The sequence below is a fragment of the Scomber scombrus genome, chromosome 18 (genome assembly GCF_963691925.1).
Source record: "Scomber scombrus chromosome 18, fScoSco1.1, whole genome shotgun sequence".
In the NCBI taxonomy this organism is placed as follows: domain Eukaryota; kingdom Metazoa; phylum Chordata; class Actinopteri; order Scombriformes; family Scombridae; genus Scomber; species Scomber scombrus.
The window spans coordinates 9,872,344-10,007,343 of record NC_084987.1 but is presented as its reverse complement, the minus strand read 5'-3'; the positions used below and the strand labels follow the sequence as shown (position 1 = coordinate 10,007,343).

General features: G+C 37.6%; 8 protein-coding genes and 1 non-coding gene across 14 annotated transcripts in view; 4 read left to right on the top strand and 5 right to left on the bottom strand.

Moving 5' to 3' along the window:
- The window catches only part of LOC133999609 (UNC93-like protein MFSD11), a 14,217-nt gene extending 13,140 nt beyond the window's left edge, over positions 1 to 1,077 (bottom strand). Inside the window, exons 1-2 of the mRNA XM_062438851.1 lie at positions 614 to 1,077; positions 1 to 49 (exon numbers count right to left, since the gene is read on the bottom strand). The exon at positions 1 to 49 is cut by the window's left edge and continues 7 nt beyond it. Of these exons, the coding sequence (XP_062294835.1) occupies positions 1 to 49; positions 614 to 703 (139 nt within the window). The 5' untranslated portion in view covers positions 704 to 1,077. The remainder of the gene's footprint in view (positions 50 to 613) is intronic.
- Positions 1,078 to 5,165: 4,088 nt separating this feature from the next.
- On the top strand, positions 5,166 to 11,728 carry ubfd1 (ubiquitin family domain containing 1). Its single transcript, XM_062439532.1, has 8 exons — positions 5,166 to 5,216; positions 5,312 to 5,437; positions 7,230 to 7,496; positions 7,596 to 7,804; positions 7,895 to 7,960; positions 8,097 to 8,202; positions 8,300 to 8,382; positions 11,306 to 11,728. The coding sequence occupies exons 2-8, from the start codon at positions 5,422 to 5,424 to the stop codon at positions 11,414 to 11,416; spliced, it is 858 nt and encodes a 285-aa protein (XP_062295516.1). The 5' UTR covers positions 5,166 to 5,216; positions 5,312 to 5,421; the 3' UTR covers positions 11,417 to 11,728.
- Positions 11,729 to 13,073: 1,345 nt separating this feature from the next.
- On the top strand, positions 13,074 to 16,669 carry rmi2 (RecQ mediated genome instability 2). Its single transcript, XM_062439444.1, has 2 exons — positions 13,074 to 13,421; positions 16,067 to 16,669. Exons 1-2 carry the CDS (start codon positions 13,133 to 13,135, stop codon positions 16,216 to 16,218), a joined length of 441 nt encoding a protein of 146 aa, XP_062295428.1. The 5' UTR covers positions 13,074 to 13,132; the 3' UTR covers positions 16,219 to 16,669.
- Positions 16,670 to 17,653: 984 nt separating this feature from the next.
- zc3h7a (zinc finger CCCH-type containing 7A) lies at positions 17,654 to 32,136 on the bottom strand. The gene is made up of 23 exons (XM_062438365.1): positions 32,019 to 32,136; positions 30,669 to 30,780; positions 28,231 to 28,270; positions 27,833 to 28,036; positions 24,882 to 25,040; positions 23,785 to 23,865; positions 23,455 to 23,508; positions 23,321 to 23,360; positions 22,887 to 23,230; positions 22,525 to 22,780; positions 22,329 to 22,357; positions 22,072 to 22,216; positions 21,783 to 21,941; positions 21,294 to 21,499; positions 20,759 to 20,859; positions 20,376 to 20,557; positions 20,006 to 20,079; positions 19,614 to 19,747; positions 19,394 to 19,499; positions 19,193 to 19,301; positions 18,954 to 19,087; positions 18,447 to 18,610; positions 17,654 to 18,352 (listed from the first exon to the last, which is right to left on the bottom strand). Exons 2-23 carry the CDS (start codon positions 30,734 to 30,736, stop codon positions 18,163 to 18,165), a joined length of 2,979 nt encoding a protein of 992 aa, XP_062294349.1. The 5' UTR covers positions 30,737 to 30,780; positions 32,019 to 32,136; the 3' UTR covers positions 17,654 to 18,162.
- Positions 32,137 to 36,228: 4,092 nt separating this feature from the next.
- Positions 36,229 to 39,079, top strand: pla2g10 (phospholipase A2 group X). The gene is made up of 4 exons (XM_062439504.1): positions 36,229 to 36,265; positions 37,384 to 37,552; positions 38,236 to 38,342; positions 38,931 to 39,079. The coding sequence occupies exons 1-4, from the start codon at positions 36,229 to 36,231 to the stop codon at positions 39,077 to 39,079; spliced, it is 462 nt and encodes a 153-aa protein (XP_062295488.1).
- Positions 39,080 to 45,524: 6,445 nt separating this feature from the next.
- On the bottom strand, positions 45,525 to 45,596 carry trnat-cgu (transfer RNA threonine (anticodon CGU)). Its single transcript has one exon. It is a non-coding gene; the product is annotated as a tRNA-Thr (tRNA).
- A 14,344-nt stretch (positions 45,597 to 59,940) lies between these two features.
- Positions 59,941 to 86,730, top strand: axin1 (axin 1). 4 transcript variants are annotated; one of them, XM_062439451.1, is made up of 11 exons: positions 59,941 to 60,055; positions 63,037 to 63,984; positions 70,221 to 70,361; positions 71,395 to 71,491; positions 72,569 to 72,706; positions 77,894 to 78,438; positions 78,533 to 78,697; positions 78,853 to 79,101; positions 79,298 to 79,405; positions 82,758 to 82,907; positions 83,295 to 86,730. In XM_062439451.1, exons 2-11 carry the CDS (start codon positions 63,104 to 63,106, stop codon positions 83,419 to 83,421), a joined length of 2,601 nt encoding a protein of 866 aa, XP_062295435.1. In that variant the 5' UTR covers positions 59,941 to 60,055; positions 63,037 to 63,103; the 3' UTR covers positions 83,422 to 86,730. The 4 variants fall into 4 exon arrangements, with proteins under 4 accessions (XP_062295435.1, XP_062295438.1, XP_062295436.1 ...); XM_062439452.1 differs by having other exon boundaries at positions 59,952 to 60,060; XM_062439453.1 differs by lacking the exon at positions 59,941 to 60,055 and adding an exon at positions 60,270 to 60,327.
- A 9,544-nt stretch (positions 86,731 to 96,274) lies between these two features.
- On the bottom strand, positions 96,275 to 102,095 carry galr2b (galanin receptor 2b). Its single transcript, XM_062438942.1, has 2 exons — positions 101,722 to 102,095; positions 96,275 to 98,279 (listed from the first exon to the last, which is right to left on the bottom strand). Exons 1-2 carry the CDS (start codon positions 102,093 to 102,095, stop codon positions 97,517 to 97,519), a joined length of 1,137 nt encoding a protein of 378 aa, XP_062294926.1. The 3' UTR covers positions 96,275 to 97,516.
- An 18,518-nt stretch (positions 102,096 to 120,613) lies between these two features.
- Positions 120,614 to 126,452, bottom strand: zfand2a (zinc finger, AN1-type domain 2A). Of its 3 annotated transcripts, XM_062438585.1 has the most exons (10): positions 126,310 to 126,452; positions 125,004 to 125,102; positions 123,695 to 123,789; positions 123,349 to 123,480; positions 123,101 to 123,252; positions 122,870 to 122,998; positions 122,682 to 122,757; positions 122,505 to 122,581; positions 121,137 to 121,221; positions 120,614 to 120,919 (listed from the first exon to the last, which is right to left on the bottom strand). In XM_062438585.1, exons 2-10 carry the CDS (start codon positions 125,056 to 125,058, stop codon positions 120,881 to 120,883), a joined length of 840 nt encoding a protein of 279 aa, XP_062294569.1. In that variant the 5' UTR covers positions 125,059 to 125,102; positions 126,310 to 126,452; the 3' UTR covers positions 120,614 to 120,880. The 3 variants fall into 3 exon arrangements, with proteins under 3 accessions (XP_062294569.1, XP_062294570.1, XP_062294571.1); XM_062438586.1 differs by lacking the exon at positions 126,310 to 126,452 and having other exon boundaries at positions 123,695 to 123,832; XM_062438587.1 differs by lacking the exons at positions 120,614 to 120,919; positions 121,137 to 121,221; positions 122,505 to 122,581; positions 122,682 to 122,757; positions 122,870 to 122,998 and having other exon boundaries at positions 123,097 to 123,252.
- Between the last annotated feature and the right edge of the window lie 8,548 nt (positions 126,453 to 135,000).

Here is a 135,000-nt window from a genome sequence, read left to right as displayed (position 1 = left end):
ATCCACTTCCAGTGAAAGTATCATTCTCCAGACTTTTCACTACAGTTTGCTGAAATGTAAGAAAAGGAAGCAGAAGAAGAAATCTCAGTGAAGCACAGGGTCAGGGACTAGACAGGATGGGTCGTAATTGTGCTCACCAGTCATTCATCCGGTTTGATAATTTCACTGACCATTGAAGGAAATTAGAAACACGAGATGCGCCTGACATACAGCCCTGATTGGCCTTGTTTGATATACTGCCTGTGTGCCCAAAACCCAACTTTGAGTTTGTTTTGTTCTTTGGGATAAATTATAAATATATGAATATAAATGTACTAATCCATAAGAATGATCTATATATTTTGTATTGCTAAAATCCTGTTAGTGGGATCTGTGTAAAAACATGATAAAGTTATAAATATGAGAGCAGCATGGGATCATTTTTTTGAATGTGTTTTCCAGAGTTTCAGGAAATCTGTTAAGTCCATTTAAAAAAATCAGTGCACTGTCTTCTGCATGCTCACTAAAAATAAGCGTTTGAGGGAGGGTAAAAAAGCGATTTGCAGAAAGCAGCGCTGGTTTTGGCTGCTGTGTAAAAAACTTAAAGTGTGAAGTATAAAGTTTGTTGACTTACTTCAACGTTTCCACAGGTGGTGAAGGCGGTGAAAATAAACAGAAACCCAACACCCAAAATCACAACATTGAAAGTCCTTCTGTCTGCCATGGTGTTTTTCCTTCTAGTCACATTAACATATTCTTTTTTTCTTTTTTTTTAATCTATTGCTGACTAAATTGAACTACAAAACTAAGGAAAAACTTAATAAAAGACTCCATTTCCACAAAAGTCGCGCCAGAAAAAGTTGACTTTACTGTTTAGTTACAGCTTAATGCGCCCACAGCAGCAGTGTAAGAAGAGTAAGTGGAGAAAATATGAGACACACACACAACAAACAGTGCAGCTCTGTAATGAAGACACTTCCCTCCTATCATACCAAGTACGCATGACAACTTGTGACTTTAATTTAAAGCATTTTTTTTTTACTGCTCTCTTCCTTTTCGGCTGACTCCTTCGTCATGGTTGTCGTCACCCAGTCCGGTCGTGTCCACTCGGTAACCCTAGATATGAGGAAGATATCGCGAGAGTTAACATTTCAACCCAATTTTTTTTCCTAACGCTAACCAATTGCTTTTTGTGTCTGGACCTTACCGGGGCTTGGCTACAGCATTTTCACACCATAAATGATTTAATATTTTGTGCAATGTGTGAAAATAAAGGAACAGCACGTATGAATCTCGCGAGAGTTTCACAAATCTAAGGTTATCATCTTACAACACAGACAACCCGCTCCTGTGTCTTCTTCTTGTGCAATTTGCGGTAATTTACACTCATTTAGGCTGTGCTGGCCTCCAGAGGTAACCAAGAGGATTATTCTCCCGTGACAGAAATGTCCTTTTGACACTGATCTGACAACTTCAAGTGTCTTATACAGTGTACAGGGCTGGGAAGGTTACTTTGGAAATGTAATTGCTTAGAGATTACTAGTTACTCTATTTAAAATGTATTAAGTAATGTAACCATTTCAGTTAGTTTATCAAAGTAATGTAACTTATTACATTTGATTACTTTTTGATTAATTTTTCTAATTTTCTAACGAATGTTTTCAACCAAAATCTAAGTTCAGGTGTTTTTCATGGATACTGACATGATGTATAAGGGAGATCATTTAAAGCAAGATTTATCTTTAATTTGAAAGTGTATTCATTAGTTCATGTAGATTTTGGAATATAAAATAAAGATATTTTATTCAAATGTCTGGCAAGGGCTTAGTGCTCCAAATAAGCCCACATCATGATTTATTTACACAATATAAAAAAATATATTGATTTCAAATAAGTAAAAAAACAACAATATATTTATTCAGTAACAGGTTCTCAGACAGGTTGTTAAGCTTTGAGCAGCAACGTGGATTGATTTCATTGGCAGACTTGTGGCGCTGCAAATTCAAACAAGAGAAGCAAATAGAATAGCATCAAACGGCTTTACTAAATGGCCTTGACTGAAAATGGCAAAAGAAGACATTGTGCACATCAAAAACATGCAAAGCAACAAAATGAATATTATTCAGCATATAGCCTAAGCTTTTTACAGAACATATTCAGATGTAACCTCCTTTGTAATCATCAACATTTTCATAAGTAACTGTAATTTAATTAGGTAATTGTGACAGATTACAGTTACATTTATTTTGTAATTTAATTAGGTAATACTGCTACATGTAACTAGTTACTCCCCAACACTGACATTGTATAATGTTAAGAAACTATTTCTATGACACTTTTACCAGAGTTCTAAAGTATGTAAGTACAGTTCAGAGCCTATAGACACAAGAAGAGCTGAAACATATGTCAGTCAGTGTTGTCATCTGTAGTGTTTTTTTTTAAATTACGTTTACTTTAATCTCGTTTATTAACTGATAACTAGACGAAACTTCATGACCAACCTCAAAGAACCCATTAAAAAACTATAATTATAATCCCGTGCTATGTTCCCACATGATTAGGAGAATCATGATCATGAGGGACAGAGTAGGAAAAGCATACCAGAGTTATAGTAAATAAGCTGTATTGTAAAGCAGTATGCTAAGATAATTAAAGATCATTTGTTTCCAAGTGATCTAAGAGAATAAATTCATATTATAGGAGTGCATCAAGTAACTCATCTGGAATAGTTCATGTTTTGTATAAGATCCTTGCTCACATTTCAGAACACAGTTACTTAAGAAAATGAATTCAGTATAATTACTTATTATTCATTCTTTTGAGATATTTACTGTCAGATGTGTGACTGCTATAAATGTATATGCAGACTATATATGTGCAACATTTATGAGTTATCATTTTCATTAGAATAACATGAGCAGTCACGACTGAAAGTATACTGAATTATCAACTAAGATGTTATGATAGTGTTTGGTTTAGTGCATATTTAAACTAATGGATCCTCAACTTTGAAATCAGTATGATCAAGTTTATGCCTTTTGCAAAGAAAGCTTGGATTCAAAATTCAATTCAATTTCAAAAATTGGAATCAAAATATTTTTATTTTACCTCTGAACATTTGTTTTATAAAACTGCAAAAAAATAAATAAAAAAAATAATAAGGTAGATGTAAAGAAAAAAATATAACAAGTCAATATAACCCCCTTTATTATATTACATGTGTTTCGGTAGTGACACATATTAGGAAAGGAAAAATATTCCAAAACTTGTCAATTAACTTTACAATTACTAGAAATGCATACCTTGGATATTATATAATTTGCATATGTAAAAGTTTAGGGGAAAATAAAAAATGTTCAAGATGTTTCCAACCCTGACTTTGCACCAATTTGGTAGAATGGCCTATATAGGAAATGTGTTGCCTTGGTCAATTTTCCAGTTGATTTTCTCATACATTCTACATACCATGCATCATACATACCTATCATTTACTACATTAGTAAGAAACAGGAACTTTTTTCTACATTTTCAATTAGATTCAGAGGTCCTTTTTGTTGGATTACCAGCTCATATAAGAAATTCCACCAGTCTAAAATCATTTCAGAAATTAACCATACTCTTCTTTCTGGATCAATTAAGTAATGGGGCATCATAACACTATCATTTTCTACACTTCGATATATTGTCAACTTTTTGGTCAGTTTTTTATGTTTTTGTTTAGCTTTGTATGTATTTCTTTACTATTTTGTTTTAATGTTGTATGTCTCACCAGACGGCCACCTGACAAGCCATTATAGGTTTTATTGGCTCCTTCTGCACATTTCTCTTTTGTTAGCAGGGTAGGGCAGGTTACTTTAGAAATGTAATAGGGCGCGCAGGTGGTTGAGTGGTTAGAGCGCATGCCACGTACGCAGTGGACCCCGGTTCGAATCCCGGCCGGTGGACCTTTACTGCATGTCACACCCCCCACTCTCTCCCATGTTTCCTGTCTGGCAACTATCAAATAAAGGTGTCTATGCCTGAAAAAAAATCTTTAAAAAAAAAAAAAAAAAAAAAAGAAATGTAATAGGTTACAGATTACTCGTTAACCTATTTAGAATATAATAAGTAATGTAACTATTTCAATTACTTGATCAAAGTAATGGAACTTATTACATTTGATTACTTTTCTAATTTTCTAACTAATGTTTTCAACTGTTATGAACCCCACCAAAATCTAAGTGCAGGTGTTTCTCATGGATACTAACATGATTTATAAGGGAGATCATTTCTTATAAAGCAAGATTTATATCTCATTTGAAAATGTATTCATTAGTTCATGTAGATTTTGCAATATAAAATAAACATTTTACAGAAAAAAGACATAACTCTGACATGGGCTTAATTGGTACTGGGACACCATTTAAGCCCACGTCGTGATTTATTTACAGGATATTACAAAACATATTGATTTCAGAGAATTAAAAACAGCAATAGATGTATTCAGTAACATTAAATATTAAAAAATGAGGAAAAAAACATCCTCCTGAGCAAAATCTTAAAGGTCTGACTTCAGATGTAACCCCCTTTGTAATCATCAATATTTCCTCAAGTAACTGTGTTTGAATTGCACATTTCTTCTCAGTGTGTAACTGTAACGGATTACAGTTACATTTATTTCGTAAATGTAACTAGTTACTCCCCAACATTGGTTTATTAGTTATTCTTTTCTTTTCTTTTTTTTGTATTATGTAATAATTGTTTCCTATATGTGCAATAAATAAACAAACATAAACATTATAAACATTTCACGAAATCCAATAGTTGGCGGTAATGTATCATTTTAAATCCCAAACGTCATAAAATATAAAAGAAGAAGAAACCTTAACCAATAGCCATTGGGTAAAGTGCCACCTCTCGGTGTCTGCTTCTGCTGACACAACATCAAAGAAGTGTTGCCAAGTAAGAGAGCTATCTCCCGATCACTTCCGCCTTTGCTAAAAACCCCGTATGCGGCAAGATCTAATAGCTCGTATTTTCAACTATTCGAATCAAAATCAAATAAGTGGGGCGTATAATACGTTTTATACATCGCTTATTTAATTACAAGTCAAACATATTGGGTGTATTCTTCCGTTTTTACCAGAATTTGTCAAAAACAACTTTATTTTTTCCAGTAATGTCCTTGTACGCATGCGCATCTCCACTCTGCCGTCCCGTCCACTAACTGAAACAACAAACGTGTTAACGCCGTGACGGTAAGTGGAGCTGTTAGCTAGCTGTTTTTACGTAATGTAATTTTTTGAAAATATGTACTCATTTTGTCTTGTTTTTGTTCTGTTGTCACACGAAGATGAGCATGACATAAGTTGTGTTTGTGACTTCTTGCTTCCTGAATATCAGCGCTCATCCTGCTCGCTGTAACTCTTTGCCACAACCTACAACAGATTGTACACAATCATCATGGCGACCCAGGATGGTGGGTACTGAGAAAATATACCAATATTTCCTTCATATATGTACTTTCAGCCTGAACACTGTTAATGAAATAACGCGTGTTTCTAATTGATATGTTTTTATATGATGCTATCCATGCAGTGTAATGTAAATTCACGTCTGTTAGTCACGTTTATTACCTAAAAATGTTCACCAGTGTTGTATAGCTAGCTCACGTTACCGCTTGCTAACGTCAGAGAAATGTGGATGTGCTGAGGTCTATTAGCTGAGGTTAATGTTAACCACAATTAGGTTTGAATTGGTGAGCTGTAGCAGATAAAAGTCTAACTAAATATGATTACGTTGTGAATGGCAGCGACGACACTGCCATCATACAGTAGGTTACATGGTGCTAGTTTTATAAGGCCAATATCATATAAGATCTAGTGTGACACATTTTTTAGTAGGAAAACCGTCTCTGTTTTAGATCGCTGTTTATTCTATTTGTTAGCTCATCCAACACACAAGTAAGCCTTACTGCTAACTTTTCAAGATTAATGGTGAAAGAGCTCCAAAAGACGAGAGAGAGAGAGAGAGAGAGAGAGAGAGAGAGAGAGAGAGAGAGAGAGAGAGAGAGAGAGAGAGAGAGAGAGAGAGAGAGAGAGAGAGAGGGGGAAACTAGACTTAGTCACACACGTTTTTACTGTTAATTAACAATATATTCCCATACATTACTTACTGTGTGGAGAGATGTATCATAAAACAGGTACAAATAATTTTTTAGATTTTAAAGGAGAGCCATAAGCATTTAATCAAGAACCAGCTAACCTACAAATGGTTAAATGATCTAAAATATAGAAATGTGGTAGATCTTAAATTAGTATAATCATCAAATAAGATCAGAAATAATTAATAATAAACCTGAAAGTATCCAAATATTTTAAATAAGGGAAAGCATGTATGTTTTAAAGAAAGAAAGAAAGAAAGAAAATGTTGAGCTGGGTTTCCCCCAGGAAATATTTTAGCAGAGGTGATAAGCCACTAAGGTCCCGACTCCTCTGACACGCCTTGTCTTGTGAGCAGTTTAGTAGATAGTGACCTAATCAATAGCCACACTCATTGAATAGCATTTGTGTCATCATGTGTGATATAGAGACTTCTGCTCTTTAGTTCATAACAGTGGTATAATTTGTATAAAGTTAGTGGAGGTGGTCTTAATTTCAGGCAAAGCTAAGAAATACTGAAATATTGTTGTATTTCAGTTAAAGTGTTAAATATTTAGAAAAGTTAAAGTGAAGAACTGAAAACCTGTAACACACATGGTAAGTTTAAAATTAGTTTTAAAATAATTGAATTAACAAATATTGACATTTTTGCCTGCTGTTACTTTTCTCAATACACAACCAAATAAGTTGTGTATTGAGAGAGGTGTAACAAGCTGTAGCTTCAGCCTGCACCTTTTCTGTCTATAGAAAATCTTTAATGTTGAATTTTTCTGTTTTCTGCTGTGCTGTTTTGTTTTGAAATTATTTACCCTTGTGTTTTGCCGCATTATTCGTGTAAATAGTTACAGACTTAAATAAATTGGACTAAAATACATTTTACAAGAATACTAAAATGAAATGTAACTTAACTGAGCTGTGTTTCATTGCTTTCACTACATAAGAAGAAGACCAGATAAATTAATTAACACAGATAGCAGCATCTCTTGTATTGCATATGTCATTGCCACTGTTGTACTGAGAAAATTTACATCAGTGTGGGAAAATGTGTGATGTACTATTCTGTCAATTTTATATAATGAATCTAAATCTAAAGTTTTTATGCTCTTACAGGAAGTGAGGAAGTTATAATGGAAACTGAGGCAAAGTCAAAAGAAGCTGAACCACTCGGTGAATGTGCTGAAAAAGGTGAAGCAGAAGCTCTGTCAGATGCGGGAAACGCCACAACTCAGGACTCTAGTATTAGCAATGGAGACAACATAGACGAAAAGCAGGAGATGGTCGACTTGAAGATTATCTGGAACAAGATAAAATATGATCTGAAAATTCCTGTTGATAGCACCGGAGCCAAACTAAAAGAGAGCATCCATTCTCTCACTGGTAAGAAGTCATAACAGTTCAGACTAAATATCCTTGTGAGTGTTTATACTGATTATCAAAGACTAATAATGTTATTACTGTTCTCCTTCATCTTATTAGGTCTTCCACCTGCAATGCAGAAAGTGATGTACAAAGGATTGCTTCCAGAGGACAAGACGCTACGTGAAATAAAGATTACAAATGGTGCAAAAATAATGGTGGTAGGATCTACAATAAATGATGTATTAGCTGTGAATACACCCAAAGAGGTCATTCAGCAGGAAGTAAAAGCCGAAGAAAACAAGAAAGAGCCTTTATGCAGGCAAAAGGTAAGATGTATTACATGCATGCACAACACAATAAAATATTTATGGTTAGGGTTTTGATTTTTTAAAAACTTTATATAACCCTTATTGCAGCAACACAGGAAAGTTTTGGACAAAGGTAAACCAGATGATGTAATGCCATCTGTTAAAGGAACAAAGGTGAGCACTAAGTTTTGCGGGGAGGTGGTTTTGAATGGTAAAGCTAAAGCAGTTCAATGCTGCTGTCACATATATATATGTTGATATGTAATTTTAATACCAGACAAAGTGACTAATTGCTTTATCCCACTACCAGGAACGATTACCAACAGTGCCTTTATCCGGGATGTATAACAAGTCCGGAGGAAAAGTTAGACTCACATTCAAACTGGAGCAAGATCAGTTGTGGATTGGAACAAAAGGTGAGATTATTGCTGCTGGCCTCATTTGCTAAGTTCAGTACAACACCAAGGTACTGATAATAACTTTTTCCTTATCTTTGTCTATTCTCCCTCACAGAGAGAACGGAGAAAGTCCCAATGGGCTCCATTAAAAACGTAGTGTCTGAACCCATTGAAGGCCATGAGGACTATAGCATGATGGTAACTGTTCTTGCTTCTACTTGCATGTCAGACTTAGATTTTATGAAAATGCCAAATGCTCAGTGGCCAAAACCATTCACATTATAGTAGTGTATAAAATAGCAGAGTTAGATTAACCTTCATGTTTAAAGACTCTGCTGTTTTTATGTGTAGTCTTATTACAAATAATTGGAATACAAGATCTCTTAAGTGTCATTTAACAACATTAATATAAAGATTTTAAAGTTTAGGAGAACATAAAGCTCAGTGTACAGTTCTGTCATCTGAATAACTGATGTCTTCTTAATTTGGATGTTTTTCTGAAGAGAATCATAACTGCAATTACCAACAATATTTTATATCTTGTATTTGAAACCTATGCATTCTGTTTCAAACCTCGCTCAGTATCTCACTATGGGAAGCACCTTCAGGCATAACCAATCATGGAAGCTCCAATATCACAATGTTTGTTGGGAGACACACCAGTCATCTTGAGATGCACAGGACAGCCCGTCCCTCTTTATAAACGCCCATTGCGTCCCGCCTGTCATTCTCGCTTTCCCTTTAAAGATCATTTGTGTTTCTGTCCTGACCTCCAGATTGTTCTCCTACACTGCTGTCAAGGTACTCATTAAACTTGGAGATCTGGTGTCAGGATATGGATTTCTTGTTAAGAAAGGTTTATTATTGTAGATTTAGGTGGGTGCTCTGGTGTTGTGGCCGACTTCTATCTGTTTCTACAACTTACAGGACAAGCTAGCATGTCAAGGTCAGCTGTGTGTCCTTTTCTGCTGTTAGCTGTTAAGGTTATGTGTAGTTAGCCATGGCAACCACAACACCCTCTTAGCAGAACGCTGGTGGCAACGAGGTTAAGGATGTCGAGTCCCGTCAACTATGTGTGGAATAACCATCTCAGGGAGAGACCCCCATCAACTCTGTATTGCAAGTGTATTAGTTAAGCATGTGTCACCTCTGGCTCATGAGAGTCGTGGACTAACCGTGGAATAACCATCTCAGGGAGAGACCCCCATCCACTCTGTATTGCAAGTGTATTAGTTAAGCATGTGTCACCTCTGGCTCATGAGAGTCGTGGACTAACCGTGGAATAACCATCTCAGGGAGAGACCCCCATCCACTCTGTATTGCAAGTGTATTAGTTAAGCATGTGTCACCTCTGGCTCATGAGAGTCGTGGACTAACCGTGGAATAACCATCTCAGGGAGAGACCCCCATCCACTCTGTATTGCAAGTGTATTAGTTAAACATGTGTCACCTCTGGCTCATGAGAGTCGTGGACTGTAACTCTCAGAGAGACTATGTGCTCACTCAAACAGGAGTAAGGCCACCTCATGGGCCCTGTTTTGGGGCATTTTTGGTGACAATTGTGCCACTGCTAGTTGGGCATCCAGGCACAATTTTAGTCAGTTTTACTGACTAAAATTGAAAGTGCCTTCACTGTCTCTCTCAGTTTTGACTGTGGGTTAACTGTGCAGGCCCATGAAGAGGGCTTGTGGTGTTGAACCTTCTGGCTCGAGGTGTTAATGGCTTTGGAGCATGCAATTCAGTAGAGGGCTGCATCTCCCATAGTGAAATACCCAGCAAGTGAGGAACATCACAACACTGCTCTGCTTGCATGTGGAAGAAATCAGCTTAAGAATGACAGGCGGGACACCACAGGCATTTATAGTGCTGTGTTGTGCACCTCCAGATGATTGGTCTGTCCCTGACAGACGTCGTGTTATTGGCGCTTCCATGATTGGTCACACCAGAAAGCACTTCCCATAGTGAGATACCTCACTCGTCTATCAGAGAACTGAAGCATTGAAAACCAGAAAACTAACTATTGATCATGGAAGTCATCTGATAAATATCCATCTAGTAAACTGATATCAGTATAAAGCTGTGAATTTCATGGCAGCTAGCCACAAGCACATTGAAGCAAAAATGTTCATCATGAAAGTTTAAAAATGGTCCACCCAAGTTAAGAGTAAAAAAGTTGATCAGACTCATTTATCAAGTGATTGCTCCTACTTACAGCGAAGTGTAAATGTAACTTTTAAGACCAACTCTGAAGTGATCATGTTAGGAATAACCAATCAGGGGTATGGATAGACTACATCTACCATATTGTACTTTTAATTTTATTTGTGTGAACTATTTAAATTTCCAGGAGTAATTAATGTGAAATCAAAAAGCTAATATTTTTCTAATGTACAAGTTTAAACATTTGAATTAATTAATCGAAATTTGCTGAAATAGAAACAAGGCTTCCTGTTGTTGGTAGATGAGAATTAAATACCAACAATGACAAGTACAGACAATGAAGTGATTACAAACAAAACCAATGCAACATTTGTCCTTGCTGTTGCTTTGTGTCTCTGATGAATGCCAAAAATTAGAAATAGGAGTCTAATATTTCTCAAATTAAATCTCAGAGCCAGTCACTCCATTGCAACTTGTTTCTGCAGAGTTGAAATCTATGAGTACTAGATTGGAGAAGAGATAAGGATGATTTAAAATGGCAATGGGCAGGCAATTTTTCTTCTGAAAGTGTAAGACAGTCATCATCGATATTGGTGATTGACCTTGTTTAATTGACACTTAAACCAGGTTAAAAGGATGGAGAGTCAAGATAAACTGAACAGGAAAATTACTTTAGTTTGTGCATTGCAGAACAGTGGGCTATAATATACTGCAAAAGTAATTTGATGTTCACATTGAAAGGTCTTATGACAGCCAGTTTATTACACACATGTACCTACAGTAACTATCAGGCCTATTGAATATAGATTTCATTCACTTCAAATATTTTCATAATTCACTCTCATTTTAAATGGTTTAATCAAATGTAACGTGTATATTATATAATATATTAGATGTCCTGTGTTATGATTTGCTGTTAAAAATGTATTACCCTTTTGGGGTTTTTGTCCACCTTTTTTAGGCTTTTCAGTTGGGTCCAACAGAAGCTTCTCAATATTGGGTCTACTGGGTGCCTGCACAGTTTGTTGATGCAATCAAAGACACAGTCCTTGGAAAATGGCAGTATTTCTAATGTGCCTCTTTTTTTTGACAATGATGAACTGAGAATGAAAGGTGGAGCCAATGAAAAAAGAAACTGGAGTCAACAGTGAGGCTAAAGGAACTAATTGGGATGTATTCGAAAGAAACGGACGGATACCTGTGGACTAATCATATTCTTCTTAGGTTAAAAGTGCACTATGTGGCAGCATAACATTTCTCAGCCCTGTTGATCATTCAAGGCTTTCAGCAAATCCAAGGGAAAACGATGAAACAATTGTACAGAAATTGCTAACACTTTTCTTCAGTTATTCTTAAAGAAATAAAACTTATTTAATGAAATGAATGAACTAGAGCATTGTTGTTTGTCCTGTTGTCTGTGTTGAGTGTGAAAGTCATCCAAACTTTCTCTACACTTGTTTTTGATCCAGTTTGTGTGGAACCAAAGTTTTACACATCATGACACTGCAGTTCCTCATAGTTCCTCTTTGCTTTGGGACTGTGAGTGAGCAGCCGTTTTCAGGTGCGGCCACAAATTGTGAATTACACTGACGTCTGACTTGGCCATTAAAGTAATTCCTTTCCAGTTTCGGTTTATGTTTTGGGTTGTTGCCTTGATTTAAAAAGGGTTAGGATTTCTCTGTACTTATCTTAACAAGTCTTCTCTGCTGCAATGTGTAGCGTTTAGCTTATATTAAACATACAGTAGCTCTCGATATGAGGACCGTAAAACTTTGTTCCACTTTGTTTCAGTGTGTCTCGTGTTGTGGCAAACAGTTGCCAATATGCTTGTTGAACAGGATTCCTCTGAATGGAGGAAATAAAGCTGGGTGTAGGCTAGTCCTCCACACTGCCTTATTTCTCTTAGTACTCATGGATTACGAAAAAAGTGATAAAGTCTATCTAGATTATTCATGGCTAGAATTGCATTACATACCGTGTTAAATATGATGAATATATTGTGTGTACTTTAAAAACAAAAAAATGTAGTTAATAGGAAGGTTTCTTAAATTACTAGTACATTATGCATGATCATTTTGTAGCTGTTTTAGTGTTTTTCATGACTTCATTAAATGGAACGAGTGCTCAATTTTCTTACCACTTTTTCAGTATCAGTATAATTTTCAGCTTACACTCCTATAAAGACTAATGACGTAGGTATAACACAATACAGTTAAATATTTTTTTCTGTTCCTTAACACATGGACTTTGTGTCTTTGAAGGGAAAAATGTTGCTTGGACTCGAAGCATCATTATTTCACACCCTCCATTGTAGCAAAACAAGTGCATTAAAGTCAAAATTCAAGTATGAAGTTAAAAATTTAAGTCAAAGCTTCCCTATAATGAATGAACAAAAATAGCACCCATGGCCTGTGTTTACTCTTTAAATGCTGTACAGCGAATACAAACCCACAATTAAACGGAGTGTGTCACTTCCAGGGTGTGATGCTGTAACTGTTATTCCTAGGACGGCGAAGTCATGAACCGCCCTACTCTGCCTCTGATTGGCTAGTACTCGTTCCATTCGTTGGTCAGATTGGTTGGACTTTGGTTGAGAATATCAGATAAGCCAATCAGAGGCTGCGCAGGGCGGGTCATGACTTCGCCATCTTAGGAAAAAGAAATATCACGGCTGGTACTGACAAGCTCCCGGATTTCCGGTTTTAGGATTGTTGACGGGACGCGGGAAGTGCAAACGGACGACCTAAAGCGTGGGCCATAGTTATTAAACGGACAGCAGCAACCGGTAATGTACAAAACAGAGAAAATAACCGTAGACAGAAAACGCCCACCGCCCGTCAAGGTCCTCTCGGGTCAGCTGAGGACAGCAGAGAGCCGGGGCGCAGCTGACAGCGGGGAGGGATGTATCATCAGGCTTGGAAAGGGTCGATCCCTGCCGGTGTCACTGGTGTGGATGCAGGGGACTGTCCTGGAGGTCCAGTCAGACCGGAACACCGTGCTGCTGATGGATGAGACGGGGACCTTTGCTGTCCAGGGGGTTAACAACATCCCCAAAGGAAAACCATGTCTGTCTCAAGGTAAATAAACTAGGCCTCTGTCTCTGCTTGCTGAAGTAAGAGGTGTGTCATTTTAAGAGTTTATAAAGACTGTTTTAGAAATCTTTATTTCCCTTTTCTACAAATAAACATATCCACTAGGCCTTGATTAAAACAAAAAACTACGGTACTTGAACCAGGACTATATCGCCTATGGAGTGCATTATATTGAAACTTATTACTAATATTTTGCCACCCTCATGAAGGGTGGATTAGGATAATGTGGGACACTTTTTGCAATTCTGACTTGTTCACCATATGTACATATACATCCAATACATAATATCAACACTGAATATTATTATGAAATCCCTGAGATGTTTCCTTGTTAAATCAGAAGACAATTTTTAGATATCAAAAGGAAAATGGCATACATATTAATATTCCTCATGTCAAATCATTTCAGAATTAGTAGATTTTATAATCTGGGATACTATTTTTTTAGGGTTTAGAAATACTTTGATTTATACAAACAGAGCCCGACCAATATATTGGTCAGACGGTATTGACCTATCACAGATATATTGGTATCAGTGAATATGTTGTCGGATAAGTGCTGATATATTCTTTTAATTTTATTGTTTTTATCTATCTATCTCTATTTTAATTTTAATCCTAACACTGAAGTAATTCTATACAATTAAGTTTATTATTAAACTGTAAAATATGATACCTTCATAACATTTGAAGGATTATTACAAAAAAAAAGTGTGTTTATCTATATATTATGTACATATAATATTATCGGCCAATATATCAATATCCCAATTTTTTGTACTCCCTAATATCGCTATCGGCATCAGCCCCAAAAATCCAGTATCAGTCGGGCTCTACTCAATAATAGACATAAAGTAGAATATAATGTAGAGGCTTTGTAAATGTAGAATTTATTTACTGCTTTTTTGTAATAGAGCCTCCTCAGCCAAAGTATTTCACATGATTGTACTTGTATAACCAGAGTGACAATAAACATCTTGAATCTTGAATATTTTATAGTGAGTGCATAGTCCATCTAACCATAAGTTAAAGTCTTAACTTTTAATTAGCTGCAGTGTTGAAGGGTCAGAGAACATTTGTAAAGCTTTGAAACTGGCACCTGCTAACAATTAGTAATGACAATTTTTGACATGCCTGCGGCCTAATGAGCTGATTAAGGTCTGTAAAAAGAATCTAAGACTTCAAAACTTTTGCACTTGCCACAACAATGTTTTTTATTATTTAAGTTTTCAATTTGAAATGAAAATAATGATGCAGAAAATATTGTTTTCTGTCAGGTTTTTTTTATATCCTAGAAAGGCTGTGTTTACATATTTTCAATTTAAAAAATCAACAATATGTTATTTGTCTAGGGGTGCTCAAACCTTTGCATTAAAATACAGATAGATAGTTTATTTGTCCTCAAGGATGAATACTCTTCCACAGTAGATGCATACAAACAAGGAAGATGTACAGAATTACACAGACTTATACAGGATTACAGGGACGCATAATTACAGGGGTCACACAACCGAGACAAAGACATGGATCGACACTCCACACACAACAAACTAGATTTCTTGTAACTCAAGAGCAAGTTACTTAAGGCTCATATGGCTGTAGGAACAAAGTTGGTGCTGAAATGGGACTTTGTACACATGGGAAATCTATACCTAAAGCCAGGGGGAAGGGAGGTGAAGTGTTAGTAGGGTCATGTGTGATTGTGAGTAAGAAGAACTTGCTCAATAATGCTACAATACAGGAGAATAAGATGCTGTTGGACAGACGGGTACTAGAATTTTTAAAAATGTTCATTTTTACACATTTTTGTTGATCCTTGTTCCTGTTTTTAGATGTTTGAGCATCATTGTGCAGAATGATTAACGTGCAGAGTTTAACACTGAAAGGATGTTTTCACATTCATCTGATGAAAGTGGAAAGTGGAGATAGTTGTGATTTTAAGGATTTTAATAAGATAATGCAACTTTTTGGGAGGAAAAACCATGTAGGATACAAATGATCTAAAGTAGAGTATTCATAATCTTAAAACATGTCTGAAAGGGAGTTAATGCAGTGTAAGACAACACCCCTGCACTAAATCCTACTATATTTTTTTAATTGTTTTGTTTTTAATTCAACTTTCCAGTCATTTTTCATTTTAGGCTGTAGTTTGTGGTGCTGTTGAATTGTATTGTCTTGTACTGACAATATCTTGTCCACCCCGTGTATAACAATCAGGATGTACTTAATATTAGAAACATCATTGACTGAATCAACGCTTCTCTAAAACAGTTTCTACAAAAACGTAATATTATTTATCACAAAGCTGTTGTGTTAAATAGCTTTTGATTCAGCTAAATGAGCACCCATTAAGGCATTTTACAGCATATTAGTGTTTAGTGTATGAATCAGGCTATAATACATCCAATCACTTATGCAATTACTGTTTGATTTACATGAAAACCAACCACATGAATCTCAAAAAATTAAGTGTGGCTCAAGCAGGTACATTAAGATAAAAAAATAAATAATAAATACGCATGAATAATATCTTGGTCTCTGAAAAACAGCCTCATCTCCTGCTATCATCATCCTTGTTTCCTGGAATCTATTGTCACCGAACAATGGGCCACCTGCCGCTGTTTTTACAGGCAAATATGTCATGGTGATGGGTGTCATCCAGGCCATCTCCCCGGAGCCAGTCATCCGTGCAGTGAAAATGGCAGACCTCTCCGAGCTCGCCGCACTTCACAGACGGATGTGGAAACTGGAAGTGGAGGACCTGCAGCAGGTGCTGGCCTGAATACAGAGCTGTTGGTGAAAATGCTGCCTCGCTGGTGGCAGGATGACCTGCTCCTGTCACACATGTTCAGCTGGGTATGCAGTTTTCATGACAACTGAAAAACTACCTCACAGGACTGAAGAGCAGATTCTCCTGAATGTCAGAGCGATGAAGACTTTGACATCTTTGTAAATATTTCTGCTGTAAAATGTGAACCGGAACAGTCAGACTTTTCTATTGGCCCCTACTCCAAATAGTCCTTCAGAGAGCAGTCCTGAACACACAATTTGTTCATTTTAAGATCTCTCCAAACACCTTTTAGTTTATAGTCATCTACAATATCTACTAGGGCATGTGGAGAAGAAATAGACACATTTGGAAGTTTAAGTGTAAATTACTTTAACATGTTGGATTACACCAACAGCATTATCTTTGTAATAATGTAATGTTTAAGGGCAGATGGTGTTATAAAAATCTTGACTAAAGACTCAGTTTTAAGTTCTTTGCCTATGTTTCTTCACTCAAACTTTGAAGATTGAAAGAATATGGATGGTGATGTTTGTATTTTTCTTATTGACTACAAATCTCACGTGCGGTGCCAAACCAACAAGTAATTGATCGTAATAAATAAAACATTTTGTGTGTATCTTATTCCTGATATCTCCTATCCCTCTGTGCTGTAGATTGTAGTTGTTATCCAAAAGCTATTTAAAAACATGCCAATGTGCCACATCGCTGCACTGGGTGACACGTTCCTTCACCCTGAAGGCAATGGGTGCCGTAGTTTGTTTAGAAACATCTCCAAAGACTAATAACAGTGATAAGATTATAACTATCAGGAGAGAAGTTCCTTAAAAAGCATAAGCCAGCACACAGGAACTGCTCTGTTTCAGTGCTTCGCTGGTTTGTGTTACATATCACATCCTTTTGACTTTGTGCCCAACTCAAGTACGTCACGAGGTTGTGATTTGTAGAATAAGCTAGCAAAGCACATGTAAAGTGGCATCTGTTAATCAAGGAACCACTTTGCTGAGAGTTACAATCTTAATGCTGCTGTTAGCATTTGCAGCTGTTTCTAAACAAACAACGGTAATCATTGATGTGTTCTTAATCATTTTTGGACAATGGACGGCACAGTAGTATAAGAGATCAGGCTTTAGATACAGTGTAAGCAGGTTCAATTCAATGTTGCTTTGGCTGTGCACGAGATTTGTTGATAACAGGAACAATGAAAATCATGTCAGGGGCCATTTGAACTAAATAGCAAATTGAGATTGTGTTTGAAAAAGAAGTTATTCAAAGACCAACAACATAGCTTCTCATTTTCTGTAGCAACATTTTTTTCCCCCTCAATCAATGAAAAAGTGATGTAATATAAGTAGATTTCTGCCTGTGACATGTTAGCGGTAACAATTAAAACACACACACACAATAGGTAAAACATGTTTTTAAAAAAAAGAAGCTTTATTTGGTGTGGTGCCCATTATACTGGTAACACTATTGGATAAATGGAAAGTGGAAAGTGAGACCGACCTATGCTGACAGATTAAAATAACGATGTCTGAATTGAATTATCCCATACCTCAAACTTATTGAAAAAGGTAAAAGGTATTTAAACATATACAAACTGATGAAAAAAAATAATATTTTTTTAGGTCAGCTGGGAGTATCAAGGCTTACACATGCTATTCTTATCACCATCTTCAGATTTTCTACTGCCTGGTGCATAGCAAAGCTTCAGGTGCCTTACACTCAATATTTGCTGTTAATGATAACACTCCTGTAGGTCATATCAGAGTAAACCAGCCACCAATCAGAGGGCCGGCCCTGAACGTCCTGCTTTAAAATCATGCTGTGATCAGGGTATTTCCTGTAGACCGCCGAGGCCCTCACAGATCACCTGACTCAAGACTTTTATGAATACTGCCTTCCTTAGAAGTGAACATGATTATTGTCATCACATAATTATTTAATGTCTTTAAGGAGAAAACTGTATTTTCCAAAGTCATTGTCATTTGGTGCTATAAGATGGTCTTTTCTGGCTTTGGCAAGTTTCATCAAAAGGAATTCCCTGCGCTCCATCCACTCCTTTAGCTCCTGCTCCCCGTGAGCCAGCTTACACAAGTCATCCTCCGTGCAAGTTCCTTTGAGGAACCTGTCAAAACACACGATCAAAAAAGTCAACCATCAAAAAAAACACTGCAATCAGAACGGCAACCCGAGACATATTTTGCTGCCGATAATCTTACCTCTCACAAACTTTGAAAGTGCCCGTGGGAAATCGATACTGCCAGCAGTTCTGATCATCCTCAGAGTTGAAAACTCTGTCTTTGTGTTTTTCTGATGTGATATGCTGCTGCCACTGCTTCTCACTGTTGCAGTTTTTACCACACAGCCAACAGTGATTGCCAGCCTGCGAATACACACAAACAAAGCAATCTCATTTACATAAATAACTAATTACTGTTTCTTAAATCATTCAAATTTAATCACTGTTTATCTTAATCACCCTGTAAATAACTTAATGTTCACAAAATCAAATAAATATGCATCAATAGTTTTACTGCATCAACACATTCTGACAGCTACATACAGAAAATAAACACCAACATTAAGGACATAAACGCAACTAATTACTTTTTTCAAAAACAGTGACAGCTTGGTAGTAACAACTTTAAGATAAAAAAAACAATCAAAACTCCACTGACCAGATGACACAAACTTTCTGTCACATACTTCCTGCCTCGTCAACTCACCACTTCTTCTGCGTAGTCTGTTGGCATGTGGATCTGCTTGCCGTTTTCCCTGACAGAGTTATTTGAGGTCTCGTCCCCCCAGCCCGGCTTCTGAGACTGCAGCCACTGCTCATAAAGCTGATCCATATCTGGAACTAAAATGAGAAGATAAAATGAGTGACTGCTCGCGCTGCGTCGAATACTGACGAAACTCGACTTTATTGAATTCTGCTGAGAGCTCATCCCCTTGACAAACTCACTGTTGTTATCCTTCATGTAAGTCCAAAGGTCTCTTTCTTCTACACTGTGAGCAAATGTGCAATTCCCAATGTACTGACACTTCTTGCCAGCTGTCACATGCATGCAAATCTAGAGAAAGAAAAGAACATTTAAGTGATGCTTCTTGCCGTAGATGTGTTTTTAATTTGAACCAAAGAGAGGAAAAGAGCAGGTAAACATACCTCAAACTGAGATGGGATTGGCTTTTTGGTTGGAAGAGGTCTAACTGTCGTCCACTTTCTTCTTTCATGGGAACTTACAAGCACCACCCGCCTGTCTTTTGCCCACCTGGAACAGAAAGACAGAAATCGAGTTGGTGGTGATGTACTGCTTTCACTGATCAATTCACCAGTATCCACGATTCATGAGATGACTTTCTTTCTTTTTTTTTTTAATACTTACGTGTGTCTCGCCTTGGCTGAGCAATACTTCTTGTTTTTGTCAGCTTCACTTAGTTGACCATTTCTCCAGCATTGGCCACAAACAAACATCATCTTCAGATTTGGAGGCCCAAATCTTCTTTGCACAGTGGAAAGCTGATGATGAGATTTGGAGGAGAAGTTAAAAACATTCTGAACTACAAAGGAGGAGATTTAGCCACCTATTAGACACTAATGCTGCAAAATATTGAATGCAAATGCAAAAACATGTAAGAAATTGGTGGTGAAAGATACATATGATATTTAGTCAAAGCCATTCAGTTGTATTAAAGTACCTTCAGAATTACAAGAAATTAGGAAATGCCAGCAACAAGTCATAACATGACAAATCAGTGACTACCGAGTTAACCTCACCTGAGCTCCCTGCAACGAAGCTGTTGCATTCCAAAACGTCCTTGCCTCTTGGACAATACTTTCATGTGTGATACCTGGATAATGTAAAAACAAAAGGAAAATTAAAAAGAGGTTTGTCTAAATGCTTATACAATCCTGTCATTAATTATGTTAATCCAGGGATTATTAACAGTTGTGAGATTTGTCACATTTCAACTAATAAAACTGGCCATAATCAAATACACGTAATATTAAAAGTCACTGAAATGTGAAGCAACATGACATGCCACAAAGTCCTTTACAGTAAATAAAATCCTACTAATCCTTTGAGGGAGGAAATTATTTTAGAGGAACCACATTTAAAGTACACTAGTGTCTGAATGAATCTTACCGAGCTCATGCTGCATCATCCAGACCTTCAGCTCTATGAGGCTGTGGGCATAGAAGCAGTCATCTTCTCTCACGCAGCCGTAGCGGACTTCATGGCGACAAAGATCAAGCTGGCACTGGGGACTCAGCGGTCGGATTTTGGAATAACGCACAGTGTTCTCCTTCAAAATGTGGACCAGGCACCTAAAAAAAACAAACAGAAAAACAGTATTATAATGCTCACCATCATCCTCTAATCTTATTATAGCACTCACATATTTCACGTGGTCCTGTTTGCTTTGGTAGATTATTTCATCTCTAAATTTACTGAGCTGTTTGTAATACAATCTTCTCTTCTAGTAATACCACAGATGACTGTTTCACACTTGTGAAATGTAGACTTACTTTTTATCCTCAAAGTCATGCTTTGTCACCGGATGAGAGCAAAGTGATGGATCATCTTTGTTAGTTTTGCTGATTATTCTGGGTTTGTGGTCAAAGCACACCTGCAGATCAAATAATGTGTATTATAATAAATATAAAATAAGTTGCAAATCTAGTAATAAAAAAGTACTATCATTCTGAAATTCCTTAATAACTATCAGCTGCTACTGAGCACCAGAAAAAACAAAAATGACACAGAAGCAGAAGAAACTAAAAAAAAGGCAAAAACGTTTAATATTCCACCTGTCACATGTGATATTTATTTGCCTCATTTTTAAATGACGAGTCATTCTGACTAATTGTCTTTATCTCAGCAGCAGATTGTTTCTTATACAAACAAAAAAGTGATTATAGTGACAAGCAGAGTGGAAAACAGCCAATGAGCATCATAGACGACATAAAGCTCTAGCTTGGCTATACTGCTGTCATTGCATTAAATGCACACCACCACACTTTTGATGCAATTAGATGTTCAAAAAAGTCAATAAATACTCACTCCACAGAGAAACATGAATATCCCATGATGCTCCTGTAAGATCTTGGGGACAGTCAATCTTACATTGGAGTTTGGCCCAAAAGGATCGAAGAGCAGCTCCCTGGAGATAAAACCTTTCCTCTCCAGAGTCCAAACATCAATCTCTTCCTGACAGTATGCAAATGTGCAGTGGCCAGGGTACAGGCACTCTTTTCCTACAGCCACCTCTGAAACAACAACACGCATTTTAAAGATTATTCAGACAGGAATTTTTATTGCAGCAACAGCAAAGACATGACATCATTCTGTACCAGTAATCTTTATTATTTTACATGTTTGTAAAAAAAAAAAAAAAAGATGCAAAAGCAGTTTGGTTGAGTTTTTAAATATAAATTTAATCGTCAGGGATTGGTACAAAATTAAGAAGCTATTTTTATATATAGCTGATTTTGAATGAACTGTACAGATGAATAAATGAAGCAAGAAAATTAATACATTTATAAATATTACCTTTGCAAATGTAATAAGGTCCAACATATTGGGTTTTTGTCGGTCTGGGTCGAATGAGTTTCCATGTTTTGTCTGGCGAATGTTTGATTCGGCCAAGTAAAGCGTCCTTTTTGCATTTATGCTCTTCAGTATGAAGCGCATAATCCAACACTCCAGGCCCTGCAGACATGAAAGTGAACATTAAAAAAAAAAAAATTACACATCCCTATTCTTGAGAAGACTAACCACTTGCGCCACACCACAGGATTGAAAATGAACAGTCACACAACTGTAAAGGCAGCTTCCTCACCAGTTTTGACATAGCAGATTGAACACGCTTGTTTGAATTCATGTGTTTCAGCTAAGGGGTTTTTTGCTAAATCCACAGCAGCAGTAGAGCCTTTCACATCTGGCATACCCACAGCCATTCCCATTGGACTCTCATTGTTGTTCAGCTGTATTGAAAAAAAGAAAGAAAAACTAAATAAAATGTGAAAAATAAAGCTGTTAAAATGTCTAAAGTGACAAAGTCTTAAGTCATAATTTCATAACATGAACAGTAATTACCTGTGGAATGAATGGAGGCTGAGCATAATCTGAATTTTGGAAGAAGGGGGGGGGGGGGGGGGGGGGGGGGGTAAAAAAGACAAAAAATATCAGCCAACTAATACTTAACCTGCTTATTCAAATAGTAATAATTAAAATAAGTTGAACCTGAGGAAAAACTACATGACTAAGCACTAAAGGTAACCAAGTATCATACCTGTCTGTTTAAAATCTGATATGGAGAGTCTATCCAGGGAGTCCAGAGATGGGGGGAGGCCATCAAAAGTGTCCATACCAAAATAAGCACTTGAGCCTGACTTGTGATACAGAGGGGGCAGATTTACTGTGCACTGCTGGGAACTATTGTGGAGAAACGTGTTCATGTGTGAGGGCATTAGGAATGGTATCGACATAGAACTGCCCGAGGCAATACTGGTTGGCAAAGGAAGAGGCCCCTTCACAGTGGGTATAACCTGAAGGAAGAGACAGACAAAAAAGTCGCACTTAGTGTTCAAGTATTGATACGTTTGTCGCATTTTATTCATCAATGAGATCCTGCGGTCGGATCTGCTCACTAACCATGGCTGCTTCGGGGCCTGCTTGGTCCAGTAGATCATCTAGGTCATCCCCGATGATGTCTGCGTCAAACTCTTGACTGCTTTCAAGCAACAAGCAAGTTTTATTAGTTCTGCACCCGTTTACAAAAGTGGACACAGTAAGAGGGACTGACGTAGAGACAGACACAGGCAGGGAGACAGACTCAAAGCCTGGAGGCTCAGACGGGGGCGCAGATAAGATACTGTTACTGGAAGGAAGTTCATCCACTATTGTGTCGTTTAGAGGTGAGGGCATCGCCACTGGAACCTGGATCGGAGTTGGGAGGGGAACCAAAAGACTGCTATCCTGGGTCAATTGAGGCACTTCTGAAAAGACAAGAGAAACATGGTGAGTGATTTATATCTGGCGCCTCTTTAGTGATGAAATCAAAAGCTGCTCGAAGCTATAAAACTTACCAATTTCTATATCTTCAACTGAAGACGAGCCATGAGAGGACTGAATGAACACAGACAGAATTTCACTGAATGATGCAACTCTTCAAACAGACATTTTTTATATTGTGTAGCGGAGGAAGCTGTCATGTCGTTACCTTGTCAGATGATGCATCTTGATAACTTGATCCTCGCAAAACATTCAAGGCGGGCTGTAAGAGGGAAGAACCAAACAATTGATTTAATTACTTTATGGTAATTATACAGTTAGGACAGCCTTCAGTTTATATGCAAAATAGCATCTACATTTTTAAAATCCATGATTCAAAGAGCACAAATTCAAACACTAAGAGCGACTTCTTTAGAAATGATCACAGAGACTTGACAGGATTTCCAGTGGTGCTTTTAACCATCTGTTGGTTGCCAGATATTTTCAGTGATGGGGGGCGAATGTCATGTGACTGAAGTAGTTGCTGAGAAACACTCACCTTACTCCTCACATAAGCTTTACGGATTTTCAATCCCAAAATTTTGGCAAGGTCCTGAGTCAGCTGTGTGACACTGGCATCCTGGGGGGGAAAATACAAAGTCACAGCAGTTATTCAAACAGGCTTTGGATAATAATCACATTTTGATCGTGCTATAAAATCAAATTAAAATTATTTTATTCAAATATGTTTATAATTTAATCATCTTTAATCTATGAAACCTGCTTTTATAAAACAAGTTATGCTGTCAAAATTACCATGTTAATTTTTTTATTTATTTGAAATCTTTAAAAAAAAAAAAACTTTAATATTGACCCGATGGCTTTGATGGTTTTATTGGAATTTTTTAATTCACAGCGGAGAACCTGTGTTTTAAGTTAAAAATATGCTTTCAAACAATAGTATTTAGAATTTAAATAGACTATTTTATGTTATTCAATGATTTTACATATTATCCATTATTGCAAGCTTCAATATTGAGATGGAAAAAGTGATAAATCACAGCAAATAGTGCAATTTATTAGTTAATAGTTCAATTAAACTGACAGCCCTGAAGTCCAGACTCTTTCAGCAATATTTAGAAGATCTACAGCTCAACTCAACTCTAAAGTGTTGCTGCTCATGAACAGTGTATACATTTCTCCAACATGATAAAATACTTCAAAGAACAATACGTCCCTGCCACTACCAGACTGATACTGAAGTCTGACTCGAACATAAATGTGTATTTTATAAGAAAAAATAAATAGAAATATAATAAAATAGGACCAGACTCTGCATCTGCAAAAACATAAGTTGAGTTTCTAACATGAATCAGATAATTATGTTACACCTCCATCAGTCAAGTTTTTTAAAACTGTGCTAAAAAAGGCAGCAAACAAACAGTCACATGTCTTTAAATGCTGAGCTGATCTTTTAATGTAGCCTGTGGACTCGGTGTCAGGCAACATGCCAGAAACATCAGAGCTCTACTGGGCCTCCTGGCTGCCAGGATGATGTTTCAATTTGCTTAATTTTACCCAAAAATGTGCTGAGATAAAAACAGCGGGGAGATTTCTTGCATATTTAGATAAAGAAACACGGATGTTGCATCTTACCTGAGGCACTGCTAGAGAGCATTTGGCAACAGCCTCATAGGCCTCTTGATGTCTACCCATCTCTTTCAAGGATTTTGCTTTTCTGTACAGCGCTCTGTAGTTCCCGTCGTTCAACTGGAGAGCCTTTTCACAGTCTTCAAATGCTTGGTCATACAGACCCTAAAAAGAATAAAAAATGTTCCAGCGTTAGAAAAGACATCTCTAACTATTGTGTTGTTGTTGTTGTTAACACAGAGAACAAAGGCGCCATTATTTGGTAATAAATTGACATGTTCAGTGAGTCAGGTGTGGGTGTGGCATCCCTGAAGACAGATTTATTTATTATTTTTTTCTGCCATGTGACACATTTCAATGCCAAAAAAACACAGTGACAAGACAGAACTGCAAATGGACAATTTCTTTACTGGATTCAAGATTTCAACTGTGTTGCTCAAGTTTTACAGAGTTTGGTGGGTTGGCAGTGGCACTGGGTATACAAAAGGAGAAGAACTATTTAAAAGTAACCACCTCTGATTCATTGATTTGCGGTGCTTTAACATGACTGATACTGGATTTTTGGGGCTGATATTTTTTGCAATGCTTCCTCAAATGTGCTTATTAATCACTTGTGACAAAGATATGCAATATAGGCGTGAATTTAACAATATCCTTTATTGTACAAGATAGCATCAGTGCACTGAAACATATCAGACAGCATTTATGTGAGGCCAATATCACCACCTAATATATCGATCATAACACATGACACTTAGCGATATCTTCTGTTTTATCTAGCAAACAAATGTAATAAAGAAGCAGAGCTTGTGAGCACATCACATGGCTTTTAATTTTAGTATTGTGTTAAAGTATAATGAATATTTTGGCAATTAAATATACCAGCTGTCAAGAGCCTAGTTTGCAATCTTGAACAATAATTAACATGTGTGAAGAGAAGATTAAAAGTTTTAAAATGAAATGTCATTATTACAAAAGGTTGGCATTAAGTAACAACGCCTCATCCCTCTACTATTATCTAACCTCGAGGCCCTCAGGCTGGGTAAGACTGTCAAACTGGAAGTGCACCGTGTGGCACTGTGGGGAGTTTAACACAAGCACAACAACTTAATAAGCACTGCTCTCATGTTGGAGTTGGCAAAAAAGAAAGCAATACTGGCATGAAGATCCTCTTTTTGGTCTTTTAATGATGTCAAGTGAAAATGAAAAGTCTGTATGGTGAGTACACCAAGTACAAGAAGTCTTTCTGTGTATTATCATAAATGATGTAATGGGAGATTCCAGCACTCATGACACATATATAAAGTCACTTTAAAGGCGTAGGCACAGCAGAGTTTGTTTTTAAAAGGGTGGCTGTTATATTTTTTGTATATTATACATAAGCAGAGCACGGAGCAGATCAAAGTGTTGGAAATCCTTTCAGAAACAGAATCAGCTGCAGTTTTTTAGGCACAGCACCTTAACAAAATAGGCATGTTTTTTTTTGTAACACTGATTTTAATAATAAAACATCAACTGACTATTTGCAAAATCAAACCCCTTTTTAGCTACTATTGCTACACAAGCTTGTCACATGCACATGTCGTCTATGTTGGCAGATATACAACTTGAAATTCTTTGTAATATTTAGGTCCCACTCTTCAAACACAAAGGTGGACAAAAGCAGCTTCTCTGGAAACTGCCAATCTAGCAAGCTGAAACAATGGCTGTCGATGGAGGATTTTATCAAATTTAGATACAGTAATGTTAGCTCCAGCACAGAGCTGCTGCATTACCCTAAAATCTGATAGCATCTAAGAGCAGCTTCCACACAGTGAGGAAATACTACACTGTGGATGCGTTATTTCCCTAAATGCAACATTTTTTTTATTTTTTATTTAAATAAAATACATCTGATACACATTTTGATATATGCAAATGTAAAATTGAACATGTGTTTGGTTTGTTTTAAGAATTAAAAAAAAGTATTTAAACATGTTGTATTCATCATATTCTATAAAATGTATTTAAATGGACCATAAAATAGTGATTGTGAATGTCTTTTATTTCCATAAGATTAATCAAACATTTATTAAAGACTGACAGGGAATTTATGAATGTGACTTGGTGTAGAGACTAATTATGAGTCAGAATATGTACAGGATGTAAGGGTTAACAAAACCTAAAATCCCACAAACAAATGTAGTTAAATGATGCGCTCTTTGGTGAAAGTGTGATGCTCCTTTACTCTAGCAGAAAGAAAGCTAGTTAACCAGATATGCTACCTAAAAAAGCTTATGTTAGAGCAGATTAAGAAGTTTAATTCATGCACAATCTTCAGCACAGAGGTGGAAAAGGAAAACTGCAAAATGATGACCAATTCAGAAAGTGTGTCAATCGAGTGTAAATTCAACACAAAAAACAAAACAAACTGCCCTCACAGGTCAGTGGCTTGACATTATTTTGGCCAGTTACAGTACAGTCTGTCCCTGAGGCTATTGCGAAATATGCGAGGGACATGTTCCAACAAAATGAGGTAAAGATTAGAGGACAATAAAAAGGTCAATAAGGCTTTGTTTTGTTTTTTTGTTTCCAATTTAACGCTTCAGTGAGATTTTTCCTACTACTAGTTTTACACTGACATTTCATTCATTGTATTTTGAGAAAGGTAAATTGTTTTAAACAGTGCAAACAATCCTCAAGTCACCTGTTTTGACAGAAGCTGACACCCTGAATGCAGCACTGGGCCCTCCGATATGAAGTGGCCGATACAAAGTCCAACTTTTACCAATGTAGAATTTACAACAAATGTTTTCACAAAACTGAAACCTGCTCGCTGCATTTTAGACTTTGCTTGCGCCAGTTGACTGTTTTTACTATTTAATTGCATGTATAAACTGTTTATAAGGACCTCTTGGGATGGGAATTCAAAGCAATTCACTCTGAAACTGAAAATGTCACAGTCACGACTTACTCACCGGCCCGATATTTAGGCACGCTGCAGCTCGATTTGCATACAGCTTTTCCAGTAAACCTGTCGGCACACTGATGTCTTCCGAGTCGGCGTAGTCTGCGATACCCAAGGCTTCAGTGTACATTTCCATTGATTTTGTCCAGTCACCTTCTCTATACACGTCATTTCCTTCTCCGAAAAGATTCCACACAAGCTGCTTAATGAACACCTGAAAAAGATGAAATAAAAAAAATCAGTACAAAATGTAAAATGTGCAGAGCAGCAATCTTTCATTCAGTTGTCTATATTTAGAGGGAAAAAAGAGAAAATCACAGGTCCTGTTAATCAGTTTAGCTTAAAAATAGTGAAAGTGATGATGCAAAAATGGAAGGTAAACCCCACATCAAAATGTACATAGCATACCTCATACTGCTCTTGACTTCCAGGATATGGGAGGTTTGATCTAAAAGCAAAACAAAGAAAAAGAAGAAGAGTTCAAGTGACAAACATGAAATTGTCAGCAGTGCAAAAATAAAGCAGAGTGAATGTTGACAGTTCAGTCACATTCAGACAAACGTTTGAATTTTGTCGGCCTACATTTCTTAATCTACATATCTATAAAAATCAATTGAGTGAAAGAGGCTGATTATGACATGTTTTATTATACTGGCAGTAACACTAGTATGTATTATTCTGGTTTATATAAGTTTATCTATAACACTTCTATCTATTGTCTTCTCTGTTTATCTATAGCACTTCAGTATTTTCTCATGCCAACCGGGTTTCACGCCTGTCATTAAAATACAAATATGAACTGGAGACACAAGGGCAGCGAGACAGGAAGGTGTGCCTGTGTTGTCATGTCAGTGGTTTGATGGGTTGCTGTGCATGCAGGTACTGACTGCACTCACTGCCAAATGCAAACAAGTCAGCAAAAGCAAAGCGTTCAGTAAAAACAGCCTGCCACCACCAACAGACGCAGCCCAGCACGCAACATATTTACAAATGTTAGATTTTTTTATATGAAATTTCCAACATTGAAAAGCCGGATATTAATTCGATATTTATCATTAATGATAGCTTGGATTGGATGATTCTAGTTACACCAAGTGATAATGAAAAACAGGTAAATGAGGCCACAATGATGACTTCAGTTTGCTTGTTTTACCCAACAGTCCAAAATGTTCAGATATTCAATTGACTGAAATTGATATGAAAGGAGGGAAAGCAAATCCTTATACTTGAGTTGCTAGAACTATCAATTTTTTGGCATTTTTTCTTAATAAATGGTCAATTATTATCGAAATAGTAGCTGATTAATTTTCTGACGACCAATTATTCAACTAATTGTTGCAGCTTTATTCAATATAATTCCAATCTGGATAGATATAACAGAAATGTAAGTAATAACACTTAAAAGGGGGGGGGAATCAATTATTCAACTAATTGTTGCTGCTCTAGTCTCAATATAAATATAATTATAATATGGATAGACATGTATGTATAAAAAGAAATTGACTAAAAGTCTTAAAAACAGACATTAATGCTGATCAGCTGATACTGATTTTTGCCAAAGTTAGAGCCAAGGTTAATATCAGCAAAAGTTATAAAATATCTGGTACCCTGTTACATTAAATGAGTGTTATAAATAAATAAATAGATGTCATTCTTACTCAGTGAAGAAGTTAATTAAGAAAACTCAGAGGACAAAAGCTGTGAGAACATTACCTTAGAGGTAACACCAGCAACATGTGCACTTAATAAGGAATGGCAGTTCTCATTAGCCTTAAAATACTGCTGCTCCCTTTCTGATAGACTTCAAGTGTCATTGGCCTTCAGGGTTTAGGGTTGGTGTGCTGTAAATGTCAGTATTTAATAATCATGGTTCACTAAAGTATAATGGCTCATTACATTTGTATTACACTTTGCGTTTCAATGACATCCACATAGTTTCAAGCTGACATCACAGTAGTATTTTAAGTATCACTTTTGTTTTAAGAATAAAAGGCCCTGTCAGATCAGATGAAATGCAACACTGTGCTGCCTGGCAAAGCTCGGAAACAATATGCACACATACTGTGAGTCTGTTCCGTGCATGAATACAGATCTGATCAGATCAGGAAAATATAAAACACTGGAAATGTTCTTGCATCATGCGTCCTATCGGGAGAGCCCGAGATCTGTCGTAAAAATCTGCAAACACAGGAAGCAGGGGTGTATTTACAGGGAAGATCCAGCTGATGTTTTAGTTGCCTTCTACAGTACTTCCATGTTAGGATGATAACAAAGACTGGTGGTCACTGCATCATTAGGAAGTGTCAATCATGGTGTCACAGCACACAAAACACTTCCACGACACTAAAGCTGCAACCATTAGTCAGTCAATCGACTGAATTTCAAACAATTACATTAATTGTCTTTTATTCTGATAATAATTCATCATTTTGAGTCATTTTAAGAAGAAAACATCCATATTCTTCTATTCCAGCTACTCCAAAGTGAATATTCTCTGGTGCCTTTGGTCGTCTGTGACAGTAATCTGAGCATCTTTGTGTTGTGGACTGTTGTTAAGGACAAAAGAAGACATTCAAGGATGTCATCTCAGGCTTTGGGAAACAGTGATCAACATATTTCACCATTTCCTGACACTTTATAGACTAAAATAAGCAAATAATAAAGAAAATAATAGTTAGTGGCAGCCCTACTTAAGCCAAGTCTGCTTACTTCAATTAAAATTAAAGCATTGCATTTTTGAAATGTAGTTAATCAGGGAACCTTTAAGAGGGAGACCCCCCCCCCCCCCCCCATCATACCCCTAAAAACACACTTTAACACATTGTGACCCTCATCATGGCACTTACTGGATGAACTGTAGGTTTTTCTGAATCTCCTGCCAGCGGCTCCTTCTGTCCTGACACGCTCCAGACATGTTTGCGTGTTTAAAAAAAGATATCCACTCCTGTGAGTCAGCGCCTTCAAAATGAACCACAAGCAAGTAAATTAACCGGTGAGAGTCACAGTGACAACATTAAATAAGCAACAACTTCCGCATCACCATTCGCACTCAGCAGGTTGTCCAACTTGTGGCCCTGATAGTTGATTCGCTCATTGTTCATAGCTTCCGCATTCAAGAGATGACGACACGGAAATTGAGGTTGAACATGGTTTTTTTTGTGTGTGTGTTAGGAAGAGAGTTGGGGAGACATTAACGTCATCAAAACAGTTGTTCATAGTTTAAATATGTTAAAAATTACACTCAAAACTTCACATCTGGAGCAGAAGATAATTACAAAATTGCATTCACCTAGCATCTGAGAGCGAGATGTCCATTATCGGACATCATCTACTCATCTTTATGGGGTCCACTTTCCAACATATTCAGCTGTTTCAGTCACTAAATACGATAATTAATATTTTTTCTTCTTCTTGGGGTGCCTAAATAGTTTGTTTATGAGCTTATAAAAGGGTAAAAGTGACCTATTTACTATGTTTTGATTGAAAGATTTGCAAAACCACCAAGTTAAACTATCAAACATGCCTCGTCATAGCTTCTGTGTAATATTTCCACTTTCTTTGCTACACATTTCCATGCAAAATAGCTGAAAATAAAGTGAGAGTCACTCTTACAACATGACACCAGGAAGATGGTGGTGATGTTAGCTTTTAGGCGGCAGCGCCCATATCTTTCAACAAAGCTCATATTAACTTAGTTTTTGGATATGCATTGTCGTAATTAGACACATTAGCTTTTACTTCTTTCATCACGTTGGACTAACTTGGTAGAAAGCTGTCCTTTGAGTTAACTTTTATAGGGGCAAACATGTAGAGCTGGTACATGGAAGTGTCCGATGATGGACGCATGTCATTTAGCGCACATGTGTTACCCTGCGGCCGGGGCAGACTACTTCTTTAGCAAAAAATCATCATCTGGTAGCAATTTGAAAGCTCACACACACACACCAAATTATACTCTCCATTAAATGACACAAGGGTTAAGCTGAGGCGCTGGAGAGGCTCAGAGCTAACCAGCTACATGAAGCTACCGGCTAAGTTTGTAGGAAGTAGTGTGAAGCTAACAGAGCATAGGCATGTCCAAGTTGAACTAGTTCCCCAACGCAAACAATAGCGAGCTGTTGATGTTTCAGATCCTGGCTGAGACCCCGGGAAAACAACGCAAACATTATGTAACGGTGGCTGCCGTGCGTACTTACATGAATGGATCTTTACTCCAAACAATCCCCACGTCGGTCATGTAAAGGGAGGGAAAGTGATTATTTCCTTTAAGCTCAAATAAGTTGGCTAAATGTGCTGTATCGCTGAAGGCCGCCCTTTGCTTCTTCTTCGTCTTTGTATGATTGAGCAGCACGTCACCTCCAGCACGGTGCTGCCCCCCGCAGGCGTGCACACAAATTACATCCAGTTCAACAAGCATCGACCAATACACCAATAATTATTTAGGTCAGGGGCAAGTTTGGCAAGGTTGCTTTGGAAATGTAATAGGTTAGAGATTACTAGTTAACCTATTTAAAATGTAATAAGTAATGTAACTATTTCAATTGCTTAATTAATGTAACGTATTACATTTGATTACTTTTCTAATTTTCTAACGAATGTGTTCAACTGTTAGGGTAAGTGTGCCCATTAAGCCCACCAAAAATCTAAGTTCAGCTGTTACCGTGGATACTGGCATGATTTATAAGGGAGATCATTTCTTATTTCTCATACAGTAATAAAATTAAGTAGAATTATCAGCTGTCTGACAATGTCAACAAAATCTGAAAATGTATAAGCTTCGAAAATGTAGTATTTATGTCAGAGCTGTTTGCATTGCGCAGCTGTACATAATGGAGTGACAGGTGACTGTACATCCTGCTTGGATGTGTGTTGAGTCATGTGTACTTAAATAAACAAGCTAATAAAAATAAACTGCAGTTATACATAATAGTATGAGAATCAAACCTGTGTGGGTACAAGCTGACTGACAGCCAGCGGTGGAGGAAGTGTTCAGATCCTTTGCAATTAAGCATTGCACAATGTAAAAATAATAATTAAAATATTCTAAAAATAGCTTGTAAGTATTATCAGCTAAACTAAAAGCATAACCAAACATATCCAAGTGCTCATTATGCAGCACAAATGTGATAAATTAGGCAGCATTATCAGTTTCTGTCATTATCAGTTCATCAGTTTATTATTTCTGATGCATTACGGTGTAAGCAGCATGTTCATGTTGTTGCAGATGGAAGAGGAGCTGCTTTAAACTTCACATACTGTTGGTTTGTTTAATCTATAACAGTTGACCATATTTTATAAACTAATCATATGTTTTGGGTGTAAACTCAAAACATATGATTAGTAGTCAAGTACAGTACCTGAGTATATGTGTTTTTTTATAGCTGGCTGCATGTGGAGCTTAAAGTCAGTTCTCTAATCAATATAAGATTTTAATGATTGATCATAATATTATATTATAGTAAGTGAGCTAGATGACTGATTTTCCCTCTTCTGTGTACATTTGAATATTTACATTAATTTATATGGAAAGCTTCATCATCCATACCAAGGATTTCATACCTTGTCTGTCCTTGAGGCATTAAAAAAAAATATATATATATATATATATGTTCCAGTATGAATATAATATATACATACAATAATAGATTAAAAGACACCCTGTTTACCTCTCTTCAACCAATTCTGTAAAGCACAAACAGTTCAGACCATTAAGCCTGAGGCATGAAAATCCCCCTCACCCTCAGCTCTCCTCTGTTTAAATCTTTCATCTGGCAGGGAATTTGTTTCTTCTTTGAATTGATAAAAACACCAAACCTCTCAGAGCTGTTCCTCCAGTAAATGTGAAACTTTAATTAACAAAGTAGAGGTTGTAGTGACAGCCAAGGGTCCTTAAATGAGCTCCAGATGGATCCCACATAGAATAATTTAATTAGATGTTAATGAGATTTTTTTTTTAGTCTGCTGCACAAACTATAACATAGATAAATGCAGTTATTATGTGTTCATAAGGAAGAAGACATATTGAATTCTGTGTTAAATGAGGATAGTTTCTTTTAATTTGCACATTCATGAAGCCTAAAAACAATTTTTAACTTTAACGGTTACTATCTGTACTATTACAGAGGTAATATTAGTATCAGAATGACAACCCTCTCTTATTTCTTGAGCAAGTCTAACCGATTTTCCTTTTCTCTTATTTCTTTATCTGTAATTTCTTCTGTTCATATTTATTTTATCATGCATAAATCAGGTCTGCATTCGCTTGTATAAAATTCACCATAACAAGCCCGATAAGATATAAAAAAGATACAGATCTGTTTGAGGAGGCAGACAGCCAACTACTAAGCTTCATCTTACTTTTCATCATCTTCTGATTTCTTTTTCTTTCCCAAAATTAGGTCGGAGCAACTGTCTGATTCTCATTCAGGGAGAGTTCATCCATACACTCTCAGCTGGACTGATGACAAACAGTTCAAACATCTCTAACACAGCGCTAATTATCCTCTGGTACCACAAAAAAGGTTTCTTTGATTTTTATGTTAAGTGTGAAATGTCAAATCTATTATGCCAAAATGAAAGCAACAGTTTTCAGAGTTCTGTCAGTGGTTTGAACGTCAGCAGCACAGGATCAGTTTAGTGTTTTGTAAAGTTTGTTTGTCTTAAGAGATTTCTTTTCCAGCACGCACAGTTTTTTTCTTCAATCAAAATCAGGAAGGAGGCTTTTGATCTTGACATAATCTTCATCCATATTAGACTTTCTTCAGGCCTGTTTTCTAGTTTGAGTTTCTTTCATTTAATCTGAAAACGTATTCTTGAATCTTTTCTGAAGCAGTCTAACCTTCATGCCTTATCTCACCTGCTGCTTTACAGGACACTAATGTTGAGAAAACCAGTATCAAACATGTCTTTGCTTTTTGATAACATCAGTCTATTGCACATTTGGTACATATTCACCGTTTATGTTGTTTCATTGCAGTTACATGTTTCAGTCAGGTGTGTTCAGCACGATATGATGGTTATATTGTATGTGGCAGTGGGAAGATTGGGCTCAAAACAATCAGATACGCAGGGATCAAGGGATGTGTCTGCTCATGCAGTACAGTCTTCTTGGCAGATATAATAACTGCCAGGAGGAGGCGCTTATCATACATTGAGCAGAGGCATCACTAAGGAATTGCTCACAAAAAAAAGAAAAAAGAAAGTGCCCCCTCTTATCAAAACCTAAAGTGTGTGTCTTTTATGATTTAGATTCCCTGACATTACCACAATATAAATGAAAAAGGTGTCCAGTGTGACAGCTGGAAATATACACACTCTGAAAACATAATAAAAAGATGAAAAGTAAAGATATGAAACAATATACCATTTTCAGATTAGGTCTGCAATTTGTCAACTAAAACATCTCAGCTGTTAAACGTAGACAAGCAGAGTGCTGCTCAGTAAATCATGCTGACAATAATGATAGCTACAGTGTGTCTTGAGTGTTTCTTTTATGGAGAGACGGCCTTTTCTGTTCACCCCACTGATATGTGTATCCACAAGGGGAACAAGAGGGATGCGAGTCATGGGTAGATCTCAGGAAAAACTATATTATTAGAGTGTATTTACTATAATTATCAAGACTGGCTGTAATTGTTGCGAGAAACTGGAACCGTATATTGTGTTGATTACAGTAGCTAAATTACATGAATTAGCTCTGCAGCTCAAATTTGTGTAGATTAACTGTGTTTTACAGTGTGAGACAGTGTGTTCTTTATATTTAATGCATTTTCCATATCTATTTTGTTCCAATTTAATGAATATAGGACATCCAGAAAGCTTAAAATGACTTGATTATGATGTATTAAACATTAATCCAGCATTAAAACCATCATCATCTACAATAACTCGTCTCTATAGTGTTTAATTAGTTGTCTGTCTTCTTGCCTGTTATGTACAGTCCAATAAAAGAGTCAGAAACCTTTACTTAGTTCTTTATCTGATGCTTCAATCCTAAACACAGAATGAATATTAGATTTAAGCAAGAAGTTGTAAATACATAAATGAAACATCTTAAAAGAGTGACTCTATCTCATGTCTTTTCATTTGTTGCAGTGTATATTTGTTCTTTTAAAGCTCCAAAATGTCTCATATCTACTAGAAAACACAATTTTTCATCCTTCATCCTGGAAATGCTACACACAAACGCATAAATACTAATCCCAAAGACCTGTGAAGAAGCACAAAACACCTCCAGGTTGTTTCCTCCAGGGGGAGCACAGTTTTGCCAACATTGGATTAGCCTTTGGCCAATGGTGATGCTCAGGAGATTATTCAAACAGCATCTAAAAAAAGCTTCCCAGTCATACGCTCACAGACTTGAAGCAAACAACACTTTCTGTGGAGTTCAGCTGCCTGTTACGTGCCATGACTGCGTTTTACCGGATACTTTTCCTTTTATCTGGTAAGTTGATAATTCACTTTGAAGTGGAGTTATATCTGGTGAACAAATCCAATAGTTATTCTAAGAACACAGCGGGAGTTATTGCAGGTTACAGCCTTGAGGGGAAACTACTTATTTGCACAGTGATCCAGTCAAAATGTTATTCTAAGGGAGCAAGTGAGAACAAACTACAGCATTATGGAGGGAAATATATTACCTCTACACTGGTGACAAATGCATGTTTCTTAACCCGCAATTTAAAAAAAAAGATTTATGTATGTGTATTACAATTTGTGGGTGCATTTTTCCAATCCACAAACAAATATGAACCAATTAGTATAAATGTACAACACCTGAAACCCACAGAACACTCTGTACACTAGTGAGTAGGACTCAGATGATTGACGCTTGATTGACTTTACTCACACACAACACCTCATGAATGCCTGAACACCTCAACCAGGTTCAGACTTGACATGATGGGATAGTGCAGATAGAAATTAGTTCCCTTACTGGAGGCAATTGTGTGTGTCTTGATCCACAAATAAAAACAAGAATCAGAAATAAGTAAGACGTGAATGAGTACCAACCAAAATTAACAGAGATGTAATACAATTTCACAAATAAATAACCCAACATCAATAAATGTTGTTAATTTTGCATATACTATATTTCCAACTTCAACTTTATGAATCTGACTTTTGAAAAGCTTCCTGTGCATAAATGTCATAAGATATTTAAATCTGTGTGTATGGATCATGGCTTGTGTATATTTTCACAAAATTCAGATGGCTTGGCAACAACCTGTTTGTCTGGTCTCACTGATACTGAGGATACAAACACAAAAGAAGCTGTTATAAAAGGATTTCATACATGCATATCGGCGATGAAAAGGAACACTTTGCAATGTACAGTAACACGAGACAATAGTCATTGTCTTTGTAAAGGGTTTTATGTTTAATTTTGTGACAATTATGCCTTCTGGGTCCACCCACTATAAATCAAAAATCCTGAGACAAAAATTAGTGGACAGTGGGTACTAAACAATATGTATTAGTGTGAGAAAGCTGATTCTTGAGGAGAAATGAAGAAGAGAAATGAGTTTGTTTCACCTCTTTTGTTGTTTATTGCTCTTGCAGTGGCCATGGCCTCTGCGGCAACACGCAAGTCCCAGCGGACTAAAAGAGGACTACTCGAGCTGGCAGGAGCCATCAAATGCAGCACCGGAAGATCTGCTTTGGCTTACATGATGTATGGATGCTACTGCGGACTGGGTGGTCAAGGCTGGCCCAGAGACAAGGCAGACTGGTGAGGCACCAACCAGAGCTTTAATCACACTCCTCTTGAATCTGACAGAAAAATACAACTCAATGTCAAACCTGCTTTTTTTTTCTTTTTCTGAAAATATCACAGATATGGACAAAAATGTCCAATGCCATTGACACTCTATATAGGACCCACCTAAACATTATGTGGTGCAAAGGATATCATTCAGCATCCACTTGAGGTGTTTAGCCTTCTGTGGTGTACACATAATGATTCCGGTTCTTCTCAGTCATCCTACATCCTTGTGTACACAGCAATTCTGTTGATGAATGAGTCGACTGAACCGCAAATGCTGTGCGACGGGATGGAAGGAGAGAATGATGCCCAAATTCACCAGACTCACATGGTCCAATGGGTACAATAGTTCAAAAGAGGTCCAAAAATTCCACACCCAGCTCCTAATTGCCAACTCCTTCTTTTCCTCCTTCGCCACAAAATTTCGAGCCCCCTCAAAACCAGTTAACTTCTAACTATCTGTCTCTCAGAATTGTGTGGTGATCCTGCCCTGCCTTTAAAATAGCTGTGGTGCAACTGAAACCACAGCTCTGTGACTATCCACCTATTTTGCTTTCTTAACTCTGTCTAGTCAAAACTAAGTTCTGAGTGCTGCTGACTTGAAATCAACACATCTTTGATGCTGTTAATCGTCTTAATTCTGTATGTAGGTGCTGCCACAGGCACGACTGCTGTTACGGAGAAGCTGAACTTCTTGGCTGCCATACCAAAACAGACCAGTATAAGTGGACATGTGATGACAAGAAAGCTGAATGTGGTATTGCATTTTTAATCTACATATGTTTTTTTTTTTTAGATCATCATCATGCTTTTTTACCTACATAACACACCTTCAGGGGTAAACATAAATGTGACACATACATTAGGCTGTGTGTAATCAACAAATACTAGCATGGTGCTTATGAAAACAGTATGCAGACAGCTGATTAGAGGGAAAGTACTGGATGTTTATAACCTATATTTAATGGTATTTTAAGTCTCCTTTAACACACAGTAATTACATTTATAAATAGCAACAGCCTTAATAAAAGCACTTAAGCGCTGTCAACAGTGGGTTGTTTATTTTCTTTATATAAATCAATGTAAAATTACTTCACAATAACTGCGATAACTGTTTATTTGTGTCTTTCACTTCAGTGGCCAGATTTCTCTCATTCTTAGAAGAATAAGCACCAAATTAACCATTCAGAAGGAAAATGATTAAAGCTGGAGTTGTCTGTAGCAGTAACAACCAAGATTTTGCAACAACCACTAATGATGGGAACAACTAAAAAGCATGCATATTTAGCGAAAATCCTCTTTTCAGCTTATAACTGAGAGAAGATGTTTATGTTCTTCATTGCAGATGATTTGAAGGACAAATGTGAAAAGCTGCTGTGCAAGTGTGACAGAGACGCTGCCAAATGTTTGAGAAAAGCACCTTTCATCCGGAAATATGCCTTATGGCCAGATTTCCTCTGTGGTTACGAACATCCAATGTGTAATATTTACTGACACAATAAATGCATGTGCATGTCATATATGCTTTTTGTAAATACATGTTACAGTAGTAATGGTAATGGCAGAAATGTAAAATAGTTGAGGAAACCAAATCTTGTGGGTTTTTTTTTTTTTAAAGCTGTTTAATTTATGTTATTATCAGGACTTTTATCAAATGTAATAGGACATAATGAGGTGTGTTTTTACAGATACCCTTATATCAAATATAAAACAAAAAACAAAAAAACTACTGTTAAAACTTGAAACGACTTGACCGTAAATGAGCACTTAATTTCTGTTAGGTGTCTGCCTGGAAGGTAGTGATGGTGATTATATCTGCCTTGCATTAACACAATAGAAGGGCAACTTGTGTATTCCTCAGACGAAACACAAGAAGATTAAATTAAATCAGTAAGGTAAAGATCACATAGCCGGTTCTTACAACAGTACTGTTATTTGCACAGGGAGTGTCTGCCTTATAACTCTGAAGTTGCCTCCCTGCGTTCTGGAAATATTTTTCACTACACTTCATTCATTGGTTTTTTTCTTTTGAAGCTATTTGGAAACTCTGCGAGCTAATAGGCAAACTGAGGTTTTCCTGCTTTTCTATTTAAAACCTGCTGTGACACAGCTTTTGTACTTCTTTTACCCCAAACCCATGTATGAAATAATTCAGCAGCATTGTCAATGTTATTTCTGAATTCTCTTAAGTGTTCATTTCCTTTTAAAGCTTTGATAGCATCACACCATTGTGCTGAAAAAAACTTTCCCATGAAGTGTACAGTTTAACTTAGACTCAATAAATAGCTATTAAGTGATCTCGTATACCCTTAAGGAATGTGAGTTAGTGATGTATGGGCATCTGTCGAGTCTTCAATCTTATTGGCTGATCCACAGTGAAGTATTTGCTCTCTCTTTTCTTCTCAGAAGAAAACCAAATGTGACCTTTGAGCCAGGGCAAGCCTCTAAAGAAAAATAATGTCATCAAACCAGCCGCACATTGCCTGGTCTTCAATGTGTGAAGTATATAAATCTGCCTGTAGGTGGTGCAATATTCTTTGAAAACTGCATTGATTAAATGCACCATCCACTAAATATTGCATTGATTACACTTAAACAATGGCATAGTTTATTCTTAATAATCATCACTGATGTCATTAAATATGTTTAAAAGGAAAGATAATAATTTCTGCATTGAGTTCAATAGAAACAAAGTTTTCTGACTGTGGTTTTGCTTGTTGTAAATTATTCTATTTTGGTCCACCGCAGTTGGTTTTGGGTTTGGGAACCTCCTTCAGATTAAATTGGTTCAAGTCAAAAGCCACATACACCCATTAAACACCATCAACACTGTGGCTGTAATCACAGTAAACAAAGCCCTCTGCCAGATGTTACTGCTGGTGAGCTATTACACTCCTAAGCTTTGTCCATTAGTTCACAGAGGAAAAACAGTTTCTTTGTTGAATGAGTGCACAGCTCATGTGTGGACTGAAATGGTAGATGGTGCTGTGGTTCAGCGTCCAAACTCCAGGACTGGAAATAACTATCTGGGTCATGGCCCAGAAACACTTGCCCAATTGTATCCTTCACCTTCCACCTAAAGTTAACCTAAGTTATGGAAAGTCATATCCACCATGTGGATGGATCCAGATATATTTTCTTCCAACATTAATGAATGAAAAGGAAATCAATTTTGTGGTACTTCCATTAAACTGTTGCTCTAATGTTTTAATTTTTGCTCTACTTGCTCTAATGTTTTACAATGTATGATTTAATAATATTATTTAAAGTATTTTTAACTTTGCTATAACTATGTAAATATTCTGTTTTATATACTACATACAAGTAGAAAGCAGGTACTTATTTTTTTTGCAGTGCTAAAATTGTCTAAACATTTGCAAGAAAATTGCAGTATGAGTCACTACAGCAGCTGTTTGAGTTCATGAAATCAGAAACTGAAAAGCAGTTAGAAGATCCTCATTCATTTTGCATTTCTTACTGTGTAAAACTGTCTGTATTTCTGAAGCAAAAACATTGTTTTCTGTAATGTCATAAAGGTTGCTTGACTATTGTGCTGAGGCTGACATCTCTTTCTGGGTTGTTAGTGTCTAGAATTCAGTTTGATGAATAGTACATCTCTAAATGTTTTTTTGGTTTTTTCAGTGCATCATGTTTCAATTTCATTTCTGGCCAGCCAGCTGTCTGGTGAACCTGCATCCTGGTCCTTTCTTCTCCCTGCTGCCTGTGAAGGTTGATGAGGTTTCTCCTCAGAGCTGTACTCTGGCAGCACACTCATCTCTTCTGTTGCTGCTGCCTTGAAGTAGCATGTCAAGGATTTCAGCTCTTGACTTTGTTGATGATCCCTCACCTGTCGTATGTCTTATTGCCAAATACCATCATCACACAGTCTGTGCCTTTATTTTTCTTGTTTCTGGGAAAAAAATGAACCATCCAAACTTCCAAAGCCTCTGTATTGCCTAAACATCCCCCTCTATTTACATGAAATGGTTCACGTGGTCCACTTACTAGCATTGAATTACAAGTGAGAAGTTCAACACCAGCATAATGTCCTAACAGCTTCACAAAACACAATCATGGTTGTAAAAACGAACACAAAGAAAAGAAAGACAAGGGAGAGAAATGAAAGGGTGACAATATGCCACCCATAAAAAGGTGGGTCTAGTCCATGAGTGATTGAAATGAACCTGTTAGCTAAGTTTTGTCCACAGTAAAACAGGATAATGTTACATATCGGTCTTCCATCATTTAGTGAATTCCACTGTATGCCTAATGTTGCATTAATATACACTGTGTTATATTTTCACAGCTCAATTTCAGTAAATATTGCACAGTTAGTATTGGCCTACAATAGAGTTGCAAACCTGCACAGGTAGAGGTGTGGTTACAGCAGTTGCGCAAGTTTGGGGTGGCCTATGTGTGTGGCGGTGGGGCCCAATGTGATATCTTTTCATGGGGCCGAAAATCCCTGGCGGCACCCCTGCCTGTAGATGCCTGAATGCTTGGCCTTTCCCCCTCATTGCTTGCTGAGGATCAATAGGATCACTTTACTTTGTTTTTTAGTGTTTTAGTGAGGAGCTTTGTGAGCCATGGGAACTGCATCTTAAATGCTACATTGTCAGAACTCTAAAGTTGCAGTTAATTTCAAGTTTCACTTGTGAGATTTTGCCTTACAATTTTGCCAGTGTTACTTCACAGTTACAAGCAGCCGCAGCAGTTGATTTTGGCTGCAAGTGACACACAAAGTCTGGTTAAAAATGGCTCAACTGACCTCATACTAACATTTGTGGAGCATTATGGCACTCGAAGAAACCATGCGTTTGAGGTAATGTTGTTCCCCTATCCTACATACGCATGACAGCGTGGATGCCACAAAGAATGAGCACATTCTTTAATCCCTGCCGGATGAGCTGACAGAACGTGTTCAACGCTAATTGCATTCTTTAATCAACTGTTTGTCTCCCCAGCTAAGAGCCAGATAGCACACAATGAAGTCTTGGATTAAAAATCTACAAACATAAACAACCATGTGCAGAACAAAGTATGACTTCAATACTAGCATTTGATCCATATGCCTTGTTGGACATGCTGTGTAAAGGGATTATTTGTTCTGCTGATGTATTTTTGATTATATAAAAGAGAATGACAACTAAAATACAATAGCATACATGATCTGGAAGGGTTTCAAACCTTTGCATTTACTGTGTGAAAATAACTCCTTTGAATTCAAAATATGACTGCCTACACAAGCACAAAAATCAATGTGAATGGAGCCCAGAGCAGACTTGGACATGCTGCCAATATACTGTATGTTGCAGACTCTTTAGTCATCCTCCTCCTCCTTTTTTTCTTCTTATTTTTTTGTTTGTTTTGTTTGAAGACGCTTTTTATTTGCAGGTGGCAGAGGAGAAATGAAAGGAGATTAAAAGTATTGTACAAATGAGTAAATGTAATTATAAATAGAGATTTATATGTGCGTTTTTATAATTTAAGTGATGATCACAAGCCTACTAATTATTTGACAAAGTTCAGGTAAAGAACAACAAATAAAGCAACAATATTATCCTTCTACATCTGAATGTACAAAATGCTGATACATGAAAGTCTTGCACACAGTATGATGTGAGCATCATCTATCAGGATTCAGACAGGTGTGTGATTATACAGCAATGTATCAATTGTTCAAGAAAAGGATTTCAGATTTCAGCAACCAGGAATTAAACTGAGGGCCTTAAGGGAAAGGATGAGACATATGTGAATATACTTCTTTTAAGGATGAAGACTGAGGTGACGAATTGTATCTTAGTGACCCCATCTGGCCAATTACCTCCAATTTTCCTCCAAGGTATATGTTGTTTTGCTGGGACTGCACATTTCCTGCAGTGTGTTGTTTAAAAATGGGAAGGACAGCTCTTATTCTGCCTCTATAACCAGCTTAGGGAAGGGTGAGAGCGTTTCAATGAGGGTGCATGTGAAAACATTGAACCATACAGCCCCCACCTGGACTAATAAGATATAAGGGAAAAGTGGGGTAGAGGTAGGATCGCTAAAACATAAAGAGTACAGAGACACTTATACTGTTGCTATATTTGGGATCTGAATACAAGCTGTGAGAGTGAAAACTATTTAGAAGGGTGCTGATAATTGTGTTCCTAATGTTGGAGGAAACCTCATGTGACACACTCATTTCCACTAAGGTGAGAATGTGTCATTGCACTTATGAAGGTATACATACAGTATACTTTTACACTAAAAATCTAATTGAACCTGTCTCCAGTGGCCTCTCTTTTACCAGGTACAAGTGAATAGAACAATGTCAGGAAATGTTTTAAGCTCAGCAGCAGAAAATCTTTTCGTGTAGACAACAATAATAAAGTCCTCATATTTTCTCCTAATATTTGTTTAGGTCATTGGATCAATGTTTTATATCATTATTGACACTTTAAAAAAAATCATTCAGATTACCATGGAAACAAGCTGCTGGCACTGCAGCTTACTAATATATGTCAATCACAATGGCCTTGACTGCATGATGTTTATGAGCTATTCTTTTGTGTTCACATGAAAAATAATTGTACATTCGTACACCTCTTAATCACAATATGAAATTATCAACTAAGGAAGTGTAAAATATGCTTTCCATGCATTTGGTTTGTTTACATTGATAAAAGAGTTGCTCATCGTATACAGCGTCTTTTTTCACCTTTATGACAATTCAACTTTAGAACCAGCAATTTTGCCATCTGGACCTCGCTCAAACTGAGTAAGGTACAGATTTATATGTTAAATGCAGCATTTCCTCCAATTGTGACTGTAGCTGGAGGTTGGACTGGTTTAAAGGTTTTTGCAAGCCACAGCAGCAATTTCAAATTGTTTCCTTCCTATAATCACACCTCAGTTTACAAAGGGTCACTTGAACAGATGGAACGTGATGATACGCTGCAGCATGAACTAGATATGAATCATTGATGCTGCAACATGGAGCGTTACCCAGGAAACTGCACTAGTCTGCTACATCAGTGTCAGCTGAGTGTGCATGATTATGATGAAATCATCCCTATGATGTGATGTGAAAACATACTTGCACAAGAGACCTAATGCAATATTGGGAACAGTGACATTTGATCAAGCTCAGCTGTGTTTGCTGAATGTCTAAAAAAAAATCAAACACAAGCTGTTAGACAAGCAAACATCCACTTAGAAGATAAATGCAGGTGAAACAACAATTTTTAAACACAACTGAGGTCCACTCATTATATATTTCAGGCTGCAATTTCTATGTATTTCCATTTATTTTTAAATGAGACATAATGTATGTTGTATTTTAAGTGAGATGACTGCACTGGCTGATATATGCATCATCACAATGCAGGCTCATGCTCAATTGGTTTGGCCCCCAGTGGCCCTCAGTTAGACAGCCAGTTAATCATGAGTTACATTAAAATGATTAAAGGAAATTCTACAAGTAAGTAATCTAACAGTCTAAAAATGCAATCTACTTAAAATAAGCATTTCCTTTCCAATACGGTTTGTATGAGTCTAATAACAGGGTTGTTTTGATCAACACAGAATCTGGACTACCTTTAATGTACCTACTATACTTCCGCACATACTATTTACCCCAGTGATTCTTAAGAAAAGTCTGTGGACTCCCAGGGGTCCTTGGGGGGATGCAAAGGGGTCCCCATTAAAAAGAGGAATACATTATTTCCACCATAATTCCATCCATAAGTTACACAATGACAGAATGTATAACTACTTTAATCATGATTTTTTTTTACACTTTCTGTAATAAAACATCTAACACTAAATAAATAATAAAATAATAATAAAATAGCATATGAAGGTCTGTGGCTTAATTTGTGGCATTTTAAGGGTACTTGACGTGAAAAAGTTTGTGAATCACTGATTTAAAACATGACTAATATAATATATGTTCAAAAGGCACGGACGGGGTTCGAACCCGCGATCTTCGGTTTACGAGACCGACGCCTTACCACTTGGCCACCGCGCCTGCGCTGATCAGGCCATCCGGGTAAATATTTCAACTTTCAGCAATGCCTCTATGCTATAGATATTATATATATAAAATGTGACATTATACTTTATATTGTCTTTTATATGCGGCCGAGGCTCCACTTCCTTTTCCGACCAACACACACAAAGAGCTACTGAGATGATCCACCAATATGCATTGTTGTAATTTGGCCACAAGGGGAGGCTGTTATCCACCGTGTGTGCTGAACAACATATGCCTAGTCAATTGCAGCCTTTAACATGCAGAGGTCTCCATTGTACTTCATGTTTCTACAACAAAGAAGCACATAGTAGGTGAGCCTGCCTCAGTCTCTGCTACTCAGTCCTCTTTACTTTGTTTTGGTTCAACATTAGGGTTCAAGTGTTTTCTGTAAAGCTAATTAAAGTGAAAATGAACGTCCAGCACTGATTGGGCGACAAACCAGTTCAAAGGTAGCCCGACCTAAATGCACAGTCGACACAAAAGTGTAATTAGGGATGAACAACATAACAATCGTTTGTGCTATTTTTTTTTACCTTTAAGAAGTAGTGGAAGTAAATATATAAGAAGTCTTCTCAGGTTGGTTGTAAAGAAAAAGCCAGTGGGTCATTAAAAGCCTCATTAAGCATAAAGTGCCCTGCAAATCTGACTGCAAGCTGCCAGCTGTACATGTTACAAGTTGAATGCACGTTGTTGACATTGTCCACAAAGGCTGCTGGTGGTGGAGATTTTATGGAAATTTGACTGTCCATAGATAGATTTACCTTAATATTGTATTAATCAAACACAAAACACAAGTGTCCTCAAGTCTGCATACTCATCTGACATATTCTGTCATGGTATGGGCCCGAGATTGATAGAGAAAAGGTCAGTAAAATCACCCAAAATCATTCCTGCAATATCCCAACTAAATGTAAAGGTAATCTGTGCTCTAGCTGTCAACATATTTTGTTCAGAGTTGGCTTATTGAACAAAGCAAGATTGAGCTTGCATAGCTTATAACTATGAGAACCATGATGCTGCTTGTAATTCTTTACCAAGCAATACAATATGCATGAAGCCAGACTGCAGCTTTTCACTGTCTTTCTTTTCCAAACATCAAAGATGAATGCTCGCCTGAGGGGATTGTTTTTGGGGGGAGAGGGTTGTTGGGGGGTCAGATATCCTACAGGCTGTTTGAAAAATGAATAAGACTCATTTCCATTGGGAATGAGTTAGTGGTGAAAATCACAGATGTGGAGTATTCACCTTGACCTGCTTATATCAGCACAAAGACCAAAAAAGGGCTTCTCTGGGATAAACCTCATGTGTAGATTTAATTAAGAGCACCTAGAAATGTGACACTGTTTCTGTCAAGGGCCACACTTGTTTTAGTTGATGGCTAGGTTCAATTATTGCTAGATAATGTCTAAACAGTCTCAAAGGCAAACTACCCTAAATGATAAAGGATGATAAGCAGCCTTGAGTAAGATTTCAAATTGCTGGAGGTGCTTAGTTTATTTTATAATGTCACATCATTGATTTTTAGCAGCTATGTGTTTTTTTTATTTATTAATTATAAATCACATCCTGTAAGATACAATATGTTCCAGTCAGACATTTTTGTTATGCCGGGAACACCAAGGAGCTCATACCCGGAGAGAATAAGACGTATTACTGTACCAAAGCTATTTAATTATTTATTGCTTTCGAAAAATCATCTTATTTTGCTGTGTTGCTTGTGCAGCAGAATTCTCCTGTGCCTTGAAATCTGAGAATGTTTATTTTTTGTTGAACAGACACAACTTTTTTGCACGGAGTTTGCTCTTTTTCTATGTAAACAAGAGTTCAAGTCCTCAAGTTCTGATACCTGGCAAGCAAAATGATACACTGCACTAGTCAGACAACCCTCTTCTGATTGCTTTATATTTCTTTTAGCATCGTGGCTTAGTCATGTTAGCTACAAGATGATGTTATTACGGTTGTCTATCCTGTAGGACATCTTCTTTTGTAGCGTTTCTTAATAATCTGGATCAAATTATCTGCATGAAATAGCTGCAGGTACCATGTAGAAAATCATTTTTAAAGCTGGGACAGAGCATAAATCTTTGCTACATGCCTCAATGTTGATGTCACCAATTAAGCTCAGGACACAGCTGAGCAGATACATTTAAAAAATCTTTAGTACTTAATGGTCAGCTGTAATTTATTGTAGGCCTATATTGGGCAAAACACTCAAATAAACTAAAAATAGGCTACCAAAAAGCTAAAATACATTGTCAAAAATGTTCTAACACAGCTAAAAATTAACATTGGCCACACAGCTCATAGCATGACACTATCAGCCACATCTAAACTAGCCTGCTTGATTAGCTCTTCACTTCACCCGTCTGCACAGTCCAACTGCAATCACTCTAAATCAGATATATTTTATTAATTTCTGCCTTAGAGATCTATTGAATATTCCACTTACATATGTCTATAATTGCATTTGAAATAATTATCTTAGTTGTAAAGTGCTCCGTTGTGGCACCTTGTAAGATGAAATGTCAGCATTTGTAATTGAATTTTAAAGTTTCAGCCTTTTATTGTGAAAAGTGTTGATGGTGTATATTAACATATTCTGCATTGAGGATTGAACTGACTTTTTACACCTCTCTTACCATTAAAGAGGCTTTACACCAAACTGTGAACTGAACACGCTGTGCTGATTTGCAAAGCAATAATTTTCTATATTAATATCTTGCTGCCAAATGAGAGAAAAGAATGATTACAGCAAATTAAAGAAATGTGTTAATAGACTATTTTAAGAATGTAAAGAGATTTTTTAAAAATCATTTAAGTCACAAAAAATATATATGAGAGATAATTATCCCTTTTGAAACTTGTTGTTCGTCCTATAATATCTTGTGATCTCTCTCCTGTTATTCTCTTGCAACTGAGCAATTTGCTCTATGTTGTCAAAATATAACTTTTGGCATTTACTCTGTTTCAAGGTGCAGAAATAAAATTTGTTTAAAAAGCTTCACAATGCAGACAAATGCAAGTGGCAGCCAACACAGCAGGTCTTTGCTGGTGCAGTGTGAGGAGAAAATTGGTCATTGTGAGAAGAGTATGCTGGATCTGACCCTGGCGACAGCCGGACATGCGAGTGTGAAATCCAGTTGAAAGGTAAGCAGCTGATAAAGCTACATAACAAAAGCAATATCATCTCTCCCCCTCTCTCTCCAAATTTTCTTTTCACCCATCTCTCTCTTTCTTTCTTTGCATTCATCTGCTCATTAACTGGGCTGTTTTCACAACTTCATACAGCGAATGATTGTAAAATTTAATAAAATATCACTGTATGATGCGAATGATTGAAAAGCCCATACAGCTGAAATGTGTCATTTTGGAGAAACTGATTTGATTTAACACTGCCTAATGTATGTTTCTCTTTTTTTCTGTTGCTTAATGTGTACAAAGCAATTAGGTGCACATCACTCATGTCTGTTGGGTCTGTTACCATAGCTACAATACGATAGTGCAGACAATCATCTGGTCCTTGTTTCCTCCAATGGGGTCGCACGGCTAGAGCTGCAATATACAGTAAAGATGCTCATCTTTCAGCATCACACTAGTAAGAATCCGAAACAGATTCATGAGTATGAGAAAGTATTGCAGAGTGGCAGGCAGGGGACTGCGCCCAGTCATGGCGGACCACAGAAACGAGATCCGACGAGCCACACAGCACGAGAGGAAGGTGAGAGCATCTACCATTTTGAGATTCAACTCCTCTTATTGTTCATCCAAAGAGTTTGGCGGAACAAAACAGTGACAGTGCAACAAGATTAGTATTATAATTCAGGATTTGAATGCAAAAAGGGTCCAGGATTAACAAAAAGGAGGTGTCACTTAAAACGCATCAGTTGGACGAAAGCAGACAGAAAGAGTCTGCATATACTTATTAATGTAGTGTGGTGCTGTTGAGGTCAAATTTAGTTTGAAGTGGTGAGATCAAAGAATTTCAGCTGAGCCCCTTTTATGTTACATGTGCAATAACAACTGGAAAACGGGGAAAAGTTATGAAAACAGCTTTTTTGATTCAAATGTTCAGGATTTATTGTATATGAAATCAGAATTGTGAAAGTAAATGCACAGATGTTTTCTTCAATCAAAGAGCGCTCCGAATCCCATTAGTCAGAACATCTGAGGAAAAGATACGTTCAGGGACTATCATGGAGGAGCTTTGAGGCCAGGCTTGTTGAAATCAAAGGCCTGAGAGCTGAAATCATTTTCTATCCGTATCATTCTGAGGAAAATAAACGTGGTCAGTAAATGTTCGGCTTGGAAAAGGACAACAGCCAATGCAGCATGTTCAAGCTGCCCCCCTACTGGGCGGCCCATGAGCCTGTCGATATGGTGGTTTGATGTTGGATGGAAAATAAGAACCCCCCACAACAAACAGAGAGGGCTGGAACAGAGAGACTGGAACAGAGGAAGAGAGGGTAGAAAGGGAAGAACCATCGACAGATGGACTCTGTTGTGATTAAAGATGGCGGCAGTCTTTACTGCAGACTACGAAGGACTATACTCGATCCATAGAAAAGCGGTGGGAGTAGTCTACGATTCGGCACAACAAAACCAGAAACCTCACAGAAAGGTAAACCAGCAGGTATAATGTCTGCTTTTCAATCTCTGAGGATGAAAACTGCTGTTTCCAGTAACTTTCCATTGTACTGTTTATCGCTCTATTATGTCTGTCATCGTTTTTCATGTCAGTGCCACACTGGTTTTGTTGTGTCCTCCTCCTCATCAAAAGCAAAGCAGATCATTTGATTTGAACGTTGAATGTGCATCCCATGACCAGACTACTGAAGACCACGACAGACTGGACGCTTAAATTAATTTGAATTTCTTCAAGCCAGCGGATGTCTGACAATGTACTCTAACCATTTGGTACATGGTTACGGATTTATGTCTTAGGTATTATGTCACCGTAGGAAATATGGGCCTTTTTAAAAAAAATAAGATTGTTTTCTTTCTTGTGGGGAATATGGTGCTCTATGAGCTAGAATATCCGGCAAAATAAACCCAAGTCTGCAAATTGCTCAATCCTCTGTGCCTAATCCACTCCAAGGCTTGTTAGTCATGATATATTCAGCCTGGACAAAGGACATCAGCAGGACTCCAGAATACATTTTCTGACAGTCTTTTGATATTCCTCTTTGGATCATTTTCAGAACTTAAAACAAACATGAAATAGCTTTAATGTCCCTGCCACACTATTATTTGAACCCTCTTATCTGAATATCTATTTTAATCATGTCAACAGTTCTTGAGTGTCTCAATTTAAAATATAAGCCCTGTGTATGTTTTCAATCTTTAGTTTCGAGGGCTTTAAAACATATTATCTTGTTTGTTGTTTTCTTTGTAACTTTAACTGGTTCCCTTAAGACAACCAGTTTGAAAAATAGAAATCTCTATTGTGTGCTTTCAAAATGGGAGCATTCGCTTAAACGTCTTAATGGGCTTTTGTTCATCAGAGAGTCTTCAGCAGAGATAAGCCTATTTCAGCCAAGGCCTTACAAGGCTGTCTAAATCCACACTGACAGGTGGAACAAAAGACAACTGAAAAGACTGAATTGGGAAACATGAATTTTTCCTCTGGTAACATTTAACTGCGGCAGGATGCTCAAGAATGTGAAAGTATATTTAAATGTCAAAATATTAAGAGCAGTGAAGTTAAGCTTTTACAAATTAGTAATGTAGAATTTTCTGTAATCAGAAATGATTGTCAGCGATCAGTGTGCACAATAATAATCAATTGATGGCTTTTACAACTACATTTAATCAATACTGGCACAAGATACAGTTTTTAAACAAGCTTTACAGTTTTTTAGCAGTACGTAGGTCTGGCTCATACACTCCTAACACCACAGCTGAACAGAAACATCTTCCATTGTTCCTCCATGTGCAGAGCAGCTCCACTGGGCCAGTCGCTTAAGGGCGTCTTGTTTGTAGTTTCGGAGGAATAGAAGACTGTTTTTCATTCACCTTTCCCACCCAGCCGTCTCCAGCAGTTCAAGGGATTCAGTTTGCAAACCCTCTGGTCACAAGTTTTCTGCTCTTGCATGACTGAAACCTTTCATTACTGCAGCTCACTGTAAAAATGTTTGTACAGCGAGTTGTTGGATGGTGTGCCAATGGAAGTCAGAACACATTATCATTTGATATTGTGATGCAAAGGGAAAATGTCTAAAATCCAGTGCTCCACAGTGTTTTTTAGTTTTTATGGTGCAAATAAATCTTTATATAATTGATTAACGCACTGTCAAAAATGACCATAAATTACTTTATTGCAGTTGTTCTTATACTACTGTCACTTATACACAATGGTGGAAAGTAACTAAGTACATTTATTCATGTAGTTCACAACTTTACTTGAGTATTTCCATTTAATGCTACTCTTATTCTCATATTATCGGCCGATATTTACTTAAAAATGAAATATCGGGAAGTATCGGTATCAGGTTTTTATAACCGATGTTTGTTCTGTAGGCTTCAGCATTTCCGAGCCTGCGTGAACGCAGCATGGGACGTTTACCGGCGCGTGCTTGATGACGTATAACAACAACAACACGCTAGACTCGTGAGTCGCTAACCTTGGCTAACCGTGGCTAAAAAGTTCATGACATCGTCCACTGCCATGAACACGAACACAGAAACGAGGTTTACCTCCTCGTTGTCATTTTCTCGGTTATGTTTTCGGCGAGTCGCCTCTGTGACGTCACCGCCAGAGTCTGGTGGGTCCTATCTGGGTCCTACTATGCTATGGAGCCGCAGCTGATACCCTTTTCACACCAAAGCAGTTCCAGTGCTGGTGCTGGACCGAGTTAGAGGATGTCCCTGTAGAGGTCCCGCCTCCAGAAACGGGGCTTTTGTCTGTGGTTTGGAACTATTTCCAAGTGTGTCCTACGGATAGTAAATTTGCTATTTGCAATGACTGCAAAGCAGCATAAATTATATGGCAGTGCCATATTGGCACTTTTTTCCATAACTTATGTTGAAGTTGTTTTCTTATTTTGCACAGACAGTGTTTACATTTGGAAAGCCATGTTGCATTTATGTATGCATCCAGTGGGGCATCACAATAAAATTAGGCATAATGTGTTAATTCCACAATATATATATGTTATGTTGTTACCTAACAGTTTTGGTGTAAAAAGCCTGCATATATCGGTATTGGATGATATCGGTATCGGAAATTAAGAGTTGGACAACATCGGAATATCAGAATATCGGCAGAAAAGTAAATATCGAGCATCCCTAACTATAATAATATAACACTGTCTGCATAATGAGTACTTTTTCTTTGGATACTTAATGTAAACTACCGGTCAAACGTTTTAGAACACCCCCATTTTTCCAGTTTTTTATTGAAATTCAAGCAGTTCAAGTCCGATGAATAGCTTGAAATGGTACAAAGATAAGTGGTGAACTGCAAGAGGTTACCCAAAACTGAAAATTATACAAAAACACTTAAAAATGTAGGTGCGAAGAAAGTCAAGGTGTCAGTGAGTACAGTTTCCTCCTCAGAAACTGGGGAAAACTCTAAAAGGAAGAGGTCTGGCAGACCCAAAGCCACAACAGAGTCAGAGGACAAGTTTCTGAGAGTCAACAGCTTGCATGATAGGCGGCTCACAGGACAACAGCTTCAATCACAGCTTCATAGTGGTCGTAGAAAGCAAGTTGACAGGTTGAGTTGCAGCAAGAAAGCCATTGCTAAGACGTCAGAATAAGAAGAAGAGGATTGCCTGAGCCATGAAACACCACCAATGGACTACTGAAGACTGGAAGAAGGTGTTAGTTTTGTTAGTAGGCGAAAGGATGGTTCCTCAGAGTGTGACATTAACTGTCAAATATGGAGGAGGAAGCATGATGGTCTGGGGCTGTTTTTCTGGGTCAGGGTCGGCTACCACAACATTCTCCAGCGCCATGCAGTACCCTCTGGTATGCACGTAGTTGGTCAGGGGTTCATCCTACAGCAAGATAATGACCCAAAACATAAGTCCAAGCTATGCCAGAACTACCTTAGGAAAAAAGACCAAGATGGTAAGCTTGAAAACATTTTTTCAATAAAAAACTGGAAAAATTGGGGTGTTCTAAAACTTTTGACCGGTAGTGTATATTTTGCTGATTTACATTACACAGTACACAGTAACATTTTTAATTAAGGACTTTTACTTGTAATTGAGTATTTTTAGAAAACATTATTTCTACTTCCTCCACCACTGGATACAGTCAAAAGTTCGGACACACCTTCCAATTCACTTGAATGAAAAAGTGTGTCCAAACCTTTGAGTGATACTGTATACATGTATGCAACCTGTATCAGATGTTTACTTAGTGCTGTAGGATACTCAGGTCTGTACTCACAGTTGTTTCTGTACTGAGTAAGTTGTACAGCATCTGAGAATCCTAATAGAATATTGACATGTATGCATATCATTCCCAGGGTTAAAAAGCCAAAAATGCATAAAAAACAAAGCCAAAAATGTGTTAAAAACAAAGCCAAAAATGTATAAAAAACTAATATTAGGTGCAGCTTTTAAGTAGTAGTTCAGTAGATGCCCAATAGGTCACACAGAAATGCATTAGAATAGATAAAAGATTGCCTATAAGTGAATAAGGAGTGCTGTAAAGATGTAATTCCACCAAAATGTATATACAGTTGGCTATGTGTGTTTTCTGGTGTACATGGGTATATCATCAGTGATGTAACTTTTAACCTCTGTGTGTGCATCCAATATGTATACTTGTGTATACTGGACGATCTCTTAACTAACAAAGAACCTGTATCTGCTGGTAAGGGACTGGTCTGATAACCTCATTACAGCTCATCTTCATGGACTCCCACCTCTTCACCTGCTCTCATTCATAGGGTTGTTGTTTTCTTTTCATCAATGCCTCCCTTCATTGAATCATCCCAGGTTCTGACCAGCAGCTTTGATGTTTAAAACAGCTCTCGTGTGGGTTCAGCTTTTCTTTAGTTAGGAGAACAGCTGGGATGTGATTGAGAGACTAATTGTGTAAACCTTGTATATTATTTTCCTCTCTGGGTCCTGGATGACCTACAGGATTCTGTGACGAAGCTCCCGGCTAAGCCAGGTCTTTGATTTATGTACTGACAATCAAATATGTTGTTTAAGGGAGTGTCAGTGTGATCATGCTAAATGTGACCGCTGACGCTTCATGGTGGGACTAAACTGTGGAAGTAATGCATGATTTCTTTATTAAAGCTCTAAATTTGGAATATTGAGACTTCATGTGTTGCATCTTATGACATGTAAGTTAAAAGCAGTGGTAGCAGTATTAAACAGTACAGATAGTCTCCATCAGCAAGTCTTTTCTAGTTGATGCAAGAAAGTTATTCTGGGTGTTGCATATTTCTGGGTCGTAATTGTACCAAACGTAGTTGTTCATACTAAACTTCAGATATATTTACATCTTTCAGAAGATAACTGATATCATTTCATTTAAAACTGCCATTGTAACATGTAATCAAATGATCTGAACTTGAATTTCAATTATTATCCCACTGTAAACCCCAAAATGTAGAGTTAATTTATGACTGTCAAGAAACATTTATACATACAAATGCTCACAAACCTGTTGAACTGTCTCGTACTGTTGCAAAACAGATAAAAAAGAAATATTTTAAAGTCAGTAGATCATTATGAAAGTCACTGATAGAAAGATCAGTGGTTACTATCAAGATGAAGTTCATGGTATGAAAACTCAGCTCTACCCATATTGATGGTATCTGAAGCTTTGCCGTCAGATAAATTTGTCTTTCTACACATTTAATTTTGGGAATCAAGAGTTAACAGATTATAGTTTGGTATCATTTTTTATACTAACTTTTCCATAAAAATCATCTTAAACACAACACACATTCCCATCTCCTGATTTTCTTCTGATTTTCATAAAGAGGACTTAAAATATTTCTTCTGTTTTAGGAGCACATGGATGGAAAAGACAAACTATTATGGCGACATTCTGCTTTTGCCGGGCCTTTCCGTTTCATGGTGGTGAGATGGACGTTACCATTACTGCAGCCCGACGTGTTGAATAACTGCACAATGGATTCCTCATTAAATGGACATACTGCTGGAGGATGCACAAGGAAGGCATTCAAACTCAAGGTAAAACATGTTGATCAGCATGTAGATCGGCATTCTTTCATTATCTTCATTTGAACAGAACAGAAATCAAGCAAATGCGCACACACACAAGCACAGATAGGCAAAATGCTTCTCTTGTTTCAGAACACTGAAGGTTTATCCTTAACTTCCTTTGCTGGGGAAGGACATAACTCCTCCTTTATCATTTGCAATCACACCACTGGGTTGTTGATGGTGACATAATGACACCCAGTTAGATTCAAAATGAATGCTCACAGACCAGGAAAACTATTTCTAAATGTTCTGTTCTTTGATAAGCAGGTTAATTTTTAAAAATAATAAAGTAGGCTGCTTTTAGAAAGTTTTATTCACCTCGAAGTAAAACTGCAAAATTGTAACTACTTCTATGCATAGTGTGTTGTTTGCAAGTTACTGGATGTATATATAATGAACAGAGTGGGTTTATCTGCAGACAAGCTGTGAAAAAGGCAGAGAAAAGGCTCAGGTCCTCAGTTCAAAGGCTGTAATATCCAAACATTCTTCTTATATCAGGCTGTACAGTGTGTAAAATCAATGTTTTAGAAAATAAATCTGTGTCATGTTTGGTCCTGGGGATAATGTGATATATTTTATAAGACTGTCACATCTTCATCTGAGATTCTGAAACATTACTTGAAGATTTCTTAGTTGGTGACTTCTGTGGCATGACAGCTGATTGAATTCATCAAAAGACTGAAATGATGTTGGAGAATGATAAATGGTGCTATAAAGAAAGAAAACTCTGTATCTGAGTTTCAGGATCCTTAAACATTAGGTACCTATAATCAATTTTGCCCCGAGGAGGCTGAAGTCTTTTCAAACTTTTATTTTGCAGACATACATATTGTAAGCACCATGTACAGCATACACTTTAAAAGATTTCTAGGTCTGAGTAGGAAATTCAGGTGATATGATGAGACAGAGTGTGAAACATACATTCCTGTTCTTTCTGGTGCTCTGAAATGGTTTGATCTAATTACATAATCAAATTTGCTTCCGTTTTATGCTGTTCCGCCAGCCTTTCATCTTAGGCTCAGTAAAACCGTGTGACTGCTCAGTGATTGCCAGGTATAAAAGCATAGAAATTTATGACAGCCGCCTTTGCTGCCGCCTTTGGTCTGTGCTTATGACTGTGAAGTCATAAAGTCATGACATGATCAAGTGTATCTAACGGGGCATGTTCAGCATTGCTATGTCGCAGCAAAAGGTTCTGTTGAATTGCAACAGGGGTGCATTAAATGTCTAGTTGAAAAGCTGCAATACTATGTACAAAGGCAAATGAAAGCAATTTGGTGTGCCCGCATCTCAATTAATCATTTTCAAGCAAAATGTGAAGATTTGATGCTTCTTGTATATCTTATATGTCAGCAAACTAAACAAATAAAGAAATAATGAGCAGGTTAATTGATAATGAATTGAAGCTGTTTGGCAGTGTCTGGTAGATATGTCAAATGGATTGGACCATTGAAGAAGCCACTGTAATAGTAATAGTGGATGTAATAGTGGAAACTAGACATGAAATCCACTGTTTTCACATTTGTAGGTACTTACAATCATCATAAATGTAATGATAGACACATAGACTCTAAATTACCTATTACACTGGTGAGATGGAGACATAACTCATAAACTCTCATATCATTCTCAAGTTTACCACTCTGTCAGCTATTTGAGCGCCAGTTTCTTGTGGTAAAACTGGGAATTTATGACTTTACAGGTTAACTAAGGCTTCCTGAATGCAGTGACTTACAGGAAATGTAAATCCTGTACCATGATAAGCTGATTTAACTGATTAAAGCACTTTCAACCAAAGTAACTAATCAGTTAAGTCATCTGGTGCGGTCTTCTGCTGGAATGAAAACCTGCAGACTTTCTGCCTCCATTGCACATTGCTGTCCAACCTGCTCTATAAATACCTGTAAATATGCACTTTAAACATTTTATCTGAAAGGTCTCCAGACATGGGGAACATCTATTTGTTTGCACTGTAAAGGTAAGCCGTAGTATTATTTTTACACTAATAGCCATGAAAGATGTAACCTTTTCCAAAGGGTTATTACACTTGTTTTACATGTGAACTTCAGTGTACTTATTATAAGAAGTACATCTGACTCTGTGAAAAGATGTGTACGATTCGTTCAAAAAGATCATTGGGATTGGAGACAAATTTGCAATGTCATGATGGAAAGGTTGTATAACAAACTGTAAAACAGTTTTTCAGAGACATTGGCATTAAACAGTCAGGGGAAGTCAAATGAGAGGTCTCATGGAGTTGAACTATGGGGAATGTAGGTTCCAGCATACTTAGCATTATAAATGAGGACCACTTGGCCTTTGCTGAATCTGTTTTTTTCCTTCAATGTGTGACTTGCAAGAAACCTCAAAGTTTACTAAATGTATGTACATTGGGATCTTTTGAATGACTAATGGAAGAAGGATAGGTGTTATAAGCAAATGCTTCAGCCCACACATTTTTGGTCAGAAACTGCTTTATTTATTTTTACTTTGTTTTTCCCTTTTGGATTGTCACTAGTTCTGGTGGAAATGAAGGACAAAGAACGGGGACATATGATTGTTTGCTTTGTTTGTACATGTGTGTTTGAGTTCGGTGAGCAAAATAAACCTGACTTAAGTGTGACCCTAAATCGCTGGAGTCCACCTTTAACAGTATGTGTGCTATAGATCTGAAATAATCAATAATGTAATTTGCTTTAGTAAACCGATGTAAACATATTCTTCATTTATATACAGCATATAATACACAGAAGTATGCCATTACTTATAGTTATCCACATTTAAAGGACAAGCATGTAAGATTTATTGGCATCTAGTGGTGAAGTTGCAGATCACAACTATATAAATAGTTTCACAGATGTCTCTTTTACAGTGGTGGTCTATGTTGAAAATGCTTTTTGGGCCAATCAGCTTTTTCTGTAATACCACAAGTGGCCCCTTGGGAAATTGATTTATGGGCAGAGCGGTGGCACCTTATAGGCTGATTTATGCTTCTACGTTGGGTCGACGTCAAGCCTGCAGCATACCTACGCAGAGTTCTCTGCATCGCCGTGAACCCCTATGCCGTCCCCTGACGTGCACCTCCCCAGAAATGTAACTACGCGCCGAGACAACGCAGACCGCAATGGCTGTGATTGGTTTGCTTGGTAGAAAAAAATATACAGAGTAATAATTAATAAATAGAACAATGTTGTGTGATAATCATACACATTACAACAAAACACTGTAGAAACTCAAAATCTTCTAGTCAAAATAAATCTCATTACACTTAAAATAAGACTCATCACCAAAAAAGTCATTTGTTTTTAAACAACTTTCACTTGTTTCAAGCACATTTTCACTTGAAATAAGTAGCTCAATCTGCTGTGGAGCAAGTTTTTTTAAATACTTGTAATAAGAAAAAAATAAGAAATGGCCATAAGAAAGAAAATAAAGTGTGAAATTGTCTGTGTCATACCTGGGAAGGGACTAGAGACACCGCTTTGGCGGTGAATTGCACCGCGACAAAACATGACGCGATGGAGAGACGCAGAACTTCGAAAGGTGCATGACGTCGTCGGGGCACCGGCTTAGTTACGGCGTGGAGGTTTCGTAGAAGCATAAATCAGCCTTATGGGACCTGCTTCCTATGTAGATAAAGGGCTCATACTAAGATATAGAAAACACAATGATTTTTATTATCAGGTGATTAAACACCAATTAAAGCATACTTGTGAATATTATATTTAATGTCTGCCAAGTCTGTACTGCTAGATGCCACTAAATCTTACACACTGGTCCTTTAATGTTCATACAGCTCTATTCAGATGAATATGTTGAAGGTTATTGGTTTGGATTTGGAAAGGCCAGCCTATAATCATACTTTTTTGTTGTTAGTGGTTGTTCTTTTGTTTTTTTTGCATTATCCAGTGAATACTCCAGCCTTTTCCTTTTTATCTTTTTTTCTCCAAGCTACCGTAAGCATGTTAAATCTTGATCTGGAGAGAAAGGGAGCCAACCAGTGAAGCACATGTAGCAAAAAAAGCTAAACACTGGTAATGTGTGTAGTGAACGGGCGAGGCGCTGTGCATCATCTGCTGCTTGTGTGTAGCCTCGGCTCCGCACAGACAGTGAGAGACAGCCATGGAGAGGTGGAGAGCGGGCTGGCTTCTTTGTTATTTGTAAAGTCCTGCAGTTCGCAACTATGACACACTTCGCGCTGACTTGTGCCGGCCCAAATGCCCGATGCACTCCAAAACGGCGACAAGATTTCCTCCGGTGAAGTATATGTCACTTTTTTTTTTTTTTTTTTTTTTGCTCCCCTCCTCTCTCTCCCTCTCTCCCTCTCTCTCTCTCAGACAGCTCAGAGATTGGGATTGCGGTAGTCGGGAGAGATATGTGCCATCGCTTTGCTGGTTGGAAGTCTATTCGGGAAATTGGTTTGGGATTCCCTCTGTGTCCTCTGGCGGTCGGGGGGGAAATGTTTGCGGTCGTCATGTTGTGCGTTCAAGCTTAGCAGCTGCTAGCGGGGATAGTGCGGATATTAATAGGTGAATAGTGTGACAAAGTTGTGCACTTGTCGGTCGGCTGCTGAAAGGCCTGTGTGTGTGTGTATGTGTGTGTACGGAGTTTGTTTCTGGCTCCCCTCCCCCACTCTCCACTGCTGTTCTGCTCATTCTGGAGAGGCCAAGACATGAATGTGATGAGAGGCTCACTTCAAAGCAGACTACAGTTTTACAGAGAGAGAGAGATATTGGGAAAAAAGGTGGATATTTTTCCTCAATTCGGCTCTTATTGCTAAAATAAGCGCAGAAATGTGTCTTTAAATCCCCTTTAGGGCCGCACACCTGTGACCACGGAACCGTCCATTTAAATAGTAATGCGATAACTGAACACCTGACGTGCCGATACATCATCAATGTGCTTACAAGTAGCGAGATGACTGCCATTGTCTTATCGGCTTATTGCATAGCTGTGACATGTTGCTTGTATTAAAATATGTAATATTTTAAGGTGATAATGTTCAGTCCTGCACGTGCTGCTCACACTTCAGGATTGTGCAGAGGGAAAAAAGTACTGATGCCATTTTTTTGTCTTTTTGACTGGCTTTGTTCAATCAGGAAAATGATTTGGAGCTGTATTGGACAAGACAAGAGAGTGGGTGTGCCCTAGAGGGAGCATGTTAGAAAACCAGCACTAATATTTGTAGTGAAATATTGAATACAGCTACAGTAAGTGTACACCACAGCTGTCAGCCGCTATGAAATTTTGTCTTAAATCGATCTAGAAAAATTCAAAAATCATTAGCGAGCAAGTGCACAGAGGTAGAGGAATGATTAAGATTCACAACTATGATGTAGTCTTTGTAGAAACCTCGTACTGAATGATCACTGTTGTTCTGTCCTTCCCACAAAATATCAAGAAATTTACATCATTGCAAGCTGTAGGCCCTAGTGGTTGCTGCATGAATGTGTGAAATGTAACAGTCAGAGAAAAACAGGTTTTATTGCCATTGAAATTGTTATGGACCCTACTGCTTAAATATAAGCCAGGTATACAGTTGGCACCTTTTTGTCTTTGCTCTGCAAGAAAGCTCAGGGACAGTGGACGAGGACCAGGATGTGTCCTTGAACAAGACATTCAATCCCTAAAGTCATTAGGCACACTATTCTGCAGCTGACCCTGCACTATGACAGGAAGTAAGCGAAATATAAAGAGAATATGATACAAGGATCAATGAACTATACATTTTCAGTACTGTAAAACTTAGGGGCTGTATGGATGTTGCATCTTTTGAGCGCACTGATTCATTATTTTCAATGGGGACGTGTGACAAGCAAAGCCGAAAGCGATGCCGCTGTGATGTTCCTGTTTTTTCAGGCACATCCTTGGCGCACTGGGATGGAAAAATCTCAACTTTTTCTAATGCGGCAAGTGCACTGCAGGTCATGTGACAAAAATTAACTAATTTGACAACTCTATTCTACAGATTTACTTCACTCTTTCTGTCCAAGAATCAGTAGGTGAAATTCTCCAATTTTTTATTTTTATTCCCCAGGATAGAAGGATGACACCCAGACAAATCTAGCAGTAACAGTACTGTGAGGGATTTATGGTGCTGGAAATCCATTTATCTTAGTTTTTTTTGGACTTTTTTCATAGTTAAGTTAGTTTAGTGAGTGAGGCGTACTACTAATTGGTATAGGCATCCTCAGTCTTTGCCCTTCTCTCGCTCATCCCCTCCAACCATCGCGAAAACTAGCCCTCCTCCTTCCTCGAGTTCTTCTATTGGTTTTGGTTGCTTAGTAACGGCAGGTTACTAGTAGCGCAACCTCCCAAGCATCTTGGATAAAAGGATGAAAGCGATACTGCTGACGTTTTCTGCGCATTTTTAGATGCAACATCGGCTGCTTAATTATTGAGTTCATACTGTAAACCCCAAGTGAATTTAACACCGCGATGATATAGTAATACTAATTTGGATGAAAGTAGAGTAGCTGGGTAAAGTAATGACATGCTCATGCATATAAATCAGTAGGATATTGCTGTGCACTACATTAACACTGCATCATATTCATACTACTGCCAAGTAGAAAGCTTCCTCCAGGGCCAGACAGAACTGTAGCCACGACTCTTGGCCTGGATTACCACAACACTGCCACATAACTCTGAACATGACTCAGTGTTACACAATTATAGAGTATCAAACCACATTATAAGCCTAGTGACCTCAGTTTTCAATTACCATGCAGAATCTGCCCACAGATCAAGTGCATGAAAGTTTTTCATTTTATTCTGGCAGCATAAGAGTGTTTCTAGCATATTGGTTTATGCATTTAAATGTGCAGAACGTGATGCATTTAAAGGTTAACCACAAACTGCTTTCTGACTATGGGGTGTCACAGTAGCTCGTCGCTCATTTACAAATCCTCTGGATTTATGCAGAATTGGCATCAATTTTAATGTTCAGCTGGAAACCGGCCTCATAATTTTTCATGAAAATCTAATAAAAATGCAAACTGTGCAGAATTTAAAAATCCCCAGTAGGTAGGAGTCCTCTGCTATCCAGGCGTATGGCACATAATCGTCTGACCTTTTATCAATATGTTATGAATTTACTTTGTATCACATGTTTCGTTGCATAGATTTTTTTAATATATTAAAATATCTTATATTAGGTCTCTGTAAAGGTTAGCAAAAGTCTACTGTTCAATGATTTGATGAAGCTGCGTCTCATTATATATTTTTCCTACTTGCAGGAGTTTTTTTGCAGTGGCGTAAATAGAGGTCTGGATCTAATAATTGTGCAGTGTGGGCTCTGGGACTATGAGCATAAGCGACAAGGGGGGCTACTTAGTGGACCTGGGAGGCAGCTTCACTGAGGATGCTCCTAGACCTCCAGTCCCTGGGGAAGAAGGTGAGCTGGTGTGCAGTGATGGACGCCAGTACAGCAACCTTGGCTTTTCCTCAAAGAATGAAAGCCTCAAATGTGAGGCCTCTGTTGCTACACCCAGGCGACCTGACTTGGACCTGGGTTATGAGCCGGAGGGCAGCGCTTCCCCGACACCACCTTACTTAAAGTGGGCAGAATCTCTGCACTCCCTCCTGGATGACCAGGATGGCATCCATCTATTTAGGACGTTCCTCAAACAGGAGGAGTGTGCAGACATGTTGGACTTCTGGTTTGCCTGCAGCGGCTTCCGCAAACTTGAAGCGAATGAAGGCAACGAGGAGAAGAAGGTAAAACTGGCAAAAGCTATCTATAAGAAATACATCCTGGACAACAATGGGATTGTTTCCAGACAGATCAAACCAGCCACAAAGTCCTTCATCAAAGACTGCATCATGAAGCTTCATATTGATCCTGCAATGTTTGACCAGGCTCAGACTGAGATACAGACTATGATGGAGGAGAACACCTACCCTTTATTCCTTAAGTCTGACATATATTTGGAACATACGCGGACAGGAGGAGAGAGTCCTAAGCTGTACAGCGACCAGAGTTCTGTGTCTGGGAATGGAAAGGCACTGACGGGTTATTTGCCGACTTTAAACGAAGACGAGGAATGGAGATGTGACCAAGAGCCAGAGGAGCAGCCTGAGTGTGACCCCACTCCGAGCAAACGGCTTACTCAGAAGCTGCTAATGGAGACGGCACCGCACCGCGTTGCCAACAGCGCAAGATTCCAGGACAGTCACGAGTACAGGTAAATCCTCCCTGCAATCTAGAAAGCTTCACTTAAACTCTAACTTACACAGCTTTTCTCTGCAAACTGCTGAATTAGAAATAAACCTGAAACCCCCACACCAGCATGAACGCTGCCTGAAGTTTAGAAATAAAAAGGGAGTCTGGGTGCTGCTCAAGAGACGACTCAGATAAGAGAAATATGGTGTGTGTGAAGTGTTTCTAAGAATTTGCACCTATGGTGAAGTAGAGGCTGCAGAAGCTGCTTTACTTGTTATAAAGTTGAAGCAGCGGTCTTTGTGTTTCTTGTGCAGATACTCTGGGAAACGAAGGTTTTTCTATTGGAGAGGGGTTTGTAATGAAAGAGCTCAACATGATTTTATTGAAGGTGGAGCTCTCAGAAGTCAGTTATTCTCAAATCTCAACATCTCCTTCTTGCCTTCCTCTTCTTCATAATATTAAGTTTGCATTAATGTGCATTTATTTATCTTTAAAGCCAGAAACATGTTATATACCATAAACCTTTGCATCACAATCAACACCAAAGTGATATTTTAATTAAACTTCTCCTAAATCAATATACGCACAACCAGGTGCCCAGTTTTATTTCTGCAACCGTGGCTCATCTTATCAGCAGTTGAAAGTTTGTGATTTCTTTGAAAGAACATACCAAATGACTTTTTATGTTGCTGCAGTTCAAGCAGTGACTGTTTTCCAATAATGTTTGTGCAAAAGCAGCATTTAAAACAGTTGCCCGTGTGCTGTGAATTGCTTTTCATCTTCAGTGTAGGAGGTCAAAGTAGATTTAGCCAGATGTCGTTATAACCCCTGCAATGCAAAACCTGCTGATGCCAGCAGACTGATGCTGAGAAACGTTGGCTTTTAGGCAGTTAGATGCATAATTAGTGCATTCATTTGTTTGTTTGGAATTCATTCAGGTCATCTTCATCAGAATACTGAGATTAACTTTAATTGCAGCTACTCAGCTGAATGACTGCCGTACTTCCTGTCTGTTGACTGAGCTGTCTGCAATTTGCCTCTATGACTCTTACGGATCCAGTTATGCTTCTTTTTAAACGAATGTTGCTGCTTTGCATAATTTACACATCTGCTGATTTTGACATTTAACACAGATTATTTTCAAGAGAAATGTTTAGTGTGAACGTGCCCTTCTTTTGTGCTCTCAGGAAAGAGGGATTTAAAAACAATTCAAACGGTGATGAACTTTATATTACATTCATACTAATACCTCAGTCTAAAATCCAAACACTTTTTCCTGCATTCACTTCAGTGGAATTGTTTTGATTTTACTCTTTAACTAAATGCAACAAACAGCAGTGTTACCCATCAGCCCAGCTGCATATCATCATGCACGTACAACAGATTTAAATGTCTGTACTAATTATTCAGTTTTTTCACTTGAATGTGTTTCAGTCAATGTGAAGCTGAAACTCAAACTGCAGCATTTGTTCCTGTTCACCTCTTTATGCTTGAGATCATTCTCTGCTAGCTTTTTATGTTGAAGTAATTTTATCTCATAGATAGTGTGGCGTATTATGTGACAGCGTAGTCCATGTCTAAATTGATGACTTTATTATCAAGTAATGAGCTGTGTTCTTCAGTGTCAGAACACAATAATTCATCATGGTATTGTCCTGATTTTATGTTTCCATAATTTATAATCCTTTAACAAACATGTGATGAAAATGTAGATGTTTTGCAGTTTTTTTGTAACATAATAATACGCAGAGACTAAAAAAAACTGATAATGTGTCAATCTGACATTTAAGAGGGCTTCTCAGCCTTCAGCAGTAATAGATATATAGACTATAGTTGTACTGCATAGTTCTCAGATTTACTATTGATTTTTATGCTGACCTTAAATAACAAAGGTTGCTGGTAAAGTGTTCTGCAATGCCACAGACGCACCATATATAATGCAGTGGACATTATAGCTTGAGTCTAGTAAATGAAGACTCTATAGTAGTAAGAGTGATGTCGTATGATGTTGTATTGCTGATTTTACTGCATATCCGTTCGGACTTTTTCGGCTTTGAAGCAGCTAGTAGGACGACAGAAAGAAGAGACAGTGATGTGAATGAGATTAGAGGATATGATGTGCATGTTGTATTCTGTCATAAGGAATTATAATCGTGCTAAAAATATATAAACTGTTAGGTACATGCTGCTTACTGGAAAAGTGTCTTCCCATATAATAGTGTTAAAATGAAAGATGTGAAGAGACCATGAATAATTGTTCATCATCACAACTAAGCTGCTTATATATAAGTTGGTTAGTTGACATGTAGGGCAGAGGAATTAATCAAAATGTTATCGAAATGTGGCTGACTGCAACTTTCAAATCGTAGGAGGCACAATATTTGTTAAAGGCAACGTGTGTAAAAAAAAATAAAAAATTTAAATGAAATATTGTGGTGCACATCATATTCTACAGACTTAAGAAAACGTCTTTGTTTGGTACAGATCCAAGCAAAAATCCAACCATAATGATTTTAATGTTTTTCAATTAAAACGGGAATAATGATGTAAAAATAATCAGCAAATCATATCGCAATTGCAATATCAGTCAAAATAATCAAAATTAGATATTTCCTCAAAATGGTTCAGCCCTGTTGAAATGTTTTACAAAGCATGGAGTAAAAACATCCAATAACACTACTAAGTTTTATATAGCAAAAGTTGAAGGAAACCGTATGTTTAAATGTTGCAGGCATTGTTGGGTTTAAAATAATGTTGGCACTAAAAGAAAAAGCATTTCCACCAGGTTATTGTCAGACTAAAGAAACACTCCCATATATGACCTCTGCTGCTGCAGCAGTGACATGAGGAGGGACAGGAATTCACATCAGCTGACACAGACAGACAATACCTTCCAAATAAAACCCCTCTCTGCGACCAAAACACTGAGCACAGTGTAGTGTGAGGCAGCAGAGACAGAACAAATCCATGATTACAGTCTGACTGGTTCAAATGTAAAGACTGAACTAGAATCAGACCTGCCTTTGACCTACTTTTCTCTAGTTAAGTCTCATTGTATCTCATTACATTCCCCAGTGTTGACATGCAGCTTTTCTGGTAGATATCTGCATGAAGCAAAATGAAACAAGTTAGAGTTTGTACAAGTCATTTTTTTTTAATACATATGCCCAAAAGGTGATTTTGTTGGAAATAGATGTTTGCTTGAAATCTTCCGAAAAATATAAGAAAAGAGGAAGTAACTACTACAAGCATTTTAGCCACGTGCATGTGCTAATCTGGATAGTATATAAAAGCAACATAAACACTCCTTTACATAATGAGTCGCAATTAGAGATGAGTGAAATGCAGTTTTGATCCTATTGCCACATCATTATTTCAGCAATCAAGCATTTGGCTGGAATTACAAAAAGACACTTCATTTTTAAATAGCCTTTTAGCATTACCCGTCGGGTTTTTTGTGAAAATGAATTTTACATCAGTTGTGTCTGATCTTTTTCAGAGAAGGGAAACAAAAGACATTAAATAGTCTTTCAGATCAGCTTTAAAAAAAATTGGGATGACTTGAAAGAGAATGACCTATACGTTCATTAATGTTTGGTGAGAACTTTGAAATGTGAACGGCTCAGTTTTGTTCACAGTCAAGTAAGACATGCACTTCAAAGGAAAAGACTTCATAGCTTTTGTAATTTTAATGAAAGTTGTTGCTGCCTTTGAGTGATAGTATGAGTGCCCCAACAAATGTGCATGCTGCAGTAAAACTGAGACAAATGTGGAGTAGCAATATGGATGAAAACACAGTGTTATTGATTCATGTTTCTCTCACATCAGGTTTGTCTTGTCAGTTTTATTAGAAAAGAGAAATAGATTTACTTTTGAACTGTTTTGTAGTAGTATTTTTGGCCTTTTGGCATTAGAGGAGACATATACTCTGTAGTATGACATGCAGTATGCAGTATGGAAGCTGTGATTACATTGAGGTCAACTGAGGACACCACAGAAAGTGTCTCTCAAAAACACAAGTGATGTTTGACAAACTGCAGCTATATCATAAGAAATGTAAACTCTATAATATAAGTTAAGCAAATTACATCAAATCTCAACAAAATACAGAATGTGAGCATATTGTGTGTGTTCAATATGTCCTAGAAAGGCTGATACCTCTCAGCCTTGGTGTGAGGTGCTACACAGGACTGCTTGATATGCATACATTTACAAATCCTTTTAAAGTAATGATAAACAGAATATTAGTAAGATGAATATTTTCTATGTAGCCTGGAGCATTTTGTATTCTTAAAAAAGCAGAAAACAAAAGCCTGCATTATTCAAACTGACATCACGACTGCACTAGAGCTGCAACGCTTAATCAATTAATCAATTGACAAAAATCAGACCACTATTGTTGATAATTGATTAATCATTTGAATTCATTTTTAAAGTAATAAGGCCCGACTAATGCTGGATTTTTGTATGTATCCAGAATATAGTCACACATTTTGTAATGTAATCCCTCAAATGTAGTTATCAAACACCTGTGACAAATATATGCATCACTGGGAATTAAATTATAGTAATTATACATTTAAAAAACATTTTAAAAAACCATGTACGTCTTTATTAAACTTGAATTGAAAAAGAAAAAAGGATCAATTATACATAAAAAGTTGCCTTTATAACTGCACAACATATATGCTGATACTAATATATCTGTGATGGGCTAATATCGGCTGACTGATAGATTGGTCGGGCTCTCCTGTCTACAAAGCAAATATAATTAGGTTCTCTTGTTGATGAGAAAGATTTTTTGTTTCTAAGGATGATACAATGTAAAATGAAAGATAAACCGGAAAAGACATGATGACCAGAAAAGATCCAGCACTGAAACATTTCTTCAGTGAAGGTCCACTGATTTTAGATGACTACTGAAACTGCTCTGCCGCCATTCTCATCATTTATTAGTGGTTATGAGAAATTCATATTTCCAAAATGGTTTGGCAGCTGTGAGGGGGAGTTAGGGAATGTTGCAGGATATCCATCCATACATCAAATGACAGATTGAATTATATTAACATGTCCTTCTCTCTCTTAACCTTCCCTTAAAATGGCATAATCAGAAATGCAGTCATAAACTCCAAACTTATTTTCAGTAGTCTTTATTTGTCTCAACTCTTCACCAAACTCACACATATTTAATTCCCAAACAATAATGTGATGCATATTATTGTTGTTTGGCACACTCGCACTTCATGTATATTCTTTGTTTTTTTTATATAATATGTATATTGCTTGTATTTTGTGTATTGTCTGTAAACAATATGCACGTTGCCTTTGTAGAGCTTGAGTGACACCAACAGCTGGATTCCAATTCCTTGTGTATGTTAACATACTTGAGGAATAAATCTCATTCTAATTATTCACTGTTGTCGAATGCAGATGCAAATGAAAATCAGTTGGTCACAAAGGTTTGGTTTTAAACTCTGGATGCTTCTGCATACCGAACAGGGAGAAAGCATGGGATAAATGCTTCAGGGAATTCCAATTTGAATAAAGAGATGATGCCTAACATCTATAATTCATGTGTACAAAGCCCTGTAAGAAGTATGCTCAGCAAAATCAATGGCTCGAGAATGTAAATGGTGTCAAATGAAGGCTCCCTGTCTTTCTGTGGATGCCCTTTTGAAGGATATGCATCAGGATGAGACAGTCAGTAACACATGTATGTGTATTTGTATGTTTTACAAATGGTATCGAATTTGGTGTGTTCATAAATGCTGGAATTGGAAGTAAAGTCACATACCCAAAAGTATTGGCGATTTTAGACTCATCCTTACAAAGTTGCATGTTGTGTTTCTGTTTTTTTTTTTTTTTTTACATGATGTGTAGTTTAGTTTATTTAATAATAGCCTGGTTTTTTTAGTGTTATATGGAATCCAATTCATCTAGAGCATCAATTCTCTGTTATCTGACCAAACCAGATGAGTAGGAATGGAAGATATTTTGTTTCTATTTCCCAAATCATGAAAGAAAAGCAGCAGTATATTGCTGAACCTTTGCATATCTTTAGTTCAATTCCCTGACTTCAGCTTTAAACAGAGCAACCTTCAGCTTCTGGAAAGATTTTCTACTGAAGTAGCTAAACATTCATCATAGAATAACATTTACACATGCATGTTTATGGTTTATTTTGGTCAGTGAATTCTGTACCTCAGCATTTGCTTCATTTTCTCAGCATTTCCTGTACTTTTGTGTTTTTTTTTCCAGGCATGCACCGTGCCGAGAGCCCGTCAACCCGTACTATGTCAACACCGGTTATGCTATGGCTCCTGCCACCAGCGCCAACGATAGCGAGCAGCAGAGTATGTCCAGCGACGCGGACACGCTGTCCCTTACCGACAGCAGTGTGTACGTATTCTCTCATCTCACACGCACATATATTTCATCATTTGCATGAAGCTGTCACACCAGGTCATACCAGGCTGTCTGAAATATCAGAGTTCAGTCAAAATTAAAGACAGAACATAATATGAAGAAGTATTCCCAGTTGTTATTTAAAAGGAGTTATATGAGTTGGAAATGCTGGAAGACAGAAATTAAGGTTTAATTGGCTTCAAAATTGCACTTTTTGCCCATTTACCCTGTGCTCGAACCCACCCACAGGAACAGTAACTAAACTCCCATCTGCTCATTAGCCAAACCAGTTAAAGCTATTAATCTCTAATGCTAATTAGGAATCTTGAAAGCTTCCTAGGAGACTTTAAATCATGCCTGATTCAATGTACGCAAATGAAAATACCAACCTACTGACCTTCTTTTGCAAATGTAACACAAGCACTGGTTTGAATATTTCCAAAAGTGATTCTTCATAGTGGCAGGTCTTAATTCAAGGTGAATAAATTGTCTCCTTTCACAGATAACTTGGTTCACAAGGATGAGACCAAAGACAAGATTGTCATTAACCGTCCTGGATAAGTTGTGGGCATTTGTGCAGAGCAAGCATGTGTTGGTCAAAGAAGATTTGAAAAATAATGTTTTCTTGGTACAGCGATGGCACCGTGGAATTATGCCAAAGAAACTTCAAAGCTTGCACAACTGGACAAAAATGTGTTTGAAGCTGAATGGATTAGAGGCTGTTATCAGCTAATTGGTCCAGAGCTTCCAGCACAGGAGAGCGTGAAGCCCAGCATGACCAATACCACATGGATTTACAGAGTCATGGATGCATTAACATGTAGCTGTAATAATCTGCCAGACCACTTGTGGTGCAGGATGGACACAGTAAGCCTGTGAGAATACCTGTCCTGCTGCACTGATGAATCAAGACTTACTAGTTGTTCTTTTTGGGCAAAAATGTAGTGAAAAGCTTTCAACTTCAAAGCTGCCTGTGTTGTTTATTCATGAGGATGTTTTATGAAAATGTCTTTGTTGTTAATTCCAGAGATGGGGTTCCACCCTACAGATACCACAAACAGCATCGCCGGGAGATGCACGAAAGTGCCAAAGCAAATGGGCGAGTGCCACTACCTCATATTCCAGTGAGTTATTCATGGGTTATTTCTCTCCCCTCTCAGTTTCTGCCTCTGTACCTCTCTCTTTTTAACTGTCTATCTCTGCCTTATTTTTCTGGGCTTCTACCATTGGAGATGTGCATATTTAAGCTCTGCTGTGTTGCAGGGCCTGTGATGGAATATAAGAATAGCTGATGGTGAAAGAGAAGCTGTCTAAATGCAGTTTGATGCTTTCCTAAGCTGTGTGTGCTGAAGCCTAGCAGACATGAATCCTCCCCTGTGACAGGCTGATGCCTCCCTCTGCAGCTTAGGCTGTCTCTTAGTAGGAAAACCCTGGCCCTAATTAGACCTTGGAGTAAAGAGTCAAATTAAAACTCCTATTAGGATGCATGGACCAACTGTATAGTAGAGCACAAATCCCCAAAGCAAAACTATCACGTTTCCCTGCCCAAACAAATTCATCATGACTTCACGTCATTGGCATTAAGAAAAATGACAGGACTTAAAGGTAATTTTTCAAAAGGCACTTTGTTTTTTAACCTTTTTTTCCACGTAAAAAAAAAAACTGGATTTAAACCAATAGTTGACAACATTGCAGTGCCATAATTCATGCAGGAGAGAAAAGAGATGCCACTCATGTCTTTATTAAGAAGCATCCTTATGTCATTTGGAGTTGCAGTGAATTTTAAGCCTCTCTTTTTTATTGGTTTTAAAGCAAATGCAAAAAATACCCATAAGGTCAGGGTTATCTAGATTGACTCTGAAGTGTTATTCAAATCCATGCAGAAGGCACAGGAAGGTCATTAAGGCCTGATTAAATGTATATAAATGATTAAGCATATATATAAAGTCCTCATTCTTTTGAGTGGGAAAATGGAAAAGCATCACAAGATCTGAAAGGATACATTTAACTAGTTCTCACAGGTTCATCTAAATTTACAATCCCCTTGAAAGTTTAACACTCACCGCTGTTTAGTTTAATGTTTCCTGCATATGTTTTTGTCCTTTCATATGGTCACTGACGGGATGTGAGGGGTCAGGAGGGTTTTGATGGTGACAGCAATGCACCAGAAGCACTCAGTGTGACATTTCTTCCCCCTCCAGCGCACAAACCGGATTCCGAAGGACATACACGTGGAGCCGGAAAGGTTTGCTGCAGAGCTGATCAGCAGGCTGGAGGGGGTGGTGAGGGAGAGAGAGGCTCAAGAGAAACTAGAGGAGCGACTGAAGAGAGTACGACTGGTATGTTCACTCCATTTCCTGAACCAGCTCGCACTGTCTAAAGCATAATCGGGTCCTCTGTTTTGTTAATCTGTTTAAACACATGTGCATACGTAGCATCTTCCAGGAATTGTTGCAGAGTTCACACTGAGAAGCCCTGTCTGCGCTCTAAATCACCTCTAATGTGATATAATGGAGGCAGTGCAGGAAGGGAACGGCTCTCAGATTTTATCTGGGTGACATAATTCAGAGCTGAAGTTATACTATCAAGTCACGATGGTAATGAATATAACATCCATTATAATTCCTCAGAGTTGTCCAAAAAAAATCCAAACATGTTCCCTTTTACTGTCATATTTAACAAAGAAAAGCAGCCAATCTTGACATCTCAATTGGCTAATGAATTCATCGACTAAATGTTTTAAATGTTTGAATCTCATATTAAAATCCTAACATCTGAAAGACAAAATATGCCAAAGGCTTCTGATTTCAGCTGTTTGGAGTGAAGATGTTCTTGTAATGATCTTATGTTAAATCTGAACTCTACGAAGCTTAATATCTGCTGACTCTGATAACTTTGATTAAATTTGATAGCTGACTGAATGAATGAATAAAAGATGTCCATGGATGGTTTTATGTGGAAAAAGCAGTCTGTTAGTGAAGGAGTATCAGGTTCAGAACCACCAAAGCTCGGTTCTGAGCCAGCAAACGAGATGTGTGCCTGGCCGTCGGGCTTAAAGTTTTCAGTAACAAAGGAGACTTGAATCCGTCTGGCCTTAATGAAATTAATGAGGCCAGCCATTTAAGTGGGGAATAAAAATGATTATGAATTATTTGGAGAATTCCATCCTTGTCCTGTCAGCGAATCTGGCGCCGACGATGAATCGGATGAAGCACCTGCACACTGGTCCACTTGTAAGACTGGAACAGTGTGCCGCCTGTTTGATGTCACTTGAACGGTGATGAAATGGTTGCTTGCTGCCACAAATGAAATCTCTCTCAGTACACAGAGCCAAGTACTGAGTCTCAAGGCAGACAGTTTCTGTGGTTAGGCCCCCGTAAGGAGAGAAGCTGCCACCACACAGCTCGAGGTTTGCTGATGCTGTGTGCATCTAGAAAAAGAAATGTCTACTTTGGTTATAGCTATAGAGTATCAGAAGTATAAACAATGATATGTGCATTATATAGAATTATTGTAGTATAAAATCAGGATTTAAAAAGCTACCATCTGGTTAGAAATTGAATGTAATATTTTTATTGCTGTGAGGGAAAAGTTTTTTTCTTTTGGAGGATTTGAGTCACTTAATTTGTTGCCACAGCTCTGTCACACAACCTAAGAATTAAAATATGGCTTCACTTCTCCTTCTGGGACAATGGACCTTTTTAGCTATTCACAAAATTAAGTTCATGGCAAAAAAGACATGTCAGCAGGATCCCTTGTCTGAATTAAATTGGTATTTAGTGTAAACAAGATAATGAAGCGTGTGAGCATGGTGTACACCATCGTTGTCCAAGTCGAGGAGAAGCATAGTATTGTATAAATGAGCTAGTGTGTAATCTCCATCCATCTCCTTAACTAACCTGTGGGAATAAGTATCAAATATTATTCCCATGAAGTGTCTCCTACTGGAGTTTTCAGAGGGAGCCAGTGGGAAATATGTGCTCAAATAAAGATGTCATGGTTCTATGAATAACTTCCTGTGGGCTCAGCTAATACAGATATCTGGATCTGGCAGAGATAAGAAGACATATTTCTATTGAGAACATGCCACAAATAATTTGGCTGCATAAGGCGCCTTTAACAGTATTGTGGATCTTGAGATTGTAGCAGGCACAGTTTATGGAGGCTGATAATAGCTCAGAAAGTCTTTCATGTTTCTTTGAGGCAGTTGTGGCAAATAGATGGCGAGCACAGGGCACATAAGAAACTCACTTTGTCTCACCTTCTTTTAAGTGTTTGCATATTTTTTTTTATTATAAACATACTGACATAAAAGAAAAAACTTAACTGGCTAAAAAAAAAGAAAGTGAAACCACCACTGTTGTCTTTCCACTACATATCTTTGTTCTGTCTTTGCCAAATAATTTATAGTACAACAAAAACAATACACACATGCATAAAGGTATAAAACAGATAACGGTAACGGCCTGATTCTGTGAAGCAGGCGCCATTGTGTGCCTTACACAATAACAGGTCCTGGCTTCCCTAGATTTTTAATACATCAAATAAAATATACGCTGACAGGGCAGGATATAACACATATTAAAGCCCTCTCCACACACACACACACAAAGATACAAAACAAACAAACATAGCCTGGTTTTGTAGCATCTCACTGTCTACACAACAACAGGTCAGGTGCCCAGCTTCCTTCCATCAGGTCCAGGCTCGGGGGCCGACAGTGCAGAATACCTATCTTAAAGCCATTTGAAATCATGTTTACAATAACACAAACTATTTCATCTCTCGGGGGAGTGGGAAGGACACCCATGAAGCCCCTTGTGTGTTGATGATTACCTCTCACCACCCAGGTTCAGAATAGGGATATAAAAAGCTCCATAAAAACAACAATCTATTCTGAGTGCTGTATACCAACATAGGCCTGTATAAGTGCCATCATGGCCTTGTGTACCTGCAACCTGCTCTGTGTACGCTTGTTTAGAAGTACCACGTGTATGTAAGGAAATGTAGTTGTAATTCTTTTAAGGTTACTCTATCTTACTTCCTTGTAGACCCACTGTTGAACATAACGGGAAATTTATATCCAATATTTTGCAAATAAATCTTTCACATTTATCCCACTTCTTCTTCTTCTTATTCTGGCCAGAGCCACATCTGATGCACAAAACCAGTTATCCCATATTTTCTTCAGTTTGTGTTGAGTGATATATAACCTACACAAAAAATTCATTTGTATAACTTTACACCTCACACAATTCGAAAGATAGTCTGAACAATTCAGTATGACTTCTCATCAATCTGTGGGGAGAGGTACATCCAAATCTTTTTCCCACTGTGCTTTTATGAATGCACTATAGTCAAAACAGTCTTGACAGTTCCTCTGCCAGTGGCTGCATCTCTTAATTGAATATCAATAGTTTTAATTATTTAAACTGGAATTTATCTTCATGAAAATGTATTATCTCCATCCTTTAGTAACGGACCCAGCTCACATTGTTTTTATGGGTTCTTCCATATGGGACAAGAGGGAATGGATAAACCACTGATTTTAAGTTGTTCATGTTGTGATTTACTCACTTCACACAAAAACAGAATTAAAGGGCCTTTCATCATATTTAGGTTTAAACCAGAAGGAAGCCAGAGAAACATGTTTGTTATTCTCAAAAACAATCTGCCCCAGGCATCTTCAGCTACCTGCATCTACATGATTTGTCTAGTCTTTGTTTAAGAAGCTGAGGGGACAAAAAATGCCCATTTATAAACGCTTTTTCCCTGGTTATGTTCATACAACTAGACATGAACTGAGTAATAATAGTAAAATCCTTGTGTAATAAGGTCAGACTGGGAGACAGGACGTCCTGAAAACATTTATAGAATTTTATGCTATAACCATCCTGTCCCGGCAGTGAGAGCTTTAATGGCTGCCTCAACCTCCATTTCCTGGACATTGTCCTTCAGTTGTAGGAGGGGTGGAGCATTGAGAAAGTCTTCTACCATATTGGACTGTCTTTACACTCCCTCATTCATACGACTTGGAACAGTATTCTTGAAACAGCAAATGTATTTGTTTCTTATCACATATTGATCCACTGCGATCATGGATGGTGGATATTGAAGTGTTGCTCTCAACTCTCAGTTTTAATCTAAGTGAGATCATCTTACCAGCTTTATCAGCAGATTGAAAGTACTTCTCCCTGAGTCTATATAATGCTGATGAGGTCTCCTTATGTAGAATTGCTTGTAGCTCTATTGTAGTAACACTTCATCTTTTAATTGTCTCATATGCTGCATTTCTAGGTTTTTCAGTTCAAGCATCATCTATTTCTCTTTCAGTTTATTTTTCCTTTGCAGTGCTGTAACTAGTACTCCACTTGTTACAGCACTAGTGGAGTACTAGTGATGTAATGTGCTCTGTGTGTGGATAAAAAAACCCTCCAAATCTGATTTATATTGTTGTATTCTGGGTTGGTCTTTAAAAGCCTGCCAGGCAGTCTGTATTGATAAAACACAGAATTCAAGTTTGTCTCAAAAAATTCTGATCTATCTTTTTTATCAATGACACTTTCTCATCCCACATTTGATTAAACTTCCACTGTTTTGTTCTATATGAATTAAAACAGGGTGAGAATGCTTCAGATATGGAAGTGTAGTCGATATTAGGATATTATGAAGCTCTGAATTGATCTCAAATATGTTTCCGACTTTATGAAGGACGCAGTAGAGAGAAAACTGCTGTTTAGTGCTCACTGCTTGCAAATTTTGTCATTCATGTCATGTGATGTATGACAATATTAGCTTTGAATAAAACCGAAAATGTATCTCTAGTGAGAAAACATCTGATATAGAGTGTTAATCATTTATGATTACTGCAGTAACGGTGCTTTAAGATTCTCATACCATAAGGATAATGACTTGTTGGATGATTGAATATCATCCATCCACTGCTGTATTGTATTTCATCCCTACCTCCAGCGCCTTCCTCTCAAACCATATTACAAATGCCTGCAGCACCCCGCCCCATGATTCCTCTTGGTGCAGCCTCTGTCAGAGCATGACTTTGTCTTTCACTCCGAGTGTTGGCTGTACTGGTTGCACTTGTCAGTACAAGAAAGGACACAAATGTGCTCTATGTGTGGATAAAAAAAACCCTCCAAATCTGATTTATATTGTTGTATTCTTCTATTCTGGTCTCAAAACCTCTGCAGTAAGAATGAAAAGATATTTATTGTTATATGGTGAAAATCTGCCATCTGCAGGCTGAAATGAGTGCAACATAAGCAACCTTATGGAATATTATCAGTTGTGTCCATGGTGTTTTAGGAAATTAGCTGGTAGATCAATAAAATGCTTTTTTACTATTTTTAGATGGTGTCGTAATTTAAGAATTATACATTACATATCCACTTTATACATATACTGTATGTGCTTTAGACAGTCATACCATATTTTTGTAAGTCAGATTTTAGGTCCATATTTGTTTTCTCTAAATTGTCATTTTTGTGTGTATGTGTGTTTTTCTACAAAAGGAAGAAGAAGGTGATGAACTCAGCACGTCCGCAGCTACATCATTGTCCAGTCACAGGTTCCCCCCTGGTGCTTATCTGCAGAATTACAACTCCACCTATGCTGACAGCCCCTACAGCAGTCCTTTTCTGAAAGATGCACATGAGGAGAACCCTGAGAGCATCCTGGACGACCACGTCCAGCGCGTCATGAAGACTCCAGGCTGCCAGTCACCAGGGACGGGCCGCCATTCTCCCAAGTCACGCTCACCAGACGGTCTCCCAGGGGGCAGAGGGACGGGACTTGGCATGGCGCTGTCCTCGGGTCAGGGTAAACATCAATCCAGGCACGGACTCAAGGGAGAGACCAGCCACCTGTACCACCACAAACACGTACACCACGTTCATCACCCAGGTGTTGGGAAGCCTAAAGAGCAGGTGGATGCTGAGGCAGCCGTGCGTGTACATGGAAGCTTGCCCTGGGGCACGGAGACAAGTCATTACGGATCAAAGTCTCGCACCTACGCTGATGGCATGGGCTCCAACCCCATGGAGCATCCAAGTTATAAGTACGCTATTACATTACGTTATTTTTTGTCAGTAATGCACATAAAATGCTTCTTTCTCTTCTTACAAATTCTCAAATTTTCTTCCTTTTTACAGTAGCAAAGGTGGTGTTCAGGGTAAAAGAATGTTTAAGAAAGGTGAAGAAGTGCGGCCTCATGACATGCCAGGGCAAGCAGAGGACTTGGAGAAAAACCAGAAGATCCTTTTGTGGCTGATGGAAGGACAGAAAGAAATGGTTCGGCATAAGAAAAGTCCATACGGGTCAGTGGTGTCCGTTTTTTTCCTCTTTCAGTGCAGAAGTTTTGTTCATTTATGATTGATTTTGACTAAAAAGGGACATAAAAGCCAGTTTTATTTTCTGAGTTCTCTTGCTTTGTTTAATTCCGTTGCTGATACTCAAAAACTTCACATTTTAGAAGTACCACTGGGTCCAAGAAGACCACAGGCCATGAAGGTTCCCGTCTCAGCTCAGCAGAGCGGTCAGGGTCGGTGCACCCATGCGTCAGTGCTCAGCTGCGGAACAACGTGCAGCCGTCTCACCCGTTCATCCAGGACCCCACCATGCCCCCCAACCCAGCTCCCAGCCCCCTCATCCAGCTTGAGGAGGTTTGCCGGCGGCTTGAGGAGGAGCAAATTAAGTCTGGAACTTTACAACCCAAGCAGAGGTAAGTGAATGGATATTATCATGTTAATCTAATCAGTTTTTCAACAGAATTTGTTTAACTTGATCCACATGGGAAGAAGCCGGATCTATCCTTTTCTTTCTTTAGACAAAATGAAACAGTTACTCTTTTGTTCTCTAGCCTGTGTGCTTCTTAAGGCCCTTCTGTGTCTAACTGCTGGGGTTGTTCGGTCCCTCAGGTATGTGATGGAGGTGATCCAGAGGGGTCGCACCGCAGTCAGGCCGGCACTGTTCCCTCCACTCAGCGTGGTGCCCGCCGTTTCTGACAGCGAGCTCTCCGAGCCCGAGTATGTCCATTATGTCCTACCGGTCCTATTGCCAGTAACTTTACCCATTATGTCCAAATTACCCACAGTTCACGGCAAACCCACTTCACTTCCCATTCTTTGTAGAGCCACTAACGTTAGGGTACTTAGCAATCGATAATAGCAATTTCTGTTCTATTTTAACTCCATTATGAGGTGCTCCACAATGAAACCTGGTGTGTATTCGAATATTTATTATTTTCTTTCGAGTATTCATTAATGAGAGGATAAGACTCCTGTTGTTCCCTAGCTGTGATAAGATGGTAGCTAGTCCATGGCATGTTGCACATTAAACCAGGAAGGTATTGAGTAAGCAATAAAGCACTACAAATTAAAGAGAGTAATGGACAAAGCAGAGGTGGAATGGCATGATGTGAAGTGCTTGACATCGTTGCCTCTAGTCTATTATTTTTTTATATAAGCATTATCACACTTATACTATGGCCAGTTATTAATAGAAACTGATTTGTTTTTAATTGTCATTAATTTCCTGTTTGTGTGTGAGCAGTTTAACACATGGTTAGGTTAGTTTTAGAGCTGCTACGATTAGTCAATTGACTGAAAATTAATAGCCAACTGTTTTGATAATCGATAAATATTATCGATTTTTATTAGTATTATTAGTATTTAAAAATAATTGAAAATATGAAAATGCTCATCACCTTGCGCTTTTGGAAACAGTGATTGACATTTTCCACCATTTCCTGACAGTTCATGGACCAAAAAACTAATCGATTAATTGAGAATAACCATCTGATGAATCAGTAATGAAAATAATCGTTATAGTGCAGGATATAGTTAATACAGAGTGATTATACAAATCCTACTTTTACTGCTGATGTAGAATAATAAAGGGTTTGTTACTATGGTTACTCGCAGTTAAAATGTTTTGTATGCTGATTATAGAGTAGTGGTCAAACTCAGCAGAGATTTCTCCTAAAAGCAGCCAATAAGAAATGTTTCAGTGGCCTTGATATACTGCTGCTACTTTCGCTCCTTGTTGTAAATTACTATGATCTGACTTAATGGTAAATAACACATCAGATCCTTTGTTGGTTATTTCCTGTGGTGACCAGAGAGAGGATCACACAGAAAGTAGAAGTGTATGATTTCGGTGGTCTTGCAGAGGCAGAATAGCTGACATATTTGGGAAAAGGGTCAGTTTTTGATGTTTTGTGAGAAACATGATTGTGTTTGATGTCCGACTGCTCTCTCAGATGGGCTGACAGCGGACAGCAGATAAAAGATAGATTATGGAAGTGCTGCTGCTCAGACATGTGAAGAGGGATCAGTACTTACTGTGTGCTCAGATTCACAGCAGTCTATTACTAGCTGCTTGAGATTTATTAAAGAACCTCTCTCTACCTACAAGATTCAAAACTCCAAACTGTCAGCTGAGGAGCTGGAGTTTGAAAAAGGATATTTACTTTGAAAGAACATTGTGGTGGTCTTGTGAGTTTTACATTTATTTGCTTTCAGTAAAAAAGTAAAGAGTAGATGTACAAAATACTACTTTTGTCAATTTTAATTTGAGCTGCATTTCCATCCAAACATACCAGTAAACAGAAACTAAAATGTTTTAAAGCAATAAACACACTTTTAAGTTGTTTATCATATGTTGGGCTATACTATATATCAGGGTGAGACAGAATATGCCAATCAGAATAAGTGTTTTCAGGCGGGATTTATAGGTGGAGACAGAAAAGTTCTTCACTACACTGTAAACTCAGACATTAGCATGAAGAAGTGAAACAGATATGTAAGCACTGTGGCCTGAAGTAAACCTTCACATTTTTGTGAGTGATCGCACTGTGCACCATAAAAAATAATCATCACAAAACAGTATTGGTTCAACAGGCTTTTATCGAAGGGATTTGACAGCAATTTGCTCGTCCTCCCAAAGCTGCTGCAGCTGCGTGCCTGTAAATGACTCCAAAACACCCAGCAAAGTGTTGCATCCACATTTTGGCAAATTCCACAATAGTGTGCGTTTTACAGTTGATCCCATTTGTATTATCAAATTCTGCAATTTCATCTGTGTTTTTCGCATTGTAAAAATGATAGGGCCACACCCATTTGGGACAAAGTAAAACGGACCATCGCCTGCATGTTGAGTACAGATGGAAGTAATATTGTGTAAATGCACAACCACAGTAACGCGTTGACTAGTGTCACTTCATTGACATTACTCACTTTTCCTGTCCTGAAATTGTGCTCTAATAATGATTTTTTTTAATTAGTCCATTGAACATTGAGTAGTGTCACTGTTAATTTATTTACCTTTCTGTGGCAAGAAAAAAGCAATTATGTGATTACACAAGTTGGTACTAATGCTAAAAAACCTTTTAGTCTGTGTTGTGTAACATCAGTGGCAAAGTAGAACAATTATTTCAAGTGTTGAAGTTTAAAGTATGCCCATTTATTATCTTAAAGGGCCAGTTAATGATTAAAAAACATTTTCCTGTTCCCGTTTGGTTGTATTCAGTCCTGCAGATATTTATGGGTTTTGTGGTATTATGCTGAGGTTCTGAGAAACAATGTTCCTGTCACTAATAACAAAGCACAGAACTGTTTGTTTGGAGCTATAGATAGCAGCAGTGTTGTTTCTTTCCAGACATAATAATTGAAAAACACTGCAGTCTACTCACTGGTTTCTTATAATCCACAACTCACAAATGTCCAACCTATTCAAAAACTCAGCAGTTAAAGTCAGGACACCAACCAGAACACAGGAGGACATTAGGCAGTATAATTGCACTCTTCACTCGCTCAGTGTAATTGCACTTATTGATCAGAAAGTTCTCCTGAATGACCTCAGTTAATCAGTCCAAACTCAAGGACCGTTGTTAAAAAAAATACAATTTACAAGCTACCTACCATGGTTCACTCATTCCTCCCCCCTTTATGATTCCTTCCCTGCAGTCTAATTTCTTTTGTCTGTAGCCTTTTCTGATGTTTGTCTGGTGTTGCTCATATCACAGATACCCATTTTTATAACTTAATTGGTGTTATTGTCATTATTGTTTTAGTAAAGCACTGTGGAAATTTGACATTTAATATTAGTATACAGTCCATCATGTGCCATCTTCCAAGTATGTTTTTAATATAGTCTTTAGTCATTTAGTCTTTGCAAATTCCATAGTACCTTGTAAAATCTGAACATGAAGCTTACATTTCCCAGTTTAAGATCTCTAAATTAAATCTGTTTTTCAAATTCTTTGTCCTCAAGTATGTATAAAAATAATTCACATCATTTTGAAATGTGTGGGCATAAATGATGGCAAAGGGTTAGGGTCAACATTTCTAAAGAAGGTTTTGTCTTTTCCATTTGCAGACACAAAGCCACTAAGAAGCAACCATGTGAAAACATTATTGTGGCGTATTACTTCTGTGGAGAGCCGATACCGTACCGGACGTCCGTCAAAGGGAGGGTCGTCACTCTGGGCCAGTTTAAAGAACTGCTAACAAAGAAAGGAAATTACAGGTGAGATTTATTGCAGTGTTTGATGTCTCATGTTACACTTAAATATCCGAATTTAAAGTCATCCAGCTGTACTTCTTAACATTGTGTTGTCTATATGCTCTGAGACGCCAAATAAAAGCTTATTAAATGTTATTAGCCACAATTCTTAATACATTACCAACACGTTTGTAGCTTTTTTGCTTTAGATGCAATTGAATTTCAGAATGTCTAACTCTAAAAGTGAACAACTGCTACATCACAGATCCAACTTTGACTAAATGTAGGGGCATGATGAGCAAATAGCGTGTTCAGCTGATTATAAACAATCTCCTATTTGCCTTTTAAGGGTGCTACTGATGGTCACCAACTTTCAGTTAGAAACGTTAACTTTCTTCTCCGTCTCTGTAGGTATTATTTCAAGAAGGTAAGTGACGAGTTTGACTGTGGGGTGGTGTTCGAAGAGGTACGTGAAGATGACGCCGTTCTGCCCATCTTCGAGGAAAAGATTATCGGGAAAGTTGAGAAAATTGATTGAAGCGCACGTCGAAGAGGAAGGAGTGGGAAACGTTGGGGTATGATGGAGCGATGGTGAAGAGGAAGTGTTTTAGGACTGAGAGCGAGAGAAGAAAAGTGGAAAAGCAAAGCAGTGACTTGACTTTTTAAGGCACTGGAGTCCTTGTGGTGCGCTCGGCACCGCTGAAGTGACGCTGGACTAGAAGAAAAGACTTGATTCACTTTGGAGTGCGTTGTAGCATTGTAAAATTGACTAGACAAATGAAGAACAAAAGTGCTACTAAAGCTACATATTTTTGATATGATGCATCATTCTAAAGTAACCACACTTGTAATTTTTATATGTATTGGTACCAGATGTGTACAGTTTGTGTTAAAAGATAACAAAATTTTATATCTATTTAAGTATTTAAAATTGCTAATTTTCAATCCTATTGAAGCAGGAGTGTTTCCCCCTGTTTAAGATTATCAAAATCCTTTACAGGGCTGATTATTCTTTTTTTTTTTTTTTACTTATTTGTGATCAGAGCCCTTGAGACTCTTATTGTCTGCTTTTTAAAGTGCTTTCGCTTCATTTTGTGGCATTCAGTCAGGCTGCACTTTCATTGTAACATGTACCACTGACTGTTTCAATGTAGGCTGCAACATTATTTTCTAAAACACTGATTGAGCAGAATATTAGAAACCCTTGAACTGTCTACTGCAATCCACTACAACACCTCAGAAACACTTGTAAGAAGCTTATTGCCATTATTGACTCTGCTCAAATGTTTGGTATTGTTTTTCAGGCTTGTAAATTGTGGTGGTGGTGTCTAGGTTTCTAAACACAAAATTATAAAAACACTTTCAACTATAATGTAATCTAATACAACATCACCACAAACTGCAATCTTAAAAATTACCATAAATCTGAGTCATATCCCCTCTGGTCTCAAAACAAAGTCATGACACCTTGTAGTATTTATTTATTTATTTGTTTTGTAATCACATCATTTTGTGTTTAATTTCTGGTCACTGTGCGTATACTCAAATGTAGCCAATGGCTATGTATACACGCAGTCTCTTATTAGTTTTTACCCAACCCAGCTGCATGTTTTAAAACAATTGCCTTGGACCAACACTGTAGATGGTGCAATAATACTGTCAAAATGATATGATTGGAAATTGCAAGATGAGTGTCTATGCAAGGTGGTTAAAATGGTGTCGCCTAATCCACAAACTGCGTATTTGTTTACATGATGCCTCATTTAATTAATTAGGCATGAAATTTCTGTTGTTTTGAGGGTACTCTAATTCAATTTTGGTGATTAATCACAATCATTAATGAGAAATGATGCATTATTTGAAGTGCCCAAATTAGAGAAACAGTCTCCAGGGATACCAGTTGTTGTTGTTTTTTCCCTTTTAACAATTTCTAGTTTTACACTGGAAGACACTGTTTGGAGTTAGTATCTTAACACCACTTTCTGTATAAGAGGTTAGTGTTAATCATGCAGAGTTCTCAGGTTAGAGCAGTTCTACCTGTAGACTTGCACGCTCAACATTATTCTTTCTTTGCAAAGAAGTCCTATCACAGCATTTGAATGAAAGGGCCAGTGAATGTCATCAGGATGCTTTTAAAGGTGAAGGTTACATAGTCATTTCTTCAACATACTGTAAGTGCTTTACCATTTTACAGCCTGTGCGGAAGAGAGTTAAGTATATTTAGATTCTCCTGAAGTTCTGTAACCACATAGATTTATGTACTGAGGGCTAACAGACAGTTAAAATGCCACTATCATGTTTACATCAAGTTTTGTTTTTGTTTTTTGTCTAAGCTTCATTGGGTTGTTTCTGTGATCCCCAAGACTTAATATCCTAAATCCTAAATAGCCTTCTCTAGCTCATTACAGCTACATCTTTTGACAAAAATGAGTTGTACAGTGTGAATGATCTACTTTTGATAGATCACGTTACACCAAAGAGAGAAAAAAAAAAGTAAAATCTAGGTACGCTTGTAATTTACCCCTTAACATTTATACTCCACTTCATATTGTGGCAGTAAATATTATTTTATATCCTTGTTATACAAATTTTTATATTAAAATGTTGCCTGTAGAGGACAAGGTGGTAGTTTCAGGATGCAGCACACAAGTTTGAACATTAGAAAACGTTACCGACATTTGGATGGAACAGTTCATACAGCTTACAGGACTTTGAAATGTTATTGTAACACACAAAAAAAAAAGCCAGTATAAATTTACTGTTTTCGCTATTAGGCAATGTAAATGACTCTTGCACTCAAATAGCACACAAAACGAATGGAACAATGGAAAAGCTACATGATATTAAAGGTGCAGTGTGTAACATTTAGTGGTAAGGGTGCAGAACCCACAGTGGATGTGAAACACAAGAAAAACCTGAAAGTCCCTCTAGAGTTCGTTCTGGGCTACTGTAGAAACATGACGGACTCTGGAAGACCTGCTCTCTATGTAGATATAAAGGGCTCATTTTAAGGTAACGAAAACACAACAATTCTTACTTTCAAGATTAAGTATACACTAACTGAATCATACTTATAAATATTGTATTCCTTTTCTGCCAATTCCATTCTGCTACTAAATCCCACATACTGCATCTTTAAGAGTCAAGGCTACCATGTTTTTTTCCCCTGGCTTTATGCTGAAGTCCATAGTGAGGTATATTATACAATAGAAGCCTTTGTTAATATGGAATAATAAGCAGAAAGATGAGTGGACCTTGAGCTCAGAGTGCTGTATCTACCTATGTGTGTTTGCATAGAAACCCAGTGTATCTTTTTAAATGCTGCGTGATGCTTTTTTAGATGCCTAAATTGAATCAATATAATTTTAATATATTTAATACAATTGCCTCCAGTTGTCTTATCTGGTAAATATACATGTTTGAGTATATGATCATCAAGTTAAATACTATATGTGTCATCTTGAGTTATAATGTTTATTTCTTTTGAAATATACCATAGGGTATCAAATCTATTATGATTTTTACTGTGAAAGCCCCGAAAGTGAACTTCTTTTATTTAAGATCAATGAAATGTATATAATAAATATCAGAGTGCCTTTATTACTAAACAAATGTGGGGACATAATTACCAGGAAGTAGCTTTAATATATTTTTGTTTAGACTTTTTTTTTCTTTTGCAAAGTCTTGTGTGATGCGTGTCACTATTCCACATTTTCTATGTAAATATGTACAACTTAAATTGTTATCATCCTGAAGCCCAGTCAGCACATTCAGTACCCTGGACCTGTTTCTGTACACTAATTAGCATGGTTACCAATTCAAGGTAACTGGACAATAAATACATGCAATAAACCAGCGTTTGAGTTTGGCATATAATTGACCCAACCTTTATTTAAAAGAGTGCTCACACTGAATTTGTTAAAGGATTGCCTTATAAAATGAGAATGTGCTGCATATAGTACAGCACCAGTTGTGGTGGAGGATTATTATTACATCAGAGTTACATCAAAACATTAGCTTACAGCAGTCACATCCAACACAACAACAGAGCAGGATCTGAGAAATATGAGTGAGATCAAATGAAACACAATTACATTCCTCATGAATTTTTAAATATAATCTTTAAATGTGATGCTTGAATGCCTGATATGAAGGCAGCATTCCCAGATAAAGTTGGATTTCTTAAAGCCCAGGGTGCATACTATGAAAATGCAGTTTTATCAAGTTCACAGTGGACTGGGACACTGAAGATAATCCATCTAGATGTCGTCTGTTGAAATCGGGGAAAACATTTTTCATAGGTAACGAGGAAGTTTACCATATTTTGAAAAGGTATATGAACCTTTCCCCTTATGTTTTGTGAGGTCCACACTCTTATCATATATATTACAGTGATGAGTTCTTGTTCTATTAACTGCAAGAAAACTGCACCGTTAACGTCTCAGACTGAAGAGGGCACTCTTAGTTTACTGGTAATGTTCGATAACTGCAAGATGCTCTGTTTGTCCTGCAGTAATCCTCCCACATAAATGCTAAGGACAAGCATATCGTATGGTATTTAGAAAATGAGGATCAATGAGTAAACATGTATGCTGAATGTAAATGTGAATCCGAATTGGTTTGCCTCAGTTTACATATAGAAAAGAGAAAGAGTTTTGCACTGACCCCATTATCTGAGAGGATTATAGGGATGGAGCACTGCAAACACTGCTGTCTCCTCTGGCTGTTCACATATTGATTCAGAATAATGAATGATCAATTTCCTGCAGAGATTAGTGGGGAATTGTCCTGCCTTTTACCTTGATTCATGCATGCTAATCAAAGCTTCATACTTGGAGTGCTGTTTAAATGGACAGGATGTTTGTAGCAAATAAGGCAACACTTCTGCTACAATGTCATGCTCCCTCATCAACATGCCCATCACATCCTCAACCCTCAGGCTCATATTGAACTAATTATTGATTACCCAGTTTAAGATTAGTGAATAAAAAGTACCTTTTTGCTGCTCAGTTAGTCCCTTAAAGCACTGGAATTAAATCAAAGAAATAATCACTAATTCTATAGTTTTAAAGCAAAATTAAAATCTTTATACTTGATATACTTGAGTCTCTACAGAAGCAGTGGAAATAAATGTACAGAAGCACTGCAGGTGTTTGACACAACTGCTTCACACCTTTCAATGACTCTGTATGACTTATTCCTGACACCTGTTGTTTCTGTGTGTTACTGTTAAAATCTATTTGCAACCTGCATGTAAACCCAATTCGTTTCACTCACCTTTTCTGTTGCGTCACAGGCAATGTGTGTAACCTCAGTTGAGTGAGTCAACGGGGTAGATGTTGCTCTAATGCTCAGAAAATGATGGAGAAAAAAAAATCAACAGCAAAAAAACAACAACAAGAGGCTAGTTCAGAGATCTACACAGATGTGTAAAAACAAGATATTTATACATTTTATAGTGTTTGAGTAAGATTAGGTCAGTTTCCTGTCAAACCTGCTGGAGAAAGTGATGAAATTGCCACTCTGCATATTGTAGTCTGCACAAAATGTCACAATGAAGTCACATAATAACAGCTATACATGATAATTCAATAAAATCTGGGGATTTTAGCAATACATTCTTCTAATAACATCATCAAATTGCACATAAACATGAAATGGCAAAATGCTTTATGGATGGATTATTTTCTTAATTACTGTGTATTAATAAAATGTGAAAAAATAAACATGGTCAATGATTGCCTTAACAAACAGATACATACATGAGAAATGTACATCTGCAGTGACAGAATTTAACTCTTTTTTTTAACACTGTGACAGTTCTTCAAACATTAAAGGATAAGTTCACATTTTTTTTGCCTTAAAACAATAGTCAGGTTTTTTTTGTTCCTCTTGTTCATACTGGCCCCTCAAACATCCCTTCTTAATCCACTTTTAACATAAGTGAAGAGGCAGAAAATCCACAGTCCTTGTTCTGTGTAGAAAATGTATTCAAAGATTTAACTGAAGTTAATACGGGGCTTCATTTGTCCGAGTTAGTATAATGTACAAAATTCCCTCTTTTTGTTACAATCCCTCTAAACTAAGAGAGCTTTATGCAGCTTAACAGTGAAATACAAAGAAGGAATGTTGCACTAAAAAGACTTGGGAAGATATGGTACAGTTGAAGCCTCATTAAAGCTTCAGATAAACTTTGGAATACATTTTTTGTTTGTATGTTTTGTCATGTTTGCACAACACTAGGACTGATGAATTTTGTCCCCATCACAACCAGTTTGAACAGGAGGAATGACAACAGAGCCCTCCCCAGCATGTATTGCTGTTGGCGTCATCATTGTCTCCGTCCTCCCTCTGTGTTTTCCTCAGTGTTCCTCCCTCTGACCAAACTCTCTGCTGCCTGCTTGCTCCATTTTCAGTTGCTATGGTATCCACCTGAAACTCAGTTTCAACCCCCGTAGTGCAAATGTGTGTGTGTGAAATGATAACTGAGAAAATTGCTTTGTGAGACACATTTGGCACGTGGTGCACAAATATGCACTAATTGATAATTAAAATGTATCCATTGTTTTATTTATATGGCATGAACTTTTCTTTCTTTCTTTCTTTCTTTCTTTTTTTATAGCACAATTGGCTTTAATATTTTTGCTTTTGAGGATTCACACATGGACGATGTTGATGCACATATCTGAGATATACATATACATATTCTTCACTCAAATTTACACCTGAATCTATTGATGAATTTGCTGATACATCTTTTCATTCATTTGATCATGTCATATCTTTCTATATCTTATCTCATACACTGTTATTTCTAGTAGTGTTCTGTTGGTTTCCGTATCTTTAGTGTTGCCTTAGTTTCAACCAAACCCATCTGGAATAATTGATGTTCAAAGCTTCACTGTGCAGAATAATGTACACATGTCAAGTTTGACATGAGAAGGCTTTTATCACATTCATCATCATTCTCTGTGCTGAATGAAAATGTGAGTTTTCAGGCGTGTATCTGCATAATTTGTGACATCACACCTGGTTTGGTGCCAATCCTGGTGTGATGTGGAAACCTGAAGCCTCCAGTGCACAAACACTGAGAACTGACTTTTCAGTGAAGTAGGAGAAAGCTTGTTCAAAACTTAAAGTGTAAAATATTTGGTGTCATTTAAAGAATTTTAACAAGAAAAATTGACTTTTATTTGTGGAAAGAACATTTTAGACTCAAATTATTATTCAAAGTAGAGTATTTTCTATATATTTCAAAACATATTTAATATAGCACATGGCTTTGAATAATTTGGTCAAAGGTTTTCATAGTAGGATTAAAGGAATTGAGAGACTTTAGATATTATAAATAACCCAAAGGCAACAAGAATGCACCAATTTCAACTCCTCCCCTCACTCTGTCTAATAAATCGATCACTTCCATCCACAAAACAGAGGCCATTTGTGTTGGAATTGCTTTTCTCAAGTTTTTTCCTATTGTCCTCATGAGCTTAGATGATCAGTTTTTCTTTGTCTTTGGGCAGCTGTAGGTTGACAGTCTCTCATCTAATCTTCACCTCTGCTAACATGATGCATTTTCAACCATTCTCAGTAACAAAATAATTCACATTAAGTAAAATGATCATTGAGATAAATAATAAAATAAATAAGAAAGCTTATTTCCCCCTAAGGCAGAATGAGTCAGTCCTGAGGAGCATGATACTGTATCTCTTGCCACAGCTCAAGCCTTCCACCTCCTGCCTTGTTCCACTTCTCACATCGTCCTTAAATCTATTTTTAGCCAGATGTTTGTGTCTGTGTAGCCTTAATGTAATTGCAGACTTGCAGCATCAACCACAATTATACTTGCTAAACAAGTGTTCTTCATTGGCCCATTTTAAACTTTTTTTCAGAAAAAACTGCAGCTGAAAAACTGTCTGCAACATGACTTAAAGAAGATAAATTGTAATAGTGGTTTCCAGAGCAACCATAGCTCTAAAAGAGACCCTGCCAAGGTTGTGAATGACGTAATACAAATTTCCTGCAATCATGTCCAGTGTGACATTTATCATTTCTGCAACCACATTACATAAAGCATTAATAGTTGAGAAGAAGAAAAAAAGACACCCAATCTTTTCATATTTTTAGTCATTTAGGTGTAAGATGTGAGTTTTCAGTTAAAGCTTTGTTCTCTTTGCAGTGGTACATTTAACTTCTGATAATGGAGATGTTGGTGCTGAACAATGTGTCATCTGCTGTCTGATCTAGGAAAAGCTAAAGTGGTCATAATCACAGTAATAGTGAGTAATTATGTTGAGATTGTGAAGCACGGTCACACTTTGATCTTGAATGGACATTTATTATAAGCCTTGTTTTGTGTGACAAATATGATTTTGCAATTTTGCTAATTAGCTAAGATTCTTAAATAAAATGTATAAATTCAGCAAAAACAAACACCTCTGTTTGAGGTCTGGTTCTTTATCTCCTAACTGACTGCAATATAAGAGAGCTCTATGTGAAATTTGGTCATTACATGCTTCTGTGAACCAACAACAAGATGCCACTATTAGTCTCTATTGGAATATTGTAGTATGTAGAATATTGCATTAACTTTACTTTTGATTGCAGCAGTGGTGGAAGAGTACTCAGATCCTTTACTTCAGAGTAACAATACAGCAATATAAAAATACTTCATTACAAATAAAAGTTCTGCATGGAAAATCCTACTTGAGTAAAGTACAAAGTATTAACAGCCTGATGTAGTATTGCTGTACAATTAGTGGTTTGTCCCTCTGACTGATATATTATTATATATGACATTATTAGATTATTTCATACTGAAGCATCAGTGTTAGAGCAGCATGTTACAGTTGTAGCTGCTGGAGGTGGAGCTAGCTTACACTACTTTATATACATAGCCAGTTTAGTCCGGTGTTTCCCAACCAAGGGTCAGGCCCCTCTTAAGGGAGTCTCCAGATAAATCTAGGGGTGGTGAAATGATTCATGGGAGATGAAATAAGGAAAAACAAAGTTCTGAGACAGAATTTTTTTTTATTTGATTTTTGGTGATATATCAGATCAATTAAACATTATTGAAATGAAACCATGTGAGAAGTGTAGACGAGGAAAATCACTATTTGGTGGAGCTGTTAACAACGCATAGACATCTGAAGTATGACTGCAACTACACACTGCTTTATGTAAGATGGAAAAGCCCAAAAAGGTTGTAAACCACTGGTTTCATCTTTAACAATGAGTTCTATTTTAAAACCTTATTATATTATCCATTGTGCCACATCTGAAAAGTAAGCTGTCAGATAAATGTAGTGGAGCAGATAGTACAACATTTAACTCTGAAATGTAGTGAAGTGGAAGTATAAAGCAGCAAAACAATGGAATGTAAAGTACAAGTACCACACAATTGTACTCAAGTACAGCACTTGAGTGAATATACTTGGTTACTTTCCATCACTGGATTGCAGTTGTAATTACTAAATGAAAATTGCTAATGATGTTAATTATATGCTGATGGCAGAGATGACATAATTGAGAGGGATACCAGAGTCCTGACATTTTAACAAATAATTATACAAGTTTATGTTGTACCAAGATGCCAAAATTGTTATTTAATGATGAGAAGGAAAAAAGCTTGTTAAGTTTACATGATAATTACTTGTGATTGTAACTGAATTTCTTTTTTCTGTCAGATATATTTAGCTGGTGTACCTCTGTGTTTGCACTGTACCCATAAGCAACAATTTATTTCTTCTTTTTTGCACGGTCTTTATTGATCCTGCTGGATGACCCCCTTAAAATGAATATTATTACCTGAGCATCAACCACTGTGGGTCGTTTCAGAATAAGAATAATTGAAGTTTAAAATATTACTTCAAAGGAAAATGCTTTTTTTATGCGTTAACTCACTAACCTATTCATTAACCTCTAAAATATGTATAATTATTCCAGTGGTACTTCACACAATGGTGGAAATGTGCTGTCTGAAATTATCCTCCACTAATGAATGATGCTTATTCCTGATGCTGCTCTTTATTTTTAGCAGATTGATAGATATTATTGTACTGTCCCTTTATCTGCCCTTCCATTAAAGTACCAAATGTATGGCAACTACATCTTTACAACAGAAGTTCAACATTGTCTTGGTCCACTTTACACCTCTGACATACTTATCACTTATAAACTAGATCTCAGGTCATCCAATACATGTACAGTATACAACCGAAGCTGCAAAAGCTGCTTCATCTACTGTGTGTAGTTTGGTTATTGCATCTTTGTTTTGACAGCATTAGAGGTTATTGATCCACTTCCTCTTCCTTTTCCCCTGCTGCGTGGACAGAAGTTGGCTTTAAAAGAACAACTTTGTTGAAAAGTTTGAACATCATTACATGATGCTAATTTAACGTGGTTCTTTCTTGACAACAAAAGCTTAATTATTCATTAGTGTCTTCTTTTATGTGCAGCATTAAAGCTCTTGCTTCGCTCTCACCTCCCAGAGAAGTAGTGGTCTCTTGGGGAGCTGCTGTGCTCTGTTGTGCTCAATAATACCATCACTAAGTCTCCAGGAGTAAACAGCAGCTAACAACGTGTGGTAGAATAAATGCAGCAAGCAAATCTGCAGCAAGGAGACAATTGATGTTTATTTCCCATCCTGTTAGTCTGTCAGGTGTCCAATTGTTCAAAAAGATAGGAATACACATTGATACAGAACATGTCAGTCAGTCAACACCCATGGAATCAATGTATGTGAATAACAATATGCACAGAGTTGATATGTGGTGTCTACGCTGTGGCATAATCACCCCCTGCAAATCCTTAACTCGGTACAGCAGAGATTGGGGATTGACAAATATTGATAGATGGCTTTTACTTTAAACTAACCAATCCAAATAAAAATGCGAGGTAGTAATGTAAAGATATCCACTCACCTGTTTAGAGTTTACAGTTTTGATGCAGGAGTTGATGTTTTAAGTCCTCATTATGCAGAGTTTATATTGAGTAAAAGTACACTAAAAACTCACAGCAAAAAATATTTTATTTGGTCATTTAAATATAGCACATTGTGTTCTAAAACATTTTGATAAATATTTATTTAATTATATATGTATATATTCTTAAAGGAGACCTATTATGCTTTTTCCTTATTTTCATGTATATAATGTTATAATGTCAGATGTTAATGTTAAAAGTAGGAAAAGAAGTAAAAAATTGAGGTAAACCTATGTAGAAGTAATCCCTGTGAGCAAAAAGCACCGGACTACTCTGAATGCTCAGTTTCCAACATTTTAATCTATTTTCATCCTTAGCTGATGTTGACTTGTGACGGATTTCTTTATATGGTCATCTGCTCTACGCACAGCATGCAAGTTCACCACTCTGCTCTGCTAACATCACTGTGGCTGTTTCTGCTTGTACTATTCCTCCTTGCATTATTTCTAACTGATCCGCTGAAAAAAGACCGTTATTCAGTCATTTAAAAGCTTTTAATTTGAAGCAGTAAAGCAGGAAAAGTTGGGTTTGCATCGGCGGAAACTTAACACAACTCTGACACTGCTGCCCCTGGCCAATCAGAACAGAGTGGGCTCATTGAGAGAGGGGCCTTAAAGAGACAGGAGCTAAACCGGCCTGTTGGAGAGAGAGAGGCTGAATTGAGGGGCTGCATAAGAGTCAGTGAAGGTAAAGAAGGAGGGGTTTTTGTTGGGTTTTTTTAAACTACGAATCATGAAAAGCTACTCTAGTGGAGTCTAAAAAATAAAAATATAATGTAGAGCTACAGCATTATAGGTCCCCTTTAAAATCTACAGTCCATTACTTTTGAATACTACATGATGGAACAGAACGAACAGAGAGACGCTTCAGTATATAGATGCAAAGGACAAAATCACAGTAAACACATTTGAGGAAAATTGGTCGGTGCAAAGGACAAATGAATCAGTCGTTCAAGGGAAAAATTGCATCTTACACAATTTGAACAGAATGCAAGAGGCAATTTTTTTTTTTTTCATTTTACAGCTCTGAGGTAGGACGCAAGCTTACAGTGAAACAGAGAGAGAGATACTGAGGATCTATTTTCATTTGGAGAAAGAAAGTATATAAATCATGTAAATTGATGATTATCATTTCACAGCTTTTACATTTTTAAATACAAAAAATACACACACTTTAAAATACACAACTCTTAACTGCGTAAGTGTACTCATTGATAAACACATTCATTTAAATATATAATACTTTACACCAAAGAAACATGCCATGAATATAATCATTGCAAAATACGTAATAAGTAAAGCAAGAAATAAGTCACATTTTTAAGTGGGGTCCAAAAAGACTTAAGTCTTCTACATATAGAACTGTTAGTTGTTATTATTATTAAATTGTAATAAACATCTCTTCTTACTCAATTTAGTCCTCTTGACACCTGATTCTTGCATGTTTTGTAGTCCAATCCAAATGTTAAGACTTATAAAATGCTGGTATAAAACTTTAATATAACTGAATATCATGTTTGTCATGCAATTTTCTGAAAGTGTTTCTGAAAAGTCACATCATAACATATTTAATTCAAATATAACGGTAATATCTTGACAAGATGAAACAGCATCTGCATGCAAGATATAAGAAAAACTGACCAAAGGATGTCAAGCTTCAGTTCAGAAACAGAAAAAGTATTGGGAAACAGTTACCTTAATGAGAGCTGGTCTTTAAAAAGGTAGTCAAACTTTGAAGAAACCAGTCAAATGTGTTGATGGAAATACTGCTAATGACTGAAATGTTCTGGAGTCGTGTAGAAGATATTCTGTACTTTTCATCTAAATTATGTGCATGAGCAGAAATGACCCCATATCTTCATCAAAGCCTGTTTGAAGTATAACGAAGAGCAAATACCACTGACTTACAAAGACTTCTCTCCACAGTCACCACATCTTGACATTTCTTTAAACATTTTTCGGACCATTTAAAAAAGGAAAAAAAGGACATTCTGTAACATCATGAGACACATTCTCTGCTGCTTAAAGGGGTCATATTGCACCTCTTTTTCCACAAGTTAACTCAGTTCCCTGGGGTCTTAATAAAATGTTTCGGACATGCTTTGATCAAAATACCACAAGGATCAAGTATCACAGCAGCCTTCTCATCTTGCCTAAACAGCCCTGTTCCGAAAGGCCGGTTTTGAGAGCCAACCTCACCCTCCTCTTCTGTGGTGTGTGCTGGCTACCATGGCAACAGTTGAGCGGTGCACAAGAATATAGCTACTAAAGAAAATGTAGTGGTGCTAATGAGTGGTGCAGCAAACACACCAAATGCCTTGCGTTACTTGTGCGAGTTTGACCAAAGCATCATTCGTGTTTATTCATGATATTGGCACAACTTTGACTGTGGGAGTATTTGTCTTTATTCACCAATATGCATTGCCTTGCCTTGTCATTCAGGGCTGTAGCCCCAAATAATTCTCCACTTTATACTGGTTTGTCACTAAAGAAAACAGCAGTATGACTAATCAGAGAGGGTTTACAGGAAAAAACATGGAAATACTTGTATCTTATTGGCTGAGAATAAGAGGCTGTAAATTCTTCAATTGATGGGGTTACTATGCATAAAAACGTCCTCTCATGCTGAATCGGGAAAACAAGGTGTGCAAATGTCTGTATGAGCCAGCTAAACCATTAGCAATGATAGCTTAGTTATGCCTCCCTTAGCTAGCGACACCAAACTAGCTTAGTCTCATGTTAGATCTTGATCTTATGTCTATTTCCTGTCATATACTGCAGCCCAGACAAGTTAGGTTGTAACAATATTGAAGTAACCAGGTGATATACTTTCAAAAGGAAAGAATTCAGTCATTGTCTTAATTTTTCCACAGGTAAAAATATCGTCTTATGTTTTACTATCTGTACCATTGAGGTGGTGCATATCAAGTATGTCCACCAACAATGATTTAAGTTTACTTAATTACTTTGAGTATTTACATGTTTTCAAATCTAATTCATTAGAGTTTTTGAGGATTGTCCTTTATGTAGGCCTAGCAATAATGGTAGTAGTATAGTAGTTTGATTTAGCTGCGTCCTGGCTGGCACTTGCGAGAGAAACATGGTGGAACTCAGACAATTTAGTGGGTGGAGACTCAGGTAGAAGCATGGATGGAGGACAGTACAATTTCACTGAATATCCAAGTGATGTAAGAAGGGGCATCAAATCTGAATGGCTTGTTTAATCCCAAGACCACACCAAACTGACTTGTTTGTCTTATTTTACACTTGTGTTAGTAGGCACATCAGAGACCCAAATACATATGCACTGAAAATGTTGGCCCCTTTAAAAGTGCTGTATGTGGATACTCAAATACTGCCAAAAGAAAAAGGGGAAAAAAAGCCACAGTGCAAGCCATGGTTAAGGCAAATGGTGGAAACAGGAAATACTGATAGTTTTTCACTTTTCATAAATACTGAAAAACCTTTCAGACTTGTTGAATATCTAAGCAAGATAGTGATTGAAGATTTGTTAGTGGACTCATTGTGTACACAATATTACTGTTTGCCACCAAAAGTATGAATATCATTAAACACATTTTGTAAAATAATAACAGCAGTGTCTTTTCCATAAGGCAATCCTAACTGTGCTTGTCAGCAAATAATCATTTGTTAAGTCTGCCGTTGAAAGGGCAAATTCAATGTCACTGTGGCTTCTCTTGGCTCTGCAATTGGCCTGTTAATCATTTCGCATTCATTCTGTCGTAAGTTCTCCTCGTTCATCTGTGACACCTCCGTAGAGCCTGCTTCAAATCCAGGCACAGTGTTGGCAACATGAACTACATGGACCTTATTTCTCCCTTTTTTACTGAGGATGCAGCTAAACACTTTCTTGAAGCCTTTGCGAAAGTGCTTGGACACCAGAGCGTACACAATGGGGTTGACACAGGAGTTGGCGTAGGCCATGCAGTGAGAAAGGATCCTGAAGGCATACGTGGTCTGATTGAAAGGGAAGTCTCCATACAGGTAGCACAAGATCACGACATGATACGGTAGCCAGCATATGCAGAAAAGCACAGTGACAATGATGATCATTTTGGTGACTTTGCGTTTAGCCCTCTTGGATTCTGACATGCCATCCAGAGGGTCAACAGCCGTCCACAGATATTTGATTGTCCGAGTGTACGAGAGGCTCACAATCAGCACAGGGATGACGTAGCCGAACAGGAAGGTGCACGTGTCCAGCACTTTGCGGTTCTGCGCCTCCCAGCCGGGGATACACACAGTACTATTGGCATAATCAATCAGGTCGTAGTAGCTCAGATAAGGACCCGCAAAGACCAGGGAAAGACCCCAGATGATCACCATGGCAACCACTGCGTTACAAGGGGTTCTTAGCTCTCTGGAGCGTAGCGGGTAACGAATGGCCAAATACCTGCAAAGACAAAAAAATAATAATTACACTGAATTACTAAATGTTATTGAAACCACATGAAGTAAGAAAATTAATGGACTTGCTGAGACAGTGTGGTATTGTATGATATTTAAAATAGAAATGTATGTTTAATTAAAAGTTAACAAAAAATTACTGCTATTGTTTAGTCCAGGCTGCAGGTGTTGTAATTGTAGGCTGATGGAGAAAGAAAAGGCTCCAATTTCCTGTAAAGCCTCAAAAAAACACCTGTTGTCTTGTTGATGTCTGACAGAATGACAAAAATTAAGTAAATTACAGAGAAAATTAGCAGTATTCTTTGGAAAATTCTATCCAACTAAAAATGATTTTTTCTTTTCTTTTTTTAGGGGGTGGGAGGCAGGGGATGGTTTTATCTGGTTTAAAGTGGATTCTCGGGTCGCTCTTACCTACTCTTAACCTAATAGTAATAAAATATCCCTCCTGCAAGTTAATGTAACAGTCCTGCCTGCACATTGTGATTGGCTGAAAGATATTCCAGTAAGTGTCTCCTCTCTGAACTCATCTACACTGAAATCCAACCCAAATATAGTGATGCATGGGTGCAGAGTTCATGACAGTTGCTTTTTGGTAACCGCCAATAATTTGATTATGTGAGAGGAGCATCTACTCTCCATGAAGGATGCTGCCACCTCCACGCTTGCCATTAAAAGCATCATGGCTCATACTGAGAGAGCTGGATGTGGGTATTGCTGTCTAAAAAAGCCTTTAGAGACATGTCAAAAATATCCATAAAATCCACAAAGGGCATTTTTAAATAAAAGTTTTCAATAGGATCTCATCTTGCATGCATTGCTTGTTAAACCATGACAATGGCAGATAATGTGACTGTGCCTACTGCTGTGCTTTTGATGCTGCTGAACAGGTAGGCGGTGATAGCACAAATCCACACACCATGTGTTGTCATGAAGAAGAGGTTTAAATAATGTTTTCCTAATATTTTTATGGCATGAATCTCTTTCACTACTCTTCTTTTCACATAATAATGTCCCATCATCACTTGCATTGTCCATCTGTGCACATGTAAAGCTGTATTTATGAGTATCTATTATGTTTTATGAGCTAATGTTCACAAGGAATTTTCAAGCTACTGCAGCCTCTCCTGCTTAAGAGCAAAGCTGCTAATCCATTTCCTCTCCATCCCTGTGTCCAGCACACTTGAGCCAGATCTACAAAAACAGAAGAAACAGCCCTTGAAACCTTGCTGAAATAGGGCCAAAGACACTTGCATTCACATGAAAGGATAAAGCAGATATCTTGACCTACTTGTCACATGGAAGCTCAGTGTCTTGGAAGAAGTACTGAGTTATTGCTCTGTAAGCTTAGCTGAAATTGTCAGATTTACAAGAAAGTGCCAGCTTTTGGACAGGCTGTGAATGTCTGACAAGATGCTTCACTTTTTGTGTTGTTGTTGCGACTAAATGATGTGTTGCTGAATGAGAAACCAATTAAAGAGCAGAACAGCAGACCTGGAAACATCTGTTGGAGTTACAGCTGAATCACCACATTTCCTATGAAGTCAATCCATGACTAAATTTCAGCTTCCTGGACAAAACAAGTCACTTACTTCACCATGTACTGGCTCTACACAGGTGCTGTTGCAGCTATTTGCAGAGATACATACACTTATACTACTATATTCAAGAAAACATGAACTGCCATGTTATGCATAACTTCAGCCTCAACATATACACTATCATACACAGATGCTAGAAATTATTTTTGGTATTAGACTGCATTACTGATGATCATCTACTGTACAGGTTTTTTTAGTACTGTTACTTTATTCATGCTCCAGATATCAAGTATAGGTTTTAAACTGCAAGTGCCAATTAATTCACTGATTAAGAGCAATAACTGTAAATTGTTTTGTTTTATATGGAATCATTTTCTCAGGCATAAAATCACAGTAAATGTGTGTAAACTGTGCTTACCACCCCTGGGTAACACAGTGCAGCGGCAAATACCTTCCATTAAAAGAGTGGATGTGTGTGCTGCTGTTCATTCAGGCTGAGCTGTGATTTAATACCTGCTGGGGATTCCTGGTCTAAAGTGTAAGCTGCTGCTTTTTTTCTCCCTTTTTTTCCCCTTGTTACAGAGGAACTGGTGGAGGAAAACGATAGAAATTCATTAACCTCACAAGTCAGATGTTCCTGCTCTTTTCCAGTCTGAGGAAGATACGTCTGGCTGGCAAGCTGAAAATCTATTGAACCCTCTACAGTGTAAACATAGCCAGTGTGTGCAAAGGGTGTCTGCTGCAGAGGGCAGCTGCACACTGAGTCCGTCCATATTGACTGAGCTGATAATGTTGCCCAACAACTTAGAGCTTACCCTGTGAGGGATATAATTTTCAGCTCAGAATAATACATTACTCTCTTATAAGATATTCAATTACAGATTGAGGGTCTCTGTAAGGTCTTTGAGTTCTAATGCATCAGGAAAGCATCTAGTGCAAACAAAATTCCTCCCTCAAATTAATATTTTGTGCACTCAAATTACAAAGCATTAAATTACTAGTTTGTGCGCCCAATGTACTATTTCGCTCTCTCATTTTAGTGACTCATGCCCTTGAACGTTTTAATTCATTCTGTTGAATTAATAATTTGTGCCCTCGAATGACTAAATCTTTGATGAGTTTGTTCTCTCTCTCTTCTCTCCTAAGGAGGATGGCTGCTCCAGAACCTTGAAACTGAGCTTTTACAAAGTAATGCAGCACTGCAGAAACAACCTGTTATCATTTACTTATATTTGGAAGACGGAGAAAAGACAACATTGTGATTAACAGCCAGAATCTAAAGAATATCCATCTATCTCAGTCCAGGTTTAAAATAAAGTCTAGAAATACAAAGACAAATGGAATAAAGGGTGATAACTTACAGTTCTTCACTGAAGGAATTCATTAAGTAATTTGAGAAGAAAATTTTGCAATTCATAGACATGCAATATTAATTAAAGGGAACCAATTATTGAGTTTTAAGGTAGGAATTACTAAAAAGGTTTAATACACTAAGTACTTATATGAGAGCATGAATTAGTAATTTGATTTGTAATTATGAAAACAATCATGATACTCATGTTTCTCTCATGATAGTAAATGGTGGAAGTGAAATAAAGTCAAACACAAACAAGATGATGAGTAGTGACAATCTTTGGCAACATGAAGCTGAGGACTTTATGGGAAATGTGGCCTTCTTGATAAGCAGAGCTAACCACACCAATCATCTCCACTGCTTATGTGAGTGTAATTTGAAATGTAATTGGGGTGTTTTGAATGTCACATATGTTAAATTGAAAAAACAACAAAATTATAGGTAATTTCTGTGTTGTATAATATAATGTAATAACCATGTGTGTGTGCATAAACAAATGTGTTTTCCTCTGGAGCTCACAAAAGTTAATAACTTACCTGTCAACAGACACAGCAGCCAGCGTGAAGCTGCTGGCGTACATGGTGAGGTTAATGAAGAAGTGGACCACTTTGCACATAAAGGAGCCGAACACCCAGCCCTCCAGAGAATAGATGGTTGCTTGGAAGGGAACGCAGAAGATGATGAAGAAGAAGTCGGCCACACTCAGGTTGAGTATGAACAGATTGGTTGTGTTATATCCAACCTGTCCACTCCGCAGCAGCACAGCAAGCACCAGGCTGTTGCCGATGGTGCCCAGCAGGAAAATGAGTGAAAAGACCACCGACACAATCACACTGGTTGGGTTCAGCTGGTAGCTTTCAGACACGTTCATCTGCCCTCCTGGCTTGCTGAAATCCTCAAAATCAGACATTTTGCGAGTCTGGAACAAGAAAATAATAATGATTCATAAGGGTTTAGATGTTTTAACTTGTCCTAAATCACATCAACTGTCTAAAACCAGCAGTGTTATGAAACCACATTTCCCAATCCAGTCTTATTCACTTGACGACAAGGCTCATGCACCGGTGGTCAGTATTGACACGATGACAAAGAAGCTCACCCAGACAGGGTTTAATGACAAGTTAGTCTTCACAACTTCTCAAATTACTTTGAAAGGTTGACAAGCCTGCATGCACCAGAAGATTTCTTTATCCAATTAATCCCCTGTTGAGTCACACCATACATACTAATAAGGCAAGAATGAGTTTTTAACTGGCTGGTGACGTTTTGTCAGGTGTTCTGAGACTGTTTTTTGTGTTTAATTACAAATAATGTTGAAGTGCAGTACATCTACAGTTATAAAGCTCCTGAAATGCATTGTGACTTCAAAACTTTCATTGTCAACTTAAGTTGAAATGTTTAACATGATATTATTTTTTGTTCTTTTGACGGGGTCACCTTTAAAGTAAAGATAAAGCGCTCCGCTCTGCTGTCATTTAGTCACTTAATACACTGCAAGGATTTGTTGGCTTCAAATATAACCCAGGAGATTTTCAGGTAAGTGGACCAAACCAATCACAGGAGCTGCTTCACCTCCTCTCCTCCCTAATCCATGGAACTGTGTCTTAAACTGAGAGCTGTCTGAGTGCCGTTGTCTTGTCAGAGTCACTCGATCGAAAATGAAAAGAGCAGAAGTCTATCTCTGCTGAGAGACTTTTGCTTTCAGCCCAGAAAACATCTTAAGTGATCATCTATTCATAGTGAGTCTGACAGCAGTGATTTATCTCTGTCAATCTGTGACTCATATTAGTGTTTTTAATCTATTATTGTTTCATTAAGTGATATCAACAATGACATTGACATGCACTCTTGGGTCTTTTTTGTAAAATTATCATGATGTTGGATTATGAGTGGGACAAAATTGGGGTTTCAAAGTAAAGAGCTGTTCTTTGTGGTGAAGTTGATGAGTCACAGCAGGGAGATACACAAAGCAGCATGATGTCTCCAAACATTTAATTTAATCCCATCCATTTATCAAAGACTTCAATTATGGATTAAAATGTTTAACGGCATAAAATGAGCAGCTGGGTCTGCAAATCATTGTCTTTGGTTATTTCCCTTGCTGTTTCTGATGATACATCCATATGATGTTAGTCAAGAGTTATTGAATCTCCATGGAATTTCATCCTGTCTTGATAAAAATAAAAAAGACAAAAAAGGATATGTGCAAAACCATTGCTACCATGAAACCTTGTTTATTGATTTTTATGGTATTTATGATACAAATTTCACATCCATGTAATTTATATGAGTTAGGGTTGATCAGTTGGATTGGATTGGAAAAATATGCTTAGAGTCTGAACTGGTAATTTCTGGAGATTGTAATGTGCAGGTGTCTTCACAATGAGGTCAGTTTGCAGGTCAACAGCCATTCAGATCCTTTAGAGTACCAAAGATAATGATGGGCAGCTGGAAGCAGACACAGCATATCAGGGTTCAAGTGCATTTTAATCAGCTCTTCATGTCGATTCCTGAACAAAGAGGCAATTCTCATTTCTCTGTCATGTAGACTTCAAAGACACATGTTCACTGATGGCTCTTAAATTGGCAGTCTCCTGTGTTGATAGAAATGGAAGAAACCTTCAAATAGTGGAGTGCATTTAGAAATTGCACTTTTCTAGGAGCCTTTTTATGTAGAAAAAAACTCTTTAAAAACTGTTATCCTCATGATTGCCACCTTAGAATATGTCTTGCAATTTCCAGTCATGAATGGAATCACCCTAAAGAAAAAAATCATCTTGGTCTGAACTGAAGATGCATAAAGGTTGCTTATTATTCTACCTGAATTAACAGATGGGGATTTCATATAAAAGATACACAGCATGATGAATTAATGCCCCATATCTATGGCGGTAAAAATGTGATCCCTTTTAAAAATTAATGGAGCTGAAATAATATTGCAACAATAAGAAGCTCAGACTACAACAAAGCTACATGTAAATAGAGAGGGATCAGAACTCATTTTGGCATTTGTTTCTCCAGAACTGATAAAGATTGCTGTCTTTTTAAAAGCAAAATCACAGGGAAATGAAATGCTATAAATGTAGATGATAAAAACTGATTTTTTCATTGCTTCCATTCCTCAAATCTCTGCAATAACAGGCTTAAAATGAACTATTAAATATTATTCAACTTTCAACAACATTCGGGTATCAAACTATTCTGCTGCCGGTCTATCAGAATAATCAGAAACATGATTAAGAGTAAAATGAGGAGGATATACTGATCACAGTCAAAGGCAAATAAATGAGTCATAATAAATGTAGATTGTAGACACTGGAACATTTTCTTATTTCTTTATCTAGTCAGGGTTAGATTTGCTGGATGCTGCAGAGGAATTCTACTCAAAGCTCATTCCATGCCTGATTTCAATAGTCTCTTTTATGTTGTGGCTGATTTCTCTTTATTTCCACCAGGGAAGACAACTCAGACTGAAATGAAATTTCCGACTGCAGTGGGATACCAGGGCTAAGATCAGCCAGCGCTGAACATGTGTGAGAGTCTCAGGGAGGATCATAGAAAACAGGGACTGGCACACAGGAGCTTAATGAGCTGGTAATAGAGCATTCAGGACCTGTCAGGTTGAGGAATTTACAGACTTTGGCTGAGCGTGGTGTGATGGATGTGAGCATAATTAGAATTTTTTGGAAACGAAATAATGAGTAATGAAAACAGCAGAGCCAAAGGGAGGAGTAGGACGAGGTCTGATGGGGATGTAGCTCAGCCTGAACCAGACTCCACGGGAATACATCTAAATGTTAAGAGGAGAGGAGAGGTTTCCACATATGAAAAAATGATGAGGCATAGATAAAACAACAAATTACACCACAATAGTTGGCATCTTTATCAACAAGCAACCAAGCTGGAATAAGATACATGATATTAATTATTTCTCTGTCTGATGTCAGGGGAAGATGAACATCCAAACTTTGAATATCAGCCAAACAGCTTCAACATTTCTGCATTCTGTAATCAAATGTTTAAAAAGAAAATTGCTTGTTGTACATCATTCATTTGAATGGCAGATAATCTATAGAGCAACTCAAATAATTCAATTCTGCACGAACAGCAGAATCAGCATACAGATGAGGTAGATACAATATGATAAACCTACCGGGATGATGATGAGTGGACAGTATCCAAAGCTTCAGCACACTGCTCCGATTAGGAACACTCCCGGCAGACCTGCTCTGTTAAGATGCTCATACTCTACCCACTGAAGCCTCTGTTCTTCCAGAGTATATCGCTATCTGCCTGTGTTGCTGCTATCTTACTCTTTCTCCGCCTCCACCCCTTCCACCCAACCCCTCTCCCCCTAGTGAGGACTCCTCCTCCACATTCACTTTAATGTTCACTCTTCACTGCAGAAAAGGATTGCAGTGCAAAGGTATGGAGGGAGGCTGCAGTGCTTGGCAATCTATTCACAATCAGTGCATAATGAGGGGGTTCACTGACAAAATAACCTTTATGCAACATTGATTGTCACTCTTAGGAGTCTGCACATGTACCCAAATCATCCCCCCTGTAAATGAGGCAGTGACCTTTGCATTTACGTTCATCTTTAACATGGCTTGTTAGTACCGTGTAGTGAGTGAAATTGTTTTCTACTAAGAGGGAGCACGATTCGATTTAGTCAATCAATTCAAAGGGGAAACAGAAAAACAATATTGTCAGTGTACACACTGTCATAGTTTTAAATAGTGGGTAATGTCTGTCATGCATCAGGTTTACAACATTGAACCAGGTGAGTACGTCACTATGGAAGTCTGGGACATCCTATATTACTGTCTTTATGAACCTGTTAAAATATGTAGCAGCAAGTGAAGTACTCAATCACAGCAAAATTCTTCAAACAATTGAATCACATCAGCTCTTTCCACATTTACCTTTAGGATTTCAATTTCAGGTGTCTTTAGATGTGACTACAGTAAAAACATTCCCCAATTTATATAGTGTCAAGAACACATCATTAAGTTATGCATTAATATACAAAGACTGTTCCTCCACAGCTTTTGATAGTTTAGATTTACTGACAATAGTTAAAGGATATGGCTGGCAATCCTCTATATTTTTCATACTGATAACACATTTTGTGTGTGAAAAGATCCTACATAGGTCACCACATTCTCAAGTCCTGCAGTTACCGTAGTCATCAACCTCTGAAACGTTATCTGGAAATTCTTCCAAATGGTAGAACTTTGCATATATAAAGACCTTTAGAATTAATGTAAGCAGAAAAATGCTTGTCTATATAATATTTCTTTTTTATTGTAGCACCCCACTTTGTGTCATAGACTTAAGAAGCTTTTCCTTTGACCAACTCAAAAAGACTGAAACCAGTGGACTCATTGAAAAACTCTCGAATCACAAAGAGCAGAAAATACATGGCTGCATCCCAACCCTAGGGCACCATTCTCAATAGATCTTGACGGTTTGATGAAAATACTTTATAGCACCTTGTGATTGTGGATGATAAGCAGACGACCCAACCTGGTTAATACCAAGCATACATGACCTCCTGATACCTGATATAAAATCGGATGTTGGACTACCTGGGTGCCACCTGACATACATGGCATGACCTGGAGTATGCCACCACATCTTGGTACATTTTTGGCCAACAGAAACATCTTATGATCCTCTCCTGTATATTACATATGCCTAAATGGCCTGCTCAAGTTGTCTCATTGGCCAGATGCATGACCTCTTGCTTAAACTTGGTAGTACAATCTGTGCAGCTACAGACCAATGCTCATGAGACGGATTGTGAAGTGGCCTCAATTTCCAAATCAAAATATTATCTTTCTGATAGAGTCCCTTTGCTGCCTCCTGACAAAAGTCATACTGTAGCAGTTTTTTTTAAAATGTCAACAGAAGAGTCCCGATGTTGCTCAGCAATCAGAGTCACATCTGAAAAGTGGCCGCACACTCCTACCCATAACTGAACTGATGGCTCCCCTTCCACAGGTAAGAAGATTCAGTGACTGGGACATAGAGCATATCACTAAACATGCTGGAAAAGGTCTTTGGATATTCCCTCTATAGAACTTAAGTCTCAGACACCTCACAATGCACCTCTTGTACTGTAAGAGTGACACCATCACTAAGTACAGCATCCACATGGCAAGATTCATAGTCACTGGGATAAACTTGGATGCCTGCCTGTTACGACCCAAAAATGTCTAGGGGGGAGGGAAGTAACAATTGGTATTACCAATAACAGAAACAAGAGGACGACTTAAGTATGAAGGCAAAACCAAGGATTTATTTAACAAAGCAGAACAACAAACCAAAAAAATCTGGCTCAATAAACTAAGGATGGACTTCACTTAAAAATAAGGAAGTCAATAGGATAACTTTAACAACACCACTTCTAGTCACTAACACAAAGAGTCACAGAGTCACACGCAAGGCACCACCAACTGTACTGCCAAAAGGCCCACTGGTACAGACAAAGGGATAGCTGGAGCCTTTATACTGGGGCTGATTGCAAACGGGGAACAGCTCTGGTGATCAGCTGAGGGAGGAGGGCAGTACCTGTCAAGAGAAATGAAAAACAAAACACAGCACCAAACACAAAGCAATCACTATGGCAGGTAACACTGCCAGATCATTATCTAAAATGAAAGTTGTCCCTCCTACTGGAAAGGAATCAATTATTCCAGTTGCACCTGGCCCATACACTAGGTTAGTATGAAGAAAAAGCTTGTGAAGAAGAACAGGAACTGACTGCCAACACCTTTAACTAATGCTAAGGCATCCAAAAATGATGAAGGTGGCGAATATAACCCTCAAGAGCAAGGACTGAGAAGCCCCGGTGTCCAAAGAACAGTCACTGGAACTTCCTTACCATTTTCTGACACAGACACTACCTCTTGACACAAAGCCTTTGTAACCCAATGGCACCAAATCTCTGCCTGTTCACATCCTTTCCTCTGAACATTCTTACTGGCTTCTTTTCAATGCAAGAAACGCAGACTTAATATGGCCCAACCTTTTACAGTAGTGGCAGATAACTCCATAGTGAAGGGAGAGTCATGACTTTATGACTCAATCTGGGGCCGATTGGGAAACCGACTGGGAACAGAAATGGGCCCCATGGGTGCGCTGATATTCTCTCCTGCCTTCCTTTTTTATTTAATTCCTCATCCTAGGGAGGTCACAATGAGTTTTTTAAAGGCCTTTCGCCACCAGGTCACTAAGGTGGGCTTCAATATACTGTGGCAGACTCTTAAACCACTAACTATCAATATTATGCCACCTATATAAACCCTAATAAAAACAAAAAAAACCTTAAAAAAAAAAAAAAACATGTATATTTGTAGGAATTTCAAACACCAATGATTATCGGTATCGTTACCACTTGGAAAACTTTCTCCCACATTAACAACTGTTTTAAGCAAGATATCCAGTGCTGTGCAACTTGGTCACTGCCCCTTTGCCGAGCTGAATTTAACTCCTGTTGCACCCTGCTCTCACAAACACTGCTAGCTGAGTTATTCTGCTACCTACAGTCGTAGTTTAGATTAACTTGTCTAGGCCCACCACTTCATTAGTAAGATAGCCATTTCAGCCCACAGACTGGACCTATAAAGGTTAGATGTTGGTGGAAATCAATGTATGGGATTTAGACTGGCTGGCTTCCCAGACACCGACAATCCAAAGCACACCAGGGCACTAACCTGCTGCTTCCTCTGACATGCTGTTTCCATGGCAAACCCAAACTGATGCAAGGCCTTGCCAATCTGGCTCAGTGTTCAAGTTTTATTAAAATTTCCTCTTCAGAGTAGGAGAAAAACCAAATAACTCGATAATGGAGGACGTCAGACTCCACACAAGTTCATCAATCAATCAATGATCAGGCCATTTCTGGTTGTCATCTTATCCACAGGTGTTTACAGTTGCCCTTATGCTCCCAGCCACACACAAACTAAATGAATGAAAGGCATGTGAGGTAGTATGAGCAGGGGCCTCTAAACTGTGATATCTGTACACCAGTGATCTCCAACCCTGCTCCTGGAGAGCTACTGCCCTGCGTGTTTTAGGTATCTCCCCACTCTAACACACCTGAGTCTATTAATTAACTCGTTATCAAGCCCTTTGACGAGGAGCAGGGTTGGAGACCACTGCTCTACATCTTGGTGTTATTGGAAAAACACTAGCAAATCACTGTAAGTGGAATCATCCACAAATCTGCATTGCCATCTACCACACATAGAACTACTTTCCTGAGAATGAAAATCATCACTGTAATTAGTCTTTAACACCGTATTTATAAGTTGAATCTATTCATTTTTGGATTGGCTCTGCACATGAGATTTATTGACAAAAAGAAAAATCTAAAAAATTTGACCCATTTATACACTGTAAGAACACTGTATACACAATTCCTTTAGCCACACTTTTCCTAATGTGACCCACAGTTTACAAAAATGTACAAAGTGAAAATAAAAAAAAAAAACAGCATTTGAACATGTTGCTGTATTCATCATACTCTATAAAACAGTGATTGTGAATGTCTTTTTTCCATAAGATTAATCAAATAAAAGGATTAATCAATGTATTAATGACTGACAGTGAATTGGTGTAGAGACTAACTAATGAGTCAGAATATGACCAGTATGTAAGGGTTAAGGTACAGATCAACAGGTACAAAGTATATATTCATCTTTGTATATTAAAAAGAAAGAATACATAGTCAGAATGATATCATGCCAGATGATTACTGTAGCACAGTTGCTGCCACAGAGGGTTCACCCCAGCAGAGATCACAGACAGATAGAGTTTAATTAGTCCTCTTTATTTGCCAAACCAAAAGTTGCAGAGCTCCCATGTGCTGCTGTTGCCCGGCACTTTGAAACACGTCTCAAACACGTTACACAAACTGTGTGCACCCCCATCTCAGTCCAGCCACTACTGCGGTGACACAGGAAAGCTTGATTAGTCAACTCGCCCCAGCTGTGGTAATCAACTCACCTAGCGCTGCTCCTTCTGAGCCAGCTCTGCCCAGCTTCTTTCTCCTACAGCTGACAGCCCGAACCATGCCCACCTCCCCAGTTACAAAAATCACTGAGGTGCCCAGCTGAGTTTTTGACATTTAAGAGAAAAAAGGGGACAAGAATGAGTCATGCAACTGAGAATGGGCAAGCAGGATCAATGCCATCGATCTCCTATTTTGAGCTGTGACTCATTTAGTCATGTTCAACACCAGATGTTTAAAAAAGCCACTCAGTGACAAATTTAGTAGTTCTATTATATGGGTATAGTTGTTATTCAAAAACTAGAATATATATATTTTTAGCCTGGAATCACCAGGGCAATTTGCAAATGTGAACCAAAATGCCTTTGGACTGGACAACTGGATAGACCTACAACCAATCAGAGGAATGAAATATGTGACATAGCGCTGAGCAAATTACTAAATCCTGTAAGAAATACAGCAAACACATCTTTGCTACCAACTATAATTTTACATGCAGCTGTTTGCAGAGATAATATCTTCCAGTTCATTTACTGTCTGGATAGCGGATTCAACTGACCATTCCACACATAGACTGTATGGTTCTACATCAGCAGCGGCCATCTTGGTTGTTTACAATATGCTTCAAGGGTGCTCCTCTGTACAGTCATCATATCAAACCCACCCCACATTAGATAAACAGTGGTGAATGGCCCAACCTGGACAAAGTCAGCTGGAAATCATATTGAACAGGAAGGGGACCAGAAGCACCTGCCAGAGCAAATAAAACGTGGGCTTCCAGATTTGTCTGGATCCCAGGTTAATATATTCTGGCACTGGAATCCTGATTTCACAATTGCAGATGCAGCTTCATATTTCAAAAACAATTTATACTGTAGTGATGTAGTCCCCAGTAAAGCAGTGAGGCTGTGTGGTATGGATGTATGTTCCTCAATCACCCTACTGCTCCTCTTAACCTACTCATTGTTCCCCCAGCCATCCACCCATCCATCAAACTGTCAAGTGTGCATTTACAATATCACCCGGTGGTTCCTGTCATCTTTAATAGAGGATCCATGTGCAGGAGCAGGATGCTGAGCTCTTATTAGGATGAGACTCTGACAACTTGGTGCCAAGCACCAGTTGATAAGTGAAGGACTGACTTTCACCTCATTTATTTACTCAGTGCTTCAATTGTAAATCAAGATGAGTCATTCAAGCTGCTGGGCCCCATGATTATCACCAGCATTCTCCAAGTATCAGCTAAAAACATTTTGCCAGATCTAACAGCATCCAGCGTAGGTTGCTCTCCCTCAGGTGGCAGAGTTGGCTCACGGTCCTGAATTCTGAATCAAGTAACACTCATATGCAGCCTTCAGTCAGACATGTTTCATCCTCCTCTTGTTTCAGATATCAACTCTGACATGTTTTCTGTGCTGCTGTCAGCTATCGTTCATCAGTGAACTGTGTGACAACAGGTCAGACAAAACAGCAGGATGGAACATCATGACTACACTAAGCAAACAAACAAAAACATTTGTTTTCATCCACTTCTTTATGATTTACACCACGGCTACTGTCATTTATTATCACCCATGCAGGTTTCTCAATATTTATTTTCACTTCTACAATATTTGACAGTACTGTGGCAAATATCACTGCTCAAGGCTACAAACATAAGTCATATTTACTGTTAACATTCATTTTATGCATCTTATTAGCAGTATAAATTCATATATTACATCTGACAATAAACAATGAATTACAAAGTTAATAGGTTAATTCCAGTTGATATAAAATCCATCTTTTATGTAACTGGACCACCTTTATTTAAAATGAATGGAGAGAAATATATAGCCGAAGCAAACAGCTTAGTTCGGACAATGATGGATTCTGGCTTCAATGTAAGGCAAATTAACATTCAGAAATACCTCTGGGTGTTGTTTCATGTGAACGTTTCCATGGCAACAGTGGATGGATCACTTTGAAAGGAAGGCGAAAAGACGGAATTGATTTCCAACTCCAACACAAGGAGTAGCACAGCATTTTACTGGGTAGGCTAGAAACACAATGAATTGTTGAATAAATGAAAAGGCAGTGGATAGTGAATCGTATCAACAACAAAAAAAATTCTGCCAACTTAAACCTCAAACTTGTTTCTGTAGAACTCAACATGGCATCCAAAGAGTAGTCATTCTTGTACTTATTGTACATCCCTCTCATTCTCAGCAAATTTTACTCAATTACCACTGACCAATCCAGACTCTCCTAATGAATTCCTGCACATTGCATGACTCATTAGGTGTTTGTATTCACTTAAAATCATTTTAACATTAAGAAAGAACATCTAATCTTTCTTTGCTTCTGTTTTTACAAATGTTTTATTCATTATGATTAAAATGTGAATTAATTGTCTTCAGAAATGCTATTAGACAATGCAGAATATCAAGCAGTATCCCAGAGGCATGCAGTGACACTGTTTCTGAGCTGATAAAAGCAGAGCGAAGTGAAACAATTGTGCACATGGCCTGTGTGAATAATAGCTTTGGTGTCGACAAGCAATTAAATCCTGCTCCTGTGACAAAACTTCTGATGGAATCATTATCTTCAAGATTCAACATCTCTCAAAAAACACATATGGCATGTTCTCAACTAAATTGGACAGACCCTCCATATTAATTACAGCGTTGTTGCAGAAGTAGAAAGAGCATGCATTATTGATGCTTTACAGTAGAAATCAATTACACTGTGAGTGCAAGGTTTCTATGCTGCACGTCATCCTACTTTATTGTTCCCCTCTCAATACAGAAGATTAATCAGTGCTATAGCCTCAGAGGAAATGAAAGGGGTGTTTGAGGTGAAGTGTTAACCTCACATACTCACACTGGCTCATGATCACTGGAGCATTTACATTAGCAGGAGCCTGCTGTGCAAAGACTCAAGTGGAATAAAAGGCATCAACATTACTAATAAAGTATGGAGGTGGAAAATGTTCTAAGATCTTACTATTCTTTTTACCTGAATAGGCTTACTCAAGCAATAATTTAAAAATAGCAGGAGTCATGCATTCAAAATCCATCACTTCATTACAACTTCATTATTAGCTAAATAAAATACTAATCGTGCAGAAAAATGGCAGGAATTGTGATTTGGCAGTCGGGAAGAAAAAAATATGTTCTGCTACACAAATTTGAATGCATATTGATTTTTTCTCTCAAATTGTTGCTTTTTGTGAAATATTGGATTTTTTTTCCCTCTGTGACTATTGAACACAACTGTTAACAACTTATAGACAACTTAATTGTGATAACAGGACATAACTAGCGAACCAACTAACTACACTTTTTGTAAGGGGTCAAAAGAGAAAAGGATAGGTACCACTGTTTCAATTATTTGCTGCACATTGTATTTTCATGTTTTTAAAATCAACTTTCATCTGAAAAGTAGAGAAACTTGTCAAATAAATGTAGTGGAACAAAATATAAAATGTAGTAGAGTAGAAAAGTAACATAAAATGGAAATGGTCAAGTAAAGTACAATTACCTCAAAATTTCACTTGAGTAAAGTATTTGAATAAATGTACCGAGTTACTTTCCACTGTTGGTTATGTGGCATGTCATGTCATCTTCTCAGTTGGTACATCTTACAGTTAATCAATCTCTATTAGCAGCTGTGGCTAAAACAATAATTACTGTTATCCACATACAGCAGCACAGTCAATTAGTATGTTTGATGTACAGGGGAATGTGTCACCCACTTCTGGCCTTGGCTTTTACCTCTGGTAAAAGCCTTATCGACTACCAACTTCTCCACAGCTGTACGAGTGCTGATCCAAGGAGGTCAATTATAACAGTTTTTACGATGTTTAATTTTCAACAGTATCACAGAATCAGATGTTGGTCATTTTGAATCTCTCGATATTCTTCTTTTTAAACTGTTATTTATTCAGAGCACTGATCACATTCATGCAATTACACACATTCACACCTGGAATCTGCTCAGTACAAACACAGTCTGATCTGCCAGCCAACTGGAGCAGTTGGAGTTAGGGGCTATGCTCAAGGGCACCCGAGGGGTGAAGGGAGGGGCAAGTGTTGCTTTTTCACTTCACCCACCCAGGTTTATCCTGCTGGTCTAAGGATTGGACCGACAGTCTTCTGGTCACAAGCTCACTTCTCTAATCATTAGGCCACCTCTGCCCTTTTTACTGCTGCATGATTCCTATCTTAATTATTTTCAGAAATGCACCACTTTCAATTAATTTTTAAACTAAAAAAAGACGAATAACAAGTTAGTGTGGAAAGACCCACTGATTAATGTATACTAATTGAATTCAGAGACCTCCATTCAAACTGCATGGAAGACCTTCCAGGCGATTTGCAGAGGCTGAGTCATCACTGACTCATCCTACAAGGATAAAGTGATGTTTACAAAAGAAAAATATTCCTTATTAAAATAAATGTAAAGATCTTGACATTACACCAATAGTGGATGCAAATGAGAATGAGTAAGGAACTTTGGTAAGAGCTGATGTCGAAGCACACTACTGCATACATTACATAACAGATCATTAAGATCATTAAAACTACACTTTTGTGACACATTACCATCAAAACATTGTTGCCTAAACTTGGGGAAGAAAAAGATGTGCAAATTTTCCTTTCGCTCAAGCCTTTTGGATTAGAAGAATTTTTATGTAAAATCTTTTTTATTGCTTTTTTATTTCCTAAGCTAAAAAAGGAGGTTTTCAAGTAATCTTTTAAATTAGCACAATGTTGGAGCAAATCCCTCATCAGCAGGCGGGCGGTCTGTTTCGTTTCTTAGGTGCACAAACACAGGAAGCTTTGCAGTGAGCTCTGGGACTGTGAGTCAGAGGAGTGTCTGATGAGAGAAGAACCTGATTTAGCTTCATCAGAGGAAGCATCGCAGCCAGAAAATAAGGTTTGATTGCAGATATAAAATACTACAGTAAAGCATTGCAAATCGCTGCTGTGGGTCAGCCCAAGTCTCAGCTACATACTGTATATCATTATCCCCCAGTTGTGATAGAGACCAATGCAGATGATGTCGTGTCTGCATTTAATGTTGAGTACGACAAATTTGTCTTGGGGTGTGCTTGCTTGCTGGGGTTGTTTTTCAGTGTGCTAGTATTTGTTTTTGTTTTTTCTTAGTAAGTGAAAAAGAAGCGTGTGTGAAGAGCCTCTGCAAGCAGGAATCATCTTCAAAGAGCTTTTTGCATTTTAATGCCCGAAGTTGACAATATTTCATTTTTCAGAATTTTAGAAGTGTCACTTTCTGATGGTTTAGAAGTGCCAGATAATATTAACCCACATGCCTCAGTGATTGGTCTGAGCAGTAGTAATACTGGCTTTCAGAATTATAGGTTTATTGGTCAGTGTACAAACTATATCACACTACAGCATTTTTATCCCTGAACTGCAATGAAACACTAATTTCCAGGACTTCCCACTTTCCCCACAGGCATTTTTTCTTCAGACACAGTTTGTTCAAACATCCAGCTGAGCATTCAAGTCTGCCTTTGTGTGATCCAGACCTGGTTTGATGTAATGACACTGAAGCCATGATTATATGGATTTGGCAGTCCTTTTAAGAAGGCCTTTATTAGAAAACAAGATGTGGCAGGTTCAAGCCGATGTGTCAATAGAAAGATGACTGTTTTTGTGTTTGTTTTGACCCACAATCTATAATATCACACCGATACTGAACAAAGGAGGCTGAGCTCCAACGGAAAATCCTCCAGCAAACCCCAGCGGCTGACTGATATAACTGATTGGCAGGAAAAAGGATGCATTCATTAGCCTCAGAAACACCACTTCAAAAAAAACCCATCATCAAAACAACAGATGGACGGCACTCACAGGGCCACGAGCAAATTATTTCTTCTACATAATTAACGACCTGGAAAAAATGAGAGAAAACAAAAAAGGTAAGAGGAATTGTGCACTGGGTTCAGCAGGTGGAACAACATTGGTTTGGTTTGGATTTAAAGCCATCTTCATCATTTGAAAGTAGGCCATGTTACTGCTAAAGTACTATTATCATATTACTTGAAACATTTTACTTCAGTTGTATAAATCATGACTCCTCAGCCGCAGAGCTGCTTTCCCCGCAAGCTTTTTCAAACATCAGAAACAGTTGCTGAGAACATTGTGAACTCACAGATGCATCCTAAACTATTAAAGTCTTCCCCTGGACTCCCAGAGGAACACAATGTGACTGAAAAATGATTACTGTTATCATATTACAGATATTACTGAAACATTTTACTTCATTTTTGATGTATAAATCATGACTCCTCAGCCTCACAGCTGCTTTCCCTGCTAGCTTTTCTAGACATCTGTAGGAGCTGCTGAGAACATTGTGAACCCACTGATGGATTTGAAACTATTGAAGTGTCTGCCCTTGGACTCTCAGACGAAGGAACACAACATGAGTGGAAATTGATTTAGGATATGTTTACAGAGAGGAAAGTTTCCTGCTGAGCCAAACAAGTCCTCAAAGGTTCACTAGAAAACCAAAAAGCAGATTCACTGTTAGAACCAGCCTAATTTGATTGGAGAAATGTTGCTTGCATGGTGTAAAAATTAAAAGATGTGTTAAATAATGACTGCAAAGAAGGTTACTGGGTGTCTGGATGTGGACTAGTACATTTAACTGCCCCTATAAAGTTTCATATTGTGCATACAAATTCAAGCCTGGTGCATCTTGGCAGAAAAATAATAAAAATAAATAAATACTTGATGTAACGTTTGAAGCTAAAATGAGACATAATGTAACATGGGATATATATTTTTCAAAGGTTTAAACTTCAAAGCTTCTGTATTTTCCTGATGTGTCAACGCTGCAGTTTAGCAGTTTAGTTTTTGTTGATCAGTTTTAGTTTTTTGTCATTGTGAGACTCAGCTGTGAATTGGACATACTATAAGTTAAAATATTCAAATATACATGTAAATAAAATATGTTTCTTTACAATAGGAGAATATGTAATTATTATTATACAGCTTGAATGCATGAATGTATGAAAATAATTTACCCAGTGATATAAATGTGATTGTTCACAGACACAAAAGAGCGCCTGACCGACCCTGACCCACCCTGACTACCCTGGCCCTTTTATCGATCACGCTGCTGTGTCAAAGCAGATGATCTCCTGTGTCCTTGGTCTCACTGATGTATGAATCTGGTGATGGTTAAATGAGAAGTAGAGATAATAACAAGCAGAAGCGCAGAGCCACAGAATAAAAGCGTGACAATTTGATTAATGGAAACTGAAGTGGACAAACAGTTTTTTTAGCCTGCATTTCCCTGATGTTGTCTGGGCTTAATATAAGCAAAGTTATATGATGCAACAGGAAAAGAAATAAATCACTCATAAATTTGTCCAACTTTGAAGAGTTAACCCATGAAAAACCATTCTTGTGGTCACTTCTCAAATCCATTTTTTAAAAACGTTTTTGTGTTTGGTATAATGTGTCTTTAATGAGACAATTCAGTTTTAAAAGCTATTTTTCAGAACTATTTAGAAATTGGTACGCTTTCCAGGAAAGGATGAAGTTCATGATGTCGCTATGATAGTCAAGCAATTATGAGATTCTCACATTTTTGTAAATTGTCATGACATGATGGATGTTAATCTACCTGCAACATTTGACTGATTCTGCCAATTAAACTTGACATATACAGAAGAACCATATAGCACATCTGATGAACAATGACTTTTACCCCATTCAGGACACTCTGAGCTCCTTCAGCAACAGACTCCTTCACCCAAAGTGTGTGAAGAATATCTCAGGTCCTTCCTAGTAGACCTCACATCCCTCCCAACCTGGACACTATTAATGTTTAGAAATATATGATATGATATGATATGATATGATATGATATGATATGATATGATATGATATGATATGATACTATATTTTTACTACTATTGTTTTTATTGCTTTTGTACTTATTTTTTATTGTTCTTTATTGACGTTCTTCTATTTTTACTGTCCACTTTGCTGCTGCAATAATGTAAATTTCCCCATTGTGGGACTAATAAAGGAATCTCCCTGGATCTGTTATTTATGGTTTGTTATCATTTCTGCAGCTGTGGGCAACTCTTCCTTTTTATTTGAGCTTTTCATATCCATATGACTGTTTTGAGTAAGTAAAGAAAAGGCTTTAAGGCTAGGTTAAGTCAAATTGTTGCTGGCTAGTTAAACACTTTTCCGTATCATAAATTCTATCAATTTATTTCTACCAAAATGCAGATCAAAACTGGACTCATGCAGTTGGTGTTTTGTGTAAATCTTCACTCTTTTCAATGTGATGGAGTGAATGACCTCGGCTCCCTTTACTTAGCAGCACACTTCTGCTCATATGATTAAAAAGTATATTCAGTCGATCAGTTCTCATTGGAGTCAAGGTTTATTTACTTGAGCACTACTCTTGTGTGCATATTTCACACAGGCGCTTACAATCAGGTCTTACTCTTAGCTGCTTTGTGCTTGTACACCACTCATCTATTCAATGACTCACCAGACTTCAGTGGGGAAAGAAAGAGAAACATTTCTCAAACTGGAGAAACTACCTTTCCAACAATCACGCCTGTTTCAATATTGAAATGTTACTGTTACTGTTATTCTAGTTTAATCTTCTGTCTTTAAAAGGCTCTTCACTTATAATTTTAGTTAGCCTTCGTCATGAAGCTGGAGAGAACATCAGGCAACCTGCCAGGGAATAATTAAAAATATGCCATCAGCAATGTAACTGATGTGAGGGCTCTGTGTGATATATTGGACAGAATTTCAATAACCTAATTAAATAATTGAACTAATCTAATCTGTTGAAATGTCACAATTAGAAGAGGAGACTCTCCTCCTTTTAATAACTACAAAAATCTGTCAACACTACAGCAACAAAACTTGACCACATCTTACCAGGAAACACAAGGATGCTTGACAGGGTTGTGCAAACATCCAACTACATTTGACTTGAAGTAATTCGTGATTTTCTTCTTTGCGACAGCAGAAACAATGTTAATGACCGACGGAGGAAGCCTTTGTGATTAGATGTGTGCGTCACTGTGCAGTATAATGAGCAGCCTTATTGCAAGAGATGAGATGTATGAAATAAAAAACATAAAATATAAAATACAAGGCTGTAATCAGTTAAAAAAAAAAAAAAGATTAATCAATTAATAAAAAAATTAAATGTCAAATTGATGTACCAATGAATCCAATTACTAATGATAAAAATCAGCAGAAATGTTGATTGTGTAATAATAGATCTTAATATCGTACTATAAATCCTACATTAAAAATTTACAACACAGTAGTTTGAAGAAAATTATTTTACTCATGAATATGCAAATATGTTCATACAGATGAATATCAGATGATATAATGCATAATTTTCATAGCAAGGCATGCAGTGAATACATATTTTAAAAATCTGTATACAGATGACTGAAGAGCCAATATATAGATTAAAGTCACTACGCTAGGTCAGCGATAAAATGTGTGATGACTGGATCAACTTAATCTCTGGCATTTGATAACAGTAATTTGAAACTTTGTGAACCATGCCATTAGCAGCAGGTTGAAGCAGTTTCCTCAAGCAGTGAAGTGCCCTTCAGCTGTGCTTATTTAATATTATGTAAAAGGCCATGGTCAGTTAATGCCACAAAACTACCATCATGCAAATGGTAGAGAGTGGAAAACACCTTAGAGCAAAAAGGAACCAGAATCTGTATGAGAATAACAACTTGGAAAATAGCAGAGGTGAAGTAAACACCAAGCCTGTGTGTTAGAGAGTAAATATAATATATGAAGTCTTACTGCCCTCTGCTGTTCAAACCATGAATGACTTACAGTTGTTGGGTAGAAAAATGAAGCTACAGGGGTGAAAACTAAATATATCTGCAAATGTATACATTATGTTAATACAAAATTATAGTGAAGTGCATTCTATTTTGTTTTCTTCACATTTTTTTTCTGCTGCCATCATTTGGAGACTGTACTTCACTTAATAACATGGATTTAGCTGCTCTCATCTGCCAAAACTTGTTGTGAAATACATAGAAAAATATTTATATCTCAAACCCAGAGTAGCTTGGATGCAAGTCCTGGGTTTGAAAATTGGGAAACTATAATCACGACAAAGAACTTGACTTGTGGAAAGTAAACTTTTGTCTGATGAGAATTTGGTCATGTTTTTTTCTTTTCTTTTTACTATCAAACTTTCTACAAATTCTGAGCAGTAACCCAAACCCCATCTGTTCAAAACCACAATAAAATATGCAATTATTCCACTCCACAACTCTAATGGACTTGCTGATTGTCCTGACAGGTCTCACCCCTCAGAGTCTCAGTGTAAAAGTGTGTCTTCAAACCAAAATCAATTGAGGAATTCAACATTCAGAGTGCATCTTTGAAATAATTTATTCAATATTCATATACGATAATATAATGGTTTCATGATCAGCATATAAAATATGTACATAGCAAATCATTAGTAAAAATGACTGATCCTGCTAGGAAAGTATGTGCTTCATATTGTGGAAGGCGGTAATGTCTCAGAAACTTTGAAGAGGTTTTCTTTTATTTCACAATCATTGATACTGATAATACCAGATGTGCAGGTTCTAGTATGTAATTAGCACAGCTTGAAATCTAAATGATGGTCCAACATTAAGAAAGGCTGCAGTTCGAAGGTTTGGACTCCCTCCCCTAAACAAAGAGAAAATACAGTTAGAAACCAAGACACTGTTTTAACTTCACATTTGATACAACTATTTAAAAATGTCAAAAGAATATGAAAGAAAAAATCATTCCTGTTTCAACTGGTGCCAGCTAACTAAGCTCATAAAGGATGGGTCACAATAACGACAGTGTACCTACATGTGTTCCTGTTAGCATGCTATTGACGGCTAAGCTTTCCGGCTACCTGTTGTCTCTGCTGCTGGCGTCTGTATTCTTCTTCACTGGCAGCGAGAGCCTGAGCGAGAGCCATATCCTCCTGCTCCTGAGGACTGAGACACAAAAGAAACCCCTCTTAGACACACTGTTATTTAATGAATTCAAAGTTTGGGGGAGAAAACTAAAAGCTACTATAGGTGAGACTGACTTTGTCAATACATGTTCACAAAAAACCTGCTTATGAGAAAACCCTACAACCAAACAGTGTTGACGCAAAAACAAAAGTTAAGATTAAAAACACTCTCCCAATGGACACTTAATCCTGGTTAGTAGCACCTTAAAAGGGCCTTAAGAGATTAAATATAAAAAGGTGAATATAAGAGCCTGTTTATTCCTTTGTTAAATCTTACAATCAAACTATCTCAATGGCAGCACATTACATTCAAATTTCAGTATTTTGGAACATCATTCCCATCATTCTATGTCTGAGGAACAGATGGGGACAACAATTTCTTAAATTGTGGCGTATTGAGTGAGAACACTTCAGCCAGCAGCCGCTAAACAGTCTGCACTGTAATCTGACAGGGAAATAATACTTCAACTCAAAGTGATTTTTTTTTGCCAAAGATAGCCTCAGATTGTTATTGTGAGTGTTTCAGTCATGACTTGCAAAAATCAGATTGAAAAATAAAGAAGTTTCCCTTTATATAACAACTAATACTGCTGAAATGATTAGTACTGAGGATGAGATGCACTTCACAGCCTCACATTAATCTCTTAATCTTCTGTGGACAAGTTAATATCTGCAGGATGTTGAGAAGGTGACATTAGAGACCAAACTCCTCGTCACTTTCCATATATTGTGCTTACATGTTGCACAATATTAAAAATATTAAAAGCATCTGACACTTAAAGTTATCTAAATATTTTTTAAATGCTTTAATCTAGTACCTCCCAAAATTGTATTATTTTATGCTCCCGTTTGGAATCTGAAGATATTTAACTCTCCCCTCTGTTTTCTAATTTCAATTTTTTTTCCAACTCTGACAACTTTGGGGAAATTAGTAAGAGTATCAGACCACACTCTGCAGGTACACGGACCTTGAGAGTGGCATGTTTGCTTGGTGAGTGCTACCAGGTTTTCTTTTTTCTTCCCTGTCAAAGAAAAACCTGTCTGTTTTGTACCTTTTATGAAGGTTTTTTGTTTGTTTTTTCTTTGGCAGAATAACCAGAAGCTTAATAGCTTTGTTGCAGCGCTGTTTGCTTTCGGAATCAGGAATCAAGGTCAGCGGGAAAAACAAACTGTTCAACTCTAAAGAAAAACCCGCTATGTGTGTGAGGATGGCTTGTCAAGCTGATAAAAAGGGATATATCTGGAGTTTTTTGCTTTACTCACCTAAGGGTTGGCTGGACAGGTACCTGCGACTCAGCCAAAGACATTTCCAGAGCCCTTTGTAAAGCCTGCTCCTCCGTCTGTAAGGACAGCACAAGCAGCACATCATGTTTTCATTCTTCTTCTTTTTTGTAGCGTGGGAACAATTATCAGGTGATGTCATTTATATAATATGCGTACCATCCCAGCTTGAAATGATGCTGATGGTGGTATTACATTCTGTGCTGAAACTGAAGTGGGGATCCGCGGGATAGAGCTGGAAAAGGAAGAGTTATTATTAAAAGGTGTCAAATTCAAAGTAAAAAAATTAATTTAAAGACCATAAGCCATGAAACATTTCAAAATCAATACCAAATAGATGTGCTTACCCACTGCTGTGGCCTCTGTTATTTGCATTCACACCATTAGAAACGGGTCTAGAGCTTCCTGAACCAGATGAACTAGAAGCACAGGCAGAGGTGGAGCAGGAACCCTGAGTCCTCATTACAGCAGCGCGTCTAAGACAAAAAAAAACCAAATGAAATAAGTCAAACATTCTTCCTGTAATGGTTCAGATAAAAGAAAAGCATTATCTGAAGATGTAGTGTGGCTTTACCTACCCGCTTTTGGACAAAGGTTTCGTATCAGTCTTACAATCATGGTCTAGTGGGTGTCGGTGTTTAAGACAGTAGTTTGAATGGCACTGGTCGCAGGTCACTCGCATCATTTCCTTCTGCTTACAGCCTCCTTTAGAGCATTTATTTGTGAAAATCTGGCAGGAAGAAAAAAAAGTTGTCTGTAAGTCTTCTGTTATTGCGAGTTAAATTATAAGTGATTGTAAGTTTAAACACCTCTGAAATACATTCACCTTTCTCTTCCTTTGTGCTGGGTCTGATTTGCAATCTCGATCAATGTGTTCACCAACTTTAATGTCGGGCATCTCTCCTCTCTTCACGGGAATAGGGATGTTGCACAAAGGACAAACTGGGACCTGGACATCCTACACAGGAAACCATAAAATACAAAGATATTAAGCAAACACAGGACTACAGATCCGAAACGGATGAAGATATTATTGTCACCACCATCAAGTATGACGTTGTACTGACAAAAGTTCATACAACTGTGATATATATATACATATTCTTGCATGAACACAACATAATTTAAAGACACGTGTATTTTGTGTAGCTACATTAACTAAGTGTACTTACCTTTTTGTAGGATGACGTGCACTTGTGATTTGCATAGGTTATGTGGTCCTTGCAGAAGATCTCTTGACAGGCGTCACATCTCATGGGAAGAAAGTCTGTAGTGTCAGATAGACTTTTTAATATCAAGTCATAACTTATCTGTAGAGCACATTTAAAAACAAACACAGTTGACCTAAAAAATACCAAATTAAATAAATATAAAAGTGCATCACACAGAAATAAAAGAAAACAATAAACATAATAATAATAATAAAAGAGTTGCAGCACAATAAATGATGAACTCAGGTTGTCAAACTAAACTACCAACAAGAGGAAGCAGGTCATCAGCAGTGACTTAAAGGGTCTGAGCGGTTCTTTTATGAATAAATAAGCTTTTCCAGAGATTAGGGGCAGCTAGCACAAAGGCTTCACCACCTCTATTTTTGTGCCTAAATCTCATAACATCCAAGAGCATCTTGTTAGGCGACCTCAGTGCTTTAAATTAGAGCCTCACCGATACTGGACATTTTGGCCGATAATTTTATATGTACAGAATATATAGATAAATATTATGACGGTAAAATATTTTACAGTTTAACAAAAACGTAATTGTATAAAATGACATCAGTTCAGTAAAACGGTAAAAAAAGGGTCAAATATACATAAAATGCTGCCTATATAACTTATAACGGCCGATAATATCGAAAAAACATTATTTAATATTAAAAATGTATCATTAAGTTTTTTTTAAATCGTCGACACCAATACTACTTTTGTACATAATGTTACTATTTTTATACTATATTTTTTTACTACTGTTGTTGTTGTTTGTTTTATTGTTTGCGTACTTATTAATTGTTCTTTATTATTTCTATTTTTCCTCTTCTATTTTTACTATCCAATAATATAAAATTTCCCCACTGTAGGACTAATAAAGGAGTATCTTATCTTAATCTTATCTAAATAACGGCTGACTAATATATCTGTCGGGCTCTACTTTAAATGGTATATGTAGACACAGGAGTTTTGCTAGATGAGGTGTCCAAACTTCATGTTAAACCGATACTTAGCAGGTTGTTTTATGAATAGATAAGCTTTTCCAGAGATTAGGGGAAGCCACCACAAAGGCTTCACTGCCTCTATTTTTGTGGCTAAATCTCATAACATCCAAGAGCATCTTGTTAGTCAACCACAGTGCTTTAAATGGTGTTTGAAGATACAGGAGTTCTGCACTATAAGGAGTCCAAATTTCAAGTCCAAAGAAAGCTTAACAGGATAAAACAAAAACAAAACAAAAAAACAGATGTATTTCAGACATAAAGTTACACACCTAAACGTTTGCAGGTCTTCTCAGAGCAGTGCTCCCCCAGATCTGGAAACTCCATCTCAGAAATAACTCGACTGCCAGCAGTGATGAAATCTCAGCAACCTGAAAAGGGAAAATAAAATAAATTTCAAAAAAATGTGTGAGTTTTTATTATTTAACAAATGTGACAGAATAAGTGCAGACTATAAACACTGAATCAGGTTAGCTCCATGGTTTCCACACATTTTTACCACTGAATTTTCCAAACTTTTCCATAACTATTCCATAATATTTTACCCCATTTCCATGACTTAATTTAATTAGTTTAACAAAGGTGTAACAAAGGGTGCTCCCCCAGAAATGTTTTAACAGCGTAGATGTCATTTCCTGCCATGTGTTTTGACATTTTGATGGGTATGTGTAAATGATGGGCATATTTTATAATTACATCCAGAGGAAGCGTTTCGCCCCAGATCACATAGAAAATATTAAAAAGCTAAAAGTATAGAAATTGATGATTAGTATATTCATATTAAATAAATCTACTGATTTTTGACATGGTAAAAGTGGGGGGTCCAAGTCTGTCTTATATCCATTATCTTTGATATCAGAGAAGGTCATCCCTAATTCAGAACTTTACCCAAAAATTCACCTAATTCCAAACCATTTACAGGCCTGGAAAACAGTTTTTCTAATTTCATAACATTTCCAGGAATTTCATGACCGTGGGAACCTTGTAGCTCACTGCTTGCTTGCTGGCTAACATTAGCTGAGTCATTAATCATCAACATAAGTTTAGACAGAAGATTACAACCACCGTGTCAACCCTTTACAGCTATATAATGTTTCCTTTATCCAGATAATAACAAAAACATCATGTGATAAGTCGACTGAGAGCTAGGCCAGGCTGACTTATTTATGGGCTAGTTTAGTTACGTAACAAGGTACAGCTAACATTGTGTACGACCGTGTAGCAGACATAGCAGGAGTGTAACTTAACAAACACAAATGTAGACTGTGTTGTGACCAAGTCAAGATAATACTTCATTTTTTTTTCAAATCGACACCTGTAAGAATTATTTATTTATTTTACTCAAATGCTAACAGCTAGCTTGCTTGTTGCTGAGTAAAACGGTTCAAATACATTTATCTAACTCGAGTAAAGGAAACATTTATTTTAGACGAATTATTTTTTATAAAGACCAAAACCAATTAACCTCGTTATTAACGTTGTGTTGTTGTCCAGAGTTAAAGGTAGCTACCGGATGAAGCTAGCTGGGCTAATCCGAGAGCTAACCTTAGCTTTCGTTAAATTGTTTCATTTACTCACCAAATCACCTCTCCTCGTCGATATGTCGTCTTATAGTAAGACGCGCCAATGTTATTTTAAACTGACAAGATTTATTCTGACTCTCTCCGTGGTTTTATCCCCCGATGTGTGTGTTAGCTCTCTGAGCTGTCTCTCTGTTTTCATCTAGTTTTTTGATGTGTCACGCACGCTCCTCCTACGTCGTGACGTAACATACGTCGGCAAAACACATACGTCACGCCAGGTGTGTCCGCTCTATGGAAAGATCATGTGAAGTCTGGAAGGATCCATCCAGGCATTTTGCATCGTCATGTTATTTAGTAGATACGGGAGTGTGTGTATGTTCCCACAGTCCTATGTTCAGTTTAATAATAAAATAAAGATTTTTTTCAAGCATTTTTCATATATGAAACACAACACGTTATATGCATTAAGGAATGGTCATACTTGTGCTGTGGGAATGTATGCCTGAGGAAACATAAGGCCTAATTATGCTGGAAGGAACATTTCTTACAAATGGGGGAACATAGTGCTTTGGGAACATAGGGGCAGGGCTGACCCCATAGAGGCAGTGGTGGAAGGTTTCACATCCTTTATTTAAAGATCTTCTCTAGACGTTATTTCAGATGTAAATATTCTACTTTGAATGATAATTTGTGTCAAATGTGTGGTTTTTCCACACAAAAAAGTTCAATTATTTAGTTTAAATCTTTAAAATTACATCTGCCCCTTCTCCCTCATTAAAGATTGTAACTGCTGGACACATGGCCGGATCTACCATAAGGTCAATCTGGGCAAGTGCCCAAGGGCCCTTGAGCAGAAAGGGACCCTCAATGGTGGGAGGAAAAAAAAGTGTAAACTTCTTTTTTTTGGGCTCCACAGAAATATAACACAAGCCTTGACTCATTCTCTTGAAGTTGATCATTATCACTGCAGGAAATCTAGTATGTCCAAAACAAAATATGGAGTAAAAAGGTTTCCACCCGACAGCAACGTTATCCAATCAGAATAAAAATAAAAGTTGTTTGGGGGACATGGGTTTCAGTGTCCTGGGGCCGCTGGGGATACTAATCCAGCGTACATGGGGGGTACATGGTAAAGGCCTGCGCTGAGCACAGGTTATTTAAGTTCATGCCAGTTATCACAGGCGTTGCTGATGGAAGGAGGGGAATTGTTTTTTGACTGTGCTCATGTATGTTGGGCTATTTTTGTCATTGTTTTATTGTTTAGTTTATGTGAAAAACTTATGGAAGGTACAGACACTGTAACAAGGACATTTTGGTTAAAAAAAAAAAAAAGAAGCATCATTTTCATTTACTGGAAAAGACCTAATAGCCAATCATTCATGTTGTGAGTACGCGTCTAAACAATTACAGCCATTAACAGCCAGTAGAGACCAAAGTATAGGGCTTAGTCACTACACTACTTAAAGTATTGAAGTAAAAGTAGTGGTTTGGTCCCTCTGACTGATATATTATTGTATAAGACATCATTAGATTATTAACACAGAAGCATCAGTGTAAAGCATGTTACTGTTGTAGCTGATGGAGGTGGAGCTAGTTTACATTACTTTATAGTTAGATAGTTTAGTTAGTTGGATCATTTGAACATTTATTGAAATAAAACCATATGAGAAGTTTAGAGGGAAAAGTCACTAGTTGGTGGCGCTGTTAACAACTCATAGACATCTGAAATGTGACCCTGACTACAGGTTATAGGACTATAGGTTGGAAACCACTGGTTTCATCTTTAACAGTGAGTTGGATTTTAAAAGCTTGATATATTATCCACTCTGTCAGATCTTAATCTGAAAAGTAAGCTAAAAATGTAGTGGAGTAGAAAGTAGAATATTTCCCTCTGAAATGTATTGGAGTGGAAGTATAAAGTAGCAAAAAATTGAAATACTCATGTAAAGAACAAATACCTCAAAATTGAATGAGGCCTATAGAACTTGAGTAAATACTTAACACACTATGGCTATGACGGTTAAAGTCAGACTTACATACACAATCATGTTCAGTTCAGTTGTTAAGGCATATAGGCATATAAAGTTAGACATTCCTGTAAATATTGTATTGTCTGAAGATGTGTTGTGTGGTGTAATTTTTTTGTTTTTTTAAATCAAAAGATAGCTTTAAATACACATACTAGAAGAACACATCTGGGTCTTGTGAAATTTTTTTTTGTGAAGTTTTTACCGGAGGTGTAAGAACTTGACACTAACTGAGAATGACAGATGACTTAGTATTTGACATTTTGGAGCATGACTGTTTTCTGCCCTCCTGTGGTCAGAGCCAGGAACTACATCCATTAAAATTAGTCAAACCCACAACAACCCACACAAAAGGCCCTCCTGTGGGTACTGTAAAGAAAGTAACAAAAATAAATAAATCAGAAACTAACCCAGTTTGTGCCTCTCATGTATCAGCATAACGTTGTTTGTTTAAAAACAACTTCCTGCTGTTCTGAAGGTATTTCAAAAATCCACAAAGACTCTTCTAAACCATCTGGAGGAAAAATAGCCTTTTTTGTTAATCCAGATGTTTGTAAGTCTTTGGGGATACTGGAAATACCTTCAGAACAGCAGGAAGTGTTTTTAAACAACCTTCAATAATCTGTTGTTTCAGTCCCCCAAGGAAATTGCAATTAACACCAATTGAAGAAATCTCAGCAATATTAGTGAGAGCTTGCTACTTTGCTAAATTACCACAGCATATTTTCCGCTTGTAATTGCCAAATGAGCAAACCACTTGTGATTTGACCTGATTGTGACCTGAGGAGTATGGTTTAGAACCTGCTCTATGTGTAAAGTGCCTTGAGATGACTTTGTTGTGATTTGGCGCTATACAACGAAAGATTGATTGATTGTTTGAATGATTGATTTGAACCAGTGGTCAGCATTTTGTGTTGTACTCTCGAGTGATGCCCCTGGTGGCAGCAGTATCTGTATTGATAATATACACTTTGTAAATCAAACAATACCCCTGCACAATGTAATACGTTCCAATAAAGCTCTAAAATAAATTCATCATTTAAACATCTCACCCATCAGTCTGTTCCCAAATGTCTCAGCATCCAAACAAATGACTACCATCTGGGCTTCTCTTGAGTGCAAATCAACAAAACAACACTTCACATCTCTCCAGCATTTTCATTTTAAATGCAGATGATCTTTTTTCAGTTAAAACCCCTCCTCTTGACATGATTTATACCAGCATGTCCTTCCCAGCCGTGCCATTTACCCTCTCTGCCGGCTGATTGTCTTTTTGAAAGATGCTTGTACTGTGATTAATTTGTATTTATTTCTTGCCCTTCCCCATTATACTCCCCATTCACGGCAACATGTCAGATTGAAACATTTCCATGCATTTGACTAAAGAGTCCTATTTAAAGATTCAACTACTGACAAACTATTTATAAGGTCAACAACAAACTTTGACTTGTCATTATTTTCATGTCCCACTCCTCTGTTTTACCTCATTCTGGATCTAGAGTTTGATGCACCGTAACTGTCAGCCAAGATTCAGTTTAAGTAAATCAAATCAAATGTACATTTCTACAACTTTAAGTAAGAGTAATGTAGTAGTAAAGTAGGTTTGGCCCACATTTTTATTTTATGTGGTTTGTGAATTTAGCCAATTTATCAGTGTTTAAAACATATTTTGTATAGAACATTCATTATTACCTCATGTTGGCATGGAAAACAGCCTTTTCTCAGCCATAATGACCATCTGACATCACCAGCAGACCATTTATATGGTACAGTATGCAACATATGCAGGTATAAATCAAAAGCTGATTGAATAACCATCACTTAAGTTAAGCACTATTCCCACTGCAGTACTTAAGCTTCTCTGTACACATCTTCTTTTCACAGGGCAATGGTGCCCGATCCATGAAAAAGCTAGAGATTGAAAAAAAGGTCACATTTCAAATTCTACACTTTTGCCATTAATGGGTCACTGAGCATCAAGACCTCTTCAAGATGGCTGTTATTGGTGCTCCCAAAGGATTTATAAATAAATAAATGAGTGGTGAAAATAAGATACTTACCTGAGAGAGGCAGCATTTCCCTTTGAGTGGGCAGTAGGAGAGACGTTGAACAGGCAGCTACCAGTGGCGATATTTGTGGGCTCCTGCTGCTTCATTAACAGTATGGTAAAGGAGGCAAATCTACTCACTGAATCCTGCATTTATTCTTTTTCTCATTACAAGTGTTGTTTTGTGGGATAAACTTGATACCAGTCAGTTACATTTTACACCCATTACTCGAGAATGTAGGAATTATATTATGTACAGTACCATGAAAGCAAAATGAATCTGACTTCACTGTGTTTTACTTCCATATATCATCTGTTTGATATGAGCTTTCCTCTAGCCACTACAGGGAAGGGAAGGGATTTAGGGTTTAAATTCATCCATAGAGGAATTTCTCCTAATAAATCATAATGTATAATTCTTTGATCCCTGGTCAGACGCCAGATGTCAAGGGTACTCTACATTAAATTGTTAGCAGCAATGCATCTGATGTCTTTTGGTATTAGTTTAATTACATTTGTACAGTGTTTTGGCTCTGTTTCCAATACCAACATCTTGTGTTGTTAATTCAATTTAGAAATGAACTGTCTCCATGTATTTTTGACATAAAAGTCAAGCTTATGCAGATATTTTTGATCACAGACAAATCAACATTAAAGGATCAATGTGTAAGATTTAGAGGCATCTAGTGTTGACGTTGCAGATTGCAACCATTTGAATACTTCTTACCTTTCAAGCATGTAGAAGAACCTATGGTGGCTTCGAAACTCGCGAAAGCACCTGTCTAGAGCCAGTGTTTGGTTTGTCCGTTCTGAGCTACTGTACAAATGCAACACCGGTGCAACACAGCAGGCTCCATGGAAGAAGACCAGGCCCCCAGTAAGTGTAAAAGTTATAAAAACTAAATTTTTACTTAATAGTATGGTATATTCAAAGTTTTGTTTATATATGTACATCTGCATTTTTATTTAATATTTTAGGGGGGTTGGCAAAGTTGAGGTCTCATTTAGACTTAATATGAGTCATTATAAATTCAATTTTGTGGGCCTGGATTATTAAGCGGGTGCACATCAGCTCTGCTAAACTGAATTTGAAGATTTGACATGCCAGACAGAAAATAAATTACAGTATGTGCTTTCTATCTTTTGAAATATTGAACCCCAAAAGAGTCTTTGAAAAAGCCCAAAGTAATATTCAGCATTCATGAAAATGTGTGTAACTCAATTTTATTAAAAAGTGGGATAGAGCCATATAATTCCAATAACACATTTTGACATGAATTATTTAAACCCAAGTCCAATCATCCAATCTTTTGGCAATTTAACGGAAATGGATCTTAGATTATGTTCTTGAATTTACAATTTGGCAGCTCTCTCCGATGAGTAAGTGTAATGGAGGGAAATTGACCTCAACATTGTTTTAGATGGCACACAGGCTAAATCTCTTGCAAACTGATGGCTTACTGACTTAAAATGTTCATTTGTCAGAGCAGAACTTCTTGGTAAAGTTACCGGGCTGAATAGTGTCTTTGCAGGTTTAACCAGTTGATGGCAGCAGGATTCTTCTTTAAGCTGCTGCCTGCTGGGCTGAGGACAGACTATAAATAGAGATGGACCACAAAGAATTTAGAGATAATACAATATATACTATATATGGCAAATACAACAGTTTTGTGTAAATTGACAATTATGTGATTTCAAACATGAAGGCTCCTAAGGAACAAAATCACTGTAAGGGGAACAATAAAGTTAGCGATTTAAATGATACACCTTCTTCTTTGAGATGTTACATAAAATGTAAGAGTGCATCACCAGGAGCGGACAGAATCAGTTACAGGGAGCATAAATTTCTCTCCAGCTCTGCAACACCTGCCTCATAAGCTGTGAAGGCTGAGGCCATATGGCACACAACTCTGAAAACACCTGGCCCTCCACACACATCCCCAAAGCTTTTTCACACGCTGTAGACCTCTTCTTGAATTGTTGCAATTTAAGGATGCATTAAATTCAGATGATTGGTCGTATTAGATGATTATAGAATCTCTCAGCAGTGCAGCCGATTAACATCTAATGTGTTCAGTCAACCCACTTGTGCTTCTTACCGGAAATAAAAGAAAAACACTTGAAATGACAATAAAATAAGGATTCATCTTCACTGAAAAACAAGCATGTTTTAGAATAGATGCCAGCTCCATTTGACATGAAATTATTAGTCATTCCAGCTTCATTTTCAACAATATACTTGAAAATGAAAAACCTCAGATGTCAACTATATACAGTAAGAAACTTCAGTCTTGTCATTACTTGCTACATGCACTCTTCTCAGTACAGCATCTCACTTTTGGGCCCTAGAACAGCACTTCACACTGTAAAAATGCAACTGAGCATTCATGACATAATATTTAAAGTCAGCATGTTTTTCTCCTATTAACATCAATATGATAGTAAGAATAACACACCCACACACAGAGGAGAATCAAGAGGTCAGCCACAATAGTGAGAGGTGAGATCTTGCTTTAGTAACTGGATATTTCAGGCATATATGATGATATGATATAAACCTGTTGTTTCTCTTCTTTAAAGATCCTCTACAGACATCTTATAAGATATAAAGGTCAAATTACCTCTTTAGAATGATTCAAATCAGATCTTCTTCCTTCACTGAGGGTGGGGATGTCTCCAAGTCAAGTAAAAGTCAATTTTATTTGTATAACACCAAATCACAACGGAAGATATCTCAGGGCACTTTTGACATAGAGCCGGTCTAGACAGTACTTGTTAATTTACAGAGACCCGACATTCCCCCATGAGCAAACACTTGGCGACAGCGGAAAGAAAAAGCTCCCTTTTAGCGAGAAGAAACTGCAACTGCTCTAGGTGGGCAACCATCTGCCTTGACTGGGTAGAAAGAGAAAGAGAAAGAAAAAGAAGGGAGAGGGGAAAGAGATAAATAGCAAAGCAACAACAATAATAACAATGATAATAATAGAAATATGACTAATAACAACAACAATAATAATAATAAAACATTTTGATAATAGCAGTAGCAGTGAACAAAAATTAAATAATAATAGCAGCAGCAGCGGTGGACGTCAAGATAGACCACAGGGACAACAGGCGGCCAACAGTCGAAGGTCTACTGCGAGACGAGGAAGCACAAAACACCAGAGAAGATGCCAAGTTAGTAACATGTATTAATGGTACATGAAAACGTACAGATGGAGAGGGGGAGGACAGAGGAGCTCAGTGCATCATGGGAAGTCCCCTGACAGTCTAAGCCTACAGCAGCATAACTAGGAGCTGGTCCAAGGAAACCTGGGGCCGACTTCACTGTAAAGTCCATTCTCAGTGTATGTGCACTGGAGGCTCCAAGCTTTCACATCATACTTGCGAAAGTTGCATACTGGACCAGAATAAGCTTCCACACTAGTTGTGATGTCACAAATCTTATTTGTAGGTACACACCGATCAGATTTAAGGTGAGCACAGAGAAACTTTCCCCCCTTCAGCAGATGAATGTGAAAACAGCTTTTTAGTGTCAGACTCTGCAAAGACATCATTCTGCACGAATGAAGCTCAAACATCCAACTTACAGTTACAATAAACAAAACTCATGAGAGGTTTTAACCACTTGTTCACAAAATCCTATAACAAGAGCCGCCCTGATGTAGTAAACAGTACTAGAACATGACATTTGTTAAATGTTGCCACTGTTGCTTATGGCCCACCTAACACGTTAAACAATAAAAGGCCACTAGAGGGCACCACAGGTCTTTGTATCCACACTGAAGCACTGTCTTTGAGGAATGGATGAAATGTTGGTTTAAGGGGTCAAAGAGGCCTAAAGGTCTGCTGTGCAGCCACATCAGGGTGCAGTTATATTAATAAGGGTTGTGTTGACTGATATTTATAAAAAAAATCAGGACACAGGATATCTTAGAGGTCGCGTTTCTGCAGAATGTGACAGTAAACTCGTCATCAGGTTCAGAAACTACACAGACACACAGAATATATAATTTTTTTTGCTAAATATGTGCAAGAACAGCACTCTTGCAATCTGTCAGCAATATTTTTCATCAGGAGAAGTAAAACAAGTCTTGAGCATGCATCTTAGAACTTCACATTAAGTTTCAAGTCTTTCTGTGTGATGATTTCTGTGTTTCCTTGTTTTGCTGCAGTGTAGTTCTATAGTAAATATCTCAGGGGTTTTTGATTTTTTTTTTTTTTGTACAGCAGCAGATGGCTGTGCTGCAGAGTACAGTCACCGCTCTCTCTATCAGATCTCTTCTTTGTAATGTGAGGAAACAGCGAGGGACTGCTAGCTATCCTGCCATCACTTCCAACTTGGCTGCAGCCAGAATAAACTACACACACAAGCTATAGCAACTACACAGCTAGTATTTGATGACAACAAATGCATTCCTAAGGCTTTTGTCTCAACTTTATCCCTTGTTTTTTGTGCTTGGCTTTGTCTCCAAACTTTGGGAATGTTACTCTTGTGAAAGTGATGTTATTCTGCAAAGCTGATGCGTCACATAGTTGACTATATGTGCTTGATTTGTAGGCAGAAGGTGACTTTAGTCTTGACATGTAGGAAACAATGATGTTGCTGCAGGAAGTTTCTGCATCTGTGACGCTGTCCATGGTGCTTAGAATCACTGAAACCCCTAATATG

Coding starts and splice junctions, on each gene's coding strand:
- ubfd1 (XM_062439532.1), top strand. Junction 7,497..7,595: donor GAGCATCCATTCTCTCACTG/GTAAGAAGTCAT, acceptor TCATCTTATTAG/GTCTTCCACCTGCAATGCAG. Junction 8,383..11,305: donor ATGAGGACTATAGCATGATG/GTAACTGTTCTT, acceptor CACCTTTTTTAG/GCTTTTCAGTTGGGTCCAAC.
- rmi2 (XM_062439444.1), top strand. CDS start 13,133: ATGTACAAAACAGAGAAAATAACCGTAGACAGAAAACGCCCACCGCCC. Junction 13,422..16,066: donor AAAACCATGTCTGTCTCAAG/GTAAATAAACTA, acceptor CTGTTTTTACAG/GCAAATATGTCATGGTGATG.
- zc3h7a (XM_062438365.1), bottom strand. CDS start 30,736: ATGTCTGGAGCGTGTCAGGACAGAAGGAGCCGCTGGCAGGAGATTCAG. Junction 25,041..27,832: donor CGTGCCTAAATATCGGGCCG/GTGAGTAAGTCG, acceptor TATTCTTTTTAG/GGTCTGTATGACCAAGCATT. Junction 19,302..19,393: donor CAATCCCATCTCAGTTTGAG/GTATGTTTACCT, acceptor TTCTTTCTCTAG/ATTTGCATGCATGTGACAGC.
- pla2g10 (XM_062439504.1), top strand. CDS start 36,229: ATGACTGCGTTTTACCGGATACTTTTCCTTTTATCTG. Junction 36,266..37,383: donor GATACTTTTCCTTTTATCTG/GTAAGTTGATAA, acceptor TTGCTCTTGCAG/TGGCCATGGCCTCTGCGGCA. Junction 38,343..38,930: donor TGACAAGAAAGCTGAATGTG/GTATTGCATTTT, acceptor TCTTCATTGCAG/ATGATTTGAAGGACAAATGT.
- axin1 (XM_062439451.1), top strand. CDS start 63,104: ATGAGCATAAGCGACAAGGGGGGCTACTTAGTGGACCTGGGAGGCAGC. Junction 63,985..70,220: donor CAGGACAGTCACGAGTACAG/GTAAATCCTCCC, acceptor TTTTTTTTCCAG/GCATGCACCGTGCCGAGAGC. Junction 79,102..79,297: donor ACTTTACAACCCAAGCAGAG/GTAAGTGAATGG, acceptor TCGGTCCCTCAG/GTATGTGATGGAGGTGATCC.
- galr2b (XM_062438942.1), bottom strand. CDS start 102,095: ATGTCTGATTTTGAGGATTTCAGCAAGCCAGGAGGGCAGATGAACGTG. Junction 98,280..101,721: donor GCTGCTGTGTCTGTTGACAG/GTAAGTTATTAA, acceptor TTGTCTTTGCAG/GTATTTGGCCATTCGTTACC.
- zfand2a (XM_062438585.1), bottom strand. CDS start 125,058: ATGGAGTTTCCAGATCTGGGGGAGCACTGCTCTGAGAAGACCTGCAAA. Junction 123,481..123,694: donor GCACGTCATCCTACAAAAAG/GTAAGTACACTT, acceptor TTTCCTGTGTAG/GATGTCCAGGTCCCAGTTTG. Junction 122,999..123,100: donor AAACCTTTGTCCAAAAGCGG/GTAGGTAAAGCC, acceptor TTTTTGTCTTAG/ACGCGCTGCTGTAATGAGGA.